This window comes from Erithacus rubecula, assembly GCF_903797595.1.
Source record: "Erithacus rubecula genome assembly, chromosome: 1".
Taxonomy (NCBI): Eukaryota; Metazoa; Chordata; class Aves; order Passeriformes; family Muscicapidae; genus Erithacus; species Erithacus rubecula.
The window spans coordinates 14396436-14540614 of NC_136658.1; the positions used below are offsets into that span (position 1 = coordinate 14396436).

General features: G+C 40.7%; 2 protein-coding genes and 1 long non-coding RNA gene across 19 annotated transcripts; 2 read left to right on the forward strand and 1 right to left on the reverse strand.

Annotated features, from left to right (window-relative positions):
- Positions 1 to 27327: 27327 nt before the first annotated feature.
- On the reverse strand, positions 27328 to 38439 carry THAP12 (THAP domain containing 12). The gene is made up of 5 exons (XM_079299162.1): positions 38153 to 38439; positions 33038 to 33158; positions 31403 to 31510; positions 30434 to 30470; positions 27328 to 30181 (listed from the first exon to the last, which is right to left on the reverse strand). The coding sequence occupies exons 1-5, from the start codon at positions 38239 to 38241 to the stop codon at positions 28236 to 28238; spliced, it is 2301 nt and encodes a 766-aa protein (XP_079155288.1). The 5' UTR covers positions 38242 to 38439; the 3' UTR covers positions 27328 to 28235.
- LOC306799040 lies at positions 38062 to 46574 on the forward strand. Its single transcript, XR_013773522.1, has 3 exons — positions 38062 to 38197; positions 39229 to 39551; positions 45932 to 46574. It is a non-coding gene; the product is annotated as an uncharacterized lncRNA (long non-coding RNA).
- A 1650-nt stretch (positions 46575 to 48224) lies between these two features.
- EMSY (EMSY transcriptional repressor, BRCA2 interacting) lies at positions 48225 to 89330 on the forward strand. 17 transcript variants are annotated; one of them, XM_079298990.1, is made up of 21 exons: positions 48265 to 48419; positions 49363 to 49471; positions 52840 to 52939; positions 53590 to 53664; positions 55830 to 56005; positions 57259 to 57411; positions 61556 to 61815; positions 66161 to 66425; positions 68469 to 68747; positions 70816 to 70965; positions 72671 to 72844; positions 75105 to 75241; positions 76737 to 76910; positions 77810 to 78008; positions 79293 to 79457; positions 79711 to 79869; positions 81552 to 81611; positions 82633 to 82784; positions 84210 to 84773; positions 85769 to 86134; positions 87719 to 89330. In XM_079298990.1, the coding sequence occupies exons 2-21, from the start codon at positions 49402 to 49404 to the stop codon at positions 87911 to 87913; spliced, it is 3873 nt and encodes a 1290-aa protein (XP_079155116.1). In that variant the 5' UTR covers positions 48265 to 48419; positions 49363 to 49401; the 3' UTR covers positions 87914 to 89330. The 17 variants fall into 17 exon arrangements, with proteins under 17 accessions (XP_079155131.1, XP_079155118.1, XP_079155116.1 ...); XM_079298999.1 differs by having other exon boundaries at positions 79714 to 79869; XM_079299002.1 differs by having other exon boundaries at positions 61556 to 61686.
- Positions 89331 to 144179: the final 54849 nt, after the last annotated feature.

Consider the following 144179-nt stretch of genomic DNA (forward strand, 5'->3'; position numbering starts at 1 on the left):
CCTCCTTCTTTGTTGTGTAATTTATAATTTTAGTCTAGGACACAGTCTTCTGAGGGCAGATGAAATACAGCCTTGAATGCTAACACACCCCAGCAAGAGACTCACTGGTGCTCCTGATCCTCCAGGGCATCATCACTGAGACCAATCCAGGTGTAGGAAAAGCTGCAAGGGGGAATTTAGGAGAAACCTGGAAGGGGAGGACTCCACTCACATCTCTATGGCATTTCCCTTCTTTCCTCTAAAGAAAAATTAATTTCAGCAAAAATCCTGTCATTTTCCCAAAAGGTGGTTTCAGAAATGGAAATCTATTTTTAGATGCTTTTTCCATTTATCAATGGCTCAGAGCTGGTTTTAATTGCCAAGCCCATTATGGGCTCCCAGTATAGCTGGGAACACATATATGCCAAATGATGTAGCAATACCAGTCTGTTGATGTCTACTGAGCTGGAATTGGGCAGGATGCTGCATAAATGTCTTTCTGTGTGCCTCTTCTGAGTCAAGTACCCAAATATTTTTAATTTCTACATGGCCCTTCTTTTTCAATTTTTTTCAAAATGTGGCAAATCAAGCTGTCAGAGTGGAGCTACCAAGATATTCACACTGCTTAAAATGCAAAAAGATGCCTCATGGGATTATCAAAAGTACCAAGACCCCTAAATCCCACCATTTTAAGAGACTGGAGCATACTCTATTAGAAACTTTTATAAATCCCAGCAGTGTCACTCTGAATTTTTAAGCTTGCATTGCTTTTTCCAGGACAGTGCCTGGTTTCTGCTACATTTTCTGACAGTTTGGGTTTGCTTGCCATTACTGGAAGGTTACCCTGTTAGTTAGACTTTCCTTTCTAGGCTAAGGAGGAGATTGTTTTACACAATGTCTTTCATCTCCCCTAATATGTGCCATATTATCCTCTTGATTCCTTCCATCTGGGCAAATCTTTTGCTGACCTCACCTGAAATCTAAAACCTTTCAAAATAAGCTCTTCCACTTCTGCTCTCTGATCTAGTAATGTTGGATGTGACTGGAAGGTCAGAAGTCTGAGATTAGTCCTGACCTCACTTTTGGGCTTCACACTGGCAGCAGGTTAGAGGCTTTGAACTTGGCATCCTGACAAATTGGTATTGCTACCTACCAAAAATCAGCTCACCCTCATGTCTGGGGAGGGTGTGAGGCAAAAGACAGGGGAGATGGAGTCCTTCAAAGAGTGAAGCTTTTCCACACAGCATGACACAGAGACAGGAAGGGTTTAATGCAAGGTAAAATTTTGACAGATACTAACTCCTAAAATATATCCCAGAAATGCTCTTAATTAATCCTAACTGGGTTAGATGATGTAGACAATGAATTCCACTCTAGCTTTTACTTAAAGAGGGTGAGCTGCCAACCTCTCATGAAAACTGAGTAGGGACTAGATTTCTGCACTGATTGGCTCTCACATTTTACAAAGCAAAGAATAAATAAAGCCAGGCTAACACGATATATTTAGTATATAATCCTAACAGACAAGATCTTCAGGGTCGTCTGATTGCTATCAGAGGCAACTGCTTGGACAAAGAATGTATTCAAACACATCAGCCTTCATCTGAGGAGAAAAACTTTCCTTTAATGTTAACTTTTATCATTCTCTGTTTTTAGTCTGGTGAAAGGAAACTACTGCAAACTTCTCTCTGTCAGACTGTGAGAATGTGTGTGCTCACGTCTGTCCATTCCCACTCTAAGAGCATCTGACTCCTTTGGCCAAGCTCAACCACTCCTGCAGGAGATCAGAGCCAAAAAGGCTTTGTCTGGCATCCTCCTGGGAGCAAGGCTTTCTAGTCAGTCAAGCAGAGAGGCAGACCCATAACTGCATTTGAAGCCAGACAAATGCAACTTGAAAATAGAGTCTGCTTTTTTTAAGAGCACAGCATAAAATGAGAAAGCCTTCAGTCAGATTTTGTGTCTTCTTAGGCAGCAGTTAGTCAGCCTCAAAATACAAATCCAGAGGAAACCTGGCTCCTTTTGATCCAGAACTACCTTTTTCTTAGATTTTTAAAGTCATAGTGGGCCATAAGATCATCTAGTCTGAGCTCCATATAATATGGACCATAAAATTGCACACTCCAATAAGGAACACAATAACTTGTGCTTGGCTGAAACCTGTGTTCCAACAGGCATCTGCTCACAATTTGAAAGTATCTGAAGAGAATCACTCTACTACTTTCATTGTTGGTGGTTTTTTTTTTTCAACACCTAATCATTCCCACCGTTAAAGTTCTTTTTGAAAAGAAATGTGACTGGTTTTGGGCTCCAGTCTTGGACCTCTGATAGACTAAAAGGTTCTGTTGCCTCTGGCTCTTTTCTCCCAAGGATGAACTTCCAGCCTTTCTGAGCCTCCTCTTGCCCTCCCCTTGGTAAGTGAGCAGGTGGAGATCTACCATGAGATTTGGTTTTTTCCAAGCTTTTGAAACTTTCAGTGACTTTTCACTTTTTAAAAGGGCCTTTCAAAATAGGTTGGCATAATAATAGCTGGGACAACTTCCCAAGTAGACTTTAACTGGTGCAGTCAATGGACATGAGGGAAAAGAGTGTGGGGTGAGGAGACAAGAATTGAAACCACCCAGGAGTATAATTTCTCTGTCTGGTGGGGACATTTGACAGTGTTAAAATGTCCATGTTATTTGATAAGATCATCTCCTCTCCTAAAATTAAAAATTCAGAAACTAGTTTTCAGAGGGAGACAGAAGGAGAAGGTCATTCAGGGCTCACAAGAGGTTTGGAGATGGATGGAGAAGATATGATAGAGTGATATTCTCATGGCTTGTTGAGCATGTCTTGGTGGCTCATATAATTTCACTTTAGGAGTTCTGGCACAGCCTGGCTAACTCTCCTGATCTAAAGGATGTCCAAATTCAACTGCAGTAGACATGAGTGCACAGAGGCTGTGCACAAGCAATCCAATGGATTTGATGGAAGGTGAAAAGCAGAATTGGGGTATTTGTAGAGACTAAGTTCAGCTCTTCAGGCCCTCACTTCCTGGCCCAGTGGTAACACAGCCCATAAATCTCTCCTTGCATAGTTTTCATTTTTAAGATCTGCTTTAAAACAGAAAACCTACATCTGATGGAAGAATAAGCCAAGTATAACAGTGGCTCATGGGGTGTGGTGGTAAAGCAGCAAAAACCTAATCTCACTAGGATATTCCAGAGAAGCATCCTGGTGCTGTCCTGCAGATCCTTTTTTTTTTTTTTCATTTTTACTCCTTCTCTACTTTCTCTTTGTGGGTCTCCTGAGATGAGATTGCTACACATCTCCCTGACTAAAAGCATGGAAGATCCAAAATGAAGAGAAATTGGATTTTTTGGGACTTTTGCCAACTAACTCTTCCAAGTGCTATGCCACTGATCTGTGCAAAGTGTGTAAAACAGCACTAACAAGGAGAGAGTTTAATCTTTGTTACAGATTCCATAAATCACTATCCAGAGGGTGAAAATTGAGTAGCAATTCTATGGCTATAAAATCCACACACTATGCTAGGCTGAGAAAACAGCAAAATTTGAAATAGCAGCCCAAAAGAAACTCAGTGCCTTTCTAAAGGCATTAAAGTGTCTGTAAAGCATCTTTGGCAACTTTAGCAACCTTCCTCTCACCCCCCAGGGAAAGAGGCAAGTTTTCCCCATTGTGTCCCCCCATACCTGCCAGTTCAGGGGAGGGGGGGGGGGGGGGGGGGAGGGGAGGGGAAGGGAAGGGAAGGGAAGGGAAGGGAAGGGAAGGGAAGGGAAGGGAAGGGAAGGGAAGGGAAGGGAAGGAAGGGAAGGGAAGGGAAGGGAAGGGAAGGGAAGGGAAGGGAAGGGAAGGGAAGGGAAGGGAAGGGAAGGGAAGGGAAGGGAAGGGAAGGGAAGGGAAGGGAAGGGAAGGGAAGGGAAGGGAAGGGAAGGGAAGGGAAGGGAAGGGAAGGGAAGGGAAGGGAAGGGAAGGGAAAGGGAAGGGAAGGGAAGGGAAGGGAAGGGAAGGGAAGGGAAGGGAAGGGAAGGGAAGGGAAGGGAAGGGCTGCCAGTAGGATGCTGGGGCACATGTGTCATGGCTTTCTTGTCTAGGGCAGGTCATTCTTTAGTTGCCTGGTGCTGTACTTTATTAGGGTTGTTCCCTGGGACGTGATTAGGTAATGGTTTATAAACCTTTCACTTCTGAGTCACTCTGTTTGGAGTCCACAAAAGACACAAAGGCCTTCAGCTGTTCCTAAATGTATATGCTGTAGAAACATCCAAACTACGTGAAAAAGCAGCAGACTGTGCAACTGGAACACAAAAGTATTTAACCATTTATGATTTATGCCAAAATACAATGGCATAAATTGGGACCATCCCATTTTAAGCAGCTGCAGTTAGCAAGCCAGTTCCCTGACAGCAGATGACATTAAACCATGGCTCTCTCCCATGCAGGCTGTTTTGTGAGCCCACTGTGACACCAAAGTCTATCTCAGTTTCAAGCTCTGGCATGAACCAGCTCCAACCCAGCTCATGCTCATGTTCTTCCAGCAGGACATGCTGGCACTTTACCACACATTTCATGGTATGCTTTTATTAGTCCAGGCATGTGCAAACATTCTGTTTTGGGTTTTTTTAACTGCATGTCATACATGGTTTTGAACATGAAAGGGAGGGATTTCTTCCCTTTACAGGTTTGGATTTCATCCTCTGGTTTTAGGGTTGTATCTCTTAATAAAAACAAAATGCTGGAGTCCAATCTGTCAAATTAAAGCGAAGATTTACCAAAGGAAAATATGGTTACAAAGTAAATATAAATTAATTTAATTGGTTCCTATTATCACTTCCACTGGAGCCCACAAGTATAATCTGGTGCTGAAGTAATTAATTGTGTGTGAAGTAGCTACTGTGCCAAAACTTACTTGTAGGAGGTGAAACTCCCAGACTTTTTGGCCTGACTTTTACCTGCAGCATCTTGGCTTTGTTATATTGTAGGAGGGAATGAATTGAGTGCCAAGCTCTGCAATCAAATGCTCAGACAAATACTTCATTTTGTGTTTTTCTGACGAGGTGGTTACAGCTACAGGCGTTTTCCCACCCAGGCTGGGTCAAGACTGCTTTTGGAAGGGAAGTCAGCAGATAGCTTTAGCACTTCTGGGATTGCAGGCACTGATTTTTGTGGTTTTCTCTGTCTTAATATAGTCTCAGCTTTAATTGCTCTGTTTTTTACCCCTCCCTGATCTGGCTGTGCAATAAAGGAGCTTTGTCTGGTTGTTTGCAGAGGGGATGGGGAGCAGTGGTGGGTGCAGGATGCAGTGCTGGTACAGGACTCAGCAGCAGCATTGAGACAGCCACCACTCATGATCCTTCATTTCATCTTGCCAGAACAGTCACTCATGCAAACTGGGAATTAGCTCAGGCCAATCTGGATTAAAATAACCCAGGCTCAAGTACTGCAGAGATTTTGAGATCCTGACATGTCCTGAGAGGATGCTCAGCTGCTGCAGCTGAAGCAAACAGATGATGCTTCTTCCTGTAGGTTTGGGGTGCTGGGTGTTTCTTCCCATCTCTCCAGCCTCCCATCACACTTTCCAGCCACTGTCACCTGCCGCTTCAGGCAGGTCCCTCCTTCCTTGGTGGCACCATCCACAAGCAGAGCTGGGCATCACTCTTCCATTCATCACTTCACCTTGAAGCATCTCTAAACAAGAGGAGTCCCATTATGTTCACCAGCCAAACTCTTCCCTGGACTGGATAAAGATGGAGCTCAGCTTGGGAATTCACCCCACACTTAAGCATTTGTGTTTTTTCCACTGTGTCCATCCCAGGAAAGCAGGTGTGAGGCTGGAATGGTGCTTGGCAAGAAGTGCTACTGCCCCTCGTGCTTACTGGGTCTCATGAGCAGCTTGTGGCTTTTGGGGACTGCTTCAAGACACACACACAAAAATTTCAGAGCAATGAACAACACCAAAAATGCAAGGACTTCGGGGTGATTGCTGCCCACGCAAATTCCTGATCAAGATTAGAAACAGACTGATAGAGAAGAGCCTTTTCATGCCAGGACACCAGCTCTGTTTCATGGAGTCTGCAGTAAAATCTGCTAAGACAAAAGAAGTGCTGCTATTACTAGAGCTAATGAAAATGCAGATTAAAAAAAAAAGGGCTTTCTGAGCAAGAGCCCAACCTTAATAGGAACAGCCTGATCACTATTTTCCAATCTTGTTCCTCAAGGGAAAGCAAAGACTGACCCTTATCTTAGATACTTTTAAAGTACCATCAGTTTCTGGTTCTCATTAAAAATTTAATTTGTTTAAAATTGTTAAGGTTTTGGTCTGTGAAACTTATTCCTTTCCACCTATTCTTTTCTCTCTAAATATTTATGTGCATATTTAACCAAAAACTTATTCTTAAGTATGTATTTCAGCAAGGGCCAGAATCTTCTGTATGAGTCTGCAGTTTTTTTGCCCAATTCACAGCCCTTCCAAAGTCTCCTCTGTGGATCCCTGAGACCCTCCACCATTTCCTTGTACCTACATATTTGGCTAATGCAATCTCACATCACTGGTGGGACAGGGAATTAAAGTAATTATTGTTCACAAGCCATGCTAGTTCTCCTGAATGCTTGCTCAGGACCAAGGCAGTGGGATCACAGAATCCCAGATCATAGAATAAACACTGGAAGGTTTAATCCAACTCTCAGCCCTGCACAACACCATTCCAAAGAGTCACACCATGTGCCCAGGAGCATTGCCCAAACACAAACCCATGATCACAGTGTCTTGTTGTATTTTAGGGAGGAAGTCCCAGGTCACAGGACAGCAGGAGCCCAGCTCACTCAGGAGGTGTAGGTGCACCCCAGTGTAAAGGCACCCCAGAAACATGGGTTTGGTCCCCATCCAAGCTGCCCAGACCTTACAAACTGATGGTGGGTATTTTCCAAGGGCAGCAGCTCCCTGCAAAGCCATGAAGGAGAAAAAAGGAGTAAACCACACAGACCATTCCAGGTAGCCTCACTGTGAGCCACTGAGATTTGGAATGATTGCAACTCATGGGCCAGCCCAGGCTGGAGAACCTCATAAATAATGAGGAAGTGCAGAGTTATGGGTTTCCTCAGACAAAGACCACTGATTGCAGCCTGCTCTCAGTGCTGGAGGGAGGCCATGCAGCTCACTGGGAGGGGTGATGCAGTTTCTGAGATGGACTAACACCCCTGCTGAGGTGCAGGGCTGGAGCACAGCCCAGATGAACATCATCCCCTGACAGTGCTGTCCCAGAGTCAGCAACCTCAGCATGCAAAGTCTTAGCCCTGAAAATTGTCTGAGTGTGCCCAGTTTCACTCCATGGAGGTCAGCACCTCTGAGCAAAGCAAAAAGCAGCTTAATCTGGGAGGAAAGGCAGGCTGTGAGGCTGGCATCAATGGGAGCTCTGTCTGCAAACAGTGATTACTTGGTGGTGCAAATGCTCCAGGGCTGGGTCTGTGCTGTAAAGCAATCCTTGTGATCACTCCACGCCTGAGCTGAGTGACTCAGAGTAAAAATAATTAAACATGTTAATAATTATCAGGGCCCCCTTTGATTAAAACAAATAAAGCTTGTGATGTGTGAGCAAGGAGGACTGTGTAGGTTTGCAGGGCTCATCTCACAAGCAGGAGCTGATAGCAAAAGCAGACATGGTGCCTGAGTCAGGCATCAAGGGTGCTGGGCAGGCTGGGTGCACCCACACAGAGGTGGCAAGGGTGGTCAGGCTCCTGCTCCCACCCTTGATCCCAACACACTGTCTCAGGGCCAGAGATTAAACAGGGGACTAAAGGCTTCATATCCCACACCTCAGCCCATCCAAGTGGGAGACCTGCTAGGTTTAGGGTAGCTGGTGCTGGAAGCAGCATCATATGGATTGCTATGGGAAGGTGGGAAGCAATTCTGGAAGGTGAAGAAAATGTTAAGTAAAATTAATTGCACCTTGAAGCATGTTCTTTCAGGACATGGTGAGAGGAGGAAGGCACCCCTGAAGGGGGATTTATACTCAAAGGGATTTATTTCGGCTTCTGAAGTGCCCAGAGGAATGCAGGGTTGATGGCTTGGATGGTGGCTTCAGTGCAGTGATTGTTGAGTGAAGCAGTGTCACTAAAGGACCATTCTGGTCTAACCCTTGCCAAAAAGCTGGTGCTGCTTGAGGGGAGATGTGGTGACCACTGTGCTGAGCTTGGAAAGCACTTCAGCAGAGACAGACCTGCCCAGACAAGTGGCCCCTGGTCCTTGCTCCACACAGGTTGTTGTGGACAGAGTGCTCTGTGTCACATTCTGGAGAGCTGCACTTTGGCCAAGAGAGGAGATGGTGTTGGTGGGCAGCTCCTCTCCTGTGCTGGAACGTGGCCAGAGCAGGCAGGCTGCAGGGCAGAGTCTGGAGCTGCTTTTCAGGGCTGTTTTGATCTCTCAAGTGTACAGGTGATAAGAATCAGTGTCCAACAGTACTGGAAGGGCATTTACAGACAAAGCAAAACATGCCTGTGAGGCAGGAAGGTGAGATCAAGTCATATCACACCTGAGATCTGTGATGCTCTAGGCAGAGAATGCCACAACTTCCTGGCAGAGTGTGCTCCCCACATGGTGCTTGGGTGGCACCACAGGGCTCCTGGGCATGGGACACTGCACATCTGCCAGGAGCAGGAGAGGATCCATCTGCCTCAGCTTCACCACAGGAAGGCAGGCCCCAGGCTGCCACTGCACGAGCAAATACAGCATCCCAGGGTGGAAATGCTCTTTATATCCCAAAGTGTTTTCAATCCCAGGATGGAGCTCAAACACAGGATTCAAGTTGTCCTCTCTGCATGTGCAGTGTCCCAGTTCATGAGCAGATGCAGATTTTCCACTGGAATGCACCCCACTAGGGCAATCTGTGAGAACCCAGCACTGCAATCATTGGGGAGAAGAAGCAAGAAAAAAAACAGCTCCAGTTCAAACCAAGGGGGATCCTCAGGATATTCAGTGCATTCCCCCTCCCTGGAAATCAGCCAGGGCCCTACCACACCTCTGCAAGCCCAAAAGAGACCAAAGACAGAGAGCAAAGAACAGTACCCACAAACAGCAGAGAGCTCCCCAACCTTTTCTTCCCACTAGTGGAGATGGGGCATGCAGAGCCACCACCACCATCTTCTGCCACATGGTCTGTATCTGTTAATTTGCATCCTGCTGCCTCACTAATAAAACAAACAATGTCCTTGTAGTGCTTTCCTGGGGGGAAGCATAAAATGCATTTGGAGTTAGTTTATTTTTTTAAAGTCCCATTTAAGAAAAGGAGAGGAAAGGGATCCCTGCAAGGGGGACACTTGCTAACATGAGAGCACAACATGCTTGATTGCACTTTCTTCTCCCAGGGTACCTCACTGACCCCCTGGAAGACAAAACACAGGAGGGGTTAGGTGATGCAGTTAATCGTGTACAGAGCAGCAGCTCCTTAACATGTGGTTGCAGTTACACAGCTGGGGAGTGCACACGTATTTTGGGAAGATCCCCAGCCAGTGTGAAGCCAGCTGAGATCTGACACCCAGGGTAACTGCGCCACCTCATGGCTCCCAGAGCCCAAAGGGGGAGAGCAGAGTGTGGCTGCTCACTGAGAAGCATCTTCACAGCCTAAGGAAAGCTCAGCAGCTCTACCCACTGTGGTGAAATCACCTCCTTCAGGAAGGCTCCATGGTTTACTGCCTTATTTTGACAATACTCTAAATAACCTCCAAAGGAATTATTTTTCTTCTAAAACAAAATAAGAGCTGGAGATGACCGTGGGCACAGTTGTCTCCTGCCTGTTCTGGCCCTGTTCCTTGGAGCACACACACATCCAGTCCCTCTCAGCAGATGTGAGCTCACAGCCCAGCAGATCCCATCCTGGAGGAGGGCAGTCCCAGATTATCAGGTTCTGTTTCCTTTTCCATTGACCCACTTGAAATAATCTCTCTGGTTTGGCACCCCAGGCAGCCCTTCTTTTAGCTTTCTATTCTCACCCTTCACACTTGAAGCTGATTATTAGCTGTGTATCTTGCAGGCTGTCAGTTGGACATTCAACTGGAATTGACTGGAATTTCCCAGTTTTTCCTCTACAAGAGATGTGGTGGGAGCAGTTTCTACCTGCTTGAGTCCAGCACAAGGTAGTCACCTAGTGGTCTCCTACAGGAAAAGGGAGAGCAGGGTATCACCAGGGTTAAGCAAATCCACCCCAAAGTCCTGTGACCCTCTTGTGAGAATGCCTCACCTGTCCCTCCTGATGTCTCCTCCTTAACCACATTCAGCCATGCAGGTTGCATTTCTGTGGACAATTTCCCTTTGCCTCAGTTATCCAGCACCAACCCCTGTCTGCAGTGAGATAACAATAATGATCACAGTTAATTTATGACAATGTCATGCACACCGTGTATCACTGACTCTTGGCATGGATGGTTCCTGGCATCATGAAACACATGTGTAGTGCAAGAAAATGGAAACCTGATGTATCCTAAATCTAGATGCAGCTACTACTTTGTGAACTTCCCCTCCCTGTCCTCTACACCAGTATTTGTTCATAAAAGAAGGCTTTCTGAGAAGATGCAATTGCAGCAATGGGCTCAGAGCCCTTTTGATTGTTGTTCTATGTCATCTACCTTATTCCCTTTGTGTGTCATAGAATCATAGAATCCCAGAATGGTTTGGATTGGAAGGAACCTTAGAGCTCATCCAGTTCCACCCCCTCTGGCCTTCTCTGTCAGTAAACCAGGCATTCTGCACAATGCCTATCAGCATCAGTCTGGAAGCACCTGCAGAATGGATGAGCCACAGGGACTAGACAAAGTGTGTCACATTCCCATTTGCGTTCCAGCTCTTTGCTCTAATTTAATGAAGCAATGAACCAGTTTGGTGTCTTCATGCCTGTGGCTGTAGCATCCTGTCTCCATCTATGGTCAAAGGAGTCCAGGCACCACAGGCTTTGGAGCATGTTGTAAGAACCACTGAATGAAACTCAATGAGCTGGACAATGGACTAGATCAAGCTAGACTCAACCATTCTCCAAATAAAGGAAAAATCACCATGTAACTCCTCTTCTGTGCTAAGGGTGTTTTCAGTTCTCCAGGAAAAAGCACAGATAAAGCCATTTAATTCTGTGGATAAAATCAGAAGTTTAAGAGCAAGGGATTTTGGTGTTTGACCATTTGATTCCTGGAAATAGTCTCAATGCTGGAGCACAATTTGCATATAAAACCTTATTGGTTTTTTTTTACTTGGTGTGCCACTGGAGCTCATGCAGCACAGTGTCATCTCTGTCCCCCAGGACCTGTCACACATATAAATGTCACAAGCTCTTTGGGTCACTACTGCTATTCTCTGCTGTAAGATGGTGAAACTGAGGAAACTCAGTGCATTACCTTACCCACAGAGTGGGAAAGTATTCCTTTGCAATTCAGAACAATACCCATTTCTTTGCCAAGTTTTGCCCCTGACCCGAGCCATTATAAAGAAAACAAAGAGAGTAAATGTGGAAGGCAGAAAAGGGATTTGCACTCAAATGCACATCACTTTTAGGCACAGCTTTTCCCTTAGTGGGACCAGGTAAAGAGAGGAGATGCCACATATCCTCCACTTTATTTGGGATGCCACACCAGGTTTGGGGATCAGCCCAAGCTTTGGATCCCCTTCCAGTCCAGCAGTATTGCTATTACCCCCAGGCTGAGTGTTTGTTCAGAAGATATGTTGACCATTTTTGTCAATCCTAGAATTTGTATCACACTTGTTTGTCAAGGCCCCACCTATCCTGTACAGCACTTCCTTTCTGATAATTGCTGCTGAGATACAGAGCTCAACAGTGGAAAGGGGAGAAAACTCTCACCATTGTCTTGAGGCAAGTCTGTTAAAACATTAACTCTGATATTTTCTTTCAAGCTCCTCCCTTGTGATAGGCTGCTGAGCATCCCTGGAATTTCCTTGCATTTGGACACTGTCCTGAACTGTTGTGGGAAACATACTGAGATTGGGAAGGTGCCATTTGGTGTTGAAAGATTCTCAGTTTTGTCAAGAATGAATGGAAAGAGTGGTGAGCTGCTCTTAGTCTACAGCATTAGTACATATCCAAGGAGAACAAACCCCCTGGAAAGGAGAAAAGACACCACCAGTGAGATGGAATGTGAAAGGAAATCAAAATATCAAAGTAGAAAACAAGTGTTCCAAAATAGGACCAGTGTTGGATGACAGCAAGAGTCCTATTCCCACTGTGACACTTGGAAAAAGGAGGCAGATGAGAAAATTCTCACTGACTCTTTGTGTTAAAAAGTATTATTAATCAAAACCTATTAATAATAATATTAATATTAAATATTATTTAATCCCCTTAGGAATGAAGAGTTACAAGCAGGTTTTGTCACAGCCTGATTTCCAGGCTGGCTCTGCTGCTCACCAGGGAAAGCAGCTCATCCCCTGCTCTGTGAGGTCAGCAGGACATCTAGTGGCAGAATAACAATGAAATACACAGGAGATAACACGGGACTCCGAAGATTTGCTTCGTTTTTTGGACAGCTCGATTATCACCTTCTTTCTACCACACATAAAAAGGACTGGTTGAGAGCTCAACATTATATTTTTAACTTATCAGTTGAAAAAATGTATTGAAATGATGCTTTCCTATATCTTCCAAACTCCAGCCTTATGGAGATAAAACACTACTGTAGCCCTGTGCTTCCTGCCTGTGCTCAGCCTCCCAAGACACTGTTCACCCTGACTCTCTCCTCCTTTTTGAGGAGTTGGACAAACCACTGCTGTATCTAGTTCTGGTTATGTTTTTTGCCCACATGTGAAGGGTTCTATATGCCACTGCTGCTGGGCTGATTGACATGATCCTGTTATAAAGCTCATAATAATTTTTTTTCCATCTCTTGTTTCCAAAAAGGTTTTTAAGAGCTTTTTGTAATTTGGCTTTGATGGTAATAGACTTTGTTTAAAGGCTCCATTACCTGTTAAGTTGAACATCTTTGTGCAGCTGTTCCATTTAGTCCAAGTTTGTTCTCCACTGGAAACAACCAGTCACTATTCAGCTTTGGCAGCTGCTTAAAAAAACAAACAAAAAAAAATAAAAACCCCCGAAAAAACACAAAAAACCGAAAAACAAAAGAAAAAAATTTAAAAATTAAAAACCCCCAGTCTTTGTAATGGTAAAATTAAATTTCTTAGTGGAGCAGGAAATACTGCCATTTTACCTGCAGTGAATCATAGAATCATAGAAAGGTTTGGAAGGAACCTTAAAGATCATCTTGTTCTACCCCTCTGCCATCAGTAGGGACACCTCTCACTAGACCAGGTTGCTCCAAGCCCTGTCCAGCCTGGCCAGGCACAATTCCAGGAATGAAACCTGTGCCAAGGTTTCACCACACTCACAGCCAAGAATTTCTTCCTAATCTCAATCTACCCTCCTTCAGTTTAAAGTAATTTCCTCTTGTCCTATCAGGTTTATAATCTGATTTACCTTCAGTAAAATCTTCCTTACTCTGCATTTATTCTGCAGTCACAGACAATGGTAAATCCATAATGGTTAATCCATTAATGCTGCAAATAAAAGATGAAAGATGTGAACACTGTCTGGGACTAGGCAGTCTAACTCTAGGTAGGAACTCTTACTTTTATAATGACTTTGCAGGGTTCACAAAAGACCTTTGGCTAATAATGGGATATTGTTGCTACAATAGCAGGACAGTTGCTGAAGCAAGAATGGGCTGTGGCCCAAATTTTAAAGGGTATTTCACAATGTTCAGTACTGCTATGCCTAAAGTAAGCAATCAAGAACTAAAATAAGCAAATCTCTACTCATCACCTGGTCTGTGGTACCCAACTGCATTCATGTCCTACCCCACCTCATTTGCAACTGAAAGCCAGTAAATTGCTGGCTCAGTTTGAAAAAATCAAATTTAAGCTTTGAAGTCAATTAGGCATCACAAAGTGAAACACTGAAACACCCAATCACCCACTGGTTGGGCCCAAGAGACAGCTAGGGATCTTCAAAACATTTGGAATCAGATATTTAATGTGATTCCATGTCAGCTATGAAACATTAAAAAGTTTACAGGAATCAATAGAAAAAGAAATATGATGGGTTTTTTTAATTATCCTTTCAACTTTAGTGGCGATTTTTAGTAGTGTTTTTTGGTTTTTGTTTTTTGTGGGTTTTTTTGTAGTCATGTTTTTGTGGGTGCAATTCCAATTTTAAGTTGCAAAGAGAAGCACCCCTTTCATTAGTCATGTCCACATCAAATCCATTAAGCAAACCAATGAAGACCACTTTTAAATTGTCTGCAACCTTTCAGCTGTGCTCTGCTGAACACCTCATTCCTCTCACTCTCATTCCTCCTCCTCTCCTTTTTTTTTTTTTTTTTGTCACATCCAGTAGAGAAAGTCTCCACCTCCAACCACAGCTGCAGATAAGGAGACAGAAGGTCTGCCAAACATTGGCTGTGCTAGCAAAAGAGAACCACCTCTCACAGGGAAAAGGGGGAACATCCCCCAGGAGAATCTGGGGAGAATGCTCACCTTCTTCCACCCTGAACATTCCTGCCTTCCCTGTCAAATCCCTGTCCCCAAGCCTGTTAATTTAGGGTGGAGACTGCAGCCCAGCTTATCTGCTGCCAGGCTGGCCAGAGCCTCACACCAAAGGGTGGAGGAGGAGAGGTTTTGGGTGTGTGATGGAACAGCCTCTGGTCCAAGGCAGTGAACCCATCCTCTGCTGTGCAGACCAGCTCAGCTCTGAGCCCCTTCACTCCAGGAAAAGCTGCATCCATGTGAAGAACAGCTGAGGGGTGTCATGGCCCATCAAAGACCCTCAAAGGAGTCCCCAGACCCTGCACCAGAGCACTTGGAAGGGACAGTGTCAAACCTGCTTCCATCAGGGGAGGCACCTGAGTGCTCCCACCTGCCAAACGTGCATTAATCCATTGGATTCTCCACTCTTCAGTGCAAGGACCCTCACCACCAAGAAGACCAGATGGAGGGAAGTCACAGTGCTGGATATGATACAAAGTTTAAAAATTTTTACATAACTTTATTCAGTTTTATTCCCCTTTGCCCTGGGGGAAGGGAATTTAAATTTCTTTTCAGGGGACTTTTCTACCAGGTGAGGTCTAAGGAATTTAACATCCCAACAGGCTGGGAGTAGCACTAAAGATAACAACCATTAATGACATTAACAAATATAATCTCCAAATATCACCCCTGGCATGGTCAGAGAGACCTGGTCTGGGAAAAAAGATAGGAATGAGAATCTAATTAACATCAGAGGCAAAGAAATCCATATCCAATAGGAAACCAAATACTATAAACTGTGCAACTTGGGACCAATGAACACTGAACCAATGAATTTCTATGGGTTTTGACTAAAATATGTGAAAAATCTAGTAAAATCCATGTGTGATGGAATGATTTTCTCTGTGCTACCTGGGCAATGTGTGGATGAAATGATTTCTGTTGCACATCCTGGCCAGAATAAAGTAATGCCTTGATTCTCTAAAACTAAAATTTTGCTAGAGAGATTTTTGGTTTTCCCACGGTTTTTGTGACAATGAGACGTCATTGGGACCCACAAAAACATGATGTGCTTCTACCTAATCTTTGTCACTCTCCCTGTCCCACTCTTTCTTTCTTTTCTTTCCTTTCTTCATTTTTTTCTTTTCTTTTCTTTCCTCTTTCTCTTTCTTTCTTTCTTTCTTTCTTTCTTTCTTTCTTTTTTTCTTTCTTTCTTTTTTTCTTTTTTTCTTTCTTCTTTCTTTCTTTCTTTCTTTCTTTCTTTCTTTCTTTTCTTTCTCTTTCTTCTTTCTTTCTTTCTTTCTTTCTTTCTTCTTTCTTTCTTTCTTTTCTTTCTTTCTTTCTTTCTTTCTTTCTTTCTTTCTTTCTTTCTTTCTTTCTTTCTCTTTCTTTCTTTCTTTCTTTCTTTCTTTCTTTCTTTCTTTCTTTCTTTCTTTCTTTCTTTCTTTCTTTCTTTCTTCTTTCTTTCTTTCTTTCTTTTCTTTCTTTCCTTTCTTTCTTTTCTTTCTTTCTTTCTTCTTTCTTTCTTTTCTTTCTTTCTTTCTTTCTTTCTTTCTTTCTTTCTTTCTTTCTTTCTTTCTCTTCTTTCTTTCTTTCTTTCTTTCTTCTTTCTTTCTCTTTCTTTCTTTCTTTCTTTCTTTCTTTCTTTCTTTCTTTCTTTCTTTCTTTCTTTCTTTCTTTCTTTCTTTCCCTTTCTTTCTTTCTTTCTTTCCCTTTCTTTCTTTCTTTCTTTCTTTCTTTCTTTCTTTCTTTCCCTTTCTTTCTTCCTTTCTTCTTTCTTTCTTCTTTCTTTCTTTCTTCCTTTCTTTCCTTTTCCTTTCCTTTCCTTTCCTTTCCTTTTCCTTTCCTTTCCTTTCCTTTCCTTTCCTTTCCTTTCCTTTCCTTTCCTTTTCCTTTCCTTTCCTTTCCTTTCCTTTCCTTTCCTTTTCCTTCCTTTCCTTTCCTTTCCTTTCCTTTCCTTTTCCTTCCTTTCCTTTCCTTTCCTTTCCTTTCCTTTCCTTTCCTTTCCTTTCCTTTCCTTTCCTTTTTTTCCTTTCCTTTCCTTTCCTTTCCCTTTCTTACTTTCCTTTCCTTTCCTTTCCTTTCCTTTCCTTTCCTTTCCTTTCCTTTCCTTTCCTTCTTTGCTACTAAATAAAATATCCCTTTTTTTGGGGTTTTTTTTTTTTTTTTTTGCATAATGATCTAACCTTGTTTGGTTTTAATAAAGTTTTGGGGTATATTTTCTACCTTTCTGGGTTCTAACTGTTTTATTCACAGTCTTATTCTTCTTTGCTCTTCTGTGTTTAGATGGGTTCATGACACCTTCTCTGCAGGCAGGCAGTAACCTGAGGGCAGCCAGCATCTCTGCACTTCAGAGCCATGTTCATATTAGTGGCTACACCTCTTGCACTAAATATTTTGGGTCCTTCTTTGTGCCAACACCCTTCAAAGGAAAGATCAGCTGTGTAAGGGTAAAAACACTATCCAAAGCTGTAATCAGGAACATTAATCTTAAGGCTATAAATAACTATGGCTTTATGTGTGGCAGAACTTCAAGCTACTATGGAGAAGGAAGAGGCCAGGAGAAAGCTTTAGCTTCAGGCATCTCACCTTATAGTACACCCTAAGAGATATTTGTGATTTTCCCTGTGGTGTTGAGTCTGGCCAGTGTCTGCACAAAGATACTGAGCTGCAGTTTCAGTGAGAATGACAATTGCAGTGATACTGCAAACCAAAGAGGCCCTTCATTTCCCAGGAAAGAAAACCAAACAGACAATAGAAGAATTGTCCAGCATGGCTTCTCTTTTGGGAATGGGAGGACACAAAATAAGCAACTGTTTAGCTCACAAAACTGGGAGGATCTCTTTCACTGTACCATTGCTCTAATGTAGGAACCAGTGAATGTGGATTGTCACTTGATACTTCATTTCAATGCAAACCTCTGAAAAGGTTCATATCCACACAAATTGAGCTCTAAGTACTTCCTCTGGACAGACTTGGCTGCTGCTCCCAGAAAACTCCTCCCTCATCATTATTGGACTTGCTTGCAAAGTGTCAGCCCATGAGGAAAATGCATGGCCAGAGACCAGAAGGTTCTTAGGTTTTACAAGACTCCTTGGCAATTCCAGCTCCCAAGCTATTGCTTTCCACTCCTTAAGAAATATGAAAACTCAGTCCAAAAGGCCAAGGGAGAGTCAAGACAACCTCTGAACTATCAAAACCAGGCCATTCGCCTAAGCATTTAGAAATGACCACTGAAGCAGACAATCACCTACTGAGAGCAGTATTTCAGAGAATCATGGAACCATAGGAGAGTTTTGGTTGGAAGGGATCTTAAAGTTCATCATGTTCCACCCCGTGCCATGGTCAGGGACACTAGACCAGGTTGCTCCAAGTTTTCTCCAACTTGGCCTTGAACACTTCTATGGTTTCTCTGGAAAACCTGTGCCAGGGCCTCACCACCCTCACAGCCAATCATTTGTTCCTAATCTCCAATTTAAACCCACCCTCCTTCAATTTAAGGCCATTCCATCTCATCCTATCACTGCATGCCCTTGTCTCAAGTCCCTTTCTAGGCTTCTTGTATTCCATAAAATCAATTATTGCAGCCTTTGAATCCCTTTGATGGTCTTCCAGTGCCATCCCAGAGCAATGAAGTTCTCAGAAATCTGAAATGATATGAAAGAAGCCATTTTAATGGAATCTGTTTTTAAAGGCACTGTCCATAAACACACAGCTAGGGGCAGGAGGCTGCAAATGAACCAGCTGAGACCTGAGGCATCCATCACCAGCCCCATTATAAAATCAGGATACATTTGCCAGTAACAGATGCTCCTTGCACATCCCTAGCTGTTCTGAGCACATTCAGATTAAAGAAGGTGGCTGCTCTTGAAATGCAGGTGGCTCTGTGCAGACAGCTCCACAGGGCCATGCAGAAGGCGGCCAAGCAGCAATTTAGCCTTGTCTCTGTTTGCACAGAAGGACCTCAGTGGCTTGGAAAGCATAGAAGAAGGAAATGTTTTCTCCATGACATACTAAGGGCTGTGTACAGTCAGCATCCTTCCCCAGCAGCTGCACTTGATAAACGTTGTCAGCAGCCTGAGAGCCCTTTAGGGCTGCCAGTGTCGAAAATGACTCTAAGGGAATCATGCAGGGACAAAACCCCTGCACCACAATCACACTGGTCACACTACAGTGAGTCCTTACATGGTTGGGCTGCAAGACTGAATTCTTCAGAATAAATTCAATTTCAGCTGCTTACTGGGAATCAGCAAGTCTAGTGATCTAGTCTTTAGTAAGCTATCCAGTCCTAGCATATGCACCATATTTAAACCTAAAATAATCCTAATATGCCTGATTTTTCAGTAGGGAAAAAAGTAAATTAATTACATGCTTGTCTGCTAGAGTATGCTAAATTGCCAGATAGAAATGGTGATAACAGTTTTGCATGCTCTTGCATATACTGCTCTTCAACTTGGTATTTTCGACCCAGTTTCTAAAAGAAAAACAATTTTTCAAACCCCAAAGATGTCTTGAGCAATTTTTGTAAGCTTATCAAGCTTCCACTAGAATCTTTGAAGCAAGTGGCCAATTTCATACAAATATGGGAAGGAAGATGGGTCCTGCAGAGGCACAAGGGAGAGAGACTCTGAAGCTCAGTTTGTTAGAGCACACAGCTGGATGTGGGCTTACCCTTTATCAGACAGAGAAACAACACAGGTGAGCTCCCCTTGGAAACACAAGTGAAGATGAAATGAAGCTTCTTTGGGTCTGCTAATCCCAAATCAACTTAATTCTTCTGTCACACCAGCAGTCCCCACCTCCGTTCCCATTTCCCACCCCAATCCTGTGCCATCACATATTCATATAAACCCCCCCCCCCTATTTCTGGACTGTTCTATATGCTATTGATTTGTTTGTTTTCATTAAACCTCTGTGATAGAAGGCCCAGTTATCAAATAGGTGAAGTGATTATGACTTCCATCTGGTCACATGAAAAATGAGCAGTGAAACAGGACAGTCTGTCAAGGTGTCCCAAACCCCTGCCTAGTGCTATAAAACAACGTCTCTAGTCCAGTAAATGTACAGATCTGTCATGATGAGAGACAGCAGAAAAAAGACAAATAATTAGTAAAGAGAAGGGGTAGCAGGGGTGGGTCAGTTTGGAGTAAATGAAATTTCAGTTCATGGTAGTCATAAAAACTAAGGCCCCTCCTAACACGAGTATCAATTTAGATTCATGCTTTGTCAGCAGTGGACAAGGAAGGATCACTGACAGAGGAAGAATTTTAGAAATTCATTATTTAAGCAACTTCTCCCTGACAGCACTGCCTCCTCTCACAGTGACAGCAGTGTTTGAATGGTTCTACTTCACCTCTTCTTCTTCTTCTCACCAGCACACCCAAAGATGGATCCTCTGCAGTGAAGGAAGTGGGAACAGGTTGGTGACAGGAGTGTGAGTGTCAGGAAGGTGTGTAGGTGAGTAACATCTATTCAAATTATTAAATACCCAGAGTTGGCTCAGAAGCCCACCTCCCATGTTAATCTAATTACTCTCCCAAAAAATTAATGATTAATTTCTTTATTTTCAGCAAATCAGTATTTCCTGAAGTATTGTGATACCTGAGCTGAGCAGAGCTCCCCTAAGATTTTCATTCACAGACAATTTAGTAATACCATATTACATGTAAGAGTTGTGCTAGATCAGATAAAAATGTGTCTTGCATTCATTGCTTGTCCCAGAGCTGCTGCACAGTAGATGTTGCAAAGTGCTAAAGACATAAAGAGCTATGAGTATGAAGTTATGGATTTTTTAGGGCTATTTGGATATATCAGTGACTTTACTACTTCTCCTGGGCTGAGAAAAAAATTTGGAAAGAGAATTATAAGATGGTTGGTATTTTTTATTCAACAATAATCCTGAATAATAAAAAAGGATATTTTAAAAACAAAAAGTCATAATCTGTTGTGAAAAAAATATACATTTTTAACCCTCTCAGCATTAAATTGAAGACAGATTTAGACAAACTTTTGTGGTTACATATTATCAAACTGAAATATTTTATCTTATAAACAGAGTTACATTCCACCTAAATGAACCATTAAGGAAAACAATGCAATTAACACATAATTTTCCCAATTTAGAGAAAAATTCAGCTGAGAATGTTGGCTGAATGCTGTCTACATGTCTGTGCCATCCTGGTTCAACTTATTTTCATAATAAAGAAAAATCAAATCTTTCTTTTGTTTTGTTTGGCTTTTTTATCTTATTACATTGCTCATCTGATTTAGAGTGAAGGCAGAGTGGAGCAGTGAGTAAATTTTTGTTTAGGGTTGGGTTTCTTTGCTTACTCTTATACATAAGTAACAAGTGTTACAGCAACAGAGTGAGGGGAAAAACATTTTTGGTATGTGAACAACTTGGGAAATTTTTTAATTTTCCCATGGGAAATTAAAATGTATGTTTCATTACAGAGCAGTCACTTCAGACCTGATATTTCTTCATTTCCTTCCTGTATCAAAAAAATTGCAAAGAACAAAAACCCCTATACTAGTAAAAATATGGCACTCGGTGTGCAAAGTAGGCATATAAACTTTGGTTTCCATGCAGGTGAGTTGTCAGGCAAATGCAAAATAATTTTGTATGTGCAAAATTCCTGGAGTTACTGAGATAGGTGTGCTTCAGAACAGACTTCCCAGATGCTGCAATTAAATTTTCAAAAGTTGTTCTGGAAAGTTATACTACATTTGGAGCCCCTCTGCTCTGGAGTAAGGCTGGGAGAGCTGGGGATGCTCTGCCTGGAGAAGAGAAGGCTCCAGGGAGAACTTAGAGGGGGCTAAAGGGGCTCCAGGAGAGCTGGAGAGGGACTTTGGACAAGGGCTGAAGTTACAGCACAAGGGGGAATGACTTCACACTGCCAGAGGGAGTGGTTAGATGGGATATGGGGAAGAAATTCTTGGCTGTGAGGGTGTTGAGTCTCTGGCAGAGGTTTCCCACAGAAGCTGTGGCTGCCCCATCCCTGGAAATGTTCAAGGCCAGGTTGGACCGGGCTTGGAGCAGCCTGGTCTAGTGGAAGGTGGCCCTTCATGGAGTGGCATGGAATGGGATAATCTTTAAGGTCCCTTCCAACTCAAATTAATCTGGGATTCAACAATTAAACTGCAGATTCATGGTTTCCAGTCTCCTTGGACCATGAGCTGAGCACAGGGTAAAGTGCCTACAAACACCAGAGACCTGCATACTACACCAAAGCAGGCCATGCTCAGATTTACCATTCATATAAATTAGTAGGGAGTGGTACATAATGATATGAATCAACATTTTAAAAGCTGAGAGCCAGAGCAGAGAAGATAAAGAGAAATGCCAGTGTAAAGGACATTTTTTCATGTTTGAGATGTATAAGGTCACCTTTTCCCCATAGCATAGTTCCCTGCACAGTCAAGATAGCAGAACAAAAGCACAAATCTTTACTCAATATTTGAAGAATATTGGTGTTTGAAAAGTGAAGAGGAACTTGCCACTTATCTACATTTGGGTTCCATCAAAGCATTGTTTTAGGATGTGGGGGATAACAGAATGCTTGAGAAAAATTATGGGTTTGTTTATTTAAACAGTAAACCTAACCCAACATATCTTGCAAACATATCCTGATCAGAATAGAAAAAAAGTCTTCTAAAGATCCAAAGCAATGACTGGTCACCACGTGAACTGAAACTGAGAAGCAAAGGTTACTTTGTAGCCAAAAAAAAATGGAGAATTGTTGGCCTGAATTTGGGAAGGAGAAATGAAAATGTGTAAAGCAGGAAAAAGTACAGCATGTGTAATATTTAATAGCAGAAACGTATTACAGTCTGATTTTTCTATTCTCCAATCCACCATTAAAATGAGTGGATATATCAAAAAGGCAAATTTTAAAATTGTTTAGAAAGATTTTAGTTTCCCAGTACCTACAGAAAGCCACCTGGGGAATGAAAAGAAATACCAAGGTAGCTAAACAAGGACAGCCCCAGTGCTCTATTCAGATGCTGAATTTTATTCCTCAACGGAGATTTTCAAAGCCTGTGCTTTTTCCTGCCTTTGTGCATGCCCAGCTTGACACCACTTTCAAGTTCCTTTCCACAGAGAGGGGTAGTGCTAAACAACTTCTGAACTCCACAGCGTTTCAATACATCTCCAAATGGGAAACATAAAACAGGCAGCTAAGAACACTGACCTTCAAAACACATGACCTTAGAGGGCAGCGAGTTGGGCACAAAACTATGGGGCAGCTGCAGAAAAAGAGCACCTAGGTCTGGAAAAAACCTGTCCTCCTTGCAGCTGTTTGACTCTCAGTTCTGGAAGGAAAGACCAGTGAGACTCAAAGGCGTTCAGGAGCTTATACATACCTTGGAGAAGCAAATAGGAGAGAAAATGGCTGTGTCTGCACTTTCAGCACATTTTTTTCCTTGAAGTTTCCCAAGAAGTACATTGCACTCTCAGATGGGAAACTGCATCCAGGTTCTACTGTATTCCCTGCCTGAAGGCTGCAAAGAATCAGGACTGACACTGCTGCAGGTAGAGATGGAGAAGATCAGGACTCCACCTGGGCTTAATTCTGGTGCAGAATTTACACCAGCTTCCAGCATCACACTACCAATGAAACAGTGCCCTTGACCTCTCCCACTTCCCCTACTTCCCAAACCCATGCCCAGTAGTTTCCAAGCATCTTTCCTTCACCAAGACAGCAATTGCTTACTGTACAGAAGTGTCTGTGTACATTAGGAGCTTCCAGGAAATGCTTCACCAGGAAACAGCTATGAAGACTGAAGTGTTGTTCCAGGAGTAAGAACAAAAAAAAACACCAAGGTCCTGGTGAGTTCTTCTCAATCTCTGTGTCCTGGTGACAACAGATGGTGAAGACTCTTGGCTGCCAGAATCTACTTGCTAAGAAACCACCCTGAGGTTTGAGTGCTGTGCAAAAGGTAATCTAGAGGTTCTTCCAGGAGCAAGGAAAGACAGACTCAGACATTTGCTGGCTGAAGAGGTGACAAGCTGAATTTTCACTCTAACAGTGCTTTGTGTGGTCCCAGCTCCAACTGTGGACTGCCACAGATGATGAGAGACCCAGCAGTGTCTCCTCTCAGTGAAAGATGCCATGAGACACCTGAAACTATTGGCAGATGTGCTGAGCTGCTTCCAGCACTGGCTTTCACAGGGATCTCAAATTTTAAATGTAAATCAGTGTTTCTTAGCACCTTTTAATAAAGGTGGAGCTGCCACAGGCTCATCTCTTGGGGGCTCCAAGGGAAGCCTGGGCTCCAGCTGGAACTCCAGGCTCAGAGCATGGTATTGTGGCAAGAAGGCACACCCAAGTAGGTGCCTATATAAAATAATCATTTTTGAAAAACATCTTTTTATTACAGTGCTGCTTTGGAGGCTGTGGCCATGAGGGTTTGAGTTAGGTCTGTAGATTGCTCAGGTGGCTTTGGGGGATGGTAGCAGCCATCATCTACCCTGCACCTCAAGTTCCACAGCTAGAAAATAAATTTGTTTCTGAGGTATTTATGTCAGCTAACGTGCATGGGGGGAGCATTGGGAGCCTTAGGCAACACAAGAGTATTCTTTACCCTAAGACCACATGAGCAGTTACATGGCCAGTTTACTCACTGATATATTTAACTTTGGGACACTACAAAACAGAGGAATAGGGGATTACAGGGACATCTGCTCTGTCACTGCTGCTTCTCAATCTCCCTGAACAAACTGCACTAGTACTCACACTGACCACAAGAACACTTCCAGGGATAACTCTTGCCAGCTAAAACAGAAGACCCACAGGCATAGTTTTAAGAAGAAAAGCAAGCTTGCTGCAGGAAAATAAATAATTAGAAACACTGCACAATATGGCAATAATAAAATAAACAATTACAGTGTTATGGAACATGCACATTCAATTCTATTTGATCAACAGTGTTATTTTCCAAAGTAAAGAAAGCATATAAAGAACATGCACGTTTTGAAACTGCTGTAGATGTGTTTAAAACTTCCAACTCCGGTTTTTTTTTTTTCCTGCTGATGTCTCACTAATTACATTCAGGCAAAATTTGGGAAGATTCCTATTCCCTGTTGGAACTGTTTTCCTTAGGGAAAGAAGGGAGCACTACAGGTCTGGAAAAGACAGAATGTTAAGTTTCTTTGGGATAACACCTATTGTTATTCTAGGTTAGTGGCTGTTTCTTGAAATAGATACAATAAAGAGATTTATTTTCTTCTGCTTAAGAGTAATTGGGATGTTTCTGGCCACTCTGAGATTTTTCACAGAAAAATCTCCGATTTTTGCACAGAAAGTGAGTGTGGAAGACAGAATAGCTGCACTTAGAATCCTGAAGTGGTTCTGCTCCTCACTTCTTTACAGCACAATCTTGGCACCCAAAGAAGTGGATACAGGATTTCTGACGACAATGGCAGAAATAACACTACAGGAGACAAAATGATACATACTCCTTTTCCAAGTATCAATACTGGTTTCTAGCAGGAATTCTGTGCATGGGAAAAGGAAATACACTTTGTGTATTAAAACAAGCATTGTTTTCGCAGAGCACAATAGGCTGAGCAATTATAGAAATCCATTTTCACTAAAAATTGTATCTGAGCAGCAATACTTACACAAATTTTAACAGATCAATTATTTCATTACACAGAGTGTGCCAAACTGCCAGGTCAAACATGACAAATACCTCACACATACCTTGGAAATACACACTGCCTGAACTGACAGAATAGTTAAAAACTGTAACTCCCCGTCTCCAGAATCTGTTTGACAAAACAGAATCAAAGTTTATCTTTGGTGATTGTTTCACATTTGTATCAGTCTCAGACCTGCTCCAGCAAAACTGTATGACTGGATTACACTTCAGTTGCATTCTTTCTGTGCAGCCCAAGAAATCAGATAGGAAACACTATAATTTCAGTAAATGGTTTTGATCCACAGAAACCTCTCTTGTTGAAGAGACACCTGTCACTGCAACCTGCTGTGCCTTTGCTCCTCCACATCAGAGACCAATCACAGAATCCCAGAATGATTTTGGGTAGGAAGGGACCTTACAGACCATCGCAATCCACTAGACAACTACCACTAGACCAGGTTGCTCCAAGCTCCATCCAGTCTGGCCTTGGACACTTCCAGGGATGGGGCAGCCACAGCTTCTCTGAGCAACCTGTGCCAGGGTTTTACCACCCATACAGACAAGAATTTTCCCCAACATCTAATCTTAATCTCCCTGCTGTTAGTTTTCAGCACCCTAATAAATTGTCACTATCAAAAGGTGTCAAAAAATCAAAAGATTCCTCACCAACAGTACAAATCAAATTATAATAGGAGCTCCTGATTTTTTACAGACAAGCTAAATACCTCTGTGAAAGGCAGTGCAAAACCAAAAGATTGGGCCAGCTAATTAGCAAGGCTTATCACAAGCATGACAAGCATGAATTCAGCTGAGCTCCAGCAGACACTTAGTAACTTAAGGAGAGTTTTAATACACTTCCTTTCCTCAATCTGTCTCAGTACATTGGTTAGAAACTCATTTACACAGTCAGAAAGCAGTCTTCAGGTCTTTTTGTCCAATTCTGTGGTACTGAACATCAATTTTCCTCCTCATGGCTCATGACCTCTGAGGTAATGACCACCACATTGCTGTGCTTAGCAGGGGAACTCACAGAACTCCATGACGGGAAGTATTTTAAAATTCATTTTATTAGTATTGAAATTGAGATAATCTTTAAAAAGAGCCAGATTTCCATATGACTTTTAATTTTAAAGTGCTTTTTTATGGCATTAACCGAGATTTCTGAGCTATTTTCATATATTGAGAGGAACAGAGAAAGGTAAAACACTTTTTACTATTGAGACAAGAATTGCAATAACATGAAAGCATGTCAGAAAGCATACACAAATACTAGTGGAAAGAAAAGATAATGCTTAGAAAAGGTGAGTTTTTTTTCCAAATTTGATCTTACTGTTTTGACTACATTAGAACACTAAGAACTCAGTCTTGAGAATAATTTAATTTGCTGTTGCTGGGGTTTTCTCACTGCAACTGTAAAGTATGTAAAAGTATTGTAATTTCCCACCTACTCCCAGCATGAAAAGGACACAGAGCTGGTAATGGCACTGAAGCACCTCCCCTATGGAGACAGGATGAGGAAGTTGGGGCTGTTGAGCCTGGAGAAGAGAAGGTTGTGCAGAGACCTCACAGCACCTTGCAGTGTCTGAAGGGGCTACAGGGAAGCTGGGGAGGGACTCTGCCTCAGGAACTGCAGTGACAGGACAGCTCTTTTTTAGCTAAAAGAGGGGTAATTAACATTAGATATGCAGAGGAAACCCTTGGCTGTGTGGATTTGGGTTCTGGCACAGGCTGCCCAGAGAAGCTGTGGCTGCCCATTCCTGGAAGTATTTGAGGCCAGGCTGGACTGGCCTTGAGGCAACCTGGTCAAGTGAAAGGTGTCCCTGCCCATGGCAGGGTGGAACTGGATGATCTTTAGGTTCTTTCCTACCCAAACCATTCAATTTTAGATGTTTGATTTGATAAATAAGTTATAAAACTGCCATGAATCAGAATAGCTGCAAAATTTTACTTTAGAACCCTTTCAAATTTGATCTTTCTGCGTGTCAGAACTTCCATTAGTAAAAGCACTGTAGTTAGTGCTATCTCAAAATACTTCAAAAAACATGCAGATCAGCAGTACTATGGAAATTTCTGCTGTCTTCAGAAAAGGCTGCTCACTAGAATTGCAAAAATAATGAAGAAAAAACTGTTAAAATAAAAGGCATCTTTACAGAACATACTCCCAGAGGCACAGCTTTACTAAGAAGTCCAGTGCTGTGTAAAAAGCAATTCACATTTTATTTTAAATTTCCATAAACTGTACAAAAATGTTTCATTCTCACCAAAAAATAACAGCAATATTTTCAATCTTACTTCTAGACAAACAACAAACTCTTATTTTAATCTTTCCAGAGTGAGTTTACAAATAAACATACTATAAGATGCATGGGTTTGTGTCAGAGTCGGGGCAGAGCAAACAGATTTAAATGTTTGTGGAATAAATTTTAAGTTTTTAGTGTCTTTTAGGAATTTAAATACTGCCATGCCTGTTAAGCCTAAAGAAAAAAGTTTTGTGTCTGACACAAAGGAATGTAAACAGTCATCAAGAGATTAAAGAGGTTGACTCTTCCAACAAAACTGTAAAAGTACCCCTATATCACTGACATTCACTTGACACTGAGACCTGTCCACAGCACGGGCAGCGTGCAACAGCTGAATCCACTCTCCAAAATGCCACTCAAATACACATCAAAGACTTTCTTAAATGTTTGTTTTTTTAAAAAAAATTCCTAAGTAACAGAACTGAAATAGATTAAACCTTTTAATATTTTGAGTTTCTTTCTCATCCTAATTCATCAGTGAACATGTAACAGCCTCATCAGATCTACAATCACAATGTACTTTTTCCACAATGCAATAAAGTAAATGAGCACCTAGTTAAGCCAATCAGATGTAGAAAGCACCTCTGCCAAGAGCATGGGCTTGTGTCAGGCTTGATTTTGTTTGCCAAACCCATTTAGTGTGGACTAACACATAATTTAGGTCATTGACCACAGCTTGTTCAGTCCAAGGCCTAAAATGGAAACACAATTGCAGTGATTTTTTAAGATTTCACCGGTTTTTCTCCCCAGCTTTGAAACTTAATTAACAACAAGCTGTTTCAACAGATTGGTTAGAGCTTAAAAAGTTAGGCATCATCTGTTACTTCAGAATTGTTTGAAGGAACACAGTCCTGAAATTCCACTTTATCTGGATAGAGTTTAATATAAGTATCCACCATCAAATCTAAGTCATGTTTTATGTCAAAGTTAATGTTCAGCAAAGCAAGGTTGCTTGACCTTTGCCCTGTCAAGGTGTTTTTCAGGTACGCCTTCAAGCGCTTTCGTCCTATTCCGTATTTTTCATTCTCCACCTTCATCAATGGAAGCAAGCACAAGACTTTAAGCAATGCATAAACATTTGGGAAAAACTTTATGTCAGGTAAGTGAAGTGCTTCATAAATAGTAGCTGGAAGTTCAATATCTTTTCCTCTGTGCTTCCACTTGATTCTCCAACAGTGAAGCTCAGCAGAAAGTGTGTCTGGATTGGGCAAGTCATTTTTGAACATGTCAGCATGATGCTCCTCAGATGTATTGAATTTGAGCTGTCCCATGACTGAGGGCACTAATGATAAACATTTAAGAGCTTTTAAATGTTGTTCTGAGAAAATATCTTTCAATTCTTGAATAATATGCTCTAATGTTGGAACACTTAGGATCTCTTTGTAGTAATTTTCTGATGTCATATCGGGGTCAAAGTTCCCCTGTTGTGCCCTGCGAAACTTTCCTGGGAGTCTAATTTGTACATCCAGTTTTGTAGCCAAATTTGTGGCTTCCTCAAACCAAAATTCATGGTAAACTTCAATATTCTCCATCACTTCATTCAGAGAGTGCAATACTGCTGTTAAGCTGCCAGCTGCAAAGAACACATCTGATGTTTGTCCCTGGAGATTTTTTCCAAATGCTCTCGTAAAAGACAGAACATTTTTCATAATTACAATAGTGACAATGAAATCAAAATCTGTTAATGCACTTGAAAGTACAAATGCTCGACCAACGATGAAGTTGTTCCACCTGACAGACAAGTCACTGCTCACAGCATCCAAGCACATTACCAATGCTTGCAGGAGGTCCACTAAAACCTCGAAAGTATCATGCCTGCCTGTCCACTGAGAACGGCAGATCTTCTTCAATTCATTACCCTTCTCGTCATTGTCCTGAAAAAGAGTAGAAATTGCGTTGTCCAGTTCTACTAATAATTGTGGAGACTGATTAAAAAGACAGCAAACTTCTTCAATCGTTCCTAATGCAATGGAAACACCGACAACAGGAACAGATTTTGCCAGCCAAACATTTAAGGCACAGGAGGAACAGAGTGTATACACAGCTTGTGGATACTTTTCCAAGAGTCTTGTAGCCACAACTTTCATTTTAGAAGCAAATCCACTGGAGACAATGTAGGCTTGACCCCGACAGTACTCCATGTTTAGACCCCACTTTTCAGTAATGGTTGAGTGGAACTTAGCAGCTAAAATTTCAGGATCAGCCTCGTATGGTAAAAATCCTATGAATTCTTCTCTTAGATTGTGAGAATCATCAACAAACCTCACCAACACTGGCAAATGTTCCTCTCCTGCTATATCTACTACTTCATCAGTGACAATAGAAAAGAAGTGCGAGTCTCTTACTTCCCTCAGTGTCTCCTCTCTAACACAGTTTTCGCAGATCTCGAGCATTTGTTTCTGCTGAGTTTTTGAACAGTACTCAAGGTTGACTGCAGTCATCTCGAATCGTTTCCTCAGAACTTCATCACCACCATTTATTCTATATTCCAGCAGAGCCTGAAAGTTATCTGAAGCAAAAATACCTTCTGGAAGTTCATCAACATTATGGCCATCCAACGGAATATTTTGTTTACCCATTAGGATCAAAATTTCAAATAATGATTTAAGGTAATCTTTGTTTTCTCTTTCTTCCAGTGTCAAGGGGACAGCTTTTTCCTCTTGTTCTTCCCCTCCTTCCTCTGGGACAGTATTTTGTTCATTGTTTTCATTCAGTTCTTGAGTTGCCTGTTTCCGTTCAAAAGCTTCATCAACTACAAAATGAAAAATACTGTAAGTGTCAAAAATAAAACATAACATTCATTTGCCCTTACCTTTAAGTCCAGAGAATAATGTTTCCAGTTTAAAAGTGAATGAGTATTTTGGAAACAATTTAGACTGGCTGACTGAATCAAGAAGGAACTCAACTATCCTCCTGCTATATATAAATTAATAGTTATGAGTCCTGCATTACCGTGTCAGCCTCAGCAAATAAAGTTATTATCTCAATTATTTTGACCACTTACTCTTTTGCTGCTTCAATGTTCTTATTTCATCTTCACTCTTAAAAAAACAAACAAAAAGAACTTATATTGATGACACTGTCTAACACGTGACCTTAAAATATTAACACATCAAGATCAGATACAAACACTGTAGATGAGACCAGTAAATATTTGCCAAGAAGTGCTAGAAATTCTAAGCCCAGGAGATTTCTTGAGGTAGTTCACTACTGCCACAACATGTATCTACCAACTACATGAGAACAGTTGTATTAGGAGGTTCTTCAATATGTACAATTATTAGTAAATAGATTCCATTAGATAGATTCTATTGCAATTTGATAATGTACTGCCAGTAGACAGAACTCTCTATTTCAGTCAACAGATGCAACCAAAATCATAAAAAAGTATTTAGAAATTGTCTGTAATTTTTCAAATATAAACAGAGATCAGAAGTGTAATTCCTCTTAATTCTCAAGATACAACCAGAGACACTTTCTGCCTAAATGACACACAAGACACAATCCCACAGAAAAAAATTCTTGATCTTAGTTTTATCCATGAATCATTTTTTAAGATAAATTAGCTAAAAGAAGCATGTCTGAACTGATTCAGATTTCAGAAGTTAAATGGGTGAACTAAAGATCACAGTCAATATGTAGCAAGAATTTTGGGATACCATGCATCAGTTGTGTTCAGTCGGCATGGTAGTAACAAGGAAAAGAAAACCATACATTTGATTTGGATGAAAGAATCAGCTCTGGATCAATGCATTTAATTTTCCAGATTATTTTTCAAAGACTTCCATAGTAGATAAAATTTTTATCATGCATTTAACTCATAATCAACAAAAAAGGAATAGGCAGCATAGAAAATACAAACACTCGAGTGCTAAATACTTTTATTTTACTTTTTTATGAAAAAGTTTCACATAACTTACTTGCCTTTTTTTTCTTTTAATTATAAATCAATAATTTTACAGTAAAAACTTACCAGCTCTTTTATCCTTTTCCTATGTCTGCTGTGGGGATTGTTCAGGTGACTTGTAAGATCAAATATAGTTGGCACAGCATTATCCCTTAGAACTGTTCTGTATGGGCTCTGTAAGAAAACAGACATCTAGATGAGGGAATTCTTTGAGAAATTTCAGACAATGTGCCCTTTTGTTCCTCTCCTTTTCTTGTTCATATTATTATTCTAAAGCACTTTGACTTTTTGATGTTACCAAAGAGAAAGCTAAGCCATGCAATTCAAATTTCAAGGATATCAAGAGAACACTGAAAATAGGAAGACAGATACTACAGGAAACTCCAATCCAAATGCAAATATTTTTTTGTCCTCATTATCTTCATATCAAAGACCCTGGATCCAATAATTTTAATTTACTCCAATATTATGATTTTTTAAAAAATAAACATTCTGTATAAAGTAATTTATGCATCAGAAAGTAAACATTTTGTTACTATTGTGTTTTGGGTTTTATCACTTATGTCACAATTCTAGAAACATTTCATTGTGAAAATGTTCAGTCGCTTCTTTTTGTAGAATTATGAAGTCCACCAAACAAACACTACTGTGAAAGATCATACTGAGGGAAAATTTGTCTGTGAATAAAAAATAAATAAAAAAAAAAAAAGAAGAAAAGACTTCTAGATGATCATGTAAGTGCTCCCAGTTATTAAAAAAAAAAAAAAAATTAAGCAAAAGTTTGTATTTGGATATACTGTAAACCTGTGTTGCCTATACTGGCTAATTTCCACTAAGTACAGAATTGTAACTGATGGCATCTCTCACTAGATTAAAAAACATTTCAAACAAACCCAGTTGTATAGAGTTTAATTTCAGACTCAGAATTCCTTCCAATTTTCATCTATTTCTGGGATACTGGCTAATTAAAGACCTCATCATGTGTAGTACCACCAGGACTTCAGAGTTTGACCTGTACATTTTAATTATCCTTCATAACTAAAAGATTGGTCTTGCTTATGTACCAGAGTGAAATACAGCCCAGAAATTAAAACTTTATTGTATAAACTCCCAAGTCCACCCTTTAATACAGTTATACAAGCTGTTAAAATCATATTCTTGACAAAAATAATTCAAAGCTGTAACTTCATTAAAAGAATGCAGTGCTTTGATTTTAGCTGGATGAAAATGTAACAGGAAATAAAAGCTTGATAGATGTAAAGAGTATTTAAATCTTGTGGCAACAACAGAGTGCAATTAACCAAATCACACCATGCACACACTTCAGGAACAGGACATTACTAAGTTTAAACAATTAGAGACATGCAAACTTATACCAAATAAACTTACATAAAATTATAATCTCCAGTGAAACAAAAATGTGTGATAAGCACTGCAGTGAGGACCAGTTCAATAAACATATTAAACCTTCAGGAACACCATTTTTTCTCTCTCCTCTGACTGCTTATTGTCATCATCATTTTCAAGGGTTGTGAGCCTGTGTGGAGCCCTAGACAATGGCGTAATCCCAATTAAGACTAAGAAATTAATTTTCCTAGGGACAAGTTACCCAGGAGCTAAAAGATTAAAAGGTAGCCTTCTAGTGAAAAATGTCAGCCACATTTTGCAAAATGCAGTAAATAAATGCTTGTTTGTACTTACACTTCTGCATATCATAGAAGTCTCAAAATGTTTAGCACACAATCTGTAGTGTTTGTTGAGTTGATCTGGAGTTTTATCTTCTAAATCTGCCCTTCGACAGTTCTCTACCCATCTCTGACATCTGCATGTAAGGAGAAGAATTAGATAATCTTAGGACAAAACAAAATCCCTTACAATTTCAAACCACACTAAAAATTGGAGTACAAGTGAGTGCAAGTGACCTTGATGCAAGGCTCAGGAAAGTTCTTTAAAACTTCCTTTAGAACATCCCATCAAATCTTTGCAAAAACGACTTTTTCTGCTTTTGCTCACCACTCAATATCACCTCATCAAATTCAGGACTCTTTTCCTTTAATTTATATATTCTTGCCTGTTTCACACACACATACACAGAGCAAATTGTAGCACAATTGCTCATGAAACTTCGCTATTTATTCTATTTATTCTAAAGAATTCACTCTTAAAAAGGAAAATTAAAAACCAAAGAGATGTGCTTATAGTTTAAAGTCATAATATTTTCTAAGCAGTTTTTAAGATAGTTGTCTTCTCCACCTCCCTTCATAACACAGTGTTCTTATTTATTGTGGGCACTGGGGAGTTTAGAGTAGATTTATGAAAGTGGAATAATAACAATGGAAAGGCAATCATTCTACAGACAGTGCTTCCACGCCCAAAGAAATTTCTTCTTCATTGGCAATTGATTCATAGACAAAACATATTTCTGGAGGGCACAGAAAACACCAGATGAAGTTCTTACAAGATCTTCATACATGAAGATCCATTGGAGAATGGATCCACATGAATGGAAAATGACACACAGGCCACACAGGAATGAGAAAATTAGAGGTAAGAGCCTCTACAACCCTTGGTGCCCAAGTTGCTGAATTAACTTGCATTAGGAAGAGCAGCCTGGTGGGGATGTAATTAATGAGTGACTAATTCTAAATGTGCTTTTGGAGAGTGTCATATGTATACCCTACGGAAAGAACCATTGTTTTCTCACCACATAAAAAACTATGTATCTAATGGAACTGAAATATAAGTGCTGCAAGAAGCTACCAAGCTTACAAGAGAAATTGCTTTAGTACGCTGTGCACCTCATACCAAAGGCACCTGTGAAACAAAGAAATAATGAAACTGCTCAAACTTGTAGTCAGGTAGATGTTAAAGGGCCTGGAGTTTGGGAGCAGTGCTATGAGATAGCAAAATAATTGGAAATCACTCCCACCAAACTCTAGAGTGGTCATCAACAGGAATAGTGTCTGGCAGAGAATTATATTCAGGATCAGCCTCTTAGAAAATAAATGGTTGGAGACCATTTCAGACAAAATAATAAATGACAAATAAAACAAAATACAGCTACATGACATATGACCTGGGGATGAAGGATTAACGAAGGCATTTTCAAGTAAAATCCAAATAGGAAGTTAAATAGGAAGGCCCATATACTGCCACATACTATTTGCTGTAAGTTTTAGGTAAGGAAACTGGATACACCATTCTCACATGGTGAATGGTCAACTAGTTGATTGTGACTTTTTATTGGTAACCATTTCAGTGTTTGTGCACGTGAATCCATGTTTTACTCTACCCTTTGGTAATCCTGTTTTGTTCTATTTGTGCTTGGAATAATGCTGTACATAAGGGCAACAGTTACAGAATGGGTGCACAGACTGTAAGGATATAAAAGCCTGGGATTTCTTGGTTCAGGGTCAATTCCCAGAGGCATCAGCTCAAGCTGTTATCACATCATGATTAAAGTGAAAGGAATCAGACATCTAAGACTCTGCTACAGAAAACCCAAGGTCAAGACTGGAAAGGAAACTTGTCTGCCACCATGAGCATGGCATGTCCAGGGAGTCAAAGAGAACTGTTTCACCAGAGCCACCTGCCCTGGAGGGGCTTCGGCCACAGCAATTCAAGTCTTGGTTCATGCAAATGGGACTCCAAGTGTGGCTCCTGAACAGGAGGCAGGAAAGTTTCCTTGAGACCACTTAGGCATTGCTAATTAGCTTTTGAGAAGGTTTTCTTCAGTCACAAACTACATTTTCAGAGATCTGCTGACATCTCACAAAATTGAAATGGAATTTTATTGACATGCAGCTGGAGTACATATTACCTCAGTACTGGTCATCTGCAGTAGAACAACATCTATTTGTTTAAGAAGTATTTTGTTCTAAACACTCATATCTCAACTGTAACTCAACTCACCATGATGAACAGAGCCACAATCACAGACGAGAGTTAAACAAACATGTCTTACTGTGGGGTTCACTGCCTAGACTACATAAAACTATAAAATACACAACCTTATGAAGGTAACACAGGCTACTTACATAGTTTGATATGAAAAGGCTATATATCACTCATTAAATGCTGGAAGCTCTTCTCCAAAGGCTAATCTCTGGACCCTTTATCTTCTCAAATAGCCAAAATGAAAGAAGGTAGTCTTAACAGGTTAGCTCTCACTGACTTCCTAATACCTGAAAGATCAGACTTGGAATGTCTAACTGGAACTGCTTAGCACTGAACTGGGAAAACATTAAAGGCAATTACACAGCTATTATAGAAACACTGAAAGCAGTAAGGTAGTAGAAACAATTTAGCCAGCACTATCCATTTACCATTAATGATTTTTTAAAATCAAAGTTTATTCTAAGATATATTCTAACAACTTTATTTTCAGCTTTCCCACTGTAAGCCGCCAAGTGCAAACAACATTTTTGCACAAAGTACTTTGTTCACCATCCCAGTCTGACCTACAAAAATGAGAGCAAGCAGTGCATGGAACATATTGTAATTTCCATCTGCAGACTGCTGTAGACCAACCCACAAAATAAACCAACACCTTCAAGTCTGTAAAACCAAAAGGATGCATGGATTTATCAGTTTCTAAATGCTCCTGGTAAAATAGAATATATAATAAACTTTGGACAGAAATTTGTAAGATATTAAGGAAGAGAACTTCTCGAGGACTTAAAACATCTTTGTCACTGACTGTTTCCAAGAGCACAAAGATTCTATAAACAGTTTATATATAGCTTCTCCATTCTCTAGACAGAGGATTCTGTCGCTCTTGTGACACCCCCATCTGAAATACTGTGTACACTATGCCCCAATATAAAGAAAGACATGGAAATGTTGGGCTAAGTCCAGAGGAGACCACAAAGCTGGTAAGAGGACTGGAGCATCTCCCCTAAGAAGACAAGATGAGAAAGTAGTGGCTGTTGAGCCTGGAGAAGAGAAGGCTGTGTGGAGACCTCAGCACCTTGCAGTGTCTGAAGAGGCCTCACAGAGAACTCAAGAGAGGAACTCTGCATCAGGAACTGTAGTGACTGGACATGGGAGAATGGCTTCAGACTGTAAGAGGGGAAATTTAGGTTACATACATAGAGCACAGGTTGCCCAGAGAAGCTGAGGCTGCCCCATTCCTGGAAGTGTTCAAGGCCAGGCTGGATGGGGCTAGGAGCAAGGAAGCCAGTCCAATGGAAGGTGTACCTGCCCATGGCTTGGAACAAGATGAGCTTTAAGGTTCCTTCCAACCCAAACCATTCCTAGAGTTTATAAAATAGTTTTTAAAAAATAATATTTAAAATGCAATCATTTAGTCACACACCTTTAACTGCATCGCTGCACTGCTACCATGGAAAACACTAATTTAAAATGTCCTGCCATAAAAAAAACCTACAAACTCAAGAGAGTATTTTCTTCACAGTCAACTGTCACCTATTGATGACTTCTGTACAGCTTGATGTGGCTCACATTCTACAGCATGGAGCTCTTACAAATCAAGACTGAAGCTGAGACAGCACCGAATTTCTTCAATTCCACACAAAATGCAGACATTCCTTTTTGTGAGATCTTGAGGGTCTCATAGGACAGAAAGTAGAAAGAGACAACAGCAGGAGCAAATCATAAAAATGAAAGAATAAGAGTAGGTAAGCAACCACTTTGATTTCAGTTCTTATTAAAGCAAAAGCATGTGGAATGTGGATTCTACTACAATGCCTTACATGTACTAGGCATCAAGAAGAGGTCTGTATAGCCAAGCTTTACACCAAGGCATTGCATTCATCCAGGAGCACTTCATAACGTATCCAAAATCACAACTTCAGAGAGCAGTGACCACCTATATAAGTGTTTTGTATCTTCATTTGAAATCGCTTAAGAGGGTCTGTTTCCTTAGAAAATACTACATGTGCGTAATTCTCATAGGGTTTTTACTTTTTCAGAAATCAAGGAAGGAAGCAAGTAAATATCAGGTATAAATCATTAAAAAATTCACCCTTAACTATCTACTCTTAGAAAAGAGGTAACTGGTATTGCACTCTGCCTATGTGCCTTTCAGTATTGTGTGCATCATGTTAAACCAAGTGATTTTAATAGTGCTATTTTGATTTAAGGGTGAATCTTTACATGGGGGTTTCTATGTCTAAGTAGATTATTTATTTTTCATAGTATTTTCCACTGTCTCTGATGTACTTTTTGCTCTACTAGTACACCACCCTTGCTTTTCACCCATTGGGAATTTCTCCCATCACTTCTGCTGCTGCTCATGCTTTACCACCTTCCCAGCAATCCTGTGACAGGTCCTCTCTAGTCGCAGCAGTGTCCCATTTGCCACGCACACACCTCATGGCAGAACTGATAGACTGTCACTGCTAGAGCCGGTGCGGGCTCCCCACAGAGTGCAGGGCTCCCCTGCCTCAGCCCGTGGCTCCCTGCAGCCGCCCCACATCCCTCTCGGCCGCCCCGCACCGACTCTCACACAGCCCGCCCCGCTCCCTCCGGGCCCGGCGCCGCTCCCCGCTCCGTCCCCACCACTCCCCCGAGGGGCGGCGGCCGCAGCCGCTGCCGGCCCGGCGCAGGCGCAGCCGCCGCAGCCCGGAGGGTCCCGCGGCCCCGCCCCGCCGGCGCCAGAGCGAGCGCGGCCTCCGCAGGCAGCGGCGGCGCTGCGGGCGCCCGCCGGCCCCGCGGGTAAGGAGGCGCCGTGAGGGAGGCAGAGCGGGCGGAGGGAAGGAGGGAGCGGCCCCCCAGCACGGCGTGCGCTCGGGCAGGCGGCGCTGCGGCCGGAGGGGCCTGAGGGGGAGCCCGCCCCTCCCGAGATGGTCTCACCTGGCCGGATCCCGGGGGAAGCGGAAGAAGGCCAGGTCGGACTGGGTGCTCTTGCGGGTGCAGTTGGGCGCCGCGCAGAAGTTCGGCATGGTTCCCCCCGGCCGGCGCCGCTGTCCCTTTAAATCGGCGGGCCGGCGGGAGGGGGGCGGGGGGGAGGGTGCGTGTGTGGGGTGGAGGAGGAGGAGGCGGCGGCGGCCGGAGGGGAGATGGGGCGGGAAGCGGCTCCACAGTGCTGTGAGCGGCCGGGAGGATTCAGCGCCGCGCTCCGCCGGGCCGGGGCCGCCTCCTTCCCACACTGCACCGCGCGCGCCCGCCGCGGGCACGGCGCAGCGCTGCGCGTGCGCGCGGGGAGCGGGCGCGCGCATGCGCGGGGGGCGCGGTGTGTGTGTGTGTGTGAGTTCCGCAGTGTGCGTGTTGGGTACTGTGCGTTATGTTTATGCGGGTGACACCGCGTGTTTTCATTGCACCGTGCGCCTGTTAACCCGTGGGTGTGTGTGTTACGGCCTGTGTGTTCGTGTCACACCGTGTGTGTGATGCTCTCTGTGACGCCAAGTGTACATGCACACCTTACGGCATGTGTGTGTTACGCCGTGGCCACTAAAACCCAGTGTAGGAGTAGGATCGTAAGATATTTTTTGTACAGACAAGCACTTCTCCTGTCCAACTTACTCATGTAAGCCCTATCTTCCTGCTCTGTCCTGCCACATTATCCCCTTTTTTTTTCATTCATGTATTTGCAGCCCTACATCGTTTTATCATCTAACCCCTGGTCTCCAAGCACAGTGCCTCCAGTTCCCCCATTAACTCCACAACTGGTTTCCCCCCTCTCTTTGCTCACAGCTCCTGGTCACCAGCCACAGGTCTGCAGCTAGCCAGCCTCATTGCTACAGTTCTGATCATTTGTGGCTAAATTTCCCTTAGTTTCTCTGCCTCAGGAAACTCACAGATGGGGCTGCTCCCTATCTCTATATATGCTACACTGTGTCTGTTTTAAACCACTCATAGGTTGAACCTCGATGTTCTGACATTGTTCTCATGTCTTTGTTTGGCTCTAGGAGGATGTTGCTACTCTGCAGCCTGATGGATAATCCCACACAGAATCACTGAATCAATTAGGTGGGAAAAGACACTCTGCAATCATTGAGTCCAGCCTATGATCAGTCATAACCTTGTCAACTAGACCACAGCACATCCAGGCTTTCCTTAAACATCTCTAGGGACAGTGACAATACCACCTCCCTCAGCAGACCCTTCCAATATCTAACCACCCTTTCTGTGAAAAGAATTCCTCCTGATGTACAGCCTAAACCTTCCCTGGCACAGCTTAAGACTTTGTCTTCTCATCATTGGTTGCCTGGGAGAAGAAGCTGATCCCCACCTGACTAAAATCTCCTTTCAGGTAGTTTAAGAGGTAATGGTAAAGGCCACAAGCTTTTTAAGTAATGGAATAATTAGATAGAGGTTGTACTGCTCAGAAGCTGTTATTAGGTAAAAATAAAATAAAGCTTAGGAAAAAAAAACCCTCCCAAATATGTCATATTTAAAAGTAGGTAGAGCATGAAATCATAAATGCTGATGGCAAGTGATGATTGTTTCAGGTGTAATACTGCTGTAGTTTTAATAATTCAGCTGTGCTCCATCCTTTGTGTATCTTCACATAAAAAAATCTTCCTGTCCTAGAGATGTGCTGGGCTTTAGGAAGGATAAACCAAAGACACTAAATGGTCATTTTTTCAAAAGAATGCATAAAGGAAAAATAACAAAAAACCCCTACTTATTTGATTCCTTTTGAGCTTCAAATAGTTCAAGCTTGCTTTGTTTTGTATGAGCAGGATTAAAGCTGTCTTTTACATGAGGAAGTCTTGTCACCAAGTGTCCCTGACCAATTATAATAACATTGGTTTATTTGGTGTTAATTATTTGCCTGAATTCTACCTTGGGTATGTAGCTGAAGTAGTTTTGAGTAGTCATTTAAGTAAATGCTAAAGATAACTGTAGCTGCATTCCATTGGTTTGATTTTACTGGGGAGTCACCAACATTCATGGACAGAGAACTGTATAAATGAGTTAATCAGATAAGTAATATTTTTAAAAATAAACTCAGGTTAGATTTAGTCCAGATAGCTGCCATCTCCTCTGTGGTGCAGGTTGAATAAATGTTCATGCTGATACAAGAAAACACAAAAAAAAAGAGAGCAGGATCATTTTCAATTGTACTAATAGTATAGGAGCACAATTGCATAAAGTTAGAGTGAATTTTAAAGCTCTTAAAATCTGTTTTGGTAGGAAAAAATTACTTATTCTCACCTAATAAGAAAATTGTATGTTCTGCCCAATACTGAAAGACCTTTTCTCCTCCAAATTGCTTCACCAAACAGATGTACTGTCATGCTAAACTCCTTTTTGGGGCTCTGAGACCAGAGTCCCAGAATGTTACCATGGCAGTATTAAAATTAAATTAGCCATTGCACATATTTCTGAGCTGTTACTTCTGACCAAAGTTGATAATGATTGTATTATTTGAAGCACTATACAAGGATGTCATGGCTATTACCTTCCAGATGTGTGTATATTTGCACAGGAGCTATCCTAATGAAATGAAGGTAAGGACTTGTTTACAAAGTGGACTTAGTGTGGTCTGGATGGTGGTTTTTATGTTGAGACTTACTCTGAAGTGCTTTCTGTGTAGTGGAAAGAAAATGAAGTAAATAGTTTTCAAAACCCAGTAGCAATACTAGAAGCACTTTATTTAAAAATAAAGAGTAGTTTACATTACTACTTAGTGGGAAATTTCAAAAATTATCCTCTGTTGTAGTGTGCAGAAATCCCTGAAATAATTTTTCCTGCACAGTAGCCTCTGAAATGTACATATAAATTTTAAATAATCTTGATTATTGTCTTATTCACAGTATGTGTCCAAGTATGTCTATAGAAATATAACTGTATTAAATATATACTGTATTAATGTTGACCATACAATCTGATTATTGTATAATTTGTTCTGATAAATTATTCTTAAAGGAATTTTGTCTGTTTGCGTTGCTTTTTTCCCCATGTCTTCAAAGGTTAGCTGTATCTTAAATACAAGATTTTCCTTCACGGGTATAAAATAAATTTTTCTGTGTGCTTCTGGAAATGGACTTAGGATGCCTTAATTTTCTGGGAGTACTGTTAGTGTGACTGCTGGTTTCCTGCTATGAAAAATTTATATGCAAGAGAATATTTAAAGTCTGAAATGCTTCCATGATTTTTTTTTACTACTACATTTCTCTTCCAAGCCTTATAGCCTCATTGTTGGGATAACCTGAGTGTAAGACCTAAATGGGTATCAGGTTAATCTCACAGAGCTAGTTTTGTAGATTTGTATTTAGAAGTATCTATTCATAATAGCTGTATAAACCCCAAGGTGCTTCAGTCCAGGGTTCAGAGAATCACACAGATTCACAGAATCACTGGGTTGGAAGAGACCTTCAAGACTGAGTCCAAGCCATGCCCTAACACCTCAAAAAACCATGGCACCGAATGCCACATCCAATCTTCTGTTAAACACATCCAGGGATGGTGACTCCACCACCTTCCCAGGCAGACCATTCCGGTACTTTATCACTTTTGCCATAAAAAACTTTTTCTTTATATCCAGCCTATGTTTCACTTGCACAGCTTAAGGCTGTGTCCTCTTGTTCTGTCAGTGCTGCCTGGAGAAAGAGACCAATCCCCACCTGGCTACAGCCACCTTTCAGGAGCTGTAGAGAGTGATAAGGTCACCCCCGAGCCTCCTTTTCTATGGCTAAACACCCCCAGCTCCCTCAGTCATTCCTCACAGGGTTTGTGTTCCAAGCCCCTCACCAGCCTTGCTGCCTCCTCTGGACACATTTCAGCATCTCAACATCCTTCCTAAACTGAGGGGCCAGAACTGGACACAGCACTCAGGGTGTGGCCTCACCAGTGCTGAGTACAGGGCAAGAATGAGCTCCCTGCTCCTGCTGGCCACACTGTTCCTGATCCAGGCCAGGGGCCCCTGGCCACTTGGGCACACTGCTGGCTCATGCTCAGCCTGCAATCAAACCCGTGCTGGCTGGGTCTGATACCCTGCCCATCCTGTAAGTGCTGTGTGATGGCACTCAGTACAAACTGCTCCATTACCTTACCTGGTACTGAGGTCAGGCTGAGTGGCCTATGGTTACCAGGATCCTCCTTCCCACCTTTTTGTGAATGGGTGTCACATTGGCCAGCTTCCAATCACCTGGAACCTCCCCAGTGAGCCAGGATGTTGGTAAATGATGAAGAGTGGTTTCACAAGCTCATCTCCCAGCTCCCTCTTTGCCCTGGGATGCATCCCATCTGATCCCATTGATTTATGAACATCCACCCTGCCTGTTTCCTCCTGGATAACAGGGGGATCATTCTGCTCCCTGACACCATCTACCAGCCCAGCAGGACAGCTGTCCTGAGGACAAGTTGTCTTCACATTAAAGACTGAGGCAAAGAAAGTGTTAAGCACTTTTGCCTTCTCATCCGAAGTTACTAAGTTCCCTCCTGCATCCAGTGGAGAACAAAGGTTGATCTTACCCTTCCTTTTCCAATTAATATATTTGTAAAAATACTTTTATTTTCCTTTACAGAAGTTGCCAAATTAAGGTCGAACTGAGCTTTGGCCTCCCTAATTTTTTTTTCTACATGCCCTAGCAACCCCCTTAAATATTTCCTGAGAGACCTGACCCTCCTTCCAAAGCTGATACATCCTCTTTTTATTCCTGCATGCCTGGTGTTCTGAAGAACTGGGAAGCAAAGGTGGGGAATAACCAAGTGGTGTATGTCAGACCTTTGGGCACAGATGAATTCAGGCTGAGTAAGCAATGTTAGTGATCAACATGCAGCTTAATTCCCACCCTAAGTTACAGTAATGCAGCATCCCAGCTCCTTCCTTGAGGTTAGCTTTTTGTAAATTAAAGTTAACAATTACTGTGATGGTATTAAAAAGTTATCAGGCCAAATTTCCCTTGCATTTTCCCTATTTCACTGGGATCTTTTTATGGTTCTGATTCAAAGAATGGTGATTTTCATAGGTGTCCTATCAGATCTTCAATATGAGAAAACCCAGAGGGCAGTTGTGTTTCCAGCCCTGGACTTTGATGCGAGGATCTGCCCAAAAACCACGGGTTTGTGCACAGGCTGTCTGTATTCTTACCTGCTCTACGTCTTACTCTTACTCAGCTGTGTCTTCTGGCCTACAGCTACTTCCCTGGTGCAGAGGGAAGCAGCCATCTAAATTTCCAAGCAGCTGCTTTTAGTCTGGGCTTCTACCTGAGCTGCTGCAGTTTCTGAAGTTCCAGCCAGCACAAGATCACAGCCTCCCCACCCCGTGCTGTGCTGCAGGTACATGGTTACACCACCATGAAGGAGTTAGGAGTGACAGTCTGACTCCTCTTTTTCCTGTTTGCTTGCCCCTGCTCAGGGTTGTCTTTATTTATCTTCATAAACCTTGTTAATCCCCAGTGTTAACATCAACCTCTTAAAGCATGAGAACTTTGCCCAAAATTTCACTGAAAGCTGCATAGTGACAATAATGCTAGTTCCTGGTTTGCAAATGCAGAACCAGCTTGTTTTTCTGTCACTGTTGTCACCCTACAACAATACTGTAAGTTTAAACTTCTATTTGCAAGGTGTTCCAGGATCAATATAATTTCAAATACTTATATCTGGATTGTATAATCTTTAATATTCACTTCCTTCCTCAGTATTTATAGCATACCCAGCCTTGTAAAAATAAAAATCAGGAGCAAGTAATTTGTTGGTGAGTTGATTTGAACTTTGAAACAATAGACATTCTGTTGATGGGTAAAAAGTGTAACTTGAAAGAGAAAATGCAAGCTTCCCTAAAATACAATGTAATTCAGGTCCCAGTGTGACTGAATTCTGCCAGTTGCTGATGTGGGATATATGTTCTTTGAATGGCAGAAGCCTGTTAGAGATACCCAGCATTTGTAAAATACATATGTGGCTGTTAGGTTTTGTAAAACAAAAGCATTTGTTTAATAGAATATATATTACATACAATAGGGGGGGAAATGTCTATTGATTGGCAACACAAAACTATCTGTAGTGAAAGTAGTTGAAATATCTGTGAATTTAAATACAAATAGCCCTGAGTGACAATCTGTCTGACAAGGCTGTGTATAAAAGAAATATCTTTGTGAATTTAAATACAAATAGTCCTGAGTGACAATCTGTCTGACAAGGCTGTGTATAAAAAGCTCCTCTGCAGACTGCCAGCACCTAGACATTGTTGAGGATTCTGATTTTCTCTTAGCCAGGAGGAAAAATGTGATAAGAAAGTGTTTGAGGAGGAAGAGAGGTTTTAGCAGAGGTCTGAAGGCAGAAGATTGACATTAAAATAGAAATGCTTATGCCAGGAAAATGTACCAAGTCACTGAATAACCTATTAGGAGAAGTGGAAATTCCATTGGTTAAGCTACTTGGAAACAAACAAAAAAAAAGGCCAATAAATAATTCAACTTCTGTTAGAATCTAGGCTATTTCTGTCTTATGCAAGATATGGGAGATACTTCAAACTATCCTTAAATTCCCTAAAATTTGAAATTAATGTTGCATTCATCTTAGTATCAAAAGCATAGTGGATTGTTTACTTCATTCTCAATTGCTGGCAGACTGAAACAAATACATTTTTCCTCTTGATTTTCCAGTTATACTTTTAAAATTACTAGTATAAGTCTCTTGGAAGCTGGAAATTCACCATTTTTCTCATAAAAGCAGCAGCTGCAGTAGCTGTGCCTGGTTCCCATATAGCACTAAGCTGAAGCATGTCTTTTCCACCCATGAAAGGCTGTTCTGAAGAAAAGGGATTATTGCAGAGCCTGTATCAATCAGGTTGTAGTGATGTGAGGGGAGCTGCAGTTAATAACCCAGGGAAGAACTACATGGAGGCTGCTCCACTCATTTCCTATGAACTCCTAAAGAGCTGAGAAATGCAGCTTTGTCCTGGTGACCTGAGCTGCATACAAATCACCTCCCTGGGAAAATCATAGCTCTTCCCCAGGCCATCTCACTGCTGAGGCTTCCAAGCCTACTTCCTTCTCTCTTCCATTGTCTTTGAGGATAAAAATAAGTGTGGTGAGGCACAGGATATTCTGTTAGCACCCAGAAATTGTGGTTAATTAGACTATGTTATTGGTGAGATTCAGATTACTTAAGCCAATGGGGAATCTGAAATTGTTGGGTTGTAGAGAGCATAGCAAAAAGTAGTAGAGATTGATGGTCATTTATCTCCCTTTCTGGAAGAAGGAACAGATTTTGTTTAAATGCATATAATTGAGCAATTTCTTAAAAAGAATACTCAGCAGCATGCTTTTATAAAATTAATCATGGAATTCCAGAGTGGTTTTGGTTGGAAGAGACTTAAAAGATCCCCTGGTTACAGCCCCCTACCATGGGCAGGGACCCTTCCTCTTGACCAGGTTGCTACAAGCCCTGTCCAACTTGGTCTTGAACACTGCCAGGGATGGGGCAAACACAGCTGCTCTGGGCAACCTTTGCCAGAGCCTCACCACCCTGCATATAATGCCTAGCTGTTAAATCACACTGTCTGTCATTAGTTTTAAAAATGCTTTAAAAAGTGGGAAATAAAGGCACAAGAGAGATCACAACAGCTTGCAGAGTGTTGCTCATCAGGTCACCATCAGATTTGATCATTTGATATCTTAGCTCCCCTTGACTGACAAATTCATTATATAATCTTTTTTCCATCTTGTTTTTTTTTAGTCTATAACTGGAACACTGGATATTTTGGTCATCAGACTCAAAAGAAATGCTGTCAAGTCTCAGTCTCCTGGATTAGGCTAGGAGATCTGAGTTGACTGTGTGCAGTCATTCTGAGTTCAGACAAGCCTGGTTCAGTTTTACAGAAGGATCTGTGCTGTTCTTGGACTGGTTAAGGCTGTACAGCAGTGTCATGATTTCTGTGTGATGTGGATTTTGACTAGAGAAGACCCTCCTGACCAGATCTTGCTTGTCTTGGGGGCATCTGCTCATCTTGGGGGTAGTTCTGATGCATCTGCTTGGACAACCTTGGTTATTGATCAAAGCTGATCAACCACTGCAGAACTCTGGCCTTTTTATGCTTTTCAGGATTCATTATTTATGTGTTTTGGGCATTTTTTTTACTTTGTCCATGATATCTCAGCCCTTCTGTTTTTCTGGGTAATGGAGAATTGATTGTAACCTAGTCTGAAGTAAATGGCAACATCATGGCTTTAATTACCAGGAAAATTTGGATTTTGGACATTCTCATACACATCCAAGTCTGGGTCTTCATCCTTAATAGAAGTAAATATTCTTAGAAATCGTCTTAAGATGTCTGTAGAAATGCAGCAATCACAGCTTCAGACATTTCATACATACATACATAACTGTAATGTTCAGCATAATTGTTTTCAAGTACTTGAGATTTATACCACTGTGAAGAAGAATAGGAAACTGCAAGTGAGAAAAAATTCATCAGTGATAACAGGGAAGAAACATTTCTCTGTACAGGGAGATAGAAAAAACAGCCCTTGCAGATCTGCTGGAAATAGGTGTTATGATTCAGAGCACACCATCCATCCTCCTAGGCAAAGGTCCAGCACTCTGGCATTCTGAAAACAAAGTGTAGCACACGATTTTCTGGGAGAGAGCAGAACAAGGAGGCTCTGTTCATCTTCACCAACCTGCCTGGCCCTGAGCACCTGTGTCCAGAACACATCCAAGATGGGAAATGTGCTAAATGAGAGCCTGCAGCAAAAATGGAGCCTTGTGCCATAGAGAGCCAGGAGCAAGCCTCACCCTTGAGAGGAATGCTGGATTTGTCTTTACAAACAGGCTGTGGGTCTGCTGGTAGGTAAAACTATAAAAGAAACAGTGGGATGGATCCCACTGATTGCTGAATGGAAAAAGATATTTGCCTTTACAAACAAACTGCAGGCTTGCTGATAAATGAAATTGTATATTGATGTTGAAATGGAGAAAAATCATTAATTCCCTAAGAATTAAAAATTAAAGAAGTCATAGATTAGAGGGGAATCTCAGGTATCAGGCGTTCTGGGAAGTCTGTGCCTCTCAAGTACCTCAGCCAAGGGGGAAAGAGAGAGGGAAAATAGGATAAAAAGGAGCTGCATCCTCCAAAAATCTGAGACACCCCAGGGGAATGCCCCAAGGCCTCTCCCTTTGAATAAAGTAAAAGGACTCCTCTGTCTCCTTTTTGGGCATAAACCTCTGGTGTTTGTGGATGAATTTTCCTGACAATCTGAAAGGGCTTGGGTGTGATTTTCCAGCGATTTCCTTGCAGGCAGTCTTACAGATCAGATTCTTTCAGACTTTCTCGCTGCAACATGAGGCCACAACTGGATGCACTGCTTTTCGGCCGCACCCCAGAGACATTTTATTGACTATTTCTAACTTGATCCGAGGATTTTCAAATAGATAAAATGTACCGCTTTTCATGGAAACCTTCAGGACAACAAGTTATAATCGCTGTAATATCCAAACAGGGGCTAGGCCCGGGCTCTGGCACTGGCGCTCGCGGTGTTGGGGTGCAGGTGCTGCTGAGGGGGGCGCAGAGACACCCCGGAGCGGCTCTAGCTGCGGAATTTATTCCCTTATCGCTCCCTACAATATTTGCAATATTATTCCCTTAACATTACCTATTGTTCGCTACAGCCCCCCGCGCCCGTTTTAAGTTAGAAAATGCAAGTGACCAAATGGAGTCGGGGTGATGTTCTCTGCCAGATTTCGTTCCAGGAGTGATCAGCTGTAATTCCTATGAGTCCGGGCGTACGCGGCTGTGCTCAAACCGCGAAGCGCGCCCCAGCCCGGGCAGAGAACGCGCAATGCGTTTTGTCCCCTCCGGCTGCCCGTACCCGCCTGCCGAGCCATGGCGGGACGGTGGGCGCCGCTTCCCACGCATCGAGTAACGCCGAGAGAACTATTCTTCCCGGCATGCTCCTCGTCAATGCGCATGCGCAATGCTCACCCGAGCGCCCATCTTGGCATCCGCTGCTTTCAGTTCCTCACGATCGAAGGGAGGCAGAGACTACAATTCCCAGCGTACCTCGCGACGCCCGCGCATGCGTAGCGCGCCTGCCCGCCATCTTGGCCCAAGTAGACGCCGTCGCCGCCGCCACTAAACAAACCCGAGCGCGGCATTGGCGAACGGTGTGGGGGAGGGGGGCGCGGCCGCCGCGGAGCCTTCGATGTGCCGGGCACGGCCGGACAGGTGGGTCCTGCTCCCCGCCCTACCCGGGGCGCTCCGCCTCGGGGAGAGCGGCAGCTCCGTTTCCGGGACGGCGGAGACCCGCCGCCCCCTTACGGGCCCAGGGCAGCGCTGCCGCTCCGCCCGATGCGGGGAAGCGGCGGCAGCCGCCGCCCGCTCCCTCTCCCTCTTTCCCCGATCCCGGCCGGTCCCAGCGCCCAGGGCCCGGGCAGGGTGCGGGGAGTGCCGGGTGGCGGCTGCCTTCGGGCGCCCTTGGAGGAGACCCTCCCCCGCTCCAGCCCCCGCTGGAAGCTGCGGCGGCGCCAGGGCTTTTGTTCCCGGTGCCCACCCCTCCCCACCCCCACTGCCGTGCCGTTCCTGCCCGGGCCGTCGCCTCCGGCTGCTTTTTTCCCTTTATTATCCTGGTCGCATCGGGGGGATGCGCTCTCTCTCACCGGAATCTCGCTGCGTTGGGTGGAGGTGTTCCCGTGTTTGGTTTATTTTTTGGAGGTGGGGGGGGGGTTGGTGTTGGTATGTGGAGAGCAAATTTTCACACACGATGTTTTTGCCATCCTGTCATATAATATTGGCTGGCGCAAAACGCGTTCGCCGGGGGGGAAGGGGAGCGTGCGGTTCGCTGGAAGAATTCTTTTAATAGGTACTCTGCATAAAGAGAGGGAGGAGACTTGGGCATCAATTCGGAGAGCATTTCAGCGTGAAAAAAAAAAAGGCTTGAGAAGGAGATAAGAAACTCTGTAAAAAGGCTTGGGTGATGCATTTGAGCTGGAGAGTATAGGAAGTCCATGCCCTTGCGAAACTGCCGAATTCCTTCGTGCCACTACAGAGATTGCGGCGGGAATGGGAGCGAATGTGTCGGAGGAGTTGTGAGCAGGCTGAGAGGAGTTTACATCAATCGGCTTCGGAAATCAATAAATTATGGGCTTGAGCGTTTATATTCTTTTTCCAGTGAGGCTGAGCTCTGCGGGAGCACAGACAGGAGGGAAGGATGCCTGTGGTGTGGCCGACTCTCCTGGACCTCAGTAGGGATGAGTGCAAGAGGATCCTTCGCAAACTGGGTACAGTAAGATACAATTTGTGGGTCTGTATTTTGACCTTTTAAGATTTGCCTTCATGCTGCTTGCATGAAATATTTTAATATGTCTACAGGCAATTCACAAGTAATGTCTTGAATTTTCTGTGTGTTGTTGTTTTGACACCCCTGGCTTAAAGTTATGTTTGACTGACACTCTCAGCCCTAGTAAAACGAGAGTAGAGAAGTATTGTTTTGATTTGGTCGAATCTCTCTTGGATGTCTTAGCTGCCATGTTGCAGGGCTGGATTTTTCTGTCACTATTAACATGCAAAAACTCTTTGAAAGGAAAGCCTTTAGGTAGATTTTTTTTTCTTTTTGTTTTGTTGTGTTTTTTGGTTTCTCCCCCCCCACCCCCCCAGTTCTGTATTAGACACCTTTTTGTACCCCAGAAAAACATAGTGGAATCCTGGTTTAACTGGCACTGTAGGGATGAATTCAAGTATTGGAGTTATTATTGCGAAGACATAAAACAGGATTTAAAAACGTGCTATATGTGATTTGCAGTTACACAAGTTGTCAGAGAAGTGGGAAAACTATGACCTTGCTCAACTGCTATAAGCACAGGAGCCTTTTCATTGCTTCAAATGTAGCTCAGTATTTGAGGCCCCTGTCCCAGAGATAGACACTGGGAGATATTTCTGTGCTCTGTCTTTATAGATCTAAGTGTATGAGGAGAGATGCTTCTGGGTTTTGGAAAGTAATATATTTTTTGAGTTCTTATGGCTGAATTTGTGTAATTAAGGGTTTGGGGTTTTGCTGGTTAAATGATACTAGATGGGAAAAAAAAGCCTTAGATTTTTCAGAGTTTCTTCTGAGGACCATAATCTAGGAGATGATGTCAAGAAGAAAGTTGAGGTTCCCTCTGACTTCCTATGACTGTCAAGTGACAGCTTTTCTTGGACTGCTAAGAGATGGTGTGCTGTGTTTTTTAACTGTGCCAAGGTTCTCATACATTGTGGAGCCATCCACTTTATTTTTTGAGAGTTGAGAATTTATTTGCCCTCCCTTTGCCCTTTTTATTTCATTTCTTGGGAATATGGGATTTGTGTGCTGTTGAATCAGCAATGCAGACATTGCACACAACATTGCAACAAGCTGTACTATCTTTTAAGGTGACAGCCCTAAATCTTAAGCAAGGCTCAAAAAGAACAAAAACTAGGAAAAGTGCAGAGTGCCAAAAGCTTTTGACCAGATCTGTGCTACTGAGTTTCGTTAACATAGCTGTGCTGGCTGGAAGCATGGAAAAAAAAAACTTCCACCCGAGCTGACAGGCTGGCAGAACGTTTGCTGGTGCAGCTGAGCCAAACAGAGCTGCAGCTACACCTCCTTCAATGACATAACCTAGGCTGACAGGAAGGAAAAAAAAAATCAAAAAAGAATCATTTTTGTTTTGCTGGCATGAGCTGAGTCCCCACAAGGGGGCCCTGCGGCAGGGTAAGGCTGAGGCACTGCCTCTGGATTGGGAGGAGGCACACCACGGGACTGGGGGTGAAGGAGCACAGGCAGTGGGAGAATAGCTGTGTGGCAGTCACATTCAGCAGTAGCCATCTGCTTTAGAGGGTCCTGCTTTTTCAGCTCACAGCCCAACATCTGATTTGGCTGATGGTTCAGCAGTAGTGGGAGTACTCTGTAAGGAGTGAGGCAGGAATGGAGGTGAGGCTGAAACGTGCCTGGAGGTGTGCAGGACCTGGTGCTGGTCGTGGTTCATTACTGAACAAGGTGATGATGGTGGCACCTAACACTAGCAATGATGGTATTTGCTTGCCAAACCCATTTTATCTATTTCATGTGTTTTGTGTTGGAAAGAGAGCACACCAGTTAGTGACTGCTGCATAAACACAAAGGAGAGGAAGTTACAGCTGTTCTGTAATCCTTACTAGCTTCCAAAAGATCAGACTGTGCATTTTTACAGCTCTAGTGTAGAGGGTTTTTATTTATAATGCAGAAGAGGAAAAAAAATTGTGTCCTTGATAAATAATTATATGGTTGCATCTGAGAATTACTTTAAGTTGTTAACAGAGGAAAATCATTAGTATCATAAATATTGTAACATGATTGTCTAAATAAATGTTGATGTTAGTAAGAACCATTGCATTAATTAGTGAATGTTTTATAACTGAAGCTGTAAATGCTTCTGTAGGTCACTCAGCATCCTTGTGCAGGCTGCATAGTTAACCAAAATGACTCTGCTTTTTGTTTTGTCTGCTTAATTGGGACAGGAGAGCAGATTTTTTTTTTCAGCACAATTCCTTGATTTCATTTGTAAATTAGCTCTTTGGAATCCTAAACTGAAAGCTTTTCAGAATAGCAACAGTCTTCCTTTTTTTTTTCTTTTTTTTTTTTTTTTTTTTAGCGAACTTCAGCAATGTTAGGTTTTGGCCTGCACTTTTTGTTCTTGGTTTTGGTTAGCTGGGATCTGTTGTGGGGCAGTTTGGGTTGGCTGCTGAAATGGAGGTGTCAAATGAAAGGCACCTATGTAAGGATCAAAAGAATTTTTGTTTCTGGTTTCTCTAAACTGTGTGAAGCTGAGAATAGTAAGTCATTCTTTCCCAAATTAGCAGGCTTCATTATTTACAGTAGGAATATCTTCATTCTGTTTAGTAGGACAAAATTCAAAAATAGCAGTAGCCGTTTACAGTTCTGTTTTTTTTTAATGCTGATGGCATGACATCACAGTCACCTGGAATTCTACATTTCTGGTAAATCAGAGTTGCATTTTTATGAATTAGTCTTTGTGGTAGCTCTGTGTTTAAGAATAGCTGGATTGTTTATTTTGTGTTGAGCAGGTTTAATTCAGTGTGTTGCATTTCTTTTGGATTCAAGCAGTTGTACCATATCAAGTAAATAGGCATAAAAGATTATGATGATCATACTTAATAAACTGGAGGTGATGTTTTCCATGCTAATTAAGGAAAGGCATTAAAAAAAACCCTCAGTTGCTCTTTTGATAGTGTATTTATTTTTCCAAGCCAAGCTTTTCTATAAAACTCTTAATAATGATATGTGTTAAGAGAATTCTGAATTACTCTACAAATAGTTTTTTTAAGCTTTTTGCCTGAATTGTCAGGTCAGCGAGAGCTTGACACATTCATTTGGGTTTATAAACTAGATAATCCTCTGTGATGAGATAATTGTTTCATAGAAATGAAATGTTTTATGCTGCAAAGTAATTGACTGAGAGAGTTCCAAATCATCAATCACTTTTGAAAAAGCACTAAATAATTGAAAGACATGTTCCTCTTAATGATTTTGAAAATTATTAGAATACTTTCGGTAATATGGAAAACAACATTTCCCACCCCCCTTTGCTGTGAGCACTAAATAGAAATATTTTTTGCTCTAATTCTTCAGAACTGGAGGCCTACGCAGGTGTCATCAGTGCCTTACGTGCACAGGGAGACCTTACAAAAGAGAAGAAGGATCTTCTTGGAGAACTCTCTAAAGTGCTTAGGTAACCATGATCTTTTTAAACTTAAGAACCATGACCTGTTTTCTTTTAAGGTGTTACATACTTTTTTTTTCACTAGGATCAAAATGTAAAACTGAATTTGGAGAAGTAAGTTGGTTGGAGAAGTATGTTGCTGAGGTTTCATTCCTGTTCTCCTTGGAGTTTTTAATAAGGAAAACAACCATCCTTCAGTGGTAGATGACTTACTGGTTTGTTGGTGCTTTATGGCATACTGAGTGTTAAAAGGGTTACAGCCAGGTCATGAATGTACACTGGCTTGTGGTTTTGTCAAGGTAGAACTCCAAGGTCTGTGAGCCCAAGGTACCTCAAGAAAGAATGCTGCATGTCCTGTGTGAATTTTTTCTGACATATCCTTTAAATGTATGGCTATCATTAGGAGGCTGGATTTTAGCTGTTTGTCAAGGGTGCCCTGTGAACAGTAATGTTCTTATCATTCTTCACTAATATTTTTGAGCAATAATATGATTGATTCTCTCTGATAGCAAGGGTTATGTGGCAATCTCTTTGATGTAAAGTCCTGTGCCCTTTCTTCTCTTTGATAAATTATTCATAAGTTTAATTCTAGCTGGAATTTTTAGATTAATGTTCATGTCTTCCTCTGATTAAAATATCTCACTTTGTTTTTTTAATAGTATTTCAACAGAGCGACATCGCGCCGAGGTTCGGAGAGCGGTAAATGATGAACGACTGACAACGATTGCACACAAGTAAGTTCCACTTGTTTTTGTCACTGATTTCCAAAAGTAGCTTTTGGGAATCTGTTATGCCTTCACTGAATGGTGAAATTCTGAAGATTGATGGTGGTTTAAAGAACCAGTAGTTAAAACACTGAGGGAATTACTCTATCTAGAAGCAGTTATTTAGTACTTTTACATTTTGGATCCAAGGCCATCCCATTCACTGTACAAGTACAATGTAAGAAACAGCTTTTTGGCATGGAGACCTTTCTGTAAGACAGACCAGAATAAACAGAGAATGGAGAAAATAGAGAATGTCCTAAGTAGGACAAACATGTTTGCTGTTGTTTGTTTTGCTTTTAGTTTTATTTTAATCAGGTTGGAAAGGCTGTATTAAGAGGAAAGAGAAAATTACATAGGAAAGACAAAGAGAGGGAAAGAGATGCCAGATTAGTGGAAAACTGTATCAACACAGAAAAGAAAAAATAGAGTAGGAAAAGCTGCAGCAAGCCGATGACATCAGTGTCCACCACTGTGCATTTCAGCTGCTGTGCTGGCAACAGCTGGGCTCATTCCTCCTTGTGTTTGCTTCCACAAGCTCCACATGATTTTGAGAGGTGGACAAGCAATAGATAGAGTGGTTATGTGTTTTTGATAATTACTTAATAGTTTTACTGTTAAGGACTGTCTTTAAACAGCTGCATTGTGTCTGTATTTTTTTCCCTGTGTTGCAATTGTTAACTTTCAAAAGTTTGACTGTTGTAGCTTAGGTGTTGTGAGGAGAAAAGGGAGGAAATCATGTGAATGGCAGGACACTTGGAGGTATCAATTGTTTAATCAAAGTCTGGTCAAAATCAGCATACTGAATTAGTGCTGTAGAAGGACTTTTAAGTTTTAATTTTTGAGTTTAAAGGTTTAGAAGTATGCTGTTCACCAAACAAAACCCACCAGCTTCCTTACACTCCTTTAAAGAAATGAGAGGGGGAATAATGAGAGCGTATAGTTGTCAAATCAGGATTCTTATCCTGAATCAAGTTTTCCTTTTAAGTGTGTTTCAGGTCTTAGCATTTTGAAGAACATGAATAGTTTGTTCTGAGGTGTTCACTTCAATGAAATTTTATAATCCAGACAAGGTGCAATTTTGAATTGCTGCTTTTTCTTTATTTTTCCTGTGGTTATTCTTTATGAATGATGGTTAGTAATACGTATTTGGCTTAGGTAATTCTCTTAACTCATTAGGAAAGCCTACTTTGCTAGCTTTTGTACTCTATTTTTTGTTTTGTTTTTAAAATGTATTTTTACCTTACCTCTCTTTATACTATATGCATATGTATGAGGAATGCTGAAGCATATCAAAATTTAACAACAGGGCAAATACTCTGCATTTTACAAACTACTTTGTCATAGCTCTTGCTGCAACTTGCTTGAAATATTTCATGTGAGAAGTTATTTTTTAGAATATATTAATACATTAAACGAGTTGATTTGTTTAAAAACATTACAGCATTGAAAAACAATTTGCTGGTTTGGTTTTGCTGATTTGACAAATGACTCCTGTAAAACAGTCAAAAATATTTCTGCATCTAGATAAGAACAGTGTTTTTATGAAACAGTCTAGTGTGGGTGTAAGTATTAAGGTTGAGAGCAAATTAGAGCAGAAGACTGCTTTCTGTTTAGAAAGATGCTTAGGGTGTATTTAAATAATCTCATGTTCTGCCTCCTTGTTTGGGGCTACTTTAATAAGCATAAGAAAATCTTCTGTTCAGGGAAAAGAAAATTCACCTTAGAAGCTGAGAGTTTTTCCCTGTAACATAATCAAATTCAATAGTCTTTCAGGACAGCTGTTTGGTTTCTTGGTGTTTTTGTAGTTCAGAGAGTGTACCAACTGTACCTGATAGTGGCAAACCTAATGTGGGGGGTTTGAGTATGGCATTCACACACCTCTGGTCCTTGAAGAGCTCTATAAAGCAAAGCAACAAAAGAAGAGTCAACTCCTCAATTTAAAATGGGAGGTTTTTTATATCAAGTGACATAAATGCAAGGGTTTTCATGAATTAGTGAAAGTTGAGTATTAGTGCTGTAGTAGTCTTAAACTGCCTTTTTGACTTGTGCTGTTGGAAAAAAATGTTCTTAAATAAGATACAGAGTATTTGGAAACTCATCAAAGTAATAGCAGAACATGCATTTCTGTTCAGCATGTCTGGGCCAAACAGCTCCTCCGAGTGGTCCATCGAGGGTCGGCGGCTGGTGCCGCTGATGCCGCGGCTGGTTCCTCAGACGGCTTTCACCGTCACCGCCAACGCGGTCGCCAACGCAGCCGTCCAGCACAACGCGTCTCTCCCAGTTCCTGCAGACACTGGAAACAAGGAAGGTGAGAGAGAGATGGGATTCTGCTGCACTCTGTGGGAATGTAAAAACAGTGTCACTGTATAAATTGGTGTCTTAGATTTTAAGTGTTAAGGAAATTTTTTTGAGGCTGAGTTGGATGGGGCTTGGAGCAGCCCAGTCTAGTGGAGGGTGTTCCTGCTGATTGGCAGGGGGTTGGATGTGGGTGAGCTTTAAAGTTCCTTCCAACCCAAACCGTTCTATGAACCTATGAAAAAAAAAAAATCTAAGTCTTTCTTATCAAACATTACTCAGAGAAATGTAAAACACCTCTTTTTTTTAAAGGTACCTCTGTGGTATCTGCAGCATTAATCTGACTGCTTTGTGTTACTGATGCTCTAGTAACTGAAATGTAAAAACAGCCCATTTTGTCAGGAAATGACATTTACTGATTGATTTCTTCAACTCTGTAAACTTTTAAAACTTGGACCAATGGCTAGATTTTGTAAAGTTCTGTAAGTGATGAAAGCTGTTTCAGAATGTTTTATTTTAGGAATGCAGGTAGGTTTTGGTGAAAGTCAAGAAAATAAAGCTTTGAGTTTTATCCTTCAGATTAAATGTATTATGGTAACAAGTAAAAAAGTTGCTTTCTTCTTGCCCTATGCTTTTTAAATAATGGCAGTATCTGTTCCAACTAGCTTGGCTCAGCAGTCTTGAATTAGGCTTCATACAACTGGAGAATGTGTAACATTTCTTAAAACAAGCTGCTTTACCCTGGTTTTGTGAGAAATACTGTATAATTGTGATATTACTTAAAAGTAGTGGTTAAAAAAAATTGAACACAAATTAGCTAATTTGTGACTTGCACAATCAGTTCTTCACTACTGAAAGAATATTTTAGTTTTTTCAACTAAGGTACTGATGAGGCAGTAACACTTTTCTATCAGTTACTAGTCTAGATGTGATCACTGACAGAAAAGCAAAAAGATCAATAAATTAATGCTCAAATTAAAAATAACAAATTATAAAGTAAAACAAATTAATTAAAAAAAAATCTCACATTGGCAGCACAGAGTTTTGGGGATGGGAGGACGTGAGTTTAGATTTTTGTGTTGTCTTTGAAGACCATTAATTCCGTGGACATGCTTAGATCTAACTGGGGAGTAACAGAAATGCAGAGGCAAATACACAGATAATGACACAGTAGGTCTTTGGCTTCCATTTCAGTTGTAAAAATAGTGATAGAATAATGGGATTCTGCACTTCAGTTATATGGAAGGTGTCTTTTCTCCTCTTCAGTGGTGGTTTGCTATTCCTACACAAGTACCACTTCAACCCCAACATCCACCCCTGTTCCAAGTGGCAGTGTAGCAACAGTGAAGTCCCCCAGACCTGCCAGCCCAGCCTCCAATGTAGTCGTCTTGCCAAGTGGAAGTACTGTGTACGTCAAAAGTAAGTGATACTAGCAACTGGTGAGCAAAAGGGAAAGAGAGGGAGAGCGTGGCTGAAGCACACACCAAGTTAAACACTAACAATTGGACAAGTCATTTAAGGCCTTTGTGCCTTCCTTTAGTCTAGGGAATGAATTTATTGCTTCCCTTTTGCAGATAAATAGTGTTCAGGGTAAATCCACTCACTGCAAAATGCTGCAAGGAGCACTAAAGGTACAAGGAAAACAAGTGAAAAATAATTTGAAAATTAAATATAGAAATTTCTATATATCAAAATTTCTGATCCATCTTGTTGAGAACTAATGCATAGTCACTTACTTGAATTAGAAAAGGTTCCTCTTTTCCATTTTCACAGTTGACATAGAATTTTTTTACTTTTGATTTCAGTTTGGGAAGGGTTTGGTTTGTGCTTACATACTGTATCTGGCCATTTTGTGATGTACCTAGAAATCAGTCTTAGTGAGGCTTGTGTTCCTCAGCAGCTGCAAAAACTTCATTCAAATTCTTACCAGAGACCCATCTTCGTGTATTTAAATCTGGAAATCCAGGACATAGACTCTAGAAGCAGTCTTTTTTTTTCTTAAGAGTGTGTAAGTGTCCCCATCTTTGTTTGGCTAAAAAGTCAACTAGTTCTAAAAGCAGATTATGCTCTTGTATATATGCCCTCATTATGGGTAGTTTTATTAAACTATTAAAATGTTTCCTTCAGTTTTTATTTGATTCTATCAAAACAACAAGTGAAGATTAATAGTGAAGTAGATAAATGCTTGCTCTGCATACCTTTAATATTTATTATTTATTAAAAGTTACTGTTTCTATGCTATATGTATACATCTGTATAAGCTTCTAGCTAATCAGAAACGCCACATAATACATCAATGTAATGTTATTTGCAAAAAAAATTGTTAATGGTTCTGTCAACCCATGAAACCCATCACATTAAGATTTTTCATTTTTCGGATCTATGCACTAATCACTTGGCTTTAGTTTGAAGATTCAGGGGAAAGATGTTCTTAACATCTTGAAATTTTAATGTAGACTTTATTGAATTATTACATGGTAATGAGTATCAAATAAGTCTAGACACAGGATACAGGGATGGTCATTTTTATTGTCTGTCCCTAGATTTAATTATTTCCTTACTTCATGCACTTCATTTTGTTGTTACTGTTTTTATTGACTTATTTTAAGGAATTATGTGTCTTTCAGAGCATGTTACATCAGTCACATTGATTTTAACAAACCTGCTTAGGAGCAGATTCAGGAGATCTGAGTTAGTCAGGGCTTTGCCACTGGTCTGTGGTGTAACCTCTTCCAAGTCACAGTCTGAGCCATTAACCTTTCCATGATTCTGCTCCCTTACTTATCAAGTGTGAGTTACAGTCAAAGCTGTATTATATTTTAAGTAAATGTCTCTGGAAAACTTGGTACAGCAATTTCCAACATCAAATGATAGGAATAATATTCTTGCAAAACCCCAGCAGTGAAAACAGGAGATGAAATGAGCTGTACTTAAATAAATAAATAAAATAAAGCTCTGCTAATTTAATGTTATTTTCTTATGGCTTGGTTGATTGGTTGATGGGTTTTTTTGTGGATGAGGACCATAAAGTTTTCTCTGTTTCTTGGTGCCCTACCAAAATAGCAACTGTGTCCTCACATGCTAGCTGCACATGGATTTTGGATTTAAATGGATTTTGAGATTTTTAAATTACTGCACACATTTAATATGAGTAATCATAATATTTAATTATGATTAAATGTGATTATTTAATGTGATGAACTATGATTAATCACAGTTACAAGTTTCTGTAGTGCACCCACAGTATACTTAGAAGCCTGTCCATGATAAACCTTAAAGTTATGTAATCAAACCTCTGCTTTGTAGGAGGAGGTTCACCATGAGGCTTATTCAGGGGCATGAAGTAAATTATGGATTAGAGCTTTGAAATCTGGTTTTGTAGATCCACACTTCACTTGTACTGCTGCAGCCAACTAAAGCTATGTTTTTTAAAGTTTGCTTCTCTTCCCTAGTTCAGTTTCCTGTCTCTGTAGATACAACTGTCAGCCTTTGGACATGTACCTGCAAATGAGCTGCTACTCCTGCTGGGAGAGAATACCATCTTTCAGAAATTGCCTGTTGTAGTGCTGAGCAGTTTCTTGTCCATGTTAGCTTTTGCATCTTCACTCTTTGAATACCAGAAAATTTAGTAATTTTAATTAGAGATTGGCCATAATTAGAGATTGCTGGTAATCAAAGCAAACTTGGTTGGTAGTCAAAGATTGCTTTTTGCTGTGATACTGTTACTTGTCTTTAAGCTCCAGGCACATGGAACAAGAATCATCTTTTGCATAGGCAGGATTGTATCTGTTCAGCTTCTCTCTGATTGTTTTTCTTTTTTAATGGTTTGACACAGGTTAACATGGTAAGCTTAAATAACAGGATTGCAGGTTTGTCAAGGTTGGAAGAGACCTGCAGGATCATCTAGTTCAACCAGTAACCCAGCATCATCATAATCACCCCTAAACTATGTCCCCAGGTGTCTCATTCAGATACCTCCTCAACACTTCCAGACTTGTCTCCCCAGGCAACTTATTCCAATGCCTGACTACTCTTACAGTGAAGTTTTTTCGTTTCTAATATCTAAGCTAGATCTCCTCTGGCAGAATTTGATGATATTTCCTGTTGTCCTGGCACTTGTTACCTGGGAGAAGAGCCCAACCCCTATCTGGCTACAACTTCCTCTCAGGGAGTTGTTGAGAGCAAGAATGTGCTCCAGTCTGAGTCCTCCCCAGCTTCTTCAGCTGCTCCTGGTGCTCCAGACCCTTCCCCAGCTCCGTTCCCTGCTCTGGATGTGCTCCAGCACCTCAATGTCTCTCCTGTCAGGGGGTGCCCAGAAGTGACTTCAGGACTTGGAGGTACTTCAGCAGTGCCCAGCACAGGGAATGGTCCCTGCCCTGGTCCTGCTGCCACACCACTGCTGGTGCAGGCCAGGTGCCATTGTCCTTGCCCATCTAGGCACACCTGGCTCATGTCCAGCCAGCTGTTGGCCAACATCATCCCCAAGTCCTTTCCTGCTGGGCCACCCTTAAGCCACTCTGCCCCCAGCCTGTAGCTCTGCATGGGGTGGTTGTGATCCAACAGGATGTGGCACTTGGCCTTGTTGAACCTCAGCCATGGATCCAGCTTGTTCAGATCCTCCTGCAGAGCCTTCCTGCCTTCAGTGCTCCCAAGTAGCTGTAAGAGGTTTGCAGTTATTAACCTGTGTCTTTCTGTAATCTAGACCTGTGTCTTTCTGTAATTTATTAATCTGTTGCCTACTTTGGCAAGTTTCATTTGGATTTAAGATGCAATAATCGTGCTGTTATCCTTTATTGAGCTGAGTATTGCAGCAGATTTTTTTTCTATGCGTGCAGTATATGATTGTGAGGAAGAAGAAACTCTTTTTGAGCCTGCACTTCTTTTGTTTTTCATGATTGTGACTTAGGTGCTATTTTATATCTGTTGCACAAAATGCACTAAAGAAGGCAAAAACTGATGAAGTGAGGATTGATCTTCACAGTTAAACTATATAATAAAAAAAATTATAACTCAAGATGCTGTATTGAGGTGAAAGGCAGAAGAGTACTGTAAGGATAAACATGATGTGAAAGTTGGTGCAAATGCTGAAGTCTAAGGAAACTACAGGAGGATAAACTTTGGTAGTCCAGTTGCTGTGAACAAAACCACCACCAGAAAAACCCAAAGCAGTGTAAAGTTTTAAACTGAAGTGTGTTGTCATGATCCCAGTCCCCTTGTGTATGTAGTCTCACTAGTCAAACTTCTGCAGACAGAATGAAAACCCTGTACTGGCTCTTAAGTTCTTTTAATCTCTCAAACTGAATGAAGTAACCTAGTTAACTGAGTAACTTGAAGTTTTGGGTGATTTGTCTCTGAATCATGGCACTGTGAGTGTAGACCATATCAAGGACTAAGAGCATCTGAGGTGTGATACAGCTTGGTTGTGACCATAAGATGTAATTTATTCTTTATTTTTATCTTACTTGAAAGGGGTTGTAAGACTCAAAAAGGATGTAGTATTTCAGGAAGCACTGAGATGTGCAGATGGGGGAAACATGATTTAGAAAAAGTATTTCTTTTCCAGGTGTCAGCTGCTCAGATGATGATGAAAAGCCCCGCAAAAGACGGCGAACGAATTCTTCTAGTTCTTCCCCTGTTCTCCTGAAAGAAGTCCCGAAGGCAGTGACTCCCATCACTAAAACTATCACAGTGCCTGTAAGTGGGAGCCCCAAAATGAGTAATATAATGCAGAGCATTGCCAACTCCTTACCACCACACATGTCGCCTGTGAAAATAACCTTCACTAAGCCCTCAACACAGACAACAAACACCACAACACAGAAGGTATGTGGGGGAAGCTGCCAAATGTTACTTTATTCTGCTTTTATCAATGAGTAAGATGTGATGTTTGACTCTTCCTTTTTATGATCTGACTAGCTGTTTTTTAAGGATTGCACTTGGGATAAGGTAATCCCTCTCTTTAAAACGAACAAAGGGAAAACCAAACTCTTGTATGAATTTAGTTCACCTGTGTGTGAAAGGACCTGGATTGACAGCCGTGGAGACTGAAGCCCTCTTTTTATCCACAGAACAGGTACAGCACAGGCAGCGGGAGTGCAAGCTTCCCCCAGACTGCCCCACCAATGTGCCTCAACCCTGACCTGAAGGGACCACTTCTAGGGATGAGAGGGGATTCAGTCTCCATGCTCATTCAATTCTTGGCCTGTCTGGTGAGACTGCCAACAAGGTTACCAGTTAGTACCATTTGTGGTGTTGGGTTTTGTGATATGGACACTAGTCCACTGAGAACTGGATCACATAGGCCACTGAACAGCCTTCAGATGGTAACAGCTGTTGGTCAAAGGTAATCTTTCTTATTTCTATTTTCCTTATTTATAATTATTCTTTGCAGTAGTAGAATCCCAGGAGAGGTGGCATGGGCTTTCCTTTGCCAAGCCTTCTATCTAAGAGACCAGTTTTTCGGGATCTATAGTGCTTATTCTTGGAGCTGGTCAAAATCCGGGGGGCTTTATTTTCCTTTCAGTGCTAGTGTGCCGTTTCTCATTCTACATTAACAGTGTTACAGTGGTCAAAATCAGTTACATTATTTCAGCTGAGTGTGTCTAGCTTTCACCACAATGCAGTGTGCAAGAAAAGTTTTCTTTGTTTGAATTTTGTACTGGACTTAGATTTTTAAGTACCTAATCTATGGCATGAATTACCATTCTTTAGGAGGCATTTCAGTTGTGTCTTTTTTTTCTTTCTTAAGATTTAAAAAAAGATTAATGGTTCAGCTTAGTCTTGGTACAGTTATTAATTAGAGCAGACTTCAGGGAGAGGTAGGATCTCTGTGGAGTTAATTTTGTCTCCATACCAACAGACTTATGGTAGGCTGGCCACTGACAAGCATTTTTTTCCAAGTGTGAGAGTTTGACTGTCGAGCTCAAACCTTTGCATGGCATTTGTCATACTAGTCATCTTAATTGCTTTGTGACTCTCCTTGGATCAGGAGAGTTCCTGTGTCTTAAATTTTGGAAATTTTAAAACCGAGTAAGATTAACCGAAGTGAAAAAAATGAAATGGAAGTTGTTGCTTTCTGACCTCTTCTCATTCCAGGGAAGATGCTTTCATTTGATTCACTGTTCATTAACAGTGTCCTTAATCAAATTTCATCTCTGAATACATGAATGTATAAGAGAAATTCATGAGTGAACATAAACCATCAAATTAAATTCAGTGCAGCAAGACCACAGCTACTACAGGGCTTAACCTATCCATCCTGTTGCCCCTTGGGGTTATAATTTGTGCAGGAAGAATTTTTTGCCTTAAACATCTGTAGGGTTCTATTAAGTATGGGTGTTATATATCATGGAAGTTAATGATGGAGTGTATCAAGTCTCCTGAAGAGTGATAGGATAGGAAATCAGTGCTTGTTTTGTTAGGCAGCCAGAGTAGTATTTGCATCTGAACTTGTCACAGTGCCCTCTTTTGTTGGATTCAGATATGTCAGAATATCTAACTAGTTGATTTTGGTGGGAGAAATCCCCTTGAGTAGTTTTAAATTAAAAATCAGTCTTGTTCGTTCATATCCAACAGCACATTTCCAATTTTAGTACAGTAGTTAGATATGAATGAAGTTGTTAGATGTGAATGAAATTCTTTATTTCTTCATGCCAGCTCTTCTGAATTGTTTTGACATTTTAGTAGGTTGGAGGAGGGCTTGTCATAACAGCTAATAATGTCACAGCCCCAGTTTCTGGATTCTCTTGTAATGAAGTCACCTCTGTAGGACATGGAAGGAATCTAGCTAGTGGAGCTTCTGGCAGTTACAATTACCTTATTTTTTCACGGTCTAAGTTTTGTCCTCTCAAAATTGAGCTGACAGGACTAAATTCAGTACATATTGGGAATTAGATTTTACTGTAACAATTAAAACCAACAACAAAATTACCACCTTGACTTTTGTGTGTGTGTGTGTGTGTGTGTGTTTAAAGTCAGGCAGTTTCTGTGCTGTAAAACATGGAATGCACTTTTGGTACCCATGATGAGATTATTTGGATCATTTCAATATATGTGGCAAAATAGTATTTCAGAAATACAATGGTTGTGATTTGACCTTTAATACTTAAATTTTTACCTGAATTTTATGTTTTCTAGATATACTTCATCCATGAACATTACTGAACTTTCCTCTGCTCTGTTAATTTTGAAAGATTAGACAGAGTGACAGACATAAACCTGCTTAGTCACAGTATAGCAGTCACAGTCACTGTTGAACTGTAATGATTTACAAGCTTTATTCCTTCCTTGATTAAATAAAATATTTTTAAGTGATAATCTTGGATTTAAGGAGATGCAGTGGTATACTGCATTGTTGTGATGCTGATCTTGCCCTGCAGTAGTACAGTTCATATTCACACTAACTTCTAATCTGCCTGTTTGAACTGCAAGTTGTCCTTTGACTGTGTTCCTAAATTAGTTACCCTAGGTAGAATGGAGCTGACCCTAAACTTCAGACAGTTGGAAGTATTCCTAGTGTTAACTAGGACAGTTTAAGAAACAGGATGAAACTCCAGAGGTGTATCATAGAATCCTTTCACTTCCAATTCTAACACTAAAGCAAACTGTGTCATGTTCAGCTCATCTGCATGTTTGCAGCCTGAGAGCAATTTGAGAAAGGTGATTTTGGTTAAATCAAGATTAGGCAGAATGCAAAATTAAGACTGATGCAGAGAAAATGTTCTGGCAGGAGAATGCAGTCAAGTAGAAAAGCTGCAGATTGTGTCCTTCAGACGCTGGTTAGTTGTGGTCAACCAGCTGTAACTTGTGGAGTAGTAAGGTTTTGATTTTCCTCTGATCAAGATACTAAAGGTTTATCTGAGCAGCAGAGACCATCAGACTAAGAACTGAGACTAAAGGAGAGGCAGAACCAGCCATGGTGGTGAAATTTGCTGCTTTTATTCCATCCATGTGGCTATTTACCTTTTTTTTTTTTTTTTTTTAATTTATTTTTCTTTAAGCAAGTTATAAACTCATAATCTCTTGCTGCTTGATGTGTTGCTTAAGTCTATTTCTGGTGCTATTATCATTTCTTTATCAGGCAAGGTTTCAGTAGTGCTTGGCTAGCAGTGTGAGACTTTCTGCGTGAGCTGACACAGGTTTACTTTGCCCTTTTTGTACCTCATTTTCTATCAGCTTTTGTTGCATTGAATAATTAATAAATTTAAATTTTCAAGGTTTTAATAAACAAATTTTTTTGTTGTGACAACAGCATTATTAAAATGATTTCTCAATATTCTTGCATGATAAACTGAAAATGTTGTATTTTTGTGCTTCTTTTTCTACTTTGACTGTGTAAATACAAGAAGGGACATATAAATTTAATGAAAGAAATTTCTGTACATTAACAGTCCCTATATTCAATATTTAATAAATGTTTTGTTTCTAGGTCAGGTCCATAAGGACAGACTTCTTCTGATGCTGTCATGAATTCTGTGTTTCTCTATGTCAGATCAGATTCATGGAGTTGTAGTTGTAACTTGCAGTGAGGTGGTGTTTATTCTCTTCAGACAAATGTTTTTCAGACAAATCAGAAGGAATTTCCTGTTGTTGAGAGCACTAAATAAAGCAGAAATTGCTTCAAATCTAAACCATTTTTCTTTCACTGATGAAATATTGTTTACAGCCTTGTAGATCAAAAGCATTTGCCATTACTGACTCAGCAAGTGCTTGTTAATTGTTAAAGAAAAAAGAATCATCTATTTTCTCTCATTGCTGTTTTGTGATATTTTTACAAGGTTTGGGCAAATGGCACTTAAAGCTTGCTGGAAATTCATTCATTTTCTCTTTAAATGGGATTCAAGCTTCCTGGCCCAGTTTAATGAAGTCAAGTTCATTCCTGTCTGTTTGCCTCCAGACATGAGATAATTCTACTTTAATTGTTTTCCTACTAGTAATTGTTTTCCTTAAAAATCCTAATTTTAAGGAAATGTTAATCACCACTTCTTCAAAGTAGTTGAAACTTTTCTTGTGAGCAAACGGGATTGACAGTCCTAAAAGCTGTTAATAAACATGTATCCCTAAAACTAAATACACAGACAGACATGTTACTGAAATTCTGAATACTGAAATAGATGCAAGGAACAAATGAATTTCTTCTTGTTCTTTTTTTTTTTTCTTCTTTTTTTAGGTCATAATAGTAACCACGTCTCCAAGTTCAACTTTTGTACCCAACATCCTTTCCAAGTCCCACAACTATGCAGCAGTTACAAAACTTGTCCCAACATCTGTCATTGCTTCAACTACTCAAAAGCAGCCCGTGGTTATCACTGCTTCCCAGTCCTCTGTGGGCAGCAGCAGCAGCTGCTCCACTCCCTCCTGCACTGCAAACACCATTGCTGTGACTGCTGTAGTGTCATCCACACCATCAGTGGTTATGTCAACAGTAGCACAAGGTATGGCAATTCTCTTATAAAGGCTCTTTCATCGAGGAATTGGACTTTGCATTGAGAGTAGCATTGGGGAGATGCACTTTTTGTTTACATATGAGTAAAGCACTGGACATGTGAAAGAAATTTGCTGATTAAACTAGTCAAGAGACTCCATAAAAGTTCTTGTTGAACTGTGTTCTTCTATACTTCAGCAGTTAATGTGCAGATCCTCATTTTAAAGAGGATCTGGTGGTGTGATGTGACCTAGCTGTGAAACAATATAACCTCAAAATCTCTGGCTTTAAGAACATTGTCTGGTACATAGAGAAATGTATATTTTCAATATTTGAAGGTGATTGCATCTCTAAAAGCCCATTTTACAAAAACATGCAAACTTCACATCAGGTAAATACAACTTACTAACATGCCCAGATGACAATTCTGAAAGGTAGAGAAGTGTTTGCACCTTTTTATTGGTGTATTTTACCAGCATGTCAGTTTTAAGGTCCTTTATAATTAAGACTGAGTGGGCCTGATTGAAATTCCTAGGTTTCTGATTTAAAATTCCAGCTGTGTATGCTAGCCTGACTGTTTCAGCTTCACATCCACCAGCCAGCATTTGAAAGGGAAGCTGTGAATGAATAAATGAATGAATGAATGGGCCTTAGTGAGCAGCACTTGAAAGAAAAACTGCCTGACAATGACAAGTGTCACATCACAATTTTTCCTAGTCTGTATTTTCCATTCTTATTTCATTCCACAAAACTTTGGGTAGCCATATTGGGGCTGAGGAGGTATTTTCCTTCCCTATTGCTTGTATTAATATAATCAAATATTGAAGTTTGGAGCAGAAGGGCTCACAGCAGGCTTTCATGTTGTTTAAACTGTTGATTTTTAGTTGGGTTTGATCATGGAGGAGACTTTAATTCTAGAGTACATTAGGTGGAGTATCTCTCCAACTGCTTTTTTTTTTCCAAGACTGTCAGTGTCATTGCAGAAGATGCTGGTGAAAAGTTTTGTGGCATGAACTGATAATATCTTCAAATGTAAGGTTAAACTCATGAATGGAAAGAGCTGCCCAAGGAAGTGGTGTAATCATCTTAAATGGTGCAGTGAGAAAAGGGCTCCTGATTTAGATTGCCAGAATTGTACCTTTAATGTGACTTCTGTCATTGTCACTGCCATCTGTTTCTGTTTTCCACATAACTGGGATTTAGTTAAAAAATTACCTCATAAGATTCAGACTTGGTTTGTCTGTTTTGGTGCTTATGGATGTGTAGTTTAGAATTACATACAAAGCCAGAATTTGCTGCAAATGTTGGGATAGCTATGTAGGGAATGACAGAAATAAGTAATAACATTTATTTGGGAGCTGTGTCTTTCCACCTTACAGCCAATTTCTTTTAATCACTTTTACTTATAAGATCACCTAACCTAACAGCACAAAACAGGTGACCCACAATTTTATAACTTATTTTTCCTTGAGTTTTTCTTTGAATGCTAACCAGCTCTTTTACTAAAAGATACTCCCTTCCAATGTTGTTGGGTTTCATATTTGACATTTTCCTATTGCCAACTTTTTGTCATTGTGATTTCAGAATCATCAAATCATGGAATGTTTTGGGTGGAAAGGGACCTTAAAGATCTAGTTCCTGCCCCCCTGCCAGGGGCAGAAACATCTCCCACTAAACTATAGGTTGTTATAAATATTAATAAATATGAATATATCTATATATATATTTAAAATACTTTCACTATAGGTATTTTTGCTGTCTTGAAGCTTAAAGATGAGACCTTGAAAATATTACTGAATTATTTGTAATACAAAAGTGCAGAAGTAGATTGGGTTTGTGGTCTTTCCATTAGCTGCTGTTCTGCTGCCACATTGAAAATTTGTATAAAGCTCCATTGCCTTCTAACTTCTGCTGCATGGGAGCTTTATTTCCTCTCATATATCAATGCATTTTTCAGTAGTAAAGATGATTGAAATGTATGATTATTTTAGAAGTTATAGTATTTTTCTTTCTCATTGCACTGTTGAATCTTAAACCCTTTACTCTTCCACAGGTGTATCTACATCAGCAGTTAAAGTTGCCTCTACCAGACTACCTTCCCCAAAAGGTTTGGTTGGGAATCCAACTCAGATCTTAGCACAGTTTCCCAAACAGCATCAGCAGTCTCCCAAACAGCAGCTGCACCAAGTCCAACAGGCCCAGCAGCAGCAGCAGCAGCAGCAGCAGCCACAGCAGCAGCAGCTGGTGCCGTGTTCTGTAGCCCAGCAGCAGCCACAGCAGTCTCAGCTGTCAGCTGGCATCAAGCCCACCATTCAGATCAAACAGGAATCAGGTAGTTGGAGTTCTTGGGTCACATTGGTGAGGTCTGAGTGCAGCTCAGGAAAGCAGGACAGAATTCTGTCCCAAAATGTGCATGGGAGAGTGGTATTTCTTGAGTACAGGATTTGGCTTTAAACATGAATATAAGTAGATAGTGAAGGATGTTTTAATGTTTTCAAGTAACGGTAATTAAAGAGTTTGGTTCTTTAACTCTTGTTTGGCTTGTATTATAGACCATGTTTTAGGTATGTATGTTTTTATTTTAGAGGTTGAGAGGTATGTAAATAACTTCAAAAGTCATGTGATTGGCAACCTGAAACACCTCAGTTTTCTGAAGATCCAAGAGTTGTTCAACTCTATCACCTGGGAAAAGAAGTTACTCCATGTTTTAGTTATTTCTTTGGTCCAGAAATCAAAATGTACTTTTGAGGTACTTGTTGAAACAAATACAGTTAGACTGGATTCTTATTGTGACATTGACTCATTCAGCTGACTTTGGGCAAGTCATGTAACCTTTCTTTCTTGACTTCTCTCTGCTGTAGCACACAGTTTCTATCTCAGCAAGAAGTAGTAAGAAATAAAGTGTGCAAAGTTATCCAATTCTCAAAGAAGTGCTATAAAAGTGCAAAGTATTTTTATGTATATTAATTTAAAATCAGTATTTTATTTTATTCCTGTCAGTAAAATTATTATTTTATATCATGCTGTTTAGATCAAACAATTAAAATAGACCATAAAATGAAAAAATAAACAGCCCTACTCCTGTCCTTTGAAAAAACTACCTTTTGGATTATAGAACCATTGCTTAAGAAAAATAACACCTACTAATTAAAATATAAAAAAAGCCTTCCAGCCACTGAACAGTATCAATATGAGCTTCATTTCCTTATCTTCTACAAGGAATTTAGGCTCATTGTGCTCTTTTAGTTAGAAGTTTGTTTGGAAATATCATCTGAATACCAATTCTCTCTGGAAGGTCTGAATCAGTTTTCATGGAGACTTTAATTTTTATCCAGTTTTGTGTCTGGATGATGCAGATACTTCAATTTCTCTTTCAGTTTGGAGCTTACTTGCTCTGTACTGCTTTTATAGTGAGTGTAGAGAGAAGAAAACATCTCTGGAGGATGTTCCACATCTCAAGTGGACAAAATTTTTCACCTAGGAATACTTGTGTACAAACGTAAGTGCTTCATCTAGATGGGATTCATCCAGGCTGTGTGTTCCATGGCATTTGGCCACCACAGTGCAATGCATTTACCTCATCATGGAACAGATCATGAGATGCACATCTCCTGGATGTACTTTTGAACAGGTGTTGTGAATCCACTGGTTTAAAACTGAGAAGTGAATCTCACAGAGGTGCCATTCCCCAACACAAAATTGAGAGGGGGAGCAGAATCCTGGAGGTACTAAGGTGCCCTTATCCTTCATTCTTACTGATTCTACTCATAGCCTAAGCCAAATTTCTTTGTGGCTTTAAGATAACCTGTAAATCAAAGGGAAAGAGAGCAGTTTACTTAAAATAACCTTCCCTAGCCAGTGTCATGGTTACTTCCTTATAGTCCCTAATACTCCTTGTGCAGAAATGTTTTTAGTTTATTCAGGATGGTAAAGTTTGTCTAAGCTGATGAAACATTAATATTTACAGACTGAATTGATGAAGGATTACCTAGCTTCTAGATGGTTCATTGTAAATGAACCAATTCAGTCTTGGATGTAACCTGTTGGCTCCTGGGAACGTTCTTAGTTTTTGTATCATGGACCAGGAAAAATAAAAAAATCACATAACAAATCTTTGATGGAATGGACAGTGGAAGTAGCTAGGAACTGAAACAGGCACATGAAAGGCAAAGCTGATGATTTTCTTGGTATTTGCAAAACAAACAAAAAAATCTCAACCAAAACTAAGCCAAAAAAAAAAGCCCTCAAAAATTAAATAACTTTTTTCATGATCAAGAATATATGGGCTCAGAATTGAAGCCTTGTGGGGCTACTTGCCCACTAGGCCTTGGTCTGAAAAAGCATTTCAGAAAGCAACTTATTGTGCCTGTATTTTAACAGTGACCTTTCTCCTTTCCTAGGTGTTAAAATAATCACTCAACAGGTGCAGCCCAGTAAAATCCTTCCCAAACCAGTTACAGCGACCTTGCCCAGCAGTAGCAATTCACCCATTATGGTGGTTAGCAGTAATGGGACTATCATGACAACTAAACTGGTCACTACTCCCACTGGTAAGTTATGCTCTGAGAAGGGAAGGGAGGGTAAACCCAGACATGCAGGTGATCAGACATGGTTTGTTAGGGTTTAAAATAAAAGCACTTACCTCTTCTGATCAGGGAGCACAACAGCACATTCACAATCCTGTTACTTACTCTAGATCAGGATTTTGCATTGAGTGCTCTTTATTCTTCTGTTTGAATTGGTACACAAAAATACCATTGTTCCTTCCCCACTGGGTTTATTTTAAAGGAAGTTTTCATGCAACCTATACAGATACTTTGCACTTCTGTAGTAACTTATATTACATGATTTATACTGGTTTAACTCAAGCAGACAGGTCAGCACCATTCCTGTTTTGCATAGATGGACTTCAAAAAACATGTGACTTGCTCATAGTCCTGCTGTGAATTTATAAAAAGGCTGTTACATTGAAATTTAAGCTCCCAGTGTTTTCTGGGCATCTGATTGTATTTGTGTTTCTAATAGATAGTAAGCAGACTGTTCTGATTGTAAACTTGCATGAGGAAAATTTGAAAGGTAGCTTTATCCTGGTTTTCAGAAAACTTAATTTCCTAATTATTTTTTTAGCATGGGCTGGGAATATTAGAGCCATAAAATTGTTACAATTGGAAAAGCCCTCTAAGGTCATCAGGTCTGACCATTAACCTGGCACCACCATGTTCACCACTAAAAACCTTGTCCCAAGTGCCACATCCTCATGGCTTTTGAATGCTTCCAGGGATGTTGATTCCCCCATTTCCTGGGCACCTTGTTCCAATGCCTGACCACCCTTCCCACAAGCAATTTTTCATTATATCCTACCTGAGACTCCCCTGGCATAATTTGAGGCCTGTCTCCTCATGTCCTTAGAAAAAATGAATGATTAATATGCTATTTATAACTTAAAGTACTCCACAGATAGATTTTTGAGTACATGAGATAAAACAGAAGTTTTGCAGTTCGTTTAGTTGGCAAAATCTGTATTTTGGTCTCTAGGATGTGAACACACCTTTCTTGATGGAACAAACTGCTTTGCTGTGTGATCTTTAGCAATTATGGGCACTATCTGCAGCAGTACAAGCAGAATGGAATTTCAGTGTTTGTGTAGCTGTTACTATTTTTGAACAAGTTTCTTTTGTAGACTCAGTTCTCTTTCCATTCAGAAAAGGTCTAGTTCTAAAAAAAGAGCATTTATACTATGTTGAGAGGTTTCTTATGTGCTGCTTTATGCTAAGTCCATAAAATAGCATAATCATTGTAAATTATATTTTTTTTCTAAGGGTGTTACTTATTGGTGGTTCTCTTTATAAGCAATCTGTCATGTAGAAGTGTCATTCCTGAGAGGAAGGGATGAGTTCTGGTCATGTCATCAGATGCCTCACTCCTGGACAGAGGCAAACCTACAGGCAGAATCTGCACATCTATTGAAAATTACAACCTTATGCACAAGGACATGAATTAAAATAAGGCAGTCATGGAACATTTGTTAAAATAGTCAGAAGACTGTTACATTTTAAATTTAGTATCTACTTCAGTATTGCTCTGTGGATTTAAAAATTACTAAAATAATTTTAAACAGTGGCAATAGATTGCAGGCTGTGATAACTTTGAATAAATATGATACTTTTTTCCTGAACTAACATTTTTCCATGAATATTTGTAGGGGGTTGTGTTGTAACAGTAAACTTTTTTTTTTTCTTTCTTTCTTTAAAACAGGAACTCAAGCAACATATACACGGCCAACAGTGAGCCCCTCTCTGGGAGCTCGGGTGGCTGGAACTCCAGGGGCTGCTACCTATGTGAAAACTACAAGTGGTAGCATCATTACTGTAGTACCAAAATCACTGGCTACTCTAGGAGGGAAGATCATCAGCAGTAATATTGTTTCTGGTAGGCATATGAGTACTATTGTTACTGTTAAGACTGTTATTTAAAAAGTAACTTGGGCTTGCTTTAATTCTTCAGGGCTTTTCTCTGGGTTACTTGCTCTAATTATTAAGACCTTTGTTGGAGAATTTGGAAGAATAGCTGAGCATGAAGTAGAAGGTAATAGGTAGAAGTTTGAAGGTGTTCTTAAAGATTGAGGTAGTTCGTGTGTTTAAGAAGGAAACAGCAAATGTGAAGGAAAACTGGCAGGAAAGAAAAATGTGGGGTGGATACTACTATGTTGTGCAGAGGGTAGAAAAATCAGAAAACACTGTTGACCCAAATTTAGAGCATTTTATGATCTCAGTGCTGTCCTTCTCTGTTCCACTGCATGTCCAAAGAACCAGAATAAAAATGGACTGTGTATATTAAATTCAGCTATGCAGTCCCCACCTTATTTTGATATTTTATCAGTGGCAGCCTGCATTTGCTTCAGCCCATGTTCCTTAAGCTTTCCCTCCCAGCTTTATGCAGACCATGCTGCTTATCTTAGTTTGCTGACTAGCTCTGGTTCTCCCTGCTGGTTCTGCACTGGCACAGGTTGCCCAGAGCAGCTGTGGCTGCCCCAATCCTGGAAGTGTTCAAGGCCACATTGGACAGGGCTTGGAGCAACCTGGTCTAGTGAAAGGTGTCCCTGCCCTTGACAGGGGTGGAACTGGGTGAGCTTCAAGGTCCCTTCCAGCCCAAAACACTCAGTGGTTCTGTCATCTCTAAAGATAGAGTCTCTTTGAGGCTAGGACTAAGCACACTAATACCAGTGACAGTTTCGTAGTATATGTTTAGGACTTTAAGTTTGTTTAGCAAAGACATGGCACCAGCCAGCTCCAGTCACCAAAAGATGCTGCACAAGCTATCCATTAACTCAACATTGGGCTGTAATCTGGTAGAGCAGTCTTACAGGTTTTGATTTCCACAAAATTACAGCATCTTCTTTGGCAACAAGTAACATTTTTTAGCCTGTTGTGGGTATGGTGAATTGTTAAGACAATTTCTAGGTCTTGTAATGAGTTGTACACAAGTGGAAGTGTTCTCCTGAGCAGCAGCTCATGTGGAGAAACCAGTGAGTGATCCTGATGAGGATAATAATGATTGTCTTGAAAGAACACAAGTTTGGAAATCATGCCTGCTTTTTTTTTATTCTGTTTGCTTAATTATTTTTGCTAAGGAAGCAGTCTTTAGATGCCTCTGAAGTCAGTAGGATTAAATAAATCATGATCCTGTCAACATACCTTCCCTTTCCCAGAATTAGGAGAATTGCTAATCTGAAATAGGTTGTGAAGTGTGTACAGGCATGACTAATGGGTAGAAGGCAGTAAAGGGAATCCCTGGATTTGCAGCTCTGCTGTGACTGAATGATGGTTTCCTCTGGAGAAAGGAGAAATTGTTGATAAAAAACTAAAAACTGCAATGGCAGTCCAATAGCACTGATGACTGATTCCAGTGTATGTACTTTTGTGGACTGTGGAAGGCTGACCAGAATTACCTGTCACTGCAGGTAACTAAAATCCTGATAAAGGGAATGGAACTAATTAAATACTAACAGAAATAGTCAAACCAACTCTAAAAAAAAAAAGAAACCAACCAAAAAATCCCAAAACAAAATAATCACAACACCCCCCAAAAAAAGCAACCAAAACCAAACCAAAACAACAAACAAAAACCACCACACTTCTGAATCTTTTATGGACTTATTGTGAACCAATAGCATGTTTTTCTTTTTTCCTTCTTTCAATCCACTACTCATCACTTACATTACAACAGAAAGAGCTGGTGTTTCTCTTGACTGGAGATACATCCTTGGTATGTAGATTCTTCTACAGAGATCATCTGTAGAAGAGTATTTGTCTGTGCAAATAGGACCTTGAGTTGAATCTTAGTGATGTCCTTATCCCACCCTAACTCTGGCCTTTGAAAAGTTCTACATGTTTGCCTGAGAAAACTGTGCTAGTCTGCTCTGTAACTTGTGAGAAGGGTTGCCTGTCCTAATATAGAATACATTATGTTCCCCTGGGCACACCTGTTTTTACTGTAGGTGAAAGATTTGTCGAGTTGGCATCTAATCTTTCCATGCTGAGTTGGGTGACATGAATTCCCATTCCAAATGCTGCTGGTTTCTTGATGTGCTGTCAGATTTAAATACAATGATTCCTCTATAGCTTAACAACTTCAGTGGTGAAAGGAAATATACAAAATGTGCATTATTTCTTTTCCCACAAAAATTTAGGAACTACAACCAAAATCACTACAATTCCAATGACATCGAAACCCAATGTGATTGTTGTGCAAAAAACTACTGGAAAAGGAACTACAATTCAAGGGCTTCCAGGCAAAAATGTTGTCACAACACTGTTGAATGCTGGGGTAAGTAATTGTTTTAAGTCTCAAATGGAGAGCCTAGTGACAAGCTGTGTGGTGGCTGCTGCATTCATTCTGCTAAAGACTCAATTAAAAGCACACTGTGCATGAGCTCCTTAACAGATCCTGCATGCCTTGATGTCAGGGATGTTTGAAAACTTACTGTGGTTTGCAGAATATGATTGCTTAAAGCAAATTGGGGATGTATGCAAAGGTAAATATAAACTTTAGAACTTGCTTTTTTTCCCATGGATAATGAATTTGTATTCTTGAAGCAATTAAGTAGATGAAAATTACTATAATCTTAGTCTGTTTGCTCCAGTGAGAACCAGGGTCCTGTGTTAATAATTTACATCTCTAGACATTTGTGTTTTGGGTATAAAGGGCAGAAATAAACTGTGTCTTCACTGTAGGAGAACCACTTTCAATTAATGTGGTGTGTAACATTGTGACATCGTAGTGACCACATTGCATAGTGGTGAATTATTTTTTGATAGCCTGAAGTATAGCTAAGAGTAAAATCAAGTTTCCAGCATCAACTGACCTTTTCTGTAAGTACTAGTAAATAAAAATTATCAGTGTTCCTAGATAAAACTGTGAGATTTAATGCCTTAATTCTGTAAAATTTAAAAGGCTCCTTGAGTAGCAGAACTACTCAAGAATCTGTCAAGAAGGGATTTTTAAAATATTTTATGATTTTTGTTTTAGGTTTTGGAGTTCTCTAGATTTAGAATTGAAGGTTTATTTCCAGACATGTGGAAGTCTTATGATGTTACACAGTAGTAGCTACCAAAATGGGATGGCATTTTTGAAACCAGTATGGTTTGGGGGATTTCCAGCATTTCATGGATATTGGTAGGAACAGGCTACTGATGTTGTTACTCACTTGGTTTGTTACAGTGCAGAGCTTAAAAAAAGCATGCTCAATGTCTTTGCTCTCCTTAAGCTATCAAGAGTCTAGTCATATGTAAACACTATTCTATAGTCAAATGATTCCTGTGAAACAGCTGTGAATCTGTATTTTTGTTGAAGTGAACTATTAGTTGAGAAAAAGTCCATACAGTGTTGATGTCTTGGTCCTAAAGACAATGCAAAAATATATATTTAAATAATTCTGTTTCAGAATCTCAGTTCAAGTTTTGTAGATGTCTTGCCAAAGTGTTAGTGTTAATAGAAATTGGTGGTCTTAAAAAAACATTTGTGTTTGAAGAAAGTTCCAAAGTTAAAAACTTTGTCTTTTAGTTGATTCTTTTTATTCATCCCTTCAGAGCTGCTCAAAAGGTAAGGTAATGGAAAAGTGGATTTTGGTAGCTTTTTCCATTCAGAACCATAAATTCTTTTGTTCTTGGTCATCTAATGTATTTTGTATCAAATAAATGTTGTTGTACCAGCAGATGTATTTCATGGTACACACACTCACATATAACTGTATTTTTTTTGAAAATTGGGTCTCACTGAGCAATTCCATTAAGTTAACCTGTAAACTTTGACTTCTCTACAGGGGGAGAAAACTATTCAGGCAGTGCCAGCAGGAGCAAAACCTGCTATCATCACTGCCACAAGACCCATCACAAAAATGATTGTTACACAGCCAAAAGGAATAGGGTCCACGGTCCAGCCAGCCACCAAAATCATCCCAACTAAAATTGTTTATGGTCAGCAAGGGAAAACACAGGTACAGAGGACCCCTTTCTGTCTTGAAATGTACCCCTAAATTTTAATGGGAAATAAATAATTTTTCAATGTGTTTCCTAATTTTTCCAGGTTTAATATATTATCTGTGGGGAATGAGACTTAGTGGTGTAATGTAATGAAGTGGCCTCAATCCTGATTTCTCAAGCACAGTATCTGCATCTGTTAGCTTTTTGTGAAGGCCTAGAGCAAGCCTAAAGGATTTACTAAGCCTTTTCTGTAATTGGAACTGTGTGACCATGGCTCCAGATACTTGTTGCCATCTTACACCTAATGGTTAGGCCATTAGAAATAAAGTTGCAGAGTCTGGACATAGGTCATCCATCAAATCCGAGGTTTTATTGAGGTTTATTTTCTGCTTAATACCTGCTCTGGCTGTCCCTGCAACCTTGTGTAGTTGGTTGGGATGTATACAGAGAACCTGGCTTATTTCTGGATGCTTTCAGTTTCAGCTTTTTCTCTGGCTGCACTTAATATTTGAAAGAACTAAGCTTTTATCAGATGCAACATTTTGTGTGTTTTGATTGTTCAAGACTGTATTTATTGTGGAAGTGCTTGTCCTTATCAGTGCAGTGCATGTTCCAGCTCACTTGTGTAGCTTTCTCTTACCACACTAGTTTTATCTAGTCCTGAAAAATAACTGTTTTGTGGTTCATTGTATTAAACACTTCAAATTACTGAGTGAGAAGTACATTCTTGTGCATTACTTGGACTTTGTGGTTTAATAATCAAAGTTGCTGAATTTAGAGGTAGACTTTTTAAGTAAAATATTAATATTATGTAGGTGGTGTACCTAGAGCTGAGTAGCACCTTGTACTTTGATTGCTCAAATCTGTTCTTTTAAGTGCTTTTACTATAAACAAAATTTACCTTTCTAATTAGGTCCTCATAAAACCAAAGCCAGTGACATTTCAAGCAACAGTTGTGAGTGAACAAACCAGACAGCTGGTGACTGAAACGTTACAGCAGGCTTCAAGGGTAGCAGAGACAGGAAACTCTTCTCTCCCAGAAGTGAAAGAAGAACCACAAACCTACACTGACAGTAGCTCTTCTTCTACAGAGTCTTCCCAGAGCTCTCAAGGTCTGTGTTGGTGTCACATAATGTATGAGTGGACTGTCTTCCAAGCATGCCAGTTTGCCCCAGAGAGCTCTTTGTTTCTCCTTTTAGCACAGGTTTTACCCCATCTGTTTCCAGTGAAGCACCATTGTTCCCTTGCTTTTATATTTTCCTTTCTTTTGAGCTACTTACTATGTGCTTTCATTAATCCTGAAAAGTGGTGATAAAGGTGTCTTGCTGGGCTCCAGCTTGCTGTTGCAATGCAACCTGTTCCCTCTTCTGGAGAGTCTGCCAGAGGCAGGCAGGGCAGCAAGGATAGGAGGTTATTTTGGCAGTCCATGCTCTGCTGCTTCTTTTCTGGAGTGTATGGAAGCATCTCTCTGCTGCATGTCTGAAGGCTGCCATGGGACCAACACAAGTCTGGGTCCTTTTATAGATAAGTGTGTGCATTAGGATGTATATCAGACATGCAATCCTGGTGGGAATTCTGCCCTGGCTTCAAGCCATGACACTGATGCAGCTCTTTGTGTGTAAGAGGAGCATAAATAATAGGGCATAAACAAAATCTAACCTGTGTTTGGGCGTGACCATGATATGTATCACTGCAGCAAATAAAAGCAAGTGTCTCAGTGAAAACTTTCTATCTTTTCTATTTAATTTTGTAACTGTTGGTCTATATGGCCATTTAAGTAAGTTCTTAAGAAGTTCTGAATATTCAACCAGCTTACCAAAATTTAGGTGCTGTTAGTTCAGAATGCTGAATACTGCTAAAACCTTAGGGTAAAAAAGTTCAATCCAAGGCAAATTCAACATTAAAAAAACCTGCTGAACTTTGATTTTTCAAATAAAATCTTCTACAAAAAACTACTGGGTTTTTTGCTAAAAATTGTTCATAACATCAACAATGTTTTGCTTCAAGAATCAATTGGAATAGGAACTAAAGTGTTGCAGAATGAGAGTATGCATCCTTGGCAATGTTCAAAACTAAAAAGTAATGAGTAATTTGATATAATTTTGAACTATCACCTTGCTTTAAAGCAAGAGGTTGCATGAGAGCCCTCCAGCCCAAACTGGTTCTATGGTGGCTTGAACTGGCACAAGTTGCCCACAGAAGCTGTGGCTGCCCCATCCCTTGAAGTGTTCAAGGTCAGGTCACACAGGGCTTGGAGCAACCTGCTCTAGCAGGTGTCCCTGACCTTGGCAGGGGTTTGGAATGAGATGAGCTTTAAGGTTTCTTCCAACCCAAAGTATTCCATGATTCTATGTTGTGCCTTTGTTTGTTTCTTTTTTGGTTTTTTTTGCAAACAGATTCTCAACCTGTAGTCCATGTGATTGCTTCAAGAAGTCAAGATTGGTCTGAACATGAAATTGCTGTGGACACAAACCCTACAATAATTTACCAGGATGTATCCAGTGAATCTCAGTCAGCTACTTCCACAATAAAAGCTTTGCTGGAACTTCAGCAGACAACAGGTCTGAAATTGTTTAGGATAACTTCAGAGATTATTTTTTGCTTAAGCAGGCTTTTGTACTAAGTTTTGTGATTGAAAAGCACATATCTTGAATCAACTTTATTCCTTCCTTTTTATCCTCTATCAGTTTGTTTGCATTTATTCTATAGTGTTCACTATATATAATTAAACTGGTACATTGACATTGTAGGCTTTTTCTACTTTGAAGGTTTATATATTAGAGGTTGATTTTATGCTTTGCTTTTGTTGTAAAGCAGTGAAGGAAAAGTTGGAATCAAAGCCCAGGCAACCTACCATTGACTTGAGCCAAATGGCTGTTCCAATCCAGATGACTCAAGAAAAGAGGCATTCTCCAGAAAGCCCTTCAATTGCTGTTGTAGAGTCAGAACTAGTGGCTGAATATATCACAACTGGTAAGTGGCTAAGGTAGTGTGAGAATGGCTTTGCACTTGAAGTCTGAGGACTTAATTTTGGAGTTTTCTTACAGTAGGTTTCACTTTTGTGTTTTTGCTGTAATTTTCTGTGGAGGAAATGAGTCTTCCAGTCCTGAGACCCTGTGCATAGATTGCATCTGCCTTGTTGGGGCATAAGGGAAAATGTTTCTAACTGAAACAAAGAGTGACTGCTTCAGGATATCCCACTTGAGCAGATTTTCTGTTCCCTGAATGTGAAAGACAGACTGTCCCACCACCCCTTAAAGGAAAATATCCAGTAAGGAGAAAGCAGAAAAGGAAGCTACAGGAACCATAGCCTGGTTTCTGTATACACTGAAAGGAGTCAGACATTGAGTTTGTTAAAATCCGTTTAGTCCTGAGATAAGGCCAAGTATGCATTTAGCATGCAAATGTAGCCCCAGATTCTTCATTTGCTAGAAAGCTTTGAACCAATAAATATTTAAAATAAATAAGTTATTCAAATTCATCTCTTTAAATTCTTGAATCCTCCTATTTGGACATTCCTTTTGTGCAAGTTCTTTCTCTTGTATCTCTGATATTTCCTAGTACCCCAGAATACTAGGTATGAGCCACTTCCCATACATACATGAAAGGATCAGATTACCTGTTTTCCATTTTAATTTCTTAAACCCACATTGTTGTCTCTATATTATTTGGAAAATGAAAGCAAAAATGTATTTAAAGTCTACATTGGAAAAGAGGAATAAAACTTAATAGTGTTAAACTGCATTACTACATATCTGTAGTTCCAGTGATTTTAGTGGTAAATGTCTAATGTGATATTTTCATTTTGTTCTGTACCTTTCACCTTGCTCCCATCCCTTGTATGATCTGAATTTAAGTCATGTGAAATTGGAGGTGGGGGGATGTTATTGTTATTCATTTAAGTAGCACTTACTGTATCTGGCTTCAGTTTCAAATGTTTGAATCATGCTCCCTTGAATCTCCTTTAAAACAAACACAAAGTGTAATATATGGTGTTAAAGTGCTTTCCAGCTAGCAGTTAGATGTCTTCACTGACACAGCTATTGTGCATTAAGCTTCTTTTAGAGGTTCCAATTTTTATGATGGGTCTTACTGTGTAAGTTGATTTACAAGAGGGCCTTTTGCAGAGAATGGAAAATTTCTGTCAGTGTCTTTGTAAACTTAAGTACTTTCTGCAGCTTAGAAGGCACACAAAGTACAATGGCAAAAAAATACCTAAAGATATGGAGATAATATTTTAAATATTAGGATCTCTGTAAACATTGATTTGAAATGTGGGAATCTACCAGAGAAGTGCAGGCTCCTATGGGATGGTAGAAGCAGATTCTGCTGCAGCACTAAATTGGTTATTTTGCACTTAGATTTTTGTCCTTTCCCCCATTTCTTTGAACATTGCCAAGACATGAAGGTAGTTGAGTTTGGTTTTGGTTTAATTTGTGCTTCTCTGAATTTATCAGTAATCCATATAACTATATTTTCTGCTAAAAAATTCCATAGTAAGATAGTAAAGAATCTGTAGTCTGTTGTGTAATGTCCTGCATGTGCCTAGACCAGAGGATTAAGTATTTGGGAGCTGGGATTCAGCATGTGCTTCCTCATGAGATGAAGGGAGCAATTCACACATCTTAGTGTCACCATTTTTTGTCTGTCTGCAGACTCAGGAAGACAACACTGTATTGGTTCACATTCGGAAGAATATCTACACAACCATATAGGTTAGAAACTTTACTTTTAAATTAAATTTTCAATTGTGTAGGAATTGTTGGGAGATACCCAGGATAAATCTGGCACAGCATGCAGGCCAGTATTGGTATAAACCAACTTTCTCAGAGTGAGAAAGTAAAATTACCATATTTTTTCAAAATATGACCTTTCTTTAAGTTACGTTACAATTGATTTTAAACTTTGCTTGTTCTCCTTCAGTGATTAAATACTTTGTAGCCTAAGAAATTAGGTTACACAAATATTTGCTTATTAATGTGGACAGGCATAAAGTGATTTGGATCCATATCTTATCAGTGAATATATAATGGAATATATAATGGCTATTTTTGGGGTTTTTTTCTCAGCAGCACATGATTTTCCATTGTTTCAGACCTATCACTATATAGCTCTGTAACTCAAGCTAGATCTGTTCTCAGAAGTGACATAGACCCATACAAGGTCTCCATTTTTTGATCTGTCATTTCTGATCAGCCTCACTTGCTTTAATAATACCCAAACATTCTATCTGCTAATCTTTCAAAATTAGCTTATGCTCTGGGGAGTATTATGTGTAGTTTATCAGTGGTAGAAACCTGGTGAGCAAGGCTTGCTGTTCTTAATTGCAGTCAATTGTGAAGGCACTTTTAATACTGTAAAAACCACAGAATAACTTGTGTTCTACAGCAATATTCTAGTGCTGTATAAAGAACCCAGAGCTAAACATCAGGTGTAAACTCTGCTTGCAGAATTGGTGTATTGGGAAAGGATGGCCAGAGGAGGTTTGGACCAAGTGTGGTTACTTAGGAAACAGAGACAAAAGCAAAACCCCTGAGTTGCCACTTCAAGAGGTTTCTCAGAATAGATCTGTCCATTAACATTGAATAGTTGCCACTAGCACAGAGTGAAAGACATTTTCCATACTTAGATCTTTTTCACTCACTTGTGCTTTCATTTGAAACTTCACTGCAAAGCAGACAGTGTGAGTTGCTGCAGTTAGTTCTGGAGAAGTGCCACTGACCTCTTTACTTTCAGTCAGTCACCGGTCCCAGCCCCAGCAGTCATCCCAGCCCCAGAGGACGCTGCTGCAGCACGTGGCTCAGTCGCAGACAGCAACGCAGACTTCTGTTGTGGTGAAATCTATTCCTGCATCCTCCACTGGCGCCATTACCCATATCATGCAGCAGGTTGGATCCTTTCTTCTCCCAGCAGTCTGTAAACAGCAGCAGGTCATATCAATGGCATAGGACCAGGGCTTATTCTGAATGTGTGTGTCATGGTGCTGCCAGCAAAGATGTTCAGCATACAGGCAAACTAATGGTTTTAATATCACTTCAATAGCTGTGAGCCAAAGGAGAGGAGGTTTCGATTAAATATTAGAAATAAAATCTTTACTGTAGGGGCAGTGAGGTACTGGCATGGGTTGCTTAAGGAAGTTGTGGATGCTGCATCCCTGGAAGTGTTCAGGGCCAGGTTGGAGAGAACTTGGAGCAACCTGGTCTAGTGGAAGGTGTCTGTCCATGGTAGGGGTGTTGGACTAGATGGTCCTTAAGGTCTTTTCCAACCCAGACCATTCTGTGATTGTGTTTTGATGGTGAGGGAGGTTATAGTATTGCAGTGGCCTGACCTCTTTAGGTTATGTTAGTAGTAGTGTAGAGGGAAGAGGACTGAAATGGAATTTTGGTCAGTACACAGAGCACACAGTATCTTTTCCATTTGATGTCTCGAGTTTGTGAATAGGAAGACTTCTCTGAATCAAAAACTCAGATCATATTTAGGTCAGGACTGTGGGGATTCCAAACAATTCGAAAAAGCAGTGCAGCTTGTGGTGAAATCTTGCTGAAGCCTCTTGAATGACTTGATCAGGATCTGCTCAACTCTGCATTGCTTTGACTTGTGAGAACTTGAGCTGCAGTCCAGAACAGTACTGTGTGAGAGTTATAAATTTGTGTCAGGCAATATAATTTTACAGGTGTTGTATTAGGCTGTTTGATCTTGCTAGCACCATTTGCCAGTACATTTATACATTTTGGTTTACAAAGCATAGGTTGTTCATTGCCTCAGAAAGTCAAATGTTTGTGTAATGCCCAAGAAAAATTGCAATGCGATTTTGAGAAAGGAAGGAGAAGAGAGGATCTCTGCCTGAAAGGGGACAGTCTGTCATTACTGGGGCCCTGTAGAAGAAACCCTAGAGAAGATGATAAGACTTTCAAGAAGCAGGATAAAAATGTATTGCACAGAGAGGCTCTGGCTTGAATGAGAAACTTCTGGCTCAGCCACCTGCTACTCCCTGCTGCTTCATATCCACCTGCCAGGCAACCTTAGGAAGCTTTAAGCCTCACACAAGTGAGATCTACATAATCTCACTGAGAGTTAGTTGTGGAGCTCATGTTCTCACACAGAGATGTACCACAGTTTAACATGATTATAATAGATCTTGATTGCTTATATATTGTGAAACACCCACATAAGAGTATCTTGAAATACATGAATTGTGAGTCTGTAATGGTAAAAAGAGTTATAGTTCATTTGAAATGTTAAAAATTATTTCTAGATGGTGTATTCTGATATTTCTCTTTACTGACTTGCTCTAAATTCTTCTTCTTCTTAAGGCCTTAAGCAGTCACACTGCGTTTACCAAACACAGTGAACAGCTTGGAACTGAGGAAGGAGAAGTGGAGGAGATGGACACCTTAGATCCTCAGACTGGCCTGTTTTACAGATCTGCCCTGACACAGCCACAGGCACAAAAACAGCAAAAACTGAGTCAGCCACAGCTGGAACAGACTCAACTGCAAGTGAAAACTCTGCAGTGTTTCCAGACTAAGCAGAAGCAGACAATCCACCTGCAGGCTGATCAAATCCAGCACAAACTCCCACAAATGCCCCAACTTTCCATAAGGCATCAAAAGCTAACCCCCCTGCAGCAAGAGCAAGCACAGACCAAACCAGATGCACAGCACCCCCCACACCATATGATGGCCAAAGAAAGGCAACTCCCTACCTTAGTGGCACAGCCACAGCAAACTGTAGTACAGGTGCTTGCAGTAAAAACCACGCAGCAGCTGCCCAAACTGCAACAGGCACCAACGGCACAAAAAATCTTCGTGCAACCCCAGCCCCCCCAGAGTCAAATGCAGCTACCTGCCTCTTCAGAGAAACAGCCAGCAAGCCAGGTAACGGAATATTGATAGCATGCAAAGTACACGTCGCTGTTCAAGGAAAAAAAAAAAAATTAAACACCGACCCTGTCGCTGTAGCAGTGTTTTGTCCTGGCAAGAGAGAATCCCTCATTCCGCTGGTAGTCATTACCCCAGCAGAAGGTTGACACTAGGAGAGAGAAGCACATGTTATAGGGGAAAAAAGTCCATAGAGCTCACAAACATGTTTTGTTGGACAGTTTTTATTAATTTCAGCCACCACTGGTGCATGGGATTTGTCCCTAGTTATTTTCTTTTCATTTTTAGATAATGACACATTAGTAATTTCCATTCCCGTAGCACTTTTTATTTCTATAGAAATAAAGATGAATGCACTGCAGTCTCCTAAGGCTCTCCATTGTTCCTCTTCCTTTGTAGTTTACATCTTCCTGAAGTTACATGGTTTTCATGTAGAGGAGTAATTTGATTTTCCTTGGGAGGGAAAAAGGCAGAGACTGAGGAACATGGGGAAAAAATGTATTTAACTAACTCCAGAAAAGTACCTGGTTTTTTTTTTACCCTTTCAGGAGTAGATGTGAAAACTAGCAAACATACCAGGGGGCTGTAAATCCCAATTGAAAATTAGGCTGCTGTGGTATTATACTGCTACAATCCATATCTAGCAGCCTAAAAAGCTGCTTTTCCCCAGGCTTCAATTAACTGTTGCCCTATCATTGCTAATTCCTTTGTTAAAACACTGAGTTTCAATTGTCTTCCTAATAGCAAGTATGTTGTTTGTGCCATTCTGTCCTTGGAAATATTGATGAGGATTTCAATTAAAAAAAATATTAACTGTAATATGCACAACAAAAAAATGTGATTTTCAGGTGCAACATCTAACTGTAATGCAAGGATCCACTGTTACAGAAATAACTTTTGAGAGGCATGAGCCTCTTTTTGTTTCAAAGGTAGCAGGTGGCAGCTCTGTGCCCAAACTGGCATTGCTGGTTACCAGCCTATTTCCCATGCAGGCATCCACGGAGACATCAGTAGCAGATATATTGAGAGTGTCTATGGTGGAAGCTCAGATTGATGCAAACATAGAACACACGCTAGTGGATCCCCCACACAAGGCCAGCTCTAGTAGAGCTGCTAGTGAAGCAGAGTCGTCACCCTGTGCCCAGGGCCCGGGCGTGGCCGCGGTGGGGATGGCGGCTCCTTCCATCCCCCAGCAACAGACACATGCAGAGTCCAGCTCAAGTCCTCCTGCTGTTGGTCCTGCTTTAACAGAGAGGAAACTCGATGCACAAGGAATACCTACAACAAACCAGTTCATACACATTCAGAATATATCACAAAAGAAAGCTGAAGAGAGCTCATCAGAAATTGTTGTCCAGGTAAGAGAAGGCTGAGCGAATAAGGCAAAGATTGAGCAGAGCAAACACGGGTCTGATGTGGGGATAGCCATTGAGTGATGTTCAAGTTCTTGTGGGTTTATTCCTCAGGTTTTGGTTCTGTTCTACTCTTGTAAACAATTGCTACACTGAAATGCAATTCTTTTTCACTGGGCTCAGGTTTCTCCAGTACTGTATCATTCACTCAGTGTCTTCCTTTTTTTGTTAAGAAAATAACCAAACTCATTTTACAAAGTGCTTTCATTTGCAAAGTTTAAAACTGCCTCAATATTTAGTATGGAACTATGTGCTAGAATCTTATATTATCTATTAAAGTTGCTTCTGAGTATAAAATTGATTACATAGTAGGGTTGTGCTTACTGGAAAAGTTCAGCAAATAAGGTCTGAAAATGGAAGAAAGCTTTTTAACTTCACCTTAGGGTAAGACCACTTCTGAGATAAAATTGCTATTATTGATTTTTAGCCTAAATGCTGTGAATAATTTCCTAACTGCTATGCTTGATATTTTCATTGATTCTGCTGCCTTAAATACGATTGTGTATGTTGTAATAAGTTGTCAGAATGTCAACTAAGGAGGTATTAAAGTCTTCCAAGTATAATGTGAATCTTTATGGACAAATTGGCATAGCTTATGTTCACACAAATGGTAGTGTGGATTGAAATTGTTTTAATATGTATCATACTTGTGTTACAGTGAAAATACTTCTGATGTGGGAAAAATTTGTGTGCAGAGGTTTCAAATTTTTCATGCTATCTTGTGAAGTCTTTATTGGGCCTAACTTCTCTTCTGTAGAAATTGTCAGTTCTGTATTCATTTTTAGTCCTCCTTAAATAGACAATGGTAGATTTCTGTTTTACTTGAAATCTGTCTCTTTTGACAATTGGCACTATTTATTATTGTGGTATGCTATGAGCTGTTTCACAAGTTAAATAGTGCCCAGAAGTTTAATTGTATAAAGTCAGAGATTTATCTTCTAACCTATGAAAGAATAAGTAAAAATAAATAACATAATAACCATAATAATAATAATCTTAGAAAATAAATATGTATTGTGTTTCCTCAGCCTCTGAGCTGCAGCTCTGAGCAGGGCCAGAGCTTGAAGTCTGTTGTATACAAAGAACAAAGTCCTCCTGGAGTGCCTGGACAATGCACTGCCTGGTGGGACTCTTGGGGTTGTCCTGTGCAGGGCCAGGAGTTGGACTGGATGGTCCTTGTGGCTCATTCTAACTCAGGTTATTCTTACAACAGCACATCTTGTCTGAAAAAGATCAGGCTGAAGAAAATATGATCTCTGCTTTGGGTTTGCAGAATGGTGGATGGTGGCCACTGGCTATGCTGTCACAGACCTTTAGGGAAGATCAAAGGCCAAGATCACTGCCTGGAGAACAAGATTATTCAAATTTCATCTTTCACAACCCAATCCAGCAAAAGGGTGCTTTGAAGCCTTAGTTAGGGAAAATTGCCCTTGGAAACCAAATAATCCTTTTTTCACAAATCTCTGTGCTTCCACAGATTCTTTTACCTTCAAAATTGTTCATTAAACTTAAATATTTTCTTTCTTTCAGACTATCCCTCACTATTCCATCCCTTGTCACTCCAGCTCCAATGTGGTGGTGGAACCCAGTGGGCTCCTGGAGCTCAACAACTTCACCAGTCAGCGCCTGGATGATGAGGAGACAGCAATGGAGCAAGATGTGGACAGTAGCACTGAGGATGGCACTGAGCCCAGCCCCTCTCAGAGTTCTGCTGAACAATCCTAAGGAATAGGGACACTGGAGTGCACTTTAAAATATCTTGGGATTTTGAGCATCCAAGATGCCCTTCTATTGTGATGTCTTAGAGCACTTTGCCTATTAGAATTGTTCATTGGACTCTTGAAGCTTCAGTATGTTTTAACAAGACAGTATTGAAAAAGCTGCATCTTAAAAATTGTTTTGGAAAAAAGAAGAGATGTAGGTACCAGGATTTAGTAAACCTGTGACAGTGGAATGTACTCCTGTTCAAAAACATCTGCAGTGAATTCTACACCTTGTGCTATTGAAGCCCTTGCCCAGATTCTGAAACAGCTTTAAGTGAAAAGGGATTATTATTTTGCTGTGTCTTTCTAGCTGTTGAGCAAAACACCATAAAAAATAGAAAAGCTTAATAAATATTTTTATTTTCAAATAGCATGTGAGAGAAAATATGTCTCTGACAGTGCTGGAAAAGCCCCAGAAATTTTGGAATTGGTTAACTTTTTTGCACTTGTGCTCACTTAAAATTTTTTTTCAGAAGCTTAAAATACTTTTTAGAAATTCTTGTTGAGAAATGCCTGGAAATAAGCAAAACTTCTAACTGGTAACAAAGTGGATTTGCTAGTGGAGTTTTTTTTCATGCTTTACAAGAAGTAGGGTAATGGTAGATGAGCATTTCTTTGTGCCCTAAGCATACAAAATGCTCATCTGCTTTAGTTAACCTTTGATTATTTATTTAAATATAAAATTTAAAGTGAGACAAGTTGTTGAAAAAGTTCCTGTGAAACAGGCAGTTGTATTAATTCTATCCAAACCAGGGAGAAGGAGGTGTATTTTGCTATTAATCAGTTTTTCAAAACTGGGGATAAATTGTTCAACATCTTTCCAAGTTGAACTTGAGAATTTAAAAGTGAGCTAAGACTTTTAAAAATCTATATTTTACTCTTACATGCTGTTTTTAAAGTTGACAGTTTGGGGAGTTTAAAAGTTTAAATGGGTGTACAATGGTAGGTTTCCAAAATTAGCCTTAGCCTTGGCTTGTTGAAGCAATACATTGGGGTTTTGTGATAGTTACAAGTCACAGAAAGTGGTTTGGGTTCAGATGGGACAAGAGAACCAGTTTTAATACATTCTGGTAATCAAGACAATACATTTTTTTTCCAAAATGTATATAAAACCATGTTTTTAACTGTTTTGTATAGATTTCATTATAAATAACTAAGCATTTTATGACTTTGACATATCATTTAATTGTATATACATGTATAAGCCTAACTGCCCACGTTTTGGTGCTGAAGTACTGTAAGTAGATTTCATCCAAAGTCTAATACAGCTTTTTGTGTCATTCTTTTTTTTTAATTTGTCATTTTACTGTTGATACTGTCATTAAGAAGAAATTCCAACTGGAGTAACTCAAACTGAAAAATACAAACCCTAAAAACCATTTCTCTTACCTGAGCATCCACCTATGTTAGAACTCTCAGTAACCCCTAGAGGGGGCTCTTGGTTTTCTCTAACCTCAGATATCTTATAAACTAAATCACTAGGACCTTCTTACACTTTTTCCTTCTGTTTTCTTTTTCCATCAACGTTATTTCCAAAATAATGTAGTTTATAATTGTGGAGAAACATCCTGGTAAATTTGACATGCAAATACTGGAGTATTGGGTTATGAAACTAATGATTTTTTTGTTACCTTTGTATTGAAATAAGTATTGGTTTGAGTTCTGCTGTCCTTAATGCTCAGGATCAAAGAGAATAATATTATTATGAATGAAACATTCCACATTTGTTTCTTAAATTAAATAATAACCCTGCCAGTATGTCACTGTAGGTAGTTAAGGTTTTTATAAGTATTCAGGAAATTTTACTCTTTTTTTTAATGAAGTCACAGCAGTCAACAAAAGTGAAGAAGTTATGCTCTAAGTTTGAAAGTTCCACATTGCTACAGAATGACAAAAAGTGGTTAATACTGACATTACTGGCAGTGGACAGTCAGTTGTGCTTGGCATAAGTCAGCATAAGGAATGGTCTGTATTTCCATACCCAGTTGTGAAAGGCCCAAAGCAGCTGACACACACAGTTCTGTCCTGTATCAAATTTTCATTGTCATCTGGGCTCTTGCAGTGCTTTGAATGTCCCTGGCATATCTAGGACTGGAAGGCCATGAGTATATAAAACAGAACAAGATTTTTCTTAAGTACTTATGACTAAGAACATTGCCCTAAATTACAGTTTCAGTTTTAGGTAAAGGTACATGCTTTCCCCAGCAAAAAAAAATAGATACCCAGAAATGGCCCATGGTGAATTCAACACCTAATGTATTCACTATATTGTTGAGTTCTGGTCCAGTTTATTCTGATGTAAGACTTTTGTTTGCCTCTTTATGATGACTGGAGCAAAAGTATGGACAACTACAGTGGACTATTTGACTGTTCTTTGAAGACAGCAAATTGTTTTACCCCCTGAAAGCTTTTCAATTTTCTATGAGATGTGATTCATTTAAGGTTAGCAAGTTGAAGCACATGGTGGGGATGTCTAGGGGTGATATAAGAAATTTAGAAACAGGAAATTTGGTAATCAGTGTGTTCATTCTTGACACTCTTCTCTTGCTGCTTTCCCAAATTTCAACTTTTTTTTTTTTCAGATTCTTTTATTGAAATTGTTTCAGCATTTCATCATGTGAGCACCATTACAAATAAGAAGTAGACAAGATGAGCTAAAATGTAGGGTAGACATAGTTTGGTTTTTTACTTGATTTTTGATAATGTCAGTAAGACAAGGTGCTTGGAGCATTTGGCCTTCTCTCCTTTGCATGAACTCCAGGCATCAGTGCCTGTTCTTCTGCCCTGCCTGGCAGATGTGCAGCTTTTTCTTACCTGCCCTTGGGATACTTCATCCCCCTGCAGCTGTGTATCCACTTCTCACAGCCCTATAACATAGCCCTTGCTAAAAATAGACATCAGTATGTAAAGAATATTTGCATATACCATGTCCCTCAAGTTGCATCTTCATTCCTGAAATTAATTTGATGTCCCTTCTTGGAATAGAAGAAAGATTAGGTAGGCTAGTGGTAATTTTTGGTAGTGAGAATTAGCAGGCAATAGACTTGTATCTTACCAGAAAGCTGTGGGTAAATTGTAGAGCAAGTGAAATGGCATTAATGAGTTGCTTTGAATTCAGCAGTTTAACAAATTGCTCTGGTACTGCAGTACTTATTGCAGTAACACACATGAATTTTCAAAAAAGTTGCTAAGAAAGTGAACTGAAGTTAGAGGAATTACTGAAACTAGGGGGTCTTATGTTTGCTTTAAAGATGCAGGGAATCACAGAAGACTGCATGTTTTCTGGAAAGGTTAAACCATTGTGGTAACTGTATTTTCAGTCTCAGTCTTTCTCCCACTGACAAAATAAGCTTTTGAAATTTCAGGGCAAAAATAAAAAAAAGGGCCCTTTGAACAGAACACATGACTAAATCAATGGGATTTTTACAAAAACAAAAAACCTAAAAAAACGCTATCTAAAACCTTCTGAAATATTAAAGATCTTGAATTAAGATTATATGCTTTTGTTTCTAATGAAGAAATAGTTCCTGAAGTCTGTTGATTTCACAGGTGAAGGTGGTTGTGCATCCCCACAGGTGCACACAAAGGGAGATGATTTCAGCTTGGCAATATTCAATCCAGAGAAGACTCATCATAATTTAGGATAATGAACTAGAAAGATACTGCTTTGGGGTTTGCCTTTATTGGAAAAAAAGTATCTTTAGCAGCTGTGTGTTATGCTCAGCTCCTTTCCCTAAGTTTTGAAGTAAACCATGAAGAATGTTTGCAAACAGCCTGTGCATGGTTTCCTTCCACATTGTGGGACTGAACTTTTTCCCTACTCAGAATCTGTCCTCAGAATCTTTGAACCTGTTTTCTTCCAGTGGAAAGGAAACACTTAGCTTATGATAAAATTAGAGCTTAACATAGTTTATCAAAGAGAAAGGGAAGAAGTATCTTTAGGTGTATTTGTGGGTTCCTTTGCAACAAGAAATTGTTGGGGCATTAGTCTGGTACAGAGGCAGAGCATCATCATCAAATTATTTGGGTTGGAATGGACCTTAGAACTCATCCAGTTCAACCCTCCAGCCATGGGCAGGAACACCTTCAACTAGACCAGGCTGTTCCAAGTCCTGTCCAGCCTGGTGTTGAATCCTTCCAGGGATGGGGCAGCTTCTCTGGGCAGCCTGAGCCAGGACCTTGACACTCTGACAGAAAAAAAAAACCAAAAAGGTAAGCTTGAAAAAAAAAAAAATCAATAGTAAGACTGAGAATAATTAAGTGGGATTGACAAGGGGTATAGTGTTTTTAATAATTTGCAGTCTTTTCTCTCCAATCAGCATAGGTGCTGCAGGTTGAAATCTAGTGGCCTCATGTCTCTGATAATGGCAATGAATTGAGAGTTGCTGTGAAAAAACAAAAGAACTTGGTGGTACCTTGAGGCACACAGGGCTATGACTGGCATGCAGAGATGGTTAGTCATCTTGGATGGGTTTGGGGTGTAGTGTTTTCACTGTACTTTGGTGAAAAGTGGCTGAACTGTTAAAACAGTAAGATCAGTACCTGGGAAGTTGCTCATTAATTCTAGAGAAAAAGGGTTTGAATTATTTGGTACAGAAAAGATACTAAGAAATTTTCAAACACTGTGGTCTGAAGAGTAATCAAATGGTCTTGTATTATTTTTGAAGCCCAGGACTGCCCCCACAGAAAGGGACTGAAACAGGAGGTTTTATAAGGTCCTTTCCAGCTCAAGCCATTCTGTGATGTCTGTAGAAATGTCCAAGAAATACTCCAGATCTGATCTTTATCAAAACTTCCTATGTTTTTAGTTTTGCTCAGTCCTTGACCTCTTTTAAAAAAGTCAGGGGTTTTCTTTTGTTTTGGTGGGGGTATTTTTGGTTTTTGGGTTGGTTTTGGGGGTTTTTTTTTGGGGGGGGGTGGTAGTGTGGTGGTTTTTTGTTTGTTTTGGGGGTTTTCTGTTTGGTTTTGTTTGTTTTGGTTTGGGGTTGTTGTCGTTTGTTTTGGTTGGTTGATTGATTAGGGGTTTTTTAGGTTTCTTGGTGTTTTCATCACCTTGCCAGCTCAGTGAGGTTCTTAACAGTTTTGAAATTTTCTGTGAAACTGGTGATCCTGTTTTCTGTAGCTGCCTTTATTAAATGAATTTAGGAAAGCTACTGTTGTCACCCACCTGGGCTGCAACCATGGGCTTTTTGGGCTATTGTTGTCTCTTATGGACTATATATGAGTTTTAGACTCCATAGAATGGTTTGGCTTGAAAGGAAGGACCCAAGATTATCTAATTCTGTGACTTGAATGCCCAAGCATGGCATTCCTAGCATGAATCCTTTTTGATGGCACTTCTACTAAAACTTTGATGATCCTTACTTGTAAGATCCTAATTTTTTACTCATTAGAGCAAACATTGTTCAGAAATTGTCTTTTATGATAAAAAAACAAATCGGCTTGTCACAGCTCTTAGCCAGAACTGCCCCAGAGGCTCAGATATCCATAACTTTGTGACTTCCTCCATGTCAGGCTCTACCAGAAGCCAGCTAAAGCCTCTGGAAGTCTCTTTGCACAGAGTTCTGCTGTTCTGCTGTTAAGGATGCTGCCCAAGACCTGCATACAGCAAAGAGCTGGGGCAGTTCTTGTGCCCACACTTCACTGAGGTTGGCAGGAACCTCTGGAGATCATCTGGCCCAACCCTCTTGCTGCAAGCAGGGTCAGACTGCTCAGGACCATGTCCAGCTGGGTTTTTGGAAACCTAGCATGATGGAAACTCAACAACCTTTTCCAGTGACCACCCGCGCGTTCTTTTTTCTTCTTTCCTAGTATGTGCTGTGTTTTCTGGTTTTTCTCTTGGTTTGTTTTGGATGTGAAATAGAAATACTATATTGAGAAGAGGCTCACAATGGCATGAGAACAAACCACAAGGAAGGAGCACAAATTTAGTGAGAACAAAGTGTTGCTGCTGCAATGTTTCCAGAAATAGGAATATTTGTTTTCCTCTCCAGAGTTCAATTTGTTCAATTCTTCTTGCAGCCACTTCAGAAGTGCAGAGACACAGGATACTAACAAACACTATCATCAGGTGCCTTTCTAGTATTTCTTAATATTAAAAAGGTGTCCAGAGAAGGATTTGAATGCTTGGAAATGTTTTTTCCAGCTGCGTCAATCTACAGGTGGAGGCAATAGTTGTTACTGAGCATTTTGCAGCCTTGGTTTTTTGCATGAAAATATATAATATAGATCTATAGGTTGCCACAGCACAGTTTTAGCTCTTGATTTACTGCTTCTGTTCAAATCTACCATGTAAATGTAGACACATGCAAGCCCAGAATGACTAATTTGAGAGCTGGAGGGCTGCCTTCCCTGTGAAGCAGGGATTTTGGTCAGGGTGGAGCCTTGCCAGAGCCATTCCTTGAGGATGCACATACTCATTTGGTTGCAGATTGTGCTCCCCTCTGAGTTTGTCCTGAGACATGCATGAGTTCTCCTTCAATAAACAGAATTGAGAAGACCAAAATCTTAATAAAAATCTGCCAAAACATCTTAAGACAGCCCAGAAAGATGCTGCAAAGCAGAGGTTGCTAAGTACAGAGAACACAGGAGAAGGTTTTACTACAATTAACTATTATCAAATGGCTGTATTACAAATAACTGCTATGAAGGTTGACTGATAGTAGGGTGTGGACTCAGTGAGCAATTTCCTTGTCTGATCAGCCACTGTGAAAGAACCACAAGGTTTGGGGTTATTTTTGGTTAGGGTTAGCACAGGTGCTTTATGGAAGGTTATTGTGTGGAAATAAAATAGGAACTTCAAGCTGAAGTAAACTTGGGTTGAGGAACAGGAGTAACAAGGGTTGCAAACTTTACACGAGGATAAATGTAATCTGGATCCTTTAAATTATTTCAATCAAGATGCAGATGGCACAAGAACAGCTCTGGCCCCAGAGCTTTAGTCCCATTGCAGAAGTTGGGCAGAAGAATTGCTCTGGTAAATTGCTTGATTTGGATGTTTGTGGTATGTACAGATGGAATGTGGGAAATGATGGTGTCCTGTGCCAGCAGGACAACTGGAGAGGAGCTGCCAAAATCCCCACAGAGAGCTGCATGGTTTGCACCTAGATGGGTGATGTCTGCAAAACTTGCAAGAACTCAGAAAGTCACCAAGTTCCTGACTGAGGTGGGCTATGCCCCCCATTAACTTACCTTCCACCCCTAGAGAATAAAGTTTAAATTACTCAACTTCATTCTTAAAGCTACTAGAAATCACTTTTTATGTCCAACAGCTTTTTATGAGTGTGAGGTTCATTTTCATTACAAATCACATTCTTGGTCTTGGTTCAGGCACAAAGGGTGTCTGTCCTTTGTGTGATTTCCAAAGGGCTCCGTGATCTCCCTTCCCTTCTCTGTCCTTTTCCTCACAGACTTTGTGGTCATATTGCAGCAATCCACAGCCTGGGGAGCAGCAGGGCAGCAGAAATGTAAGGAATGGAGGTTCTTGGGTCAAATCTAAATTAGGTTCCCCTTGGAAATTGCCAAGAAATTCCTTAGTTGTTTAGGATGACTGTAGACAAGCATGAGCCAGCTTCCTCACTGTAGGCCTAGAAGATGTGGATTTCATGCTATGGAGACTGGCTCACAGAACTGAGGTTTGCTGTGGAATGGGACACTACAAAAACATTCCCCACTGCCTGACATCCCATTTGCTGCTGCATCCTTTGGCAATGTCCCTTAAAGCAAGGACAGCTCCTGCATTACTTTTTGAGCTCACTCATGAATCTGGAATATAATAGGCAATGGAAACACCAGGATGCACTTGGTGAGCTTGGATTTTATTCCTATAGAAAATGGTGATTGTTTCTCTTACAGACCTAAGAATCTTATGTTTCAACTTTTTGGCTTGATATTCAATGAAAATTTAAAATGTTGTGATTTGAGCCCTCTTGTTATATTCCACCCATCCTGCTGATCATAATATTTCTTGTAGATTCCCAAGATCCACCAAACCAGTGCAAGAAGCCCAATGAAACAGAATAGTCTCACTCCTGAAATTCTAATGGGTGTCTTTCTGGTGTGACTTGTCCATCAGACTTGTCTTCTGCTTCCCTTGGCCGAACATGTTTTGTAATAGCAACTCAAAATAACACTCATTACTGCTGCTGTTGGAGTATCACCAAAATATTGTTTGGTATTTAATTTCTGCATTTAATTTCTTGATACCAAAATAAATTTGCCAACTGGAGAGAGTTTAGTGTGGATATCTTCTGGTTTGGCTTGGCAGGAACCCAGCCTACAGAGATCCATGGCATGTTCCATGCTGTGCACAGTGTCTTGGCTACAGTCTTGTCCCTCTTTGTGGCTATAACATGCCCATTTTGCTATTGTGTGGTGTTCAAATTTGTCCTGTTCTTTCACAAACATTTTGAAAAATTTCTTCCTAATGCTAGTGCCTTGTGTTGCTTACAGTCTCAGGACACAGAATTAGTTTTCTCTTACTATTATTTACTATTTTATTATTGTTTAGGTAACACCAGTCCCTTCTGGACTATGTAGGATATTGCTTGTTTGTGTAATAAAAAAGCAAGGAATCTCTGCAATTTCTAATGCTCTAAGCACAAAGAGTACTCAGGGTCATGAATAGTGTGGATAGGTTAAAACTAAATGCCAGCTATACTTTGGATTTCATAGAACCATAGAAAGGCTTGGTTTGCAAGGGATCTTTGAAATCATCTCATTCCAATCCCCCTGGCATGGGAAGGAACACATTCCACTATCCCAGGTTTCTCCCAGCTCCATCCAGCTTGGCCTTGAACATTCCCAGGGATGGGGCAGCCACAACTTCTCTGGGCAACCTGTGCCAGGGCCTGACCACTCTGGGAAATGAGTTTCTAGTTTAAAATTCTCCTCTTTTAGTTCAAAACCATTGTTCCTGATCCCCCCTGGATTTCCACGGATTTCTCTGCCACAGCTTCAATTTTTGTTTGCTTTCAGGTACAGCTGCTCAGAATTCTTTGTTTCATATGAAGAAAGTAAATAGTTTAGCCAAAATAATATAATTTGATTATAATGGAAGTGAAGAAAGACTGCTGTTTGGAAAATATTGACTCTCTTAATTGGATGCTTCATTTTTGAAATATGAGCTCATGATGTCATATGTTTCTGTTTTTCTTTTATGAGTGATGCAGGATTTAGCTGGCAGAAAACATACATGAGTTTTAAATTCAACATATGATTTCACTCTGTCCCCCTCAAAAACATACAATTATTGACGTAAAAGACAAATCAAAGGGTCAGGTGCCTTAATTGGATGCCACCTGCATGAAGCTCTCTAGGAATGCAGCCAGGTTTCTCCAGCCATGCTGTAAACATTCTCCTGTTTTCCAGGAGTGTAAACAATCCCATGCAGATATGTCACAGCAAACCCAAAAGAACAGCCCAAACTGCATCATGCTATAAATGGTTTCCTGTGAAGAACAATACCTAATCAGTTTTTATGTTGCAGTTTGGTGTGGTGGCAGGCTGGTCTTCTTTGTGATCTTTTGACAAAAGAAATAGTTCCAAAAATCAAGTTAATACCAGAAAATCCCCAAATTATTTAATCTGGTTATGCCATGTACCATGACATTATAAATATGAATTCTTCACTATGAGAATGAATTCTTCACTATGAGGTTGGCAGCAGATGATCTTTAAGGTCCCTTCCAATCAAAATCATTATATGATTCTATTTGTCAAATGGAATAAAAAAATTTTGCTTCTGCATTAAATTTATTATTCTGCTGTTTATGCATCTCCCATATTCTGCTTTTACAGGTGAAAACTTTTGTAATAGAACTTCTGCAGCACAATAGAAATTCTGTGCTGTATGCAGATGATGAGAACATCATCCAGCAATGATCAGTTTTATATCAATACTGAACTGCCAGTCTAAAAGCCACAAGAGAATGTTGTTGTTTTGGGGAAAATGTGTTAACCTCACCAAACTGTCCAGATGGTGGGAAACACAGCTGGACCAGCTGTGGCTTCCAAGCTGAGAAGGATGCAGGAGTCCTTTTTGTGTTGTCTATGGAAAAAACCCCGTGAATGGCTATGATGGACCAATTTCTTGCCCCTCATCATGACCCATCCCATTACTGGATCTCATGAGCACACCCAACAGTATGATGCAGTGTGAGCTCTGCCTCAGCTTGGCACATTTATAATAATGTACTTCTTTTTCCAGTGGAAAACTGTTATAATAACAATGTGGTTGTGGTTGTGTGAATGTGACACTTCTCCATGATATGGCAGCTGGGAACATGGTTTAGTGGTGAACACAGTGGTGCTGGTTTGATGAGTACTCAATAATCTTAGAGGGTTTTTTCCAGCCTTAATGACTCTATGATTAGTGTTTTCCTTATCCTCAGATCTTTTTTCAAATAAACACCAGTAGGTTGCTGATCAGTTCCCTCCTTTGGGCAAAAGATGCCTTTGTGGTGAAGAGGTTTAACAAAGGCTTGCATCACCAGAATCCCTATGACCCCGGGCTAATAAATCACTTGCTTTGCTCTTCCCCTTGGCTCCCCAAGCCTCTGGTTATCTCCCTTCTCCACAGTGTAAAGATAAAATCCATTTGTGATTGAGTTGCTTGGATACTGCCTAGGGCACTTGGGGTAAAATTAGAAGTACATAAATAGAAAAATGCATCTTCTAGAGAATTTTCTCTGGTCTCCAACCCTCCTCATGTAATTAACCAACCACTGTGTCTTTCCTTGGGCCAGTTTAAGATCCCAAGCTGCTGCTCATCTGGTGTCCTCGCTCAGCAATTCTCTGCAGGGCCCTGCAACTTCTCTCTTCTTCCTCTTCTTGCAGCTTTTAATTGGCCAATCATCACTCTCTTCCAGCACAACTCCTCCCTTCCCTGCAATGTTCCTGGTGATGCCTGAAGGATAAGACCCAACTAACATCCTCTTCCAGGGCTTTCCCCACACGACCTGCTCCTCAGAGGGAGCTGTGCTCAATTTAGCCTTATTTTGCTATCAGATTATTATTAGATTAGATTATTATTATTAGACTATGTAGTTTATATAGAGATTCTCTGATTATATGTCTATAACCTTTATTGCTTAGTTCAAGTCCAAATTTATGAGTTAGACTAAAAAAATCCACAGAATACAATGTACAAATACAAAGATGCAGTGATGTCCAAGGTGTTTGTGGTTCTGATAGGAGATAAAGTGTTTTACAGGGTTAGGTTAAGATGATTTAGCTGGTTCAAAGGGACTTTACCTCAGCCAGTCCATGCTCATGGTAGAAGAGCTACACTGGATGAAACTTGCTTGTGAGTTTCATTCCCATTAATTTTTAATATTTTAAATTGCCTTTTGTTCTATTCCCAAATGATCTTCCCACTTTACAGAAGGTCAGGAGGTACCAGCTTGGTGACTATAAAGGAACTGGAGGTAATTCTGGAATTTTCTGAATTGTCAAATGCCACTTTTTTTTTATTCCCTTTCTCCTGCCTTATGGCAATACACATGGTCTCAGTAGCTTAACTTCAAGGGCTGCAACTCTCCCAGTTGGCCCAGCAGGGTCAGAGCATGGTCCTGTGGTTGTCAAGACCTTAACAGCTAACACAACAATTGCCACTCAAGCAAAGCAATCTGAAATGCTTATTCACAGATCTGAGCACATCTTCAGAGTAAATTCCTCCTGAGTGGAAGCCCTGAAGTAAAACTCAACATTTTGCTCCAGTGAAAAAAAAATTATTTATACAATGAAGCAAAATCTCACGTGAAAGTTATGGAATCACAAAATTATTTGGATTTGAAGTGACATTAGAGCTTTTCCAATTCCACCCCATAACTTCCAGTACATGAGGTTGTTCCAAGCCCTGTCCAACCCAGCCTTGAACATTTCCAGGGATGGGGCAGCCACAGTTTCTCTGTGCCAAGGCCTCACCACCCTCAAAGGCAAGAATTTCTTCCTAATATCCAATCTATATCTACCTGCCTTCAGTTTAAGGTCTAATCCAAGTCTTCACATCACTGAGTTCTTTGTTCCAGGCTTTAAATGGTTAACTTCACATCTTATCTGTTCTTCCTCATCCTTTTATAGCTGATGATAAAAACAGTGCAATGAATTCCATTTATTAGATAACATTTGCAGGGTACCTTAGATGTGAACAGTATTTTATAGACTGCATGTAAGACAAACTCTGTCAGGACACTTTGAAATCTAAAGCAGTCAAGTTTAACACATGGCAGGGCATGAGAAAATATTTCATCACAAGGATTATGTGAGGTTGCCAGTGATTAGAAAAGGGGAGTGCTGATTGGTGAGCTGAATTTTAAGCAGTGCTTTGAAGAAAAGAGAACCTTTGACAAATGAGCACAGAGAAAGGGCAAAGGCACAAGGCCAGGAATGTGCAGAGATAAAAAAAAAAAGAAATTAGATGAGAAGATAGAGATAAGCCAGCACACTATGAAATAGTAGTCTGGATCTTGGTCCTGGGTGGAAGAACTCCAGTTATGGAGGCTGGGGAGCAGTGCAGGTAGAAAAGAAAAGATCATAGGACAGCTATGTTTATAACTTCAACTGTGTGATTGAATACTGTGTGATTTGTTGGTCTCCAAGAGGGAAGTGTGGACTTGGGAATGAAAGAAAAGCATGGGTGATGTTCTGCACCAAGGACAGAAAAGGAGGAAAAAGAATCAGAGGTCTGTGAGTCAATACAGGTGGAGAGGTGGGATCTGGGAGGAAAATGTGTTCACTTCTGAGAGCAAGAAGTGTGTTTGAAATGCAGGTGTTGGTAGTGAGACAGAGGGGGAAGAGAGGACAAAAACCAGTGCCAAGGTCCAGCATCATGGCTGGGTGGCAGGAGAAGCATGGATGAAATACTTCAGGAGAGAAGGTGGAGAGAAGGAAACATGGAGGACCAAAATAATGACCCAGCCCAAAAACAGACAAAATAAAATTAGAGATAGAGGAGCCCTTGCAGAAATGTTTGTGGGAAAATGTTCAGGGACTGCTTCTTCAACTCTGTTCTGTCAAATACTTTGTTCCCTCTGTCTTCTCCAATGCAGAGTTAAAAATCAGCATCATGATGTGGATCCTGGTTTGGGGCACCTAGTTGGACACAGAATCTGAGAAATATCCTGGTTTATTCTAGCAGAGAGAACGAGCTATCTCCAGCAGCACCAACATAACAGAACTACCAGAAATTGATGAGTGGGGAGGTGGATAGATAAAAGAGAAAAATAAAGGAACACATTAAAAAAAAATAGGAAGACAGCTTCTTTTTTTTTTTTTTTTTTTCCTAAGTCTGTGCTTGGTGCAACAATTCCCAGGAAAAGAAAATGAGGGTAGAAAAACAACAACCTTCACAAGCCAAAATTTTATTATTAGTAGAAAAACAAACTCCTCTAACAGCAGCTGCTGTTTTATATGTTGGCCTTAAAACACATAATATTATGAAACTTGGAATAATATTTAGCAACTGCAGTAATCCTGTTAATTTCTTAATAGACATTCACTTCCATCCTGTTTATAGGATGTCCCTGAGCATCTGCAATATCACAAAGATGTATTGTCACAACGAGGTGATTAGAGGAGATTGTTTGCTGGAGGTGGTGGTGATTAATTACAGTCTATTTACAGTCTAGAAAATAAGTGAAGCATGTTAACACTTTGGTTGGGAGGTCTTCAGCTAGTCCAAGCTGACCTTGGCTGTGAGAAACACAGCTCACTCTTTAAAATTTCTGAATGTTTATTAAGGGATAAAAGGGACAATCCCCAGCACTGGGTGCCTTGGCTAAATGCCAGAAGCATTAGGGGTTAGCTTAAAGCAATTTTCTGACATACTTTTTCAGTCTGGGGGTCACATACTTATTAGTAAGATCATACATATCCAAACATTCCTGGGAGTTCTTTTACTTGTTCCGGGAATTCTTTTGGCTTTGTTGGACCCTTGACCCTGGTTCAACAGGGTAGATTTTATTTTGGGGAGTTGTGTATGTGGTTTCCTCACAATGTATATTCCATTTCCTCACAATATGTGTGCCACTTCCTCACAACCATCAGCAGGGAATGCAGAGTCAGTAAAAGGAGTTTTCCACATCCTTTTTCCAATGTTATCTGTGTGTTTCCTTCATTATTATCTAATAATACAGACAGTTTCAGCCATTTCTAAGTTATTTTCACTAGTGTTAACTCATTACAAAATGAAAGCATCTTGAAAAAGTTCACCTTTTGCTAAAACCTAAACTAATATATTTATCACACTACTATTTATATGCATACAAAGGCTAACAGATTATACTATATTAAATTAGTTGAAAGGGATTACAAATAGTACTACATCAAAATTGTTGTGATTAATAATAATTTGCAAAGCACATAACAGTAAAACCCAACAATTCCACAGCTACATTGGCCATTTGAAGACTAAACTCTGGTCTGCCTTTTTATTCTTGGTTTTAATCAAAATCAAGTCATTTTACAAGACCTTGTAATTTGTTTAACCTATTTGCACTATGGTATTTGGCATTATTCATGCTGTGTTTTATTTGATGATGTTACCCAAACCATGTAAATTGTTTGGAATTGAACTTGAGTGTTTATAAAAAATCTGGTATTTACCTAAAGAGCTTTTAACTCAGGAAGTCAGAATGAAATAGGGAATCAGGAGAGGGCTGTGTAAAGATTCTAAGTTCTGTGCATATTTACCAGGTTATAAAGTTTTCTTCAACAAATGTTCCCTTGCAGGGATGTCCAAGAAAATATCTGTGTATGACTGAGGAATCTTATTCTGCTTGTGGGACTTGGAACTGGGGCCAAGTGCTTGCACAACTACTCGAGTGACTGCAGATTTAACAGCATAGGCAGGATGTGAAAGGCTTTCTTACCAACCTGAGCATCTTCACTGGCATGCTGGAGGCAGAGAGGTGTAAATCATCTAGAAGTTTAGCAAGATGGGCAATGCTCACAGCCAGTTTCTCTGCTGGTATCTCTGATTTCATCACTTCTTGAAGCAAAGGAAGCAAAAGCAGAGCAGCAGCAGATGCTGTGTCTCATTTGGCCATCCTGGGGTCTGCCTTTTGCCAGTGCAGTGTAGGGACAGCCTGCATGGCCCTGGTCTCCCTGCACTCATCCTGCAGACAAACAGGAGGATTCTCTCCACAGACCTATTTGGCAGCTTCCAACAACTCCAGATTTTTAGCAGAGAGCAGGAGGGGGATGTGGGAAGTGTGGAAACCCCCACCCTGAGCAGTTTCTACAGTAGTAGCAGGGAGTGTTTGTGACAGCAGCCAAACAACCCATGCCCCTGGAGTGCAGGAGTGTGCAGAAGCAAGTCCAAAATCAATAATACCCAGAAACATAACAACAATTAGCACACATACACAATTAAACCTCCCTGCCTAAAATATCAGCTCAGAGCACGTATTTACCTACTTATACTTCCTACTAAAAATAAACAGATTAAAGTCACAAACCTACTGTGTGAGTAGGTGGGGGGAAAAACATCACATGTGAAGCATAGCCTGTGACATAAATTCCTCTGTGACGTGCTCAGGCTCCATCCCAACTCACCCTCCTTGCAGCAGTTTAGAGTGAGTTGCTATATACAATTCTTGCCATCTAATACCAGGACAGTGGGTCTGCTTTGTGTTAAAAATTATCCATAGCCACTTCAGCCACATTTCCAGGCAAAAGTCACCAGAAATTCTCATCTTATTTTGTAGTGGGTTTTTTGTTTATTTGGTTTTCTAGTGTTTGTTTGACACCAGGTGAGGACTCAGATCCTAAGTTTGTTTTCTGGCTTTGCCACTGATTCACTAGCATTGAGGCTGCACTCATGGCATGCAATTGTTATAAATACATATTATGGTAATAGCTTTTCACAAATATTCGGGTGGATACTATATATGTGGTGTGGAAATGGTTTTTAATATATAGTTTTCTTTAGGAGTAGCACAGTCTGATAAAGTGAATTTGTGGTAAGTGATCTCTCTGCTTGGTTGGGTAACACCCAGTGAAGATATCTGCTGCTGATCCCTGAAGCCTGTTGTAATTTTGCTTCTTCTGGGAATCAGGACCATGACACCTTCCCAAGACACTTTCTCATGTATTAGATATAAACAACTAAATATAAATATGAATACAAATATATATATATATATATAAGCAAGGATGGGTGCTTCAGAAGGAGTTGAACCAAGAGGGGGAATTACTTTATTGCCTGTATTTCTAACTGGGGGTTCTTGTCAATTACTGTCAATTACTTACCCTGTATCCTGTGTGCATTTTTAATGCTTTTTCAGCATGTATTTCAGTATGCTGTGCACATGGAGGGACCCTTCATTGAACAGTAACTGTATTTTTATCACCTTAACCTTGTTTGGCTTGATTTTAGGGGCTTAAGGCAACAACACCAGAATGATCAAACTCCCTTGACTTGTAAAAGTCTCAGCAATGCACAGTTTCTTTCAGTGAATACCCACATATTTCCAAAGTATTTTCTCATTTGGGAGAGCAGTTTTGCTTCCTTTAGCTGACAGTCCATTCCAGTGATGCCATTTTTCTGCAAGCTCTCAGAATCCTGTGAGACAGCTTTGCAGTGTGAGCATTATTGTTCAAAATAACAGAAAAGAGAGCAAAGCAAAAAATGCAATGACATAGAGTGAGACCAACAGCAATTTGGTTGAAGAGATTCACATCTCAAAGTTTGTTATTTTTTTTCCTCTGTAGATTAAGCAGGCACACAGATTAGTTTAAAATAAGTTTTTATGAGTAAATAGCACAAAATTATGTTTGAGCAGACCAGCTGGAAGATGGGCACCCAGATGGGTGCTTTGAATACTTCGGGGTTTTTTATTTTTCTTTTGTCTTTTTTGTGTGTGTGTGTGAAGATAAAAATTATTTGTGGTTTCTTTCACTAGCAACAAGAAAATAGGTAACAGATCTTTTGATTTAAAACTAAAATGAAAAATCCATCATGCAGCAAAAAGCTTTGAATAATATGCTCAGACAAACTCCAAGAAAGGCAAACAGGTCCCCCTATTTTTTTAAAATGATCTACAGCCCTGAACATCTGTCCCAAAATATTCAGGCTCCAGGCTGCCAGCAAAAGGAGGACTGGAGGTTAAGGGCTTGACCTTCCTGAAGAAACTGTACTTGGCCAAAAATTACTTTGGCTCAGAGGCTCACTGGGGGATGGACAAAGTTTCAGCCAAAAACTGATGCCAGTAGTTTGCTCAAATGCAACATTTTAACTGGAGATTTATTGAGAGGCTTTGTTTGTTTGTTTTTCTATTGCTTCTCTTTGCAAAGTTGAAACTTTTTCAGTAACACTCTGTTTCAGTCTTTTATATGGATTATGAGACACTTGAGAAAATCAAACAAACAAACAAGTTCAGAGTCAGCAAGTTTGTATTGAAAGGTGACCTCAGCTGAGATTTTGGCAGAACTAAAAATTAAAAGCTGTTTTCCTTATTTGCTGCCATCATTTTTAAATTTCCACCAGCTTCATTGGGCATCAAATGGGTACTAAATGTGGATAATATAATTTCCAGCATGATGCACAGTGCATGTCTCCCCTGACAAGGCTGTTTGTGGAAAGTATTGCACCTCGTGGTCTTTAACTAAACACAGGCAAAGATCACACAGGTGAGTTTATTCCCAGTAAAGTCTGGGATTACTTCAGCTATCACCATGGAACAGAAAGATAAACAGAATAAAGTAGTGAACCTTAAGAAATCCTCCTGAGACTTCAGCCCATCTGTAATTTGCACAGTGATTTAACAGAAACTGCACTTGCAGGGGCAAGGAATATGGGCTCTGAAGCCAGATTTTGGGCTTCATAATTGGGTTGGGAGACATGTGTCTAAGTTAATGTCTATCTAAAGGCACCATAAGTCTATCTGATAGCAAAAGAGGGTGTCACTGAGCTCAGGGTCAGGACCTCAGAGTTGCAGATTCTCTCCATAGTTTCGTTTATTCAAACGCAAACTTTGTTTCCTGGTTCAGCCCAGATGTAACCAAGTGCAACCCACTCCTCTGACCCTGTGAAATTTCCATTATTTGTATTTTATGGGATTAACTTCAATATAGGACACAAAACTGTCTCCTAGGCTAAATATTATAAACTCCATAATTTCTTTTATGCCTAATCCACACCCATTTCTCACACCATCCTTGAATCCCACCCAAATTAAGGTAATTTTTCTCTATCCAAAACCCATAAAGTCCCCAAGAGGAATCACAATGTCTCTAATGATATGTCTATGTGATTGTACCAAGTTTATGTTCTTTCTGTTTTACAGTAATGGAGGGAATTTGCTCAGGGACTTCAGTCTACAGAACACCCCAGCTGGCACCTCTAGTTTGCATTAACATTCAGAGTGAAGGCAAAGGTGCTGAAGAATAATGTCAAGATGATTGTTCCTTTAATGTAGTGCTCTCAAAGGAATGCTGGGCAGGACAAAAACTGCTTTGCCAGGAAATTAGCTGAGATTCACAGCTGGAGGGAACTGACTCACATACAGAAATTGAAGAGCTGAATAGGTCTGAAACTAAATAATAAAAGTCATTAGCTTTTTTTTTTTTTTTTTTTTTTTTTTTTTTTGAGCGGGAAATTAATTTCTGCTCAGGCTGAGTGGAATAAGTTGGTGGGAATAATCATAAAATGTGACTGTTCATTATATTAATCAGTGTATTGAGTCAGTCTGGAAATGCCAACTCTACTTCAATGACATAAATGGGAAGAAAATGATTTGGGGCTCTTGTTAAGCAGCAGAGGGAGACAGTCAGGGATGTATCACACCTTTATCCCTGCACACCAATGTAGTTTGCTCAATGGGTGAGTAACCATGCAAAGTGAGTCCAGAGGAGGCCACAAGGATGCTCCAAGGACTGCAGCTCCTCTGCTCTGGACAGGCTGGGAGAGTTGGGGCTGTTCATCCTGGAGAAAAGAAAGCTCCAAGGAGATCTTAGAGCCCCTTCCAGTGCCAAAGAGGCTCTAAGAGATCTGGAGAGGGACTTTGGACAAGGGTCTGGAGTGACAGGACAAGGGGGAATGACTTCAAAGTGACAGAGGGCAGGGTCAGATGGGATATTGGGCAGAAATTCTTGGCTGTGAGGGTATTAAGGCTGTGGCACAGGTTGTTCAAAGAAGCTGTGTCAGCACATCCCTTGGAAATGTTTAAGGGCAGGTTGGATGGTTCTTGGAGCAATCTGGTCTAGTGGAAGGTGTCACTTCCCATGGCAGGGAGTTGAGAACCAAAGATCTTTTAGGTTCCCTTCCAACCAAAACCATTGTTATTCTATGATGAATATTTCTAATTCATGTCCAATCTCAATGCTTTATAGACCAATGGCTTCTCTTTCCCTTTTTCCCAGATCCACACCAGTAGAGTCCATGGGAATCAAAGTTTTTCCTGAAGTAAATGTGGGAAAGAATCAAAGGAAACTGGTGCAGTTATTATTCCTGCTGGCAGTCTGTAAGAAATGCAATCAATATGGCACTGTCCTGCATGATATCCAATGTGAATATGTGGATAGATGCAACTACTAATGACTAAAGACCAAAGCTGCTGATTGTCTTTGCACAAAAGATTACTCTTGGCCTGTCTCTTTTGTTAGCAGCATTTAATTTGCTTTCTGCCTTACAAATCCTGCATGCATCTCATGGCAAACAACATAGATATCTGTGTGCTCCATTACACAGGGCACTGGCATCTTCTCTCCAGCCCTTTAGTCCTATCTCACCACTGTAAAGTCATGAGCTCCATTCCTCTCTCCTGCAGTGTTTGCTTTTGGCCTGCAATAGCTGGGGAATTTCCACTTAAAAATTATTTATCAGGAAGCCTAATGGTGATTTGTATATGTCAGAGTCTTTTAATCTAAGAGACAAATTTTATCTGGTGTGTGGGAATAATGGGTCGGGGTTGCTGGTCAACAGATTTTTCTTTGTCCTTTCTCAAAGTCACTTCTGACTCCAGGGCTTTATGCAAAACGTTGAGTTTCATAGAATCTCTGAATGGTTTGTGTTGGAAAAGATATTAAAGACCATCTAGTCCAGCCCCCCTGCCATGGACAGGGACACCAGGTTGCTCCAAGCCCCATCCAGCCTGGCCTTGAACACTTCCAGGGATGGGGCAGCCACAGCTGCTCTGGGCAACCTGTTCCAGAGCCTCACCACCCTCACAGGGAAGAATTCAATCATCTAAGCTGCCCTTCAATCCCCTGTAAGGACAAGAATGAGGATCAGAAGGGGCCCAGAAAGGTTTGACTGCCTCAAAACACATCAAAACAATATTGTTGGGGGGCAGGTGGGTGGCATAAATTTATAGCTTTACCTACACAGCTTCTGGTGCTTTTATTCTGTGCTGCAGCTGAGTGCCTTGGCTGGCTACTTGCTGATTTCCATGGTAGCAAATATTGCCAGAATTATTTTTGCTTTTATTATATTCTCTATATTCTTTACACATGTATTTGTAGCTCTGTAGCCCATTATTGTATTTGTAGCTGGTCCCAGTATTTGTCCCTACCTTTTCACTGGGCAGAAAGACAAAACACATTCCAGACCTCTAAGCCCCAGCAGGTACAAGGCCCCCTATCCTATCTTGGTTCTTCCTGGGAACCAAGGCTGAAAATGGCTTTTTGAGACACATTTTCAAAAAACAAAATTTAGATGCTCATCTGAGAGTAAGGATTTAAGAAGGGACTGAAGTGGGGAGGAGTTGCCTCAGTACTGGTGCTCCTTATTGGAGATTTTTGTCAATTATGCTAATTTGCTAAACTTATAAAACTGTATTCACCCCATGTGGGGTGGGCATTTGGGAATTTGGCATTTGGACATTAAGGCATTTTCCACATCTGGCCCTTGGAGGCCTCCAGTAAAGACTAGTCTTTATATTACCTCCCAGACTAATATCTCAAAAGTGCGTTTCATTTCTAGGTTCTCAAAGGCATCAGCATCACCCCTCATGGTGGTTTCCAGGCTGTTAATGAGCAGGTACCCAAAAACAGCCTCTAATGCACACCCTGGGGATGTCCCCACCTTGCACACATTGAGATCACACACTGATGTGGTCTCTGTGCAATTGTCCTTGCAGCAACATCTGGAGCCCAGTGCCATCCTTACCTTCTTGTGCAGGTCAGTGGGGCTGGACAGTGATGGAGGAGTGTGACACAGCAGAGCCAGGACGTGTTTTAGGTGTCACTTCACCCATGACAGGACACCCATGGCACCACTCACTGCACTGCTCAGTCGACCCTTTGGGTATGGGGTGGTGTGAGAGCAGCACTGCCCTGAAGCCTGGCAGAAGGGATGGAGCAGCAAAGATTTGGCAGAGGCTGGGCTTGAAATGAGCAAAATTCTGAAATCCCAATCCTACTGATGTGACTTCCTAGTAGATTTTTTTTGAGACAGCTTCTAAATTCAATTTTGCATAATACTGGTAGAAAAAGGCAGAGGTTCTTTGCTGCTGAAATTACCCTGAATTCAGTTGTCTGAGTCCAGTGTTTGGCTCTGTATTCTGAGGTGAAATCCACATGTATTGTGTGACAGATAGGGGTTTTGGCAGCCTGGATGTTTTCAGATTTGTCTCTGTAAACTGTAATTAGCTATTGAGGACTTTTGGCCTAAGAAGGTTTAGAACAGTTTCAATTTATCTTCCCCTAATTTGTGACAGTAATTTCTGAGAAGGGCAATGTACCTGGAAACCCAGCTCTACCTTTGTGCGTGGGCACAGTTTGTGTGAGTCTAAGCTGGTCTCAGTCACCACCATCCCCTTCTGGCAGATCTGGAGGGTAAAAAGTCCCCCAGAGCTCTCCTGGCACCACAGTGATGCCACTCAGAGATGTGAGACAATGTTTCCCCAGCAGCAAGGTCTCCATTGCACAGACTGCTTCCATTTCTTCATTTCCTCTGCCTTAGCCTGATGTCATCTCCTGCTCTCACTCCCACCTAGCGACCTTTGCATCCTCAAAGCACTTTCATTTTAATTACTTTTATCAGTACTCATTGGCAAACCTGTTGTGAGAACACCTTATTCTTGTGTCTGGTGGAAACTGGGTCACAAAAAAGGGATAAAGTACAATATTGCAGCATCACACAAAATGAACTGCTTATGAATCTCACAGATTGACGGGTCTGAAGGCAATAAGCATCTAAACTCTTCACTCCCAAAATATGTAAGGGATTTTGAAGCCTTGAGCATGGGATGGACTCACATTAAGCTTTGCAGAGAAGTCAAGTTTCTTAAGATGCTGTTCCAAAATTTGGCTGAAACTGAACACAAAAAAGCACCATTTCTATCTAGGAGTTGTCTGATAGTCAGTAATAAGCAGAAGATAACAGATAGGAGCCTACAAAGCATTAAAAGGTTAAACAAAGGACACTGTGATGTCCCAAGCTGAATTCTTCTGCCTAGGAGAGGTCTGCTATTCAAACTGGGAGGGGACTGGACGTCTGGGGTGTGTTTGGAGTAGGATGTGTCAGTCAGTGGTAGTTTCTTCCTAACAATTTGTTGCTATCAAGACAAATCATCTTGTGCAAGTCTTTGGAGTAATGAAAATAAAATTATTCCTTCTTTCCACATTTTCCTGGGATGTGCCCCCACCACAAGGCCAGAAGAGAGCAAGTCCCCTGAGGAAACCATTGACAATTTCACCTCAGGTTGGCACAGATTGCTCAAAGCAAGGCCAGACACATTTGTTGCAACAACTTGCCACAAGACTTTTGCCTGCTTTTTCTCTTTTAAGGAATTTTTTTCATACTTCACATTCAGCCAGTTACAGCTCATTTTGTTGCATGCTGTTTTGATGCCACTGTAATTCCTTGGAGAGACTTGTGATTTGTATGGATGTTGGAGCAGACACTTTTATCTGCCTGATGCAATGCTTGCTTTGGTCCCAGCTCTGTTTTTCTTCTGGAAATATTATATATTCTTATATAGTCTTATGGTGATGGATAAGGGGTGCCAAGAGTGTTTTGGGATAACACCTGGGTGCAGGTCATTCTTGGGGGAAGGGATGGGAGGGAGCAGGCACAGCCCTTCCATCACCTCCAGCCCACTGGGATGGGGTCCAGGATGTGTCATTGTGGCTCTGGTGTGTGGTGTGGTCCCTCTGTGCACACAACAGTCACCAACTAACTTTTCTTCTAAGGGTGTAGCTGACTGTGCAGCAAGACTGTGGAATTAGGGAAGGGGCAATGTAAGATGGTTAAGCATTTTTAACCACACATTTCTCCCCCCACTTTTCTTTTGAATTTAATTTTCTAAATGGTCTGTAGGGTTTTTTTTTTTTGCCAAATACCAGTTAATCACTGTTTTTTGGTGAAATTTTCACAGCTGGGGACTTTCCATGGTTATTTGGAAAAAGTGATGCAAACTGTAAATCTTTCTTAATTTGACTTAAAATATCTAAGCTTCAGAGAATATGGCATCATACTGAAGATAATACACGTGCTCAGAAACTTAACAGGTATCCTTTGAAAACTCCCACCTGCAATAGAAATCCCATTAATTTTTATAAAAAATAATTAAATTCTATAGTGATCCTAAAATGAGACAATTCAATTTATCCATCAGATATATCCTTTTTCTCCTTCCTGACTGATAACAGGACCATACAAGAGAATAACTGGGGTGAAATAAATGGCTGTTTATTAATTTTAATGGGATTTCAACAAGCAACTGGTAAATTAGCTATGTTTCTTTTGATTTGTCAGTCACATAGCCTGGAGTTCTAAACCTACATCTTCAGCTAAATAAAAGAACATGGAGTCATGGAATGATTTGGGTTGCAAGAAACCTTAAAGACAAACCAGTTCCAATGGCCTGACATGAGCAGGGACTCCTTCCACTAGACCAGGTTGCTTCAACACAGCCTCAACACCCTCAAAGCCAAGAATTTCGGCCCAGTATCCCATCTAATCCTGTCCTCTGTCAGTGGGAAGCCATTCTCCTGTCTATGGATGATTTTATCCACTTGTTCCTCCTGCTCAGGTGGCCTGTAGCAGAACCCTGCAATATCCCTGTCCTTTCTCTCCTTTGATCCTGACCTGTGGGCTCATCCTCATCCATCCCCAGGCAGAGCTCCATGCACTCCAGCTGGTCATTGGCAGCACCCACTGCTGTCTGTCCCTCCTAAAGAGCCTGTATCCCACCATTCCAACACTCCAGGCACAGCAGCCATCCCACCACATCTCCCTGGTCCTGATCAGATTGCAGTGCTGCATGGTGTGCACTCCTCTTGTATTCCCCATGCTGTGCATTTGCACAGAGGCATTTCAGCTGAGCTAGTGACTGATTTCAGGTGCTCCTCTGTGATCTCTCTCCAAGTTCTGGGCATCTGTTGCTGGCCTTGGCACCAAACTGGTGGGAGTGGGATGGATTGAGGTTCTCTTTCCCCAGCAAATTCTGTTTACAGCCCTCCTTGCCAGGATGGCCAACTTATAACCAGAATTGTTTTTTTCTTTTTCTGACAGAAGGACCCCATCAGTCCCCAGCAGAGCAGATTTCTCAAAGCAAGTCCCACATTCTAAATATCTAAATCCCTGGCTGTGGCACTAGTCATGGAAGGATTTGTGGAATCCCTAGATTCAACTGGACTGGTCAGACCCCTTCCCTTTGATCAGGAACAAACTACCTGCACTCCCTCTTTCCACCACAGCCAGGGCTCTGCAATCCTTCATGATGCTCCTCATACTTCTCCTGGTTCCATCCCTGCTGCTCACATGAAATAACAGCTATGGATCAACCAGTGTGCTGCACAAATCTCTGGGTGACATCCCTTCACATGCTGCTGTTGGGGACAGGGGTAAAGTTTGAGAGATTCTCATGGGTTTTATTTTCTAATCTCAGATGATTGCATCACTCTTCTGAGTGTTTCCCAACAAAAATACAGGACAGAATGTTTAGCTAAATTAAGAATGCAAATGCACGTCATTCAGTGGAAATTTATCAGATGTCTCAGTTAAATGACATCTTACCAAAACTGTGTTCTCTGCTTTTGGAACCGGGCATAAGGCATGTGCACATAGTTGTACAACTTTTTTATTCTTCCTTTATTATTAAAAAAAAAAAAAAATCCTCATACTTTGCATCTTGAAGGGATTAATAGGATTATATTAATGATAGATATTTAAAATAGGGATTTAGAATAATTTAAACTTAAATTTCCCCAAAGTGGAATGGGACAACATGGATACTACATCAAACTTATTTTGAACAAGTATCTGAAGTCAACTGAAAAGCAATTTCTTGGTAAGGGAAATAATTAAAATTACAAGCATATGATACTATATTGCACTAGAAATTGTATATTCTGTAGATATTCAAGGGAAGAAAAGCCACAGAATTTTCTTTCTTTTTAAACCATGTTCTCAAATTAGACCTTAAAATCTATATTTAGACTCTTCAAGGCTGACAATATTTCAAAGGTGCTGAGCACCTCTGCTTTCCATGGCCACAGAAAGCTGAGATCACATTTCTCAGAAAATCTAAACATGGTTGTAGGAACCCAGTTTTAACTCATATGTCTGCAAATTTCACTCAGTAGAACTGTGTCCCTAAACTAAAGACAAACTTTACTGAACTCCAAAGTAGAGTAAAATCCAATGCTTCAGAGGACTGTGAAAGATGTTCATGGTAGTTGTGATCCTCTACAGGGAAATGTAGGTTTACCAAGGAATTTGATCACAAGAGCTGTGGCAAAGGTACCTCCAGGAAAGGTAACCAACAGTAACAAAGTTTATTAACTCTCATGTGTGCCAGAATGTAGAGGCTGGTATCGAGTTCTTAGAAATTGTACCATAAGGAATCAAGAAACGCCTGAACATTGCTGCCCATCCTGCTCTGAGGCCACCCCAGCAAAGAGCAGAGCTCATAACAGGATGAAAAAATCTCCTTGTTTGGGTCTTTTCCACCTTATTTCCGTGGAATGCACCCTTCTGCCACTTTGAGGTTTCTCGTGGTTTCAGTCTTGAGACATTGCAGAATTCCTCATTTCTTGCAGCTCTCCATGGTCTGCTCCAACCATCCCTGTGAAAAGAAAAAAAAAGCAGAAACAAAACAGTGTCTGAGCTAAAGAAACCTGTACAGCTCAGAGCAGTCTCTTGCAAGTGCAAGGTGCCCTGGAGGAGCAGCTGGGTCATGGTTTTTCTTGCAGGCACCTGAACATTGTTGAAATGCCATGAGACCACTGAATACATGCCAGTGGACCATCTCCAGAGGAAAATGCCCTCTTCTGACCACTGCCTTTTCTCCTAAAACCCACAGCTCATAGCAAAAGTAGGATGGGGTGGTGTTTGGGTTCCATCTCCGGGGCAGATTTTGTTTGTGTCAAGTCTCAAATCCATGGGGGATTTGCCAGATTCCTACTCCTATTCCAGGAGGAAGCTGGAAGAGCAGTCCATCTTCTCTATTGCTCTTTTGAACTCAGAAGTGCAGCAGTAACTTAGGGAACAAAAAGTAATACAAAACATACATTGCAGGATATTTGGGGTCAGGTTTTCCACTCCTGGTGTATCAATTGCATCAACTGCATGCATCACACACAAAGCATGAGCCTGATTCCACACAGATCCTCCAGAGTCTTCACTGGGACTGGCAATATTATTGCAGCACAGAGTTGTTGCATTTGCTGCAGTCCCCAGTGTGTTGACTTCCTATTGCTACAGAGATGTAAATATGATGAATCTGAGTCAGATTCATGGGACCTCAGGCCACATTACCAGTTGGATCTTTTAAAATTTATTTTATTTTATTTGTCTTAAGGAGGATCTTCTGACTTCTGCAATTGTTTAATGGCTGTCAGGTGCTGGGCAAGCCACAGAAGATGTGACTCCTCACATGTGATTTTAGATATTTGTGTTGGTATCAGAGTGTCTTGGGTTACAAAGACAGCCTGGAGTGACTCAAAGCCAAAGGATGCTTCTGGTCAGACTGATCCCAACCTTGCGTGTGCCTCTGTTTCCCCTTCTTTAAAATGGTCCCACCTTTCCACCAGGAAAATACTGGCTCGTGTCAGGGAGCAACTTGCAGCTCACAACTGGTGGTTTCACTGTCAAGGCCCTGGGGTGGTCAGAAGCAGTATGGACTGTGTTAGACAAAGTTATAAATAAGTTAATTTGTGGTAGTGCTTAAGAAGCCAAGAGGATGAAATATGATAAAATACTACATCTGAATGGTTCCAGGGCTATTTGAACTCTGATTTCATAGAAGCCTAGAAAGGTTTGGGGCAGAAGTGACTTTAAACAACATCCAGTTCCACCCCCCAGCCATGGGCAGGGACACCTTCCACTATTCCAACTATCCAGGTTGCTCCAAGCCTGTCCAGCACAGTCTTGAACACTTCCAGGGATGGGACAGCCACAATTTCTCTGGGCAGCCTCTGCCAGGACCTGACCAGCCTCACAGCCAAGAAAGTCCTTGAAATATCCAATCTAATCCTCTGTCTATTCAACCTTATCCCTCTCTGCTTGATGCTGTTTCCACTTTAATAATTTCAAATGGGAATGGAGAGACATTTAAGAGGCCACATTTTCCATGTTACCTTCAATAAACATGTTATCAGGTTTCCCCAGTTAATCTATTCTGCTGTGCTTGTACTTTTTGAGCAGCAGATATAGAAATCACCACCAAATGTCAGACACTGGACTATCTGCAGTTCAGTATTGATAATTTGTTTTCTGTAGTGTTTCCCAGGACAATTTGCTGGCTTCTTTTTGAACCATTTAAAGCCTTTCTTCCATGGAATAGGTACATACCAAGGCTTGATTGCAGTATTTATATTGGCCAAATTTCTTTGTCAAGCTGACAGATGTAGATTAACTACGGGCAAATCCTAGAGAGACTACAAGAAGGGTGGAGAGGGAATTTTGGGCTGGGCATGTACTTACAGGGCAAGGGAATATGGAGAAGCTGTGGCTGCTCCTTCCCTGGAAATGTTCAAGGCCAAATTGGATGGGTATTGGAGCAACTTGGTCTAGTGGAATGTGCCCCAGCCCATGGCAGGGGTTGGAATGATCTTTTAGGTCCCTTCCAACCCAAATCATTCCATGATCATTAAATCAAACTCACACCTGAGTCAGGAACCTGCCTGGCTGCAAGGTGATCACTCCATCATGAGATTTTGAACCATGTCCTACCAGTGGTAGCCTGGTGGTGGTAGTGTGAAATCTTGTCATTTTTTCTGTTTCCAGCAAAAAGTCACCTCATCATGATACCAGAAAGGTAAAGTCAATATGAGCTATGTCCATGCAGATGAGAATTGCTCCACAGGAAATGCTTATTAGAATAAAATAATGATAAATAATTTAAAACTGTAGTTGATGCTGACTTGTAGAGCAGTCATTGAAAAAAAAAATACGAAAAAAGAAAAAAAGAAAATGTTAGGGATATTGCTGTTCTAATTCACTGCTCAAGAATTTCCCTTCTTGCAGCACCAGATTCATGACTAAGAATTCTTTCCCAACTTGTCTGTGATGTAAGGGAGTAAATGAAAACAATCTTGACTCTTAGGACAATAATTGTTATCACCAGGACTTTGTTGTATTTTTTTCCCTGCAACAGGAAGGTGATCAGATTATGAGTTGGAAAAAAATTATGTAAGTAAATAAAGTACAAATATACATACTCCCAAAACATCCCCAGGTTCAGAGTTGCTAACTATTCCTCTTGAATATTTGGAGAGGTTATTAAAAGAACTCACGTATCTGCAGTGTGTCCACTCTGCTGTTGGCAATAACTTCTGCTGCTGCTCAGGAGATCTTGATTTTTTTTTTTTTCTGTGAACTTCATAACAAAGACTCTCTGGAGTTTGATGTTCTCTGCTCCAGCCCCATATGACAACAAGAATAGATGTCCAATATTTATTATAGTTTATCCACCATAACCTACATACTTCCAGTATTTCTGAAGGCATTTCTGCATCCAAATAACTAATTCCATTAGGAATTTTTCATTGATAATAGAATTTATTTTCCTAAAAGTGTTGCTTTCACTAAGGTTCTGGTAGTGTCTGATGACTTCATCTCTGACCAGGGCTGTGTGAAATGTTCTACAAATATGGACTAAGTGGCATAACTAGAGCAAGTAGTTAAAAATAGTGGGCAAAGAAGATTTATTCTTCTGTATACTGTGTGGGAACGGAAATACAGAAAGAAATCTCCCAAGAGGGACATAGCCAGGAACTGAAATATGCCATCCAGGTCCATGTATGATCTCTTAGAGGCCTAGGACATAGCAAATACATCAACAACGGATGAAATCCAAACTTTTAGACTCAAACCAAAAAAAAGTAGGATAAAGCATAAAGAGGCCTGAAGTAAGAAAACTTTTAAAAATCCAATTTTTTATTATGAGCTAAAGAAACAAATAGAAGCCAATGATTCAAAATACTACTGTAATGGTTTTGAAATTAAAGCCAGTGAGAGACTACAAGCCAGAAGTACAATTTAATAGGAAAAGGGAAAAAAGAGAAAAAATAAAATATATGCAATAGCACAAAAGAAAATAAAACACTGACAGAGTCAGAATACAACCTGACTCTATGCTAGTTAGGGTGGTGGTAGCAGTCCAGATGAAGTGGTCTTGTTGAACCAGTGATCCTGTAGAAATCCTAGCAGTGATCCTGGTAGTTCTTGTCCTCTGGAAACCAGTGGGTAAGGGAAGCTTTGGTGCTCCAAATCTCAGTTTATATCTAGGTAGGAAATGCTTGGCTCCTCCCCCTGGGTGGAGCATCTCCCAGTGGGATAATGTAATTTTATCAGTCATGCAGTGGGATTCAATGAGCCATTAACAGAAGATGCATTCCTGGAGGAAGGGTGGGTCATGGGAAAGATAAAGATAATTGCCCCACCTGGTTTTAACAGATGGCCCATTAGCAGAGGATATCTCCCACAGAGATAAGGATCACTGCCCCACCTGGTTTCAGCAGATGGTGATAGAATACATATCTTTGGGCATATCTTTACATTGTAACCCATGACAACTAGTCCCATATTTATGCTACAGCCTGGAGGGCAGATTGTAGGCATCTGCCTTCTTCCTTTCAAGCAGAATCAGACCGCACAAAAGTAGCCTCTTACATGGGCATCAGCTCCTTAACTAAATTTCATCTTTATATGAAGCACTGGTGCAGGTTACCCAGAGAAGCTGTGGCTGACCCATCCCTGGAAGGGTTCAAGGCCAGGTTGGACAGGGCTTGGAGCAACCTGGTCTAGTAGAATGTGTTCCTGCCTGTAGCAGGGCATTGGAACTGGATAATCTTTAAGGTCTGTTCCTACCCAATTCTATTGACTCCATGATTCCATAAATACAAATATAATAAATATTTAATAAATAATGGCACTACCTGCATTGCCATTTCCCTCAAACACAGCCACTGTCACTGGGGCAAAGCCTAGAAGACTAAGCAGTGGTTAAGTGTCCTCACAGGTCATCTTTTTTTCTTCTGAATTGCTTAGTATCAGCAAGGAGGTTTGTTGTATGGTACTAAATATTGAGTTTCTCCTGCACCGTAGAACAAAATCCGTGGTAGTCTTATCTTGGGAAAAGAATCTTTGAATTCTTAGTATTCTGAGCACTTCATAGACTTCAGAGAGTACATTAATAAAGAAATGGAGATTGAGCCAGCAGCAAGAAATCTGACTCAGATTTGAGTTGAGGAAAAAGCATCTGGATTGCTATGACTGTAATTCATTAGTCAACACTTGAGTGGACCCCCAGAAGTTTTTTCTCATTGAAGTCACCAGAACACTGAGTACATGTCAAGTGTTCCAGATTTGTCAAAGCAGAGAGGATCATGCTAAATCCCCTATCCTTCAAATGGAATTTAAGCTCTGTGCTTACTAAAAATGGACACTTTGAACAGGATGTAATCTATAAGCCCTGGAGCAAATGATTAAAAAGTATATAAAATATTCCCTCCTGGCTTCTCATTGAAAATCCCAATGCTCTTTTCTTCACAAGGTCATCACCCACAGCACTGATTTCAAGGTCACATTTCTAACTGTGCCAAAGAAAAACCATTTCCTCTGGGCATCCTATGGGAACCATCCAGAACATCCAATGTACAATGGCAAGACTCTTCCAAGAAGTTATTTCTCCAGTAAAAAGACTCTTTGAAGAAAGGCAGTGCCCTCTCACCCTGACCAAGTATTCCAGAAACTGCATTCCAGCAGTTGTCCATAGCATAAGCCAAATATTTAGTTAGAGGTCTGAAATTTGAAATAGAGAGAAAAAAAAAAGGCTTGTTGTTGTACTGACCTTTCCAAGTTCCCAGTAAACAAACTCTGTAGACCACAGAGATTATGTGTATTCACTTCACAACCTGTTCAGCAACCACTCTGAACACAAGAAAAAATTGGTGTGAGAGTGAATGAGCAAGCATGTTCATCTTCTAGGAAGGAGATGTGAGACTCCCAGTGGGACCCCATGTTCACCAGGACACCAGATGCTGAAAGATGGAGCAAGTCAGTCCAAAAGATTAGACAAATTGTGGGCACTCTCAGTTCTTTTTCTCAGGATGAGTGAAACAACTAGGCTGTGGATGGATCCTGGAAATTTTAGCCATCTTGGACTTTGGATTTCCAGCCTGGGTTTGAAAATGAGCAGTAAAAAGGGACTTGAGTGGGCTTTTGGCATGGAAGGCTCCTGGGATATAAAACTAGTTATGGAAAGACTTAAAAAACTCTAGCTACTTTGTCCCTTACATTTCTTTCTAAATACAGGAAATTGGGATTGTCAATTAAATGCTTTAATTTATCTCCCCAAATAATTCCAATTCCACCTCCCTGATCATCCCAAGTAAAGAAAAGCTGTTTCATCTTTAGGAATGAGCCAACTCTATAACTTTTCACCCTCCACTTCACAGTCTTCCATCACTGCCCAGGAGATCTTGTTTGCCCAGTCCCTTGCAGGACACCCCATGTGCACCCAAAGACAGACACATGTCCTGGCTGCCTCAGTGTAAAAATCATCTGGGGCTGCAGTATGGAGCTGAGGGATTCAAATGCTTTTCTGAGAAAGCACAAGCACAAGGTATGAATATATAGTGCCAATAGCTATGCACTGGAGACAGAAATAGGATTCCCCATAGTCCCAGCCCTAAGGGTAGACCTCTCTTCTTAGGACAAGCACCTTTAGTAAAGTAGCTGTGGCTTTTGAGGCCTGCAAAAGGCTTTAGAGATCAGGCAAATGCCCTTCTTAATGCTGAGACCCTCTTTCAAAGACAGTTGTCATGATGCAGCTTGTGTGAGTTTGTATTGCTTCCCAAGTTTCTGTAGAGGAAAGCTAAAACTGTGGGTAGTCCTCATCCTTGGAGTGGGACATGGCTTTTATGCAATGTGATCATGCCAGCTTTGTCAGAAACCATGGGTTCATCAATCAGCAATGGAAAAGGCAGAGCTGGGTCATGATCCACCAAATGGTAACTGAGGCATGTTTCATAAAATTCTGGCATTTCAGCAGCTGGGTGAAACCATGTATTTCTAACTGGAAAATGGCTGCAGGAGGAAGATCTGGGTAGAAATGTCTGTCTAGGAACATAAAGCATTTTCATGCTCCTTGCACATTGCACACACTTCCAGCATCTGTTTATTATTTGATGCTGCCATGGAGTCTTTCTGCACACAAGATGCTTGAGATAAGTTCATCCCAAGATCTGTGAGTCAGGGCAGCTGCAAAACAGAAATTTTCTGTCGCAGAAGAGCATGGTGAAAAAGACCTTTGCAATGAATTATGCTCTTACTACAGAGCAAAAGGAATGCATGGAATGGTTTAACCAAGCTGTGTATAGCCCAAGGCTCTGTGCCAAGGAACAAGGGAAGATAGTCAGATCTCTTTTACAGCTTAGCCCCACCCTGGAAAGACACAGGGCAAAGTGGCTGAAATAGCACAGATGGAAAATACCAAGGGTAGTAGAGAGCAAGAACAGGGAGCAGGGAGAGCATCTGAAACACCACTTGTGAGGAGCTTTTATTCCAAGAGAAGGCAAAAGGTGCTTGGAATTGTCACAGAAAACAAGTTGAGAAAGCAGGCTTATAGATTGGGAGTCCTTGAGACAAAAGCCTGCAAGGACATGAAGCAGCAGCATGCACACATTGTGCTTCAAATCTGTATTTCTGCAGAGACATGAAGGAATGAAGCTGTCCCCACTGGTAGCTGGTCTTTGTTGGGGTTAGCTTAACCCTTGAGGGAAGGAGAGACTTGAAAACACCTGGTGGGAAGTCATGGAAAAGACTATCATGATGCTTGTTCCTCATGGAGACATGAAAAATGCATGAAAATGGAACTCTGAACTTGCTGGCATCCACCAGGGCAGTGACAACAAGTTGTGTTAATATCTGTAGGAATGACAGAAAATATTTAGATTAAATACCAAATACAGTGGCTCTTTATAAGGATGCATTACCTAAAGGCTCAAGGTAGTGAAGAGTTCACAAAATCCAGACTCCAGTTTTGGATGTTCATTTCACTGTCCAAAACTTTCAGGTCTGCAGATCTCTGTGTTTCTCCCTGTTTTGCTTGAGTTTCATTCTACCTATGGACTTCCCATGACCAACCCTTGCTTAATTTAGGGAATTTGATGGACTCTAACCATCAACAACCATTTCCCAGCCATCCTGCAGCCCCTTGGTGCCCAGGCTGCAGCATTGCTGGCCCACTTACCTGTTCTGCAGACAGTGTGTGAGGGATCAGCACATTCAAGGCTTGTAGCTGAAGCCCCAGAATTATTGACTTGGTCCACATGTCTCAGGAAACTTTTTCTATAATCTAATGGCATAAACCCCCGTTTGGATGAAATTCACAGTATCATCATTAGATTGAATACATTTATTAGTATACTTAAAATTCCTGTCTCACAACCTTTGTAATTAATGAACATGTTTTACAGAGACTTAAAAAAGAAAGGTTTGAGGACCATGAATATGGTTTTTGTCTATTGCAATTTGAATTGGAAAGGGGGTAGATTTTTTCCTTATGAGTAGGGACAAGTTAGATATGATAAATATTGAAAAGTTCATTAAAAGGGAGAGCAAATAGCACAACAAGTGTGTTCATGTGGTTTAAGCACTCAACTGGAGGTCAAAGGGTCAGATTTTGATCCCAGCTCTGCCATGGAGTAGTCTGTGGGCTTGGCTAAAAGGTTTTGCCAGATCTGGCATCTATCTAAAAATACATTAGTAATTGTCTATCACTGTTGTGATGGATATGACAGACAGAACTGCTGACTCAGCTACTGTCCAGACCTGTACATCCTGCTAGTTGGCACTACCATGTTCATATCCCCCAGCCAAGGCTTTGATTAGACTTTACATCAAAGTCCTAAAGACAAACCTGAGGTTGGTACCTTCTGCCACCTGGTTCTGCAGAGAAGCTCTGAGCCTGGAGCTGATGCACCCAGCACAAGGGACAGCCAGGTGACAGTGCTCATCCATGGATAGTCACTTCTTCACAAGTGACCCAGGATCTTGTTCTTGCTTCACTGGATATAAGGAAGAGACTAGATTTGCCTTGAAGCCTTCACTCAGAGGATGTGCAGCCAGTAGCAGTATGAGTTTCCTTCCTAACAACTTTCACACACATCATGATGAGCATTTTGGGTGAGCCATCACTAACATTCTCAGACCACAGAAAAATATCATCATTTGGTGGCTCCAGAGATGGCTGGAAGATATAAAAGGAGAAAGGGTGGGGCTGGGGGAGATCCCAGAGGACAGAGAGCAGCCTGTTCCCACACAAGGACTGGAGGGTGGGATGCTGATCCCAGACATTTGCTCAGGGCAAACCAAGGGCATGTTAACAGAAGCCAACAACAGGAATTAGACTGGGTGATTGGTAGAAAAGGCATTTCCAGAGATGCCATCACTGACAGAAGAGGTCCTAATGGGACAAACACATTGAGAACTCTGTAGATAAAAATCCCATATCAAAGCACTGGGGTAGAGAGCAAAAATCCAGCACAACCATAAGCTGAAGCATTAGTCATAATCTATAGAAATGAAAGCTGACAAGGCAGCAGTTGCCTTGGTCAGAGCTGTTTCTTATTTGAAATGGTCCCATACAGAGAAAATTTGACTCAGAAAATGCAGGGAAGCCAAGAGGGAATGAGACATTAAGCCACCACAAGGGATAAAAGGGAAAGTATTTCAATATGTAAACAGCCAGAAACCTCCTAGCAGAGATGAAAATTAGCTTAGAGCAAGAGAACAAGGGCCAGTGATTACATAGAGTAAGAGGGATTGAAGCTGAATTGGTTTTGCTGTCTGCTCTAGGTTTCACATGCAGATGGATTGAAAGGTCAATGAATAGGCATTTCCTGTCTGAATCCTCATTGTTTCAGCTGTTTTTATTTTAGTATAGAATTGATTCTAATTACTTGCAGAGCATCACAGATGTATCATAGACCTGCAGGAAGCAAGGCATGGGATCAAGACTTGGGAAACTGGTATCCAACTCCTTCCTGCCCTGTCCCACCTCACAAAGCTTTTGGCCAGACTGCTTAACCAGCTCTGAGACTGCTCCTCTGCAACAAAGATGAAAACGTGCCCTGGTCTCTCTTGCTTGCTGAGATATAAGCTCCTAATGCCAACATTACTGAAGGGGTGCCTTGGGTTCCTCCAGGTCTCCCACCTTCCTGGGAAGTAGTTGATTTTACAACTACTACTATGAAAAGACATTTCTGAAAATAGCATTCTTCATTCTGATCCTTTAAAATCTCTTCTAATTCTGCTATATTTTTGATGAGGAGTAAAGCTCAGAGTGCAAAAGACCTTTCAAAATCCTGTATAGTCTGTGGTTTCTTTAGTGACATAATCCTATAGTTCACTACCCCTTCTCAGGTAGAGAATAATAATTCCCCATAAAAGCTTCTTCTGAGTATTTTTAGTCATAGCTGAGTCTTCAGCTGACATTTTCACAGAGCTCATTTTGTATGACCCCAACAATTTTTATTGAGTGCTAAAGAGTGCTTCATAGAGACCATTTCTTTGAGGAAAAAAGGGTTGTTTATGTTAATCTACAACACATAGTCTTTATGGCCTTTGTTTTTATCCCTCAGCCACTCCTTCTACAAAATTTGGTATGTAATGGAACACAACTCACATTTTTGGCAGTTTCCTTTAGTTACTAGAAATATCAGCTGATGTGATACCTGCCAGTCCCTCTGCTGGATTTTCTGCCTCTGGCTTGGCCAGCAGTGACTGTTTGGAGCAGGGGAGTGTGAGCAAACTCCTCTCTGCTTGCAATGTCTGTCTTGGTGAGCAGGTACTAGAACAAGGACAATTCCACAGCAAAGTAACAAACTGAGGCAGAGTCATAGCACTTTTTAATCAAGCTATTCTGTCCTTCCCAGGACTTGACCATAGAATGAGAGAAAGGTTCAGACTCCAAGTCCTTATTTTAAATCCTTTACCTGCTTAGTTCTCATGTTATTTCTTTCCCTTGGAGAGAAACTCCCCAAAAAGAGAAGTGCAGCTAAATTCTGTCCTCCCCTGAGCTTGGCCACTTCTTTTGTTTTTCATAGGAGCCCAGTTGTTAATGTTTCTTAGAAACTTGTGGAAAAAAAAATCTATACATAAAAAGGAACAAAAGGAAAGAAACCTAACTCCCAATACTTTGATCAGGTAGTCCAAGACCCACCCAACCCAGCCTTGAATACTTCCAGGGATGGAAGAGCCACAATTTCTCCAGAAAATCAACCTATTCTTCTCATGCATTAGAAGAAATTTCACCTCCTTTACTACCACAATGAATAACAACCTTCCAGCCAAGTCTCAAAGAAAGCCCATACTGGCTGGCAGGGGGTCAGATCATTTCTTAATTGCATCTCTGGAAAGAGTTCCATTATAAGCATTTCCTAAGTCTGGAAAGAAACACTTTGTGTGGGTTGCTCCAGCATTTAAGGATCTCCTACCATGTCTGACTTACCGACCAAAAAAATGGTTTTCCTGCTAAGTGGGATTAAAACAAAAGAAGTATCTTGGTTTTGTCTTCCTAAACTTCTCAAAAGTCACAGAAAAGCAAACAAGAAGAGAACCAAACAACCACCCAGCCGTATAAACTATTTTTCTGTCTCTTCTCATCCATGTGAAACATGCTGTGAAACAGCTGGGAACAGCTTGTTAAGAGACACCAGCTTATGGCCAGCCTAATGTCCTTCATAAAGACTGAATAATAGGTGAAAACATGAGTGCTTCTGACAACAGCCTCTGTCTTACCAAACAGCAAACAAAGGCAGCACTGGAGAAGAAAACTGCTTCCCTCTCTGTTCTTCATAAAACCCCTACTACCTAAGTAGGGCTGGTAAAGCTTGTTCAAGGTATCTCAACAGGTTAATTTATTGTTAGTCTTTTTATAGCTAAAGGGTCCAAAGTAAAAAAATAAAAATAAAAATTAAAAAAAAAAAAATTTGGGATTTGGCCTGAAGCTTATTTCCAGGTATCCAGGGAAATGTATCATTCCCATCCTCTCTGTGGTGTGTATAGTATGGATAGCTCCAACTTTGGGAACAGTAAGATTATTCACCACAGTCACAGGAACCATTTAATCAGTATGAATCTTGACTTGAATCTCCTTAAACAGTCATGTCAAGGGTCTGATAACATTTTTCTGCACCAGGGCTACTCTTCCAGCTGTGTGAGGTGGCAGCCACCCCAGAGCAGGGACAGGGGTTCTGTTGGAGCACTGACTCACCCATCCCCTCAAAGAACTTCAGCAGATACCAGGGCATGGCTGTCTCCATCCTAATGTGAAATCTAATAGACAGTTGGATTATTTGAGATGTACAAGCCAAGGAAAGCAAAGATTTTGCTGTGGGAGGAATGTTTCAGAGTAGCTGGAGGTCATATCAGAGGTGAGGAACACAAACCAACCCCAAATCTGCCTTCTGGATGACTAATGGGGCTGAGCCACGACTGAAGATCAGATGGTGTCTCATCTGCAGCCAGACTCTGCTATCACACTCCACTGGTGCTAAAAATTAATAGTGTGAGAATCACCTCTCCAGAGGAGAAATCATTCACAGTGTAAAAGGTGCATCTCACTTTCTGAAATGTCAGGAGCACTACCAACACAAGAAATTTTAAAGCCCAGTTTCCTAATGAGCTGCAGCTTTTGGTTGATTCCTTTTATTCCTGTAAAGCTGGTGAATTCTAATTCACATTTTTCTTGCTGTGGAGTCATTTATAATGTTCTCTCTCTTACCCCAGTCTCAGATGAATATTTGGAGGATCTCTCTCCTGCTCACCTGATGGAAACATGACACAGCTGAGGCATGAAATAGACACAAAGGTTCACTTACAGCTCACAAAAGCCTTCCTTTGGGGGATTCTATATGGTCAGAATGATTTACACCCAAATTAGAGAAAATTCATCATTTCCAAGACTTTGGGGTTACCTGGATCCTTTGAGATTATCTTGGGTTGTATAACTCTGGATAAAGCTATTTTTTTTTTCTTTGGATTGGGGTTTTTTTTGCTTTTTTGTGTGTTGTTGTTGTTGTTGTTGTTGTTTATTGGTTGGTTTGTTTCGGTTTTTTTTTGTTTTTTCCCCCCCTTGTCTAACAGGCATTAATTTATAGAACAAACAATAAACTTGGATTCAATAGATCAACAGTCACTATCTAATCTTCTGTTTCACTTTTTGTTGCTTAATTAATTCTGTGCTTCAGTTCCTTCTGGTCAAAATATAAACAACAGTGCTTCACTCTTTCACATTATTGTAGCTATTAAATATTTGTAGAGTCATTCAGATACCACAGTAGTGAGAACTATGGAAAAATCTATACATAAACCAGAATTGTTTGTTTCTGCTGATAGCAGAGATACCACTGAGATTTTCTTATGTAAGTGGGGGAGGTGTTGGGGGGGGGGTTGTTTGTGTTCTTTTTTTATAAAATCCCCAAGTGCAGAGTAGATGCTGCTTCTGTTTTATTACACACTGAAAAAAAACCTCTTAGGCTCAGCATCATCACAGTACAAAAAATAGGAACAAATACTTCTTAGCCACAGTGTCATTCTTCACATCTTCAAAGCACTTCACAAATATCTGTCAGGAAGCTGACTTTCCACTCCAGTGTTCAGATTCCCAGGGTATTGTTTCTATTTTGGTGAATTGTTTGTTATGACAGCATGACCTTCCTGAAAGAATAGCTTCAACATTTGAGAACTCATCCCTAGCAGAACTACATCTAAAACTGCTTTTTGCAGTGGCTCATCTAAAATATATCTAAAAGAATGTGTCAATAATCCCATTCTTTCTTATAAACTGAAAATACATTGTTCATAGAGGGAAGCATGAACCAAGACTTTCTCCTCCAATGCCCAATAAGGAGGATTTCATGGAAGGAATTGATATTTAAGATTATAAACACAGCTTTTGTGGGGAAAAAAGATAAAAGTTAAAATGGCATGTGCTAAGGAGACCATCCTCCTGTCATTCCAATCTTAGGAGGTGATGAAGAGCACAGAGAGCTCTTGGGGCTGCTCCTGAGACAGTGAATTGAGAATAGAAAACTGAGCTTTGGGTGAGATGCTCGAAGGACTTGGCCCTGGTCCTGGTAAGTTAAAGCCAGTGGTCATAGGAAGGAGCTCTTTGCAAATCATTTCTCCTGGAGAGCTCTGAAATAGATTTGCCTGAGGAGTTGAGACTCCAGAAATCAGTCTAGGGACTTCACAGCATGGCCCCTCCAGCTCAGGGCTGTGAATGCACACCTTTCCCTGTAAGAGAGCAATGCAGCATGGCCAGCATGGGTTTGGGGCTGGGTCCTAGGGCAGTGGGACTGGGTGAGTTGGCATCTATGTGTAGCAGAAGGATCTGTTTCCCAGACACTTCTTTATAAACCCAGCAGTGAATGTGTTCCAGAGGGCATCAAGACAGTGCAATGGAAACCAACCAAGTCTCAATAAAGGGTCCAGCTAAGGGAAAAGCTGTAAAAGGAGCCCAGACAACAGAAATCACGTGCCTGGCCTCACTCAGGAGGAAACTATGGGCTTCTTTTATTTGGAATCTTAGATTCAAAGCAGAACTTGAAAGGTTTTTGAACCTTGAAAGGTTGTTGAAAAGGAGGGAGGAAGGCAGAAAAGAAGAAATGGCTCACTTCAGTTTTCCACTGTGAAGTTCTGCAGCGCTTTGGTTTTTGCTTCCTATTCCCCACCTAAACATTAAACTTCAGTTTTTCTTATGAGCAAACACACCCAAGATTCTCAGCAGTATGGGCACTGAAATCCACTGCCAGGGCAGAAGAGCCTTGCTGTATTCTTCTCTAGCACAATGCAGTGCAGCAGCAAGCAGTGTAACCACGTCAGCCTGGAGAAATAAACATTAGACTAAAGATGATTTAATGACTTTTTAATTAAGTAATTTGCTGACCAAGGTTGGCAGCACAGGCTCTCACCTACCATGAAGACGTAGAGGATTGTGGTCTGCAAGAAGTGTAAATCAGAGGAATTTCTTTGAAGCCCAGATGCTGTGCCAATTTATGCCCAGATAAGGATGTGAACTTTGGAGTTTGTCACTCATTTCCTCTGGAAAAAGGGCAGGCCCAGGTTTTGTTACTAAAAGAGATCAAAGAGGTGCAGTTTCTTGGAAACAGGGGAGGAGGGAAAGCCAGTCCCTAAAGATTTCCTGCTGCTCCTGTAGGAGAAGTGAAGAAACAGCCAAACAGAAAAAGCAAGCAACAGGGTTCCTGGTACAACCAAGTCTCCTTTTAAACATCTCTCTCCATCTGGGATGTGTATAATTGCCATCTTCCGGTTTGAGCCACAAATAAAAGGCACTGTAAACATTTTAGAAGGGCCTGGATTTATCCTACCTAAATATAGGCAATGAGCTGTGCTTTCCATGTTACAAGCACGTCATTCTGGGCTCTGTCTCTTGCTAAAAGAGTGTGTGTACTTTATATGCCACTAAACCAGAGCAGCAGAGACCTGGTCTAAGGCTGATAATTGCGGTTTATGGTTTCACTCTCCAGAGTCAATGGTTTGCTTTGAACCTGCCCAGCCTTGACTCTGCTCTGAACTGTGTGTCTTCAAGTCCTAAAAAGCCCAGAAAGTCAACCATCAATGGAACTAGATGGTCATAAAGGTCCCTTCCAACCCAAATTGGCACTGTTGGTTTTAGGGCTGGACTGGAAGATCATAAGGGTCTTTTCTAACCTAAATTATTCTATAATTCTATGTGTTTTTCCATTCAGGCTGTGCTGATCCCACCAGCAGAGTATGGCAGTGAGATGAAAACACAAAGATTTCAAACTCTCTGGGTGGTAGATGAGGCCACTGGGAGATGTTTGAAGGTACAAAGCTTTTTGAACCAGTGTTGGAAGTAGGCATGGCTGGATTTTCTCCTGGACGAACTTCAAGCCTCAACAGAGCCAGAGTGGTAGGGGAAAATGAATGAGGACAAGCGAGCCAAATTTGAAGGCTTAAGTACCTCTGGCAGAATTTTCTTCAGTACAGTCTGTAGTAAACATTTATTTAGGAGTGCATTGATAGACAGACAGATGCTTTAAGACCTGATGTCCTGTTCATCAGCTGTGATGGCACAAAGCACTAAAGTGATTTAGTGGTTATTTCCCTGCATATCAAATTGTGTGTGTCATCACCTCATCTCATCCCCTTCTGATGACTCACATGGTCACCCTCCCAGCACAAGTGTGGTACAGAGAAAATTTTACATCCTGTTAGTGCAGTGCAGCAAAGGGATGCTGGTTGCTGTGCCCCAGGAGAACAGGGATGCTCACATGGGAGCTCCTGTGCTCATAGTACCAGAAACTCCTTTCTCACACATGTATTAGTAAGTTGTGTGCCTAGATAGTTCAAACTCTCATATGGCTTCTTGAACTAGGCTTCAATAAACTCATCCTGGTGTGGTTAGCCTGCCCTGATGACTCAACAAGTGTAAGAAAGGAAATCATTCTTTATCCCTGGCAGAATATTATACGACATGCGTAAGTGTTATGTCTACAGAGACAAAAACTGGATGAGAAAATCTCAGATTAATTGGAGAAAAAGCATCAAAGAAGATAATGTATTGGTGGGTCATGCTCCAGACTTGGCAGTTTTAATGGGCTGGACTTCTTGTCTATGGATTGACAGTCAGCACTCCTTGGAGAACATGTTGGTGATTGCACACAAATGTTCATCGATGGGAATGAGCAATGCTGAGTCTCTGACAAACATGGAGAAACTGTTGGCAGCTCTGCTGGCCACAGCTGAAAAGTGAAAGGACTCTTGCAGCACGTACACATCAGGGTGAATTCTTGGGAGAAATGAGTAAAAGGTGATGCTGTCTGTCTTGTTCACTGGTGGTTGTTTCCTAGAGACCTGCTCAGTCCTTTGGGAAACATTGGCATTAACAGGAATTTTTCTTGTAACTCAAGTGTTCTATGTTACCCTCTTTGTGTGCTTACATGCCAGGAGATTTTTATCCTGCAAACCTATAGAGAAATATGAGGCATCTTCTTTATATCATCTTTATTTAGAAATTTGGAATTGCTTTCTATTTAGTGTGGTATTCTTCTACCTCAGACTTCTCCATGCACATAAAAGGGGCTGCCATGGAGGTAATGAAACAGCAGAGTGCCCTCTTTGAGCTAGAGGAGCACTCAAGCTTACTTTAGGACAGCATATTTACTGTTAGTGAAAGGAGAAGATCTGGTGTGGTATACAGCACTTTTGTACCAACCAAGAGCTTGATGGCAATTGTTACATCTTTGTTTTTTGAAAAAGAAGATTGCACTCTTGACCAAGAAAACAATGGTAAGGAATCTGAAGGTAGCCCAAACCAACAGACCCCTTTCAGCATCACCATTTGCTGTGCAAGAGCACACAGGGAACAGAATAAAAGGGACATATGATCAAAATAACAGCACCAACCAGGTTTATTAGCTAGGTTGAACAGGGGAAAAGTATGGGACTTTTCTCTCTCACAGTGATTGTCAAAGGGAATGTGTGTTTAACCAGATCCTAAATGTCTCACAATATTTTTAGGCAGCTGAAGGATTAAAAAAAACATGATGACTCCTGCAGGGAGCTGTGTCCTGCAAAAACCCAGATGCTAAAGATTCAAAAGAGGTCTCCCAGACAGACAATTGTTGTGACCATGACTATCAAAATCACATCACTGTGATTGGAGCAGAGGGAGTTTGGCTGCAAACTCAAACAGAGATGCTTGTTGCCTGAAAAAATGCAGACTCTGAGAGTTTGATAAATTTTACTGGGTGGATTTTTTAATCCAGAATCCACAGGGGTTAATGGGACAACTTTAAAATAACTTCAGCCTCTGTATGTATTTAAGCAAGTTCATATAGGGGCAATACAACTTCATGCAGGGACACAGAAAAAAATTTAGCAATTCTTAGCTAAAGCATCTCAAGCAGTGAAGCCTGTAGAAATTCCTAGAATTCAAGCTGAGCTAAGGAAGAAATTAATAATATTCAGATATTGGAGCCAGAAAGGTTAGGCTAGTCAAGAGAAAATAGTTCTAAATGAGTGAAGGTCATTTACTCCCTTCACAACCTTGTTCTGAAGAGAATTGTGGAGTGAGCTGTCAGTTTAACATCAGCTGCAGATAAAAGCCATTAGAGGTTGATGCTCTGGAGGAAATATCAGCTTTATTTCACAAGTCAGAAACAAACAGCACTGGTAACAACAGAACTGCCAAGAGCAGGACTTACCCACACCAAGGAAAATTCTGCCAGATCCTCAGTCTGTCCTACAAGGATTGGAAGTTTCCTCCAACATTCAATTTAAAAGAATATATTTTGGAAAGGAGGGGAAGTGCCACTTGGGTACTGGACTGTGAAGAAGCTGTGGTATCACATTTGCATCCCTACCTGACTTTTGGTCTCTTTAAAGGCTTATGTTGCTCACCTGGGAGGATCAGCTCTAAGCCATCTGTTTATGGATTGGTTAGTGCCAGCATGTTTGCTGGTTCTAAAAGTCCCAGTTCCGCTTTGCTTATCTCATTGCACCAGGAGCTGAGCCAGCTCCTGAGCCAGGATCCCTGAGCAGGACAGCAGTGGCACTCATTCCCAGGGACTGGAAGATAGTGAGCTGTCTGATAGCTTTCTGCCTCTAAAAATTCATGTTGGTGTCATTGCCTGGGTCAGAATAGGAAGCAGATTAGGATGTTAATTCTGACATATTATTTTTTCAGTATCTGATGGTCTCCAGGCCAGAGACACCTACTTGTCCAGGCTTCAGTAGGACTCTGTTAGGAGAAAGGCATCCTCTTGCTCAGAAGAAAACCATTTTTCCCCTTCATTCTTCTGCTGCATATTCCCATGGGGTGAGCTGATCACCCCATGGGTGTGGCAGAAGAGGCAAGACTGATAACTGTGCATACCAGGACAAATATTCAGAATAATACTCTAATATTTGAGACAGATTAATTGGAAACATATGTATCTCCACAGAACTGAAAACTAGAGCAAAGCTCTTTATCTGCTGGATTTTATGTACTAATACTGGCAAAGAAATGAATTATGAATAAACACTTGAAAAAAATGAAGCACTGCTTCAGGATTGTCCTTAGAAATGCCCTTTCTTCTCCAATGCAATTATCTAAATGGCACCTACCTCTGAGCAGGCAGATGGTGAGGCTGCTTTATTCATGCAGCTGACTGCTGCTCCCAGGAGTGTGTGGAAGCCCCTGTAGGGAAGGCTAATTTCAGATGGTACAAGTGTTGAGCACCTGGACAGGCATATTGTCCACAGGGACAGCCTGGCTGTCACCTGGGAAAAAGTTATGCCTTCAAGACAGTTGTGATTTGTCCAAATGACACATATATAAATTGAATTTCCAATCAGCAATATAAAGTGTATATGATTATACATGCATATATAAATACAAGTGCCATATGTGCCACCAGCAAAATCTCTTTGCCTTTGTTTATTTTAAATTCTGTATTCTGATTTTATTTCCCCTCTTCATTTTTATTGACTGCCATGTCCAAAGTTTCTGAGATCTGAAAGCTTTTTTTCCCTGAGCTCTGAGTTCACAGACTCTTCCTGATAAAGCAGATAAACATCTGAAGCAAAGGGGTGTCTGCTAGAACACAGCCCAGCCAGCCTGGGGACCTCTCAGACCAGCAGAGCTGGACACAGCTGCTGAGCCTGGGAGAAAGCAGCAGCCTCAGTTCAGATCAGATTTTTTAACTCTCTGAAACAAATTTTCAGCTGGAAAATACAGTCCAAGTTTGACATCTTTTTGGGATGGAAAATATACAGCTATGACTAATTTCATGATTGTCTCCTTTTTCCTCCTTGATGCTTCTATTAGAATGTTTTTTTAGAGGAAACCTGTGAGAAGCTGAGGTCTTGTTCCAGTGAAGTGTTGAGATCACAGGGCATGTGTTTGGTTTTTCTGCCTTTTTTTTTTTCTTCTGGTCTCAAAGCAGGGAGAGAAGACAAGCAATGAAGGGGGGAGGTCAGCAATGAACTTTTTTCTGCACATGCAAACACACTTCAGATCTTAGTGATACAAACCAGATGTTCACTGTCTGAGCCTTAGGAAGACATTAATTTAACTCATCCAAAGTTGTAGAAAATATGAAGGCATCTATCAAAATTTTGCCAAAAGAGGATTTAGCTATTTCTAATACTAACTATGCATTTATATCAAATATCATCATTATAAATTGATCCCTGATTGGTTGAACCATTGTTCTTTAAGTACTTTAAATTTCCAATACTCCATTATCTTAAAGAAAAGAGTTTCACTGAAAATTTTCTGTTCTGTGGTATGAGTTCTGAAATTTAACTCATTTTAAAAATAAAAGTTAACTTCCATCAGTCTCATAACCACACTTATAACTGCATAACATTCATAACTCAGTTGGAGCTGCTGCTGGACTTTTGATTTGTTTTGTGCTGTTCATTCCAGTCTGTGCTGGCCTCTGCTTCTGGTTTTGTTACCAGTGTTTTTTTTTCACACATGTGCTTCATATGGTATCATGTGCTTCATATTAAGCTTCCTATTTAAGCTTCTTGGTTGTACACAACTCAAATAGGAGGACCACAGCCCCAAAATACATTTTCAGTGGTAACTTTCAAGTCAATAAATGTTATAGTTTGTTTCAGAATTCCCACTCTCATAATCCTCCAATAACCAGTTACAAGACCTTGTTAGTCAAAGTGAACCAAGAGCTGATTTTAATTTAAGGGTGTGTTTACAGCTCTGGTTTAAGTCAGTATTCTGCTCTTTGGTTATCAATTGTTATCACACTGCTCTTCAGAAATGCACCACTGCCTAGTTAGTCTTCTGATGTAGCTGCAGCACTTTAGGTGAAATTAATTCCCCTTATTTTGATGTTTATGAAGTGGAGTTCTCAGTACTGTCAGCTCAGTTGCTAACATATATCTGCATTAGGTCAGCTGAATCTCACCCTTTTTGCCTTAAGCCCCAGTCAACACAAAATTCAAGTGCATTAATTCAGCAGTAAATGATGTCCTCTCCTCTCTTTGAGAACCATACAGTGATTCCCCATTAGTTTTCTGACTCTTTTTCTGCTCTAGCTAAAGGACCTACTCTGCTTTAAACAATTCCAATCAGTGTCACAGCACAGCTGCTCTGTAGCTGAGCAAATAATTCAGCCATGAGTAAGAAACCCAGTTCAGCTAGCCTGGTTTGATAAACAGGTCCCTGGGTGAGCAATGATAGGATATATTCAAGCCCAAACAGAGACTCCACCCAGTGATGTTCCATCCTAAGCTGCAGACACCTCACTGGTCAGAGAGCTGGGCAGCCTGAACTCCCAACAAATCAGCTAAGCCTGGGAAATTCAAACCCCCATAAAAAGGGGTGGCCATAATAAACTCAGTTTTGTTATGTTTTTAAAAAAATGGCATTATGCCATTGGAGAGCATCTAAAGAAGGATTGTGAGGATGGGGAAAGTTCTGGAGGGGAATCCGTATGAGGAGGGGCTGAGGGCATTTGGTCTGTTCAGCCTGGAGAAAAGGAGACTGAGGGGACACTTCACTGCAGGTACATCTTATTCATGAGGTGAAGAGGAAGGGCAGGCACTGATCTCTGCTCTCTGGACCAGTGACAGTCCTGAGGAATGGCATGAGGTTATATCAGAGGAAGTTCAGGCTGGATATTAGAAAAGGTTCTGCCCCAGAGGGTGGTTGGACACTGGAGCAGACTCCCCAGGGCAGTGGTCACAGCTCCAAGCCTGACAGAGCTCCAGAAGTGTTTGGACTATGCTCTGAAGCACAGGTTGGCATTGTTGGGGTGTCCTGTGCAGGGCCAGGAGCTGGGCTTGATGATCCTGACAGGTCCCTCCCAACTCAGCATATTCTGTGATTCTATGATTCTGTCTGCTGGGTGCTATTCTAATTTTAGCTGTAAGTAGTCTTCATCAGGGTCAGATTTACAAGGAGGATTATTCAGTGTAGCAGTGATTCAGATGCCTAACCTCTCCTGTGCAGCTCTTGCTGGATTTGCCATAAGAAGTGCATCAAGGACAAGGTTTATTTTCCTGAGCTGAGTTACCTATGATAAAATCCAGAAAATGCAATGGGAGGACTGGGCTCTGTAGAGGACCAACCCTGCCAGTGCTGACCTGGTGGAAGGTTCTTCTCAGGATTAATCAGGTTTCTCCCTGTGCTACCCAAATCCTTTCTGGTACAGTATGTTGAAAGAGTAAAGCTTCTCCCATTTAACTCAAGGTGACCTTAAAGCATTCATGGAAGACACGACATGCTGGGTCCAAGTTCCTCCTCCCTCTCAGGTGACTAGAAGATAAAACTCCCAAAATCAGAGTCCCCTTGCAGTATTGCTAGAGACCATGCCAGTACCTTCCCCTGCTACTGTTTTGTGGGGCAGGGCAACATCTGGATGTCTTTACCAGAGCAGATGCTCAAGAGGAGACAGTAAAACATTTGGTTCATGAGCTCCATTGGATTTTAGGAGCCAACTGGGGATTAAAAGGCTGATGCCAAAACTTACACAGTCCTTTTCCTACCACCAAGAGATTATATCATAGGCTGCTATGGAATGCCACTGGGAACACAGACAACTGGGTTCTTGGGGATCTTTGGGGTTAACAAGCAGCTAATTGAAAGGGTTTGGCATTGCTCTGGTGCCAGGAGAAACAAAGAGATGCTTAGTCCTTTGGTGAATTTAGCATCTAAATTTTGAAAGCTTTTTTATTCTGATTTCTCAAATGCTAATGGTGTAAACACTTTCCACCATGTTAGAAGAAAATGCCCAGGGAACTGAAACAAGAGAAACAACTGAAACAAGAGAAGGATGTGACAGCAGCAACAAATACAAGTGCAGTTTCCTTTTCTCTCACAGCAATAGTCCTCTGCTGGGACTTTGCCTTAAAAATGCCTGCTGGGAGCATCCCTGGCAAAGGACTGAGCAGGTGAAAGGTTCCAAGCTAATGAGCTCTTATCTATCAGAGACTTATCTGGCTAAGAGATGCCTCCTTTCTTTTTCCTTCCAAAGGAGCTTTTAGAGTATCTCTGTTGGATAACCACAATTGACATAAAACATTTGCTCTTTGGAAAATGAAGATGAGATACTCTTGAGTCTGGCAGAAAATCCCAATAATCCCCAGAGAGCATGGAACGTGAAAGGAAAATACCCTTGGCTCTGCAGTTCAAAGAGCAGATTTAAACTCTCCAAACCATGATTTTTCTTTTAAACCATATTTGTAGGCTTTATTGTAAACCCTTCACATGCAGTCCCCTTGCTCTAAATTTCTCACTGGCTGTTGTTCCTGGTTTTTTAAGTGGCACACAGGACAGGAGGTCATGTTCTCTTTGATGTGTGTGTGTCACCTGCTGGCAGAGCTCCAGCAGCATTGGCCATAGCCTTGTACAGAGATGCACTGAATGGGATCCTGCTACACAAGGAAGGATGTGAGCAGGCACAACCTTTCTCTTAAAAAGATTACAGATGAGACAGACAAATCAGCGTTTTTTGGAGTGAGAAGAGACTTCTTAGTCAGCAGATACAATAGGGTATGTTATATAATTTGAAATGTTCAGGGTTAAATGTGGCTCTTGGTGATCTGTAAGACAGATTAAGAGCTATCCCTTAGACCTAATACTGGAAACAAGAGTCAGAGTCCTGAACTCAGGCTCTACTGGCAAGCCATGAGTTGGGCATTAACCACTGTGAGGGTGGTGAGCTGTGTCTCCCCCTCCCCTGGGAGTGTTCAAGCCAGGCTGGACAGGGCTTGGAGCAACCTGGTGTCCCTGCCCATGGCAGGGGGTGGAACTGGATGAGCTTGAAGGTCCCTTCCACACCAAACCAGGCTGGTATTGTATGATTCTATGATTATATATGGCAAGAACTGAAGTGGGAAAACTAATATCAATAATTTTAAGTACCAGGCAAAATTGTTTTGCTAATCTTCAAACTGACCACAAATTTTGGCAGAATTTGCCCAATAGTTTCAACAGGTAGCTTTAGAGCTGGAGATGAAGGCAATGATGAGGAAGCATTATCACAAGATAATGGAACCATTCAGTGGTTTAGTGCAGTTGTGAAAATGGAGACCCTGCTTTGACCAAGGACATCACACCCTCTCAAGCTCTTCTGAGCAGCTTATTTTTCCATCACCATCCCTGATTTCTCCATCCTTTCAAGGGGAGAGCCTCCCACTGATTTTTGAACTTCATTGCAGCAGATTTCTTCATTATTTTTACTCTTTCATGGTAGTTAGAATTATAGTTTGTTTGCCTCCAGATGACATACATGATATAAGGTACTAAGGAAATGTTTGAAGCTAGTAAAAACAGAACAAAGCCCTCCCAGTTCCTCCATCCTGCTGACTTCAAAATATACCAGTTGAACTAAAATAACTGCAAGGACAGACAAATGTATGGGATATGAAATATTTCTGGGAGTAGCTTCTAATGGAAGCCAAGCATCTCATGTTAGGATGATGTTCATAAATCAGGAAAGAACTGTGAACTCATTCTCACAGTCCTCACTACTAGTCCTGGAGGAAGGTCACCAAAACTTCAGGATAGTACAGACCACTGTGTCCTCACTTCCAAAATCTTTGTATTCTCTAGTGTTTCAAAAAGGATAAATACTTTGGCCTAGATCATGAATTAGCAGCATGGTTTTTTTCCCCAGAAGTAAAACACTGTAAATTATAATCTTATAATGTTGTTTCCTTATTAAACCCTTTTTTAAAAATCAGCTTAGAACTAATTAAATACACATTAGTAGCAGCATACAGAAAAAAAAAAAAAACCAAAAACCAGGAAATAAAATATATTTTGTAAATTTAATCAGGGCCATATTTAAGTCAAAATTGAATGCTTTTCTTACAAATACTCTTTTATGCAAATAGAAGCTTGCCCAGAGGAGCCTGTTCTTTGCTTTATGCAGGCAATCAGGTTGAAAAATCAAACTGGTCCACTCTGGTCTTATGATCTATGAATTAAACTCCATTTTCCTAGTGTGGCTGAGAACAAAGTCATACATGGATGGCAATCATCAGCAGACCCTAAGCAGGTGTCTGTCCTTTTCTGAATCCCACTGCTCCAATCCTCTTGGATGGGTAGGCAGACATGGTCTTTAAAGCAAAGGAGATTGTTGCTCTCAACCATTGCTTAACATAACTAATAAAATACTAATGGAAAAAATAGGGCAAAGGCAGAATCCTGAAGGAACCTCAATTCCCAGCGTTGCCAAGGAAATCCATCTAAAAATGGGTGTTTTTCAGGCATAAGCTCCACAGAACTCACTGTCCTTTGAGCATCAGAGGACAAGGAGCTATGACAGCAGAGAGAAGCAGTTCTGAGAGAGAGCACGACACAAAGGGCTCCTCTTGCATTAGGCACCACATCTGGGATTTCAGGACACTGAAGAGGCAGATGAGTCAGTCATGCTCAAGATTCCCAATCCTGATAAGCCTATGGAGGAGCTTCTGGAGGGTTCTGCAGATCACTTGGGGTTGAAGTAAATGAAAGTAAAATTTGACCTGCATATTTCTTCTTTCCTTGGAATGAGAAGAATCACAAATCAAAGCCAAGAAGAATTAAATATCCTGTATCAAGTCCTACAAAGTCTGGTTTCCAAATACAAAAACACTGCTTCCACTTTGGCTCAGAGTAGCAATTCACACACTACACCCTCGGGGCCATGATTCAAACTCTCTGCATACATATTCTTTTTCTGCTGGGAAGAGCCTTAATTTTTTATCACAACTCCGTTATCTGCCTGAATTATTTATATTATTTATACACATGTGTATCAGATCCTCAGTTAACTAATTAATAGCCACTGAAGCATTTCAAGAGCTGGTATTTAATTTTCAATTAAGTACATCCTTTTCTGAAAGCTATGACATTGTTCTCAAATTAAGTAAATTAAGGGGGTTTTTTTTTTGCTTTGGGGTGTATTTTCATTTTTCCTTTTACATTTTGTTTCAGGGAGGTTGGTAATTTGAGGTCTGTTCTGCTTCCTTGCTGGATCAGACCCCACACTCAGAGTAGGAAAGCCTTTGTTCTGGGACATTCTCACATGAAGGGGCTGTGCTAGTTGTCTCTTCAATGACCAAACCAGTGGGTTGGTTTTGAGGTCAAAGCCCTGTGTGTGCAAGAGGGCTTTGTGGTAAGCCAACTCACTTAGAAATCTCTAGTGGCTTGGGATCAAAGAAAACAGCTTTGTTTGTAATAACTTGGAGAAAAATCTGTGGACAACATTTGCTGGAAATGAGCTGGTGGGGAAATATGAGACTCCTGTATTTGACATACTCTAATTTTTTCTGCTTGCTTCTAATAAATGTAAGTGTTAATGGCTTGCTCTGCGCCAGCTGACCTTGATAAACTCCTTGAAGGAGGCTGAAGGGTGATAAAACCATGTGTTTGGAACAGCTGAGCTAGGTCCCATAGCAGAAGGAAAGATCTTTTTGCTTTGGGTGGAGCTGTCAGCTGCTGGAGTGGTTGATAGTTGAAAAAGGAGTGAGGTGGATCTGGGACCCCAGGAATAAATGCTGGAGAGACGTGGCTTCTACTGCCAAGCAGCCAAGAGCCTGGAGGAGAGAGTTACTCACCAGTGGCTGCTCCTCCCAGTGCGGGTGGGGTGCTGGGGTGCTAAATTCATGCTCACATGGGGCATCAGATCAGCTCAGAAACATCTGTCCAGATGAGGAGAGATCCAGCACGAGCAGGGAATGAGGGAGCAGCGTTGAACTGTTGCCAACATCTCTGCATGGCCAGCAGAGGAGCCAAGCTGAGGGAAAGGGAAACTGCAGAACTCAGGACAGCCCTTGTGCAAAGGGGGCACCATGGACAAACCTCTCAGCTTTTTCCCAAAAAATCAAGTGTGGATGTCTGTCCAGGGCTGAAGGGAGGCACTCTTGATGCAACTTGATGTGAAAAGGTAATGACAGTAAACAACACTGATGTTCCATGTAACACAAAGTGCAGCATAGAAATTCCATCTGCATATGAAGAATAGCATCAGTTTCCAGAGACAATGTTCATATGTGACTAAACTCAACCAAAGCAAGGCTCTCCATGTTCTGCTTTTTCAGTTATCATTCCCTACTCATTTTCTTAGGGAATACTAGGTCTTGGCAGAGATAACTTGACCATTTGCAGTTTGATAATCCTACCAGAGCCTTGATGTCACTGAAATCCATGACCAGTTATTCACACGTGACAAAAACACTGCAAAAAGGGTGAAGGATAAAAAAGACAAAGGATAAAGGGGAAACTTAATACCATAAAAAACATTAAATCATACAGTATCAAAACTGAAAGGCACATTTACATGACGAATAAGATTATGGAAAGCACCAAGGCTGCAAGAGACTTGTGAAGTTTCTGTTTAGATGAACATAACCATCTCATAATATCTCAGAATGTATTAGTATGGAAAGTAAACAGAACAACCAAGTTTGGAAACATTCAGTCAAAAGAACCAAGGATAATTAAGGTGTTAATAATTTGCCTTGTAGCAAAAGCCACAAACTACTGAGACTGTGTAGTTGTCACAGCTGGGAGGAAAAAGTGTGTCTTGATCAGATTCTTAGAGTGCTATGGAAACTGGCAGGAGACTTTCCAGTCTTAGGAGAAAATAGTAGAATTAGACCTAGAGGATGGTGGTTGGATCTAGATGTGTGACAAGCCATTGGAGCAGCTTGGAACAGAGAATGTGGTTAAATTTTCATTGCTAACAACTTTCCAAATCACCACAGGATATTTTTCTCCCTTTTGAGCCTGAATTAACTGCCAAAATCCTAATGACCTCTTACACAAGAAGTCAGACAAGATGATCGACCTTGGTCTTCTCTGATCTTACAGCCTATGACTAATGTATCATGTGTTTGTTCTCTCATTCTCTCTAGGGAAGGAGGAGATGGAGTGGGCTGTTTTGTTTTGGAAGCATTATTGGGAGGTTTTAGTGTTCTGTACTTACTTTAGAGGCGGTAGGTCAGAAATGTGATAGTTGGACTCTTTGGGAGGGTTCTTTATGGGGAGCTTGTTCCATCCTGGCCACTGACAGTGCTCTGTATTTCATACCTCTCCTGTTAGAAAGTGTTGTGGTGCCAAAGGGTTGAGATATTCCAAGTCAGGGAGCTGTGGGTGATCTGCACTGAACCCTTAAGGAGTGGGTTTGTGTTTACTGTGTACAGCAAAGGCACTGCCTGATTCCTTATCTGATGCCACTTGATGCAGTGCTTTGGGTCCCATGGAAAGATAACCCACTGCTGATTCTGAAGATCTGTGTTGCTCCTCTGTTCATGCACAACTTTTCTTTCACAGGAAATAAATGATGCAAAGCCCACCAATGCTTGCTGAGGAGACAGTATTGGCCCTCTGAGCCCTGCCAAAGTTCAAAGATGACCAGCAGGGCTTCTTAGTCACTTTTCAAATATTAAGATATCTCATACTAACACTTGCAACTGGCCAGATAACTATGGCATTCAGACATATCAAAGCTGTGACTAATTAAAATTATTTTTAAGGAAAAAATATTTATCCAGGACAACAGATTGTATTCTGATTTTAAAATATCATTGCTTTGCAGTTCCTAATGAAGCATGAAAGATCACTCTTGCTGTTACTTTCTTCTGCAACAAGAAACTATACATAGAGTGTGTGTCTGTATATGTGTCTGTATATATATATTGCTATATCAGAAATAATATGATATATGCTATAAATAAATAGTCTCAGTATTTCATGACTTTTGCTACAAGGCAAATTTTTAACACCTTAATTATCCTTGGTTCTTTTGACTGAATGTTTCCAAACTCGGTTGTTCTGTTTAGTTCCCCTACATTCTGCATTCTGAGATATTATGAGATGGTTATGTTCATCTAAGCAGAAACTTCACAAGTCTCTTCCAGCCTTAGTGCTTTCCATAATCATCTTCATCATGTAAGTGTTCCTTTCAGTTTTGATACTGTATTATTTTATAGTTTTTTATGGTATTAAATTCCTAAATACAATATCAGAAACGTAAATACTATATCAGAAAACAGCATGTCTCCACAGAAGAGGTGCTCCAGCCCTTGGAGCATCTCCATGGCCTCCCTTGGACTTGCTTCAACAGGCCCAGGCTCTTCTGGGGAGCCCCAGAGCTAAACACTTCAATTAGATGTGATTTTTAGACATTCAGCTCCTTGTGCAGTTTAGACCAATATTTAAGCTAATTTTTAAAAAAAATTAATAAAAATAGTTTGCAAAGGAGACAAGATTTAAAAGTTAACATAGGTCAAAATTACTTCTCAGAGATCTTGAAAAGGTCTATAATAATAATAAATACACAAATATATTAATAGATCAAAAACAGTCATCACAGATCTTGGGAAGGTCTATTTCAATATATATGCATTAATACATTTGTAGATATTCCCAAGAGCTATCAGAAGTGGTTTTGGGCAATATTTCTTTTTAATCTCCTGTCCTTTGCAAAGCTTTTTTTTTTTTTCCCAACAGATATGCTGTGAGAGTCATCCTGACACAGTCTGGTGTGCACTCCCTGATGGTGCCAAGAACTGTTTCTTGTTTCCTTTCTCCCACCACACTCCTGTATTTCTGATGAAGGAACAATTGTATCTCACATGACTCAGGTTTATTCAGCCTGCTGCCAGACCTGGTGTGCTGTCAGATTTGTTTATTGGAATTACATCCTTCCAGGCCTTTTATGGAAAATCACAGAAAGCCTCTCTTTCAGCATGTACACTTTTGGTATCCACAAACCACTGAGTAACACAGTCCTCCCTCCCCTCCATGATAGCTTCTCATATAAAATTCTCTTGTCTTACTCTCTTTTCTGAACTTACCTGGTTTTACCCACATAGATAAGGAGAACTCAGACAAGCTGAAATATTTTGCAATATGTTTCACACTGAAGTTTGTTATCTTGCATGCCATTTCTACAATTTGGGAATGCAGAGGTGCAACAACAACAAAAAAACAACATACAAACAAACAAAAAAACTGATTAAGAAAGAAAAACTTCTGCAAGTGTCCCTTTTAGATTGTCCTGCTAGTCAAGAGTCACTGTGTTAAGTTAAAAGCTTCTGAATAATTTCAGTACTCACTTCAGCTTTAGCTGTGCAAATCTTTCTGGGTGTTTCTCCCTTCTGGAAAGAGACAGTGTACAGATAAAATCATGATTAATTTTTCAAAGGGGTGACAAGACCTTTTCCCAAACCTACAGCAAGATCTGTGCATCTCCCTGAGCTAAAATAGAAACTCATCCCTGCACAATCCCTGTGATCACTCACAGCAATGACCTTTGAGAAGTGGGTTTGAAGAAGGATGGCTCAGCTTTGGCAGCACATCTCCCCTGACCTTTTCCAAAATGCTGCTTGCTGTTAAGGTGTCCTCACCATGCATGTTCCTGCTCTCAGCCCAGCTCAGCTGTGCAGGGAAATGCTCCTGCTGGATCAGAGTCGTGCTCTTGCACATTAAGAGTGTGCACCAGCCAAGTACCAGAGCTAAAATGACAATTCTTAATCACCCACTAGATTATATTTAACTGCTAGCCTAAGGGTTTCTTTTACTTTTCAACCCCCTTGTGCTGATAGCATTTATACACATATTTAACTTTATGAACACAAGTGTCTGATGTCAACCTGCCCTCTGATAAACTAAGCATAACACATACGTAAATGCTTTCAGGAAGAAAGTTTTGATCCTGTTTATATCATTTGTATCTCTAAGGTAAAATACTCTTTGGTCTGTAAATCCAGTCTCTAGGAAAACTAATTTTGTCATGTCATTGTGCTGTTGGACAATGATATTGCTGCTGCTGTG

Bases quoted from the DNA above. Each gene is read 5' to 3' on its own strand.
- THAP12 (XM_079299162.1), bottom strand. From the start codon at position 38,241: ATGCCGAACTTCTGCGCGGCGCCCAACTGCACCCGCAAGAGCACCCAG. The intron at 31,511-33,037 runs GTAAGTACAAAC...GTTTTCTTACAG, and splicing joins CTTCTATGATATGCAGAAGT to AGCCCATACAGAACAGTTCT. The intron at 30,182-30,433 runs GTAAGTGGTCAA...TTCATTTTGTAG, and splicing joins AACATTGAAGCAGCAAAAGA to TTGATGAAGCTTTTGAACGG.
- EMSY (XM_079298990.1), top strand. From the start codon at position 49,402: ATGCCTGTGGTGTGGCCGACTCTCCTGGACCTCAGTAGGGATGAGTGC. The intron at 68,748-70,815 runs GTAGTTGGAGTT...CTCCTTTCCTAG, and splicing joins TCAGATCAAACAGGAATCAG to GTGTTAAAATAATCACTCAA. The intron at 79,458-79,710 runs GTCTGAAATTGT...TTTGTTGTAAAG, and splicing joins GGAACTTCAGCAGACAACAG to CAGTGAAGGAAAAGTTGGAA.